A 144,179-nucleotide genomic window follows, 5' to 3' on the forward strand; every position below is an offset into this window, starting at 1 on the left:
AAGCTTTGCTTTTTGGTTTGACACCAGAGGGAGGGGCTGATGACCACAAGGAATATGTAAAGAGATGGAGTCAAGTAATGTGGGAACCATATGAGATTGCCAAAGAAAACATAAAAAATGTGGCAGTGAGAAACAAAAGGAACTATGAAGGAAAAGTAAGGAGCCCAGTGTTGCACCCAGGAGATCATGTTTTGGTTAGATACCTCACAACTAGAGGAGTCACAGGGAAGCTGTGGGATCATTGGGAGGATGCGATACACACTGTTGTTTGCCAAGTGGGAGAAGCAGGCCCTGTCTATGAAGTGAAACCGGAATGAGGAAAAGGAAGATCAAGGGTTCTACACTGGAACCTCTTGTTACCATGCGATTACCTTCCACTGGAATTGGAACTCCAACCACAGCCAAGAACAAATATGGGGACCCACCTCTTCGCTTTACTGAAAGCTGCCGGGATTTCTAGACACATGCTCCGAAGCCTAGGCACAGAACGTAACATCACTACTAATCACACATTCCATGCTAATGATGGAGACAACATGTTCTTGTAGTCAAATGTGACAAAACCGGTCTGAAAAAGTTGATTAAATTGGTTTTATATACTTTACTGTAAAAAAAAAAAAAAAAAAAAAAAAAAAAAAGTGTATATATATATATATATATATATATATATATATATATATATATATATATATATATATATATATAATATTGTTTAATTATATATTAATAACTTGTGTACTGTGTACAAAATGTGTACATCAAATCGATTGTAACAGTATATTAAGTCATGTTCACATTATGTGTGTATATAAAATATATATAAGATGAATATTGTTCTTACTATTATGAGTTCTCTGAAATCTTAAAGAAACACTGAAAATATATTAAATGGGTAAAAATGGTGTATTAAGTGTTAGAATACCTGTACACATAGGTAGTAATATGTAGTGCTATTTCATTCACTTAAACATCGGAGGAAGTGATTACTTTAATACAGATGATGCCAATGTATTTCTCTATGAGTCCACTATGTTGGCAATAATAATGTTACCTGCTTGACGGAAAGGGTTGCCAGGTTTTACACATCAAAACCCACTCAATTGATACTTAAAAAACTAGCCCAAACTAACTGCGTTTCGATTGGGTCCCCAGGTAAAAATTGGTTCCGTGGTATAAAATACTGTACATGTTATTGGGGTCACTTCAACCCATGGACATGAAAAACAGTGATAAAGAAGCTAAATTCTATAGGAAAACTGTGGACTTGGCAACACTGTGATGGACAGTGGCGCAACTAAAACCTAATTTGGCACGGTCTCCCTGCTGCATTAATAGTAAGGCTTTCCTCTGTGTATACATATCCTTACAAGTTAAAATTTAGATGTATTATTTGTGCCCCCTTCAAAAATTGCTCTTGAGAAATTTTCTCTTTATTGTCTATTGTCCCCCTCAACTGTTAGATTAAATTTACACTCCTGCCTGTCCATGTTTGATAGAACATTGTACAGGAAAGTACCATGTACATTGCCTGTTAAAAATGGATTTCATGTAGTTGCAATGCTCTCATGTCACTCATGTTTCAGCTATGTTGACTTGAAAAAATAATAATAATAATTTGATAAAGTGTTGCAGTGCTTTTAATGTTTATCAGAAAATAAAGTTACTCTGATGGTGAAGCAACAGCTCCGTGTCCTGTATTTTATTAACAATTCACATCTCCCCTCATCAGGTGGTGAGGGTGCTACAATTCCATCCAATACTCAATACACTCTTAAAAAAAAGTTCTTAAATGGTTCTTTGGCAGGGTGTATGGTTCCATGAAGAATCTTTATCCAAAGAAATCTTTCCATTTCAAGAAAATTCTTTATAGCACAGGAAGTTTCTTTATAACACAGAGTCTGCTGTCTATCAGGGTTTGGCAAGGGAGGAACTCAAGCGCAGACAGGAATCACAACACTACGGGGTTTATTCCAGACAAAAACGAGAAAAAAAAAACCCACAAGGGGGAAAAAACAACAACTAGGGCTGAGACTAAATAACTTAACAGGACTAGGTTGACACGATAAACAAAGACTCTTAACACAAGAACACTAACTCTACAGATAAACAATCACAAGCTAGACAACATATCTTCAATGGGTAACAATATAATATTCTAACATATAGAAACACAATGAACCGCACAAGACAGAGCACACTAGGGGATATAAATAAGAAGACTAATCAAGACACAACAGGTGGCACAGGTAAGGAAATCACGACAACTAGGATAACAAGGGGGGCGGGGCAAGGGAACGAGACAACACAAGCACATGGCCCAAAGACAAGGCCATGAGCTTGTACACAAAACACGGGTCTGTCATGATCCTGCCTCAATACTAGGGAAAAATCAAGGACACGAGGGCAGAATCATGACAGAACCCCTCCCTTAAGGAGCGTCTTCCAGGAGTCTTAGGAGGACGAGACGAAGGCTGACGACGAGGGATCCGGGCAGGTCTGGGTGGTGTAGGGTGGGGAGTGGTTTCTGGACAACATCTATTGGACACTTGACAACATCCACTGGACAACATCTACTGGACACTAGACAACATCTACTGGACACCGGACAACATCTACTGGACACCGGACAACATCTGTGGAGACAGAAACTGTCTCTGGAACCACGCTAACTGCGGCTGGCTCGGGATCAGCACTCACTGCGGCTGGCTCGGGTTCTCTAGGTTCAGGGTCTGGGGACAATACAGGACTGGCAGGGACTTCAAGGATCTGAACAAGACGTGACAAATAATCAGACAGAGTCCTGGCAGCAATAACAACAGGCATCTCCTTACGAGCCGAGACAGACTGCAACACCGCTTCTGCAGCTCTCTCCTCAGCACTCACGCCTGCCGATTTAGACACAGTTCTCTCAGTTGCTGGTACAGGATCAACGTTCACTGCTGCTGGCTCGGGGACACCAGCGCTCACCGCTGCTGGCTCGGGGACGCCGGCGCTCACTGCTGCTGGCTCGGGGACACCAGCGCTCACTGCTGCTGCGGGTTGGAGGGGCATCGCGGACTCAGGAGGAGACAGAGACGAAGAACCCCTCTTCCTCCTCTTCCTCCTCGGTCGCGGTGCAGAGGCCACAGCTGGGTCTGTGACTGGTTGGGGAAGTTCAGCCTCAAGCAGGGTTGACTCCGTCGCTGAGGATTTCGAGGCAGATTCCCACGAAAACCGTCTCTCTCGCTTCATGCTAGGCGTGGGAGGGGAGGGAGGGGCTTGCCTGATCCCCCAGTGTTGCAACGGCCAGGACACAACCCTCTGGGATCACTGGCAGCTGGGCAGACAGTGGGGACCTCAAGGGGGAAACCTGCGGCTCTCCCTGGGAGATACTCTCCCATAGCCGGGCATAGTTCCGAAGGACCCACTCACCCTCGGTTCCAAAACTTCCAAATTCCTTTGATTTGCTTTTATTTTGTTCCTATTCTTACTGCTGGTCAGCTTAAAAGTACATTTCCATTATCTTTATTTGTAATTTTACATCATTATACATGTGCCAAACCTATGAAAAATAAGAAACTAATGAAAGGTTTTTTTTATTTTATTTTATTTTATTTATTTTTTATTTTTTTTTACAGATAACCAGCCTCAACCATTCATCAAAAAGCACTGTGGAAGTGGGAATTCTCTGAACCACTAGTGGCAGTTTACACGGGCAGAAAAAGGGCATACTAGTGCATGATGGGGGTACTGACATTAACCTGCTTTTTTCACCGTATTACACATTTTTGTCCTTTTTTAATTTCAAGTACTGGTGGTTTTGATTTTGTCTGGATAGCATGCTGTCCTAACACTAACCAGTTAGAGTTCAGGTACCAGCCAAAATGCTGCCATAACCAAACAGAAAAAGAGAAATATATAAAGTCAGGATATCATCAAGTACTCAGACTTGACAGCGATGATTGATCATGAAATTAATGATTGCAGTGACTTTAATTATTAATAACTGCTGTCAAGTCTGAGTACTCTGCCATGTCAGTAGTTGTTAATCGGACATACTATTGATTGCATCATGACTACATCCAACTATCTATCCTTTTTTAGAAAATGCAAGAAATTTTCCATTTTTAAAAATTAAGTTTAAACACAATGCAATGCATTCTGCACCTAAACAGGAGGCCTGGTTGAATCTGCCAGCACAGACTGGGGGCGGAGCCACAAATCCGTGAGTACAGTTTGCAAACCCGTGGGAACAGATTGCGAAAGCATGTGCAAAGATTATGAATTTGTGGGTACAGATTTAAAAACCAAAGGTACGGTTTACAAAAGTGCACAGACTGGAAATTTATGGGAAAGGTGTATTAATCAGTAGGCACAACATTTTTTTAATCAAGGGGACAGTTTAAGAATTCGTAAGTATGTTTTTTAAACTGAGGGGACGAATTGAAAAATCGTCGCCATGGCTTGTTATTTATTTTTTTATTTTTTTATTTTTTTCCTGCAGGTGATTTCCCGGGCTCTATAGGACACACCAGTGTGTCTGTTAAGCAGAGCAAAATGGGAATTTCGGATCATTTTACTGACTTTTTACTCAGCAAATGAAGGATTCCTTTTTCAAGTCATTTTGATCATTTCGTTAATTTCATCAGAATATAATCTAAATGTTACATGTTAATTTCCAGATTTCAATATATGCAAACATTGATCACATTTAAAATAAGTAAAAACTATAAGGCAACCAAGACCAAATTAGAAACAAAAATTAGTAATTAATTGCTCAGCAGTCTGTTAGTTCACCTCACTTCCCTTTGGGTCTTTGAGTCGTTCATTCTTTTGTCACATCACATCCTCATAGGTTAACTTAAAGCAATGCAGTGTACAGGAAACATTAGTTCACTTCCTGAGTCTTCAGGTTCTAGTCATTCGTTCTTTTGTCACGTGACAGCAGCAGTGGATACAGAAATTAATAATTCCCAACCTTCCTTTTTTCAATAGGCTATTACATTTGTTATGATGCTAATATCTGGAGAAAAAATGGCACTCTTAGTGTGTTATATATTAACTATTAAATTATATAAATCTAAAATACATACAGAGGCATTTTTCCTATTATCTTTTAATCGCACAGTGTATGTGCACTCCCTGGGTGTGTTTGTGTGATAAACTCTATAATGTCAGATCCAACATCTTTAAAACAACACTTACGATATTAGTGCAGACGATATACAGTATATCACATGCACACCCCAGCCTTGACTTGAGTGGAAAATGAAATCAACCACAGTGATTTTCTTAGGAAGCTTTCCTGCAGTTTGTTCTTCCAATTTCATTTTGTAATAGGAAGTATTTGTACATTGAAAAAAACCTTAATCAGTGTATGAAGATTGATTATGGTACACTATAACAGCTTTGATAGTAGCACTTAATCACCCTATAAAATCAAATGCACCTCTATTGAACTCTTAAAAGGAACAAAGATTGTATTGTTAATCTTTCATTTTTCGTATATCGTCATTTAACTTTTTTTTCTATAAGGCAAAAGTCACAGTTTTTTTTTTTTTCTCCTTTCCACACCTACACGTTTTTTTTTTTTTTTTTTTTTTCATTTTTTGTTGTTATTAGTTTTTTTTTATGTGGACTCAGGAGGAGGTGTGTCCAGGTATCACAGTGTGCTATAAAACAATGTAACAGAAGGAGAGTCCCAGCCTGCTGTATCTACATATTGTCTGTCCGATTTGAGCTTTTGTGATCACCACATGGGGTAAGCCAGAAAAATGTGCATGTTATATGCATTTTGCTTTTGCGTACTGCATCCTTTAGTGTGTACTTTCTGGTAAATATTAAAAACAATATGATATAAAATATATTTTCTAAATACAAATTTGAATATGGATGGCAATTAGAGTTTTTAAATTAAAATGAAGTTTTTCATATTAAAATTATGTTATTATATGTGTTACAGATCATATTATATTTCACGTGTACACTGTAAAAAATGATTTTAACAGTAAAATACTGTATACATGCTACAGTGAAAACCTGTTAACTGGTTAGCAGTAAGTTTCCATACTATATATGGTGAATAAATTTAATTACATTTAATGTAATTTTACAGTAAAATACTGTTATAAATACTGTTTTTGGAAGTGAAAAAGAAATTACCGTTGTGTAATTTACAAGGAAAAACTGCAAAATGACACCCGCAGAGTTTTTTGTTTGTTTGCTTTTTGAAATAATGTTTCTTCTTAGTTTTTGTCGTATCAGTTTTGTACTTTTTTACTTTTAACGTTTATTCTTGCATCTAATGTTGTTAAATTAATGTTTACCGCATTATTTCAGTATAATGTGTATCACCATAATGGAGTTTAGTTTATCTAGTGCATTAAAATGGTTGAAAACGATGATTGAATGATTGAAATAAATAATTTATTTGAAATATTTAATTTACTTGTGTGTGTGTGTGTGTGTGAGAGAGAGAGAGAGAGAGAGAGAGAGAGACTGAGCAAAAATTAAGAAAAAATAAATGGACATCTTAATAGTACATGAATAGCAAGAGAGATATATATCTTCATTGGTAGACCCTTATATTCATATAGTGCTATTTATTTGATCCAAATTATGATTAACATATTTTTTCCCCCATGGCTTGTTGGACAATTTCAAGACAAACTTTTGCTGTCATTCATTCAAAACTGATGAAAAATATACCATTTTAAGTGGAGTGATATTTGTATCTGTATTTTAAGATATTCTGAGCTGAAATCAAATCTATGGTTCTTTTGTGCGTCACACCATAGGACATTACTTCACACCTTAGAACATTGTGTCACACTAAAGGACAGAAATGGTAGTTATTAAATTAAATCTATTTAATTATGAACATGTCAAAGGAGAAAGAAAGTTTAATTTTGATACAAACATTATCAAAATTTATTTTAAACAAAACAAAAAATAATATTCATCAACAAAATCCAGTCTCTTAGTCAATCAGTATGTTACTAAAACTTTTTTAGCCCCCTGCTTCATGTGTGGCAGACCTAAATATGAGTGATATTCAAACTATATCCATTAAGATGTGAATGGATCTTTTAAAACTATATAGCTACTTTTTTATTGGCATATTTTTTTATTGTATTTACTTTCTGTATTGTTCTCTTCCGATCTCCTCCTTTGTGTGGATGACTGCTAATTTTCTGTCTATATTTCCGTGTCATCTCTCTTCCACTAATTTCTTTCCCTCAATTCTTTCTTTCTCAAAAACATAGTATCACATTTTATACTTATTTTCACGACTTTCACAACAGTACAATTTGTATGTAAAAACATCTGAAAATAGTTTAATTAATGTAATTACTGCATTTAATAACAATGAAAATGATTAAAAAAAGAATAAAAAGGAGTTAAATAAATCTTATTTAATTATTTAAAATTCTTTTTAAAGAGACCTTGTCTGGTGGTTTGACATCTTTGTCCTGTGATGTGTACAGTCATCACACTGGAGGACATTTTCTACCACACCAAATGACGTTTAAGTCTTTTTCTGTAAATTAATGGCATTTCTATTCTGAGCTAACAAGTCATTAGCGGTTTGCAAAACACATCTGCATCATGTTCCATGATTATGTAGTTTAAAGGGTTAGTTCACCCAATAACCAAAATTATGTCATTAATAACTCACCCTCATGTCGTTCCAAACCCGTAAGACCTCCGTTCATCTTCGGAACACAGTTTAAGATATTTTAGATTTAGTCCGAGAGCTCTGAGTCAATCTTTTGTTCGTTATCTGGCTCGGCTCGTTGTTCATCTTCAGTTCTCTCTTTACAGCAGTTCAGTCAGTGTACTGTTTGAGTACATGAATTACTCCGGGATATTGGTTTGTTTGAACTCAGAGGGAGTGTCAGCTATGTTAAAAAAGTTAACAGCTTAAGTCATTTGTGGATCAATGCTTATTATAGTCGTGAACCGTTTAAAACGATTCAGTTCGATTTGGTGAACTGGTTCAGAAAAATCCGTTTACATCTAATGATTTGTTCGCGAACCGGATATCATTGAACTGCAGTGTTTTGAACTCTCTCACAACAGACCCGGAAGAGAAGACAATGCTAAATAAAGTCATACTTTTTGCTATTTTTAGACCAAAATGTATTGTCAATGCTTCAAAATATTGAAACTGACCCTCTGATGTCACATGGTCTATTTTGATGATGTTTTAATAACCTTGTGTGTGTGTTCACTGCTGTTTGTGTGCACTTTGGATGGGTTAAATGCAGAGCACTAATTCTGAGTATGGGTCACCATACTTGGCTGAATGTCACTTATCTATCTATCTTAAAGGAATTAAAAGGATACAACACGTATTGGTTGTAATTGTAAACTTTATTTGTTTTAAATTTGTACCACATTCTGAACCAGCATTGCTTTCAGCAACTGTTTTCTTTATCTAGCAACACAAACACTGTGCTATCACAATGAAAGAAGAGCTGAGCGTTCAGTCGACAGACCCTCCACCTTACTTGCAAGGTGTGTACTGTATATGCATTTACATTTTACATTTACATTCTTTCATTTTTTTCCCCACAAAAAGAGTTACAAGTGAGAACCCTTTCCTGAGCCAGCAATATTCATAGTACACAATTGCAAATCTAAGATATAAACTAGGGTTATTATAGATGTATCAGAAGTAATTTTATTAAACTACAGTATTAATATATATATATATATATATATATATATATATTATTATTATATTATTAAACATATATATATATATATATATATATATATATATATATATATATATATATATATATATATATATATATATATATATATATATATATATTAGTGCTGTCAAAATTAGCGCGTTAACGCATTCGATTAATTTGAAATATTTAACGCGTTAAAATAAAATAACGCAATTAACGCGGTTGCAGTTTTTTGTGTGTTCAACGTGCAAAGAAATATGGATAAGACCAAGGAAGGACTTTTAGACGGAAAGTTTCAGTATAAAACTCTGCCGGATTACTCTTCAGTCTGCCACAAGAAACATTACTCTTCATTCAGTCTGCCACAAGAAACAGCAACATTAAAATCATGAACTCAAATGTCATTGTTTAAAAAAAAAAAAAAAAACAATGACTGTAACAGTGCGTAAATCAGACCTTTCTGTAACGCTAAAGTTAATAAGCTTAAACGAAAATAACGAAATAATTGTGTAGCGGAGTATTTTTTGTACACAGTGCCGCGAACTGTCAATCACTCCTGTACGCGCGCATCACTGTCCTCCTCAGCTGCAGCAACTTGCGCTCTCTCCCTTCATCAAGCTTTAAAACAAAAAGGGGACAAAAAGATCATATTGTCTTTGTGCATAGGCTATAGATTAATTAGATAAATGAATATCTAAATTTGTGCCTTGCCGTCTACGGTATTTTTTTAGAACTTAGAAAAAAGATGCTGCAGCCAATGAGCAGCCAGCGGGGGCTGCAGGACGACTGAACCTCCGCAGACAGTTTTTAATGTTTATCAGACAATAAATACTCAAGATTTTGCTTTAGTATAACTCACAACGAGTTTCACACACCTTCTCCGGCCACGTTGAGTTGTTGACACTTAACAGTGGGAAAAGCGACACATGCGCTATTCACTTGTATAACTTAAGGGTGAATGGGTAATGTAGTTTCTGCTCTCGGTGGGATAAATTAGGAAGCTTGCATTGTGAAGGGCGCTCTGAAAATCGGCAGTGCAGGTAAAAGATTAAAACCTCTATTAAAACAGATGTCCAAATGAGCGTACCGGTACGCTACAAGCACGTTCTGGGCGCACGGAGAGGTGGCGGTACGCTCAAGAGCTATATTTGGAAGTGGCGGTACTGAGTACTGGTGCCTACTGGCCCACTTAAAGCACTGGCAATGACTATACTTTGGAATTTTTTTGCAGTCCACTTAGAATTCAACATGGAAATCATTTTTGTTTTTTATTGGCATTGATTGTTTTGAAATTCAAATGGTACTTACATGCCTGTGTTTTTATTTCTGTAATAAATATGGCTTTCAAGCCAACAGTTAATTTGGAGGATATTGATGGTTTATTGCAGGTATGTTGTTTACATGAGAAAATCTGTTACAAGTTAAACAAAAATTCCAATAAACAATCATATTTTGAATTTAAATAGTTTCTTTGTCTTGAGTTTACATTAATTATTTACATTTTACATTTACATATCCAAAAAGTTTCAGTCTTTTAATTGCGATTAATCGCGATTAATTTTAAAAAATTGTGCGATTAATTAGTAAAAAATTTTTTATCGATTGACAGCACTAATATATATATATATATATATATATATATATAATATGCATTTTGCATATATAATATGCACAATGTTTAGAGTAATTTATTCATATTTGGCAGACACCTTAGACATACACCACCTGTTCCTTAAGTAAACATGAACACCTTTTTTGCAGAGGTGATCCCAGAGGGCTTCGTCAATCTAGCCTACACCCATGATGAGAAACCTCAGGAAGACAAACCAGAGGAGCCACCAAAGGAGTCCTCTGAGAAAGCAGAGGGCAATGGGTAAACATGACCAAGCAGTTTTGGATGTATCTGATTTGTATTTGATTGTTTTAGTTGTCTTATCATTTGTAAGTAGATTCACTGATAAAATAAATAAATGTATCTATAAACCAGAGTCAGAAATTAACAAGGGAAAATTTTCTATAGATATTTAATGTTCATCAATACACCTCTAATGTTTTGACTGATAATCTAATACAGGGGTTTCAAACCCGGGACCCCCAGGGGTCTGCAAGGGACTGTTGCAGTCGATGTACAGACTATTTTGCATTAAAATCTTATTATATAATAAATAATACAATTTTATTATTATATAAAATAATATTTGCTATTTTTTTATTTTTTAATTAAATTAAATAAAAATAAGAATACTTGTTATTCTGTAACAAACACACACATATACATATACATATTCTTATTTCTGTTTACCATTGTCTCCAGTTTTCTATAACGTTTATATTATTCTGTTCTAATTTTACTTTGGATTTAGACAACATTGTGAATTTATCAATTATTAATGCAGTTTCAGTATTTGACATAAACGGATAACTTGATTTATATGGCCCTTACAGTAATATGTCATCATTAAGGCATATATATATATATATATATATATATATATATATATATATATATATATATATATATATATATATATATATATATATATATATATGCTATTTTAAAGATTTAAAACATCGTCCCTTAATTATAAACAAACAAACCAATGAACAAATAAATTAATCTGAAACTTTAAATTGACTTTTCCTTGTTAAAATAGCAAAAAGGAAATAAAGTCAAAAAAGAAGAAAGAGCCGGTGAGAACAGTTGGATTTTTTCAGCTGGTAAGTGTGCATCTCTTCTACATCACATAATTCATTTGTGCTTTAATAAGCAGTGATATAACATGCAGTGATGAGCCCTGAGGACAGCAGTCATGTGTTTGACTCACATGTTTGTTGCAGTTTCGATATGCCACCTGTCTGGAGGTGCTGCTTATGCTGATCGGCCTGCTCTGTGCAGCTGCTCACGGTGTTGCGATGCCCCTCATGGTCGTTGTGTTCGGGCAAATGACTGACGGCTTTGTGTTGAGCGGGCAGAAAGGAAATCTGACAGGTATATTTAATAGTACAATGAAGAAACATACATGTAAACACGTCTAAGCATGCGTGAATTCAAATGGTTGACATATTAGTCCTATGCTAAATAGAGTTGTTCCGATTCCGATACTAGTATCGGAAATATCTCCGATACCACAACAAATTCTGGCATCGGCATCGGCGAGTACATGAACCCATATACCGATCCGATACCATTTTCTTAAAAAATACCTAGTTATGACCGCAAGCTTTGCCTAACCGCTGCACGGTTCTTCTTCGCTGCTCAAAATGCATTGAAAACACAGGAAGTTGTGCTGTGTTGCCACAAGCAACCCCTGTTTAGAGCAGCGAAGAAGAAATGAAAACGCGTTAGCAGCCCTTATCTATATATGACTGGATCACTCATCACATTCTAAACTGCCAAAAGACAGTGAAGCCGCTTCTATATTATAGATCAGTGGTTAGCAGTATGTCTCTGTAGTACCGGTAGTTACAGACTCTCGAGTATATTCAGTACCGGCAGCTGCGTTCAGTCGCTTCCGTGTAAGTCAAAGCGCAGGGCTCCAGACAGTAGCCGAATATATACTAGTGTCTGTGAATATTAAACTGCAAAATACTATTTAAATATTACTCCCGCAAAATCTACATCTCTGTGGGTGACTGGCACAGATGCGCGAGAGCTCGCTGTTTTGTAGTCTCTGCTGTGTGTCATGAGGACACGAACGCATAAACCGTCACTTCATGAGAATTTTCCGTTTCATTTGAGAATACTGTCATATCATAAACACAGACACTCAAAGATCTTCATGGCAGCCCATTAAAATAAATGTTTGGTTTACATGAGTAAATTGACAATATATAAAGCTACTGTTGTAGCCTACAGTAATAATAATACGTCTCTATAATAATAATAATTATGCCTAGATGGTTGCTTGTTTTTTACTTGTTTTGTTGTAAAGAGATTATCTGATTAATAGATCTTTTTTTATATTCCTAGACTTATTTGTTGCAGTTTTTTTATACAGTTATATTGTAAAACTTAAATACCTTTTTTAGTTTGCGGTGTTAGATTTTTGGCTGCATTTGAAGTTCTTTTTTGCATATGAAAATAAATAATACTGTCAAATTCATGTTAGATAATAAAAATACTGTAATAAATACAGTAGTTCACCATGTATTTGTTCATGTTTTATTGAGGGATCTGTCTGAAGCACACCATAAAAAGAATTCTAGCAATTTACACAGGGCTAGTAGTATAAACAGCTGTATATACAGATACACACCCAGGTATCGGATCAGTACTCGGTATCGGCCGATACCCTGAGCCCAGGTATCGGAATCGGTATCGGGAAGAGAAAAAGGGTATCGGAACATCTCTAATGCTAAATATATCTCTTTTAAAGTCTCTCAGTAGAGTGGACTGATTTGAGTTGCTAATGCAAACTTAACCCTTGGTGTTACAGCTCAGCAATCATTTCATAAATATTCACTTTAATGTGGTGGTCTGGTAGCCTACTACAGGTTTCAGGAATATTTTGATCCCAAATGTTTGCAGGCAACTTCACTAGAAACTTCACCTTCATCAACTCTTCTTCAGCGTGTTTGGCTGGTTCTCCTGAAATAGGCATTGAAGAGAAAATGACAAAGTGAGGAGCTGCCTGTTCAGTTCTCCCAGTCAAGTTTTTTCGCCTATGATTGATTCCACTCTTTGTTGAACCTTTACATCATTTGCTGGTTTATTCACACAGTCATGCTTATTACTTCGCCGCAATCGGGGCTGCAGTCCTGATCCTGGGAACATTCCAGGTAATGCTTTTCCTGCTTACTGCTGCGAAGCAAACAAAGAGGATTCGGGAGAAGTACTTTCATGCCATCCTCCACCAGCAGATGTCATGGTTTGACACGAATGAGATCGGCGAGCTGAACATAACACTTACAAAGTAAGTGAAGTGCAACCAGGATCCAGACTCTTGTTTCTGTCACCTGATCAGTTCTTTGGTTACATCTCAGTTATTAAGATACACTTAATATTTATGGATCTCACTTCTTTCCCCCAATGCAGTGATATAAACACGATCAACGATGGCCTTGGGGACAAAATCTGTGTGTTTGTCCAGTACTTCTGCACATTTATTGCTGGTTTAATCATTGGTTTTATCTACGGCTGGAAGCTGACGCTGGTCATTCTAGCTGTCAGTCCCCTGCTGGCAGGAACAGCAGCGGTTTGGTCTAAAGTATGTGCTTACTTTATATATATTACATTTTAGTTTATTAAATTTTTTGGTAGCACTTTATTTTACAGTCCTGTTCCTCATATACATACTATGTACTTATTATAGTAATTACAATAACTATGTAATAACTAAATACTAACCCTACCCCTAAACCTAACCCTACCCCATGTAGTTACCTTGTCTTACCAGAACTTTTTTAGATAAATACACTGTAAGTACACTATAAGCACATGTTAGTACACGTACTGTAAAGTAAATTGCAACCAATGTTTTTGTATATATCTTACCTTTTTGTCACCTACAGATTCTTGCCACCCTTACCAGTAAGGAGCTTACAGCATATGCTAAAGCAGGAGCAGTAGCTGAAGAGATTCTGGTTTCTATCAGGACAGTTGTGGCATTTAACGGACAGATGAAAGCAGCGGAAAAGTGAGCACATTCTGTACCTTTCACTCATCACCATAAGTTCATAACCAATTTGGCACTTAAACAGGGCAGATAAGATTGGGCCCTCTTTTAAATGTCAAGAATGTGACCAAGCTGTTCTGAGTGTGTACATAATACAAGATAAACGGTTTTCTGTTACAAACTATTTGATGTTTTCTAGGTATGAGAAAAACTTGGTAGAAGCAAGGAACTTTGGGATAAAAAAAGCCATTACTACTAATGTGTCCATGGGGTTGACACAGTTCATTATATTTGGCACTTATGCACTGGCATTCTGGTATGGGACAAAACTCTCTGTGGATGAGCCAGAGAATTACTCAATTGGAAGGGTCATCATTGTGAGTTTATTAAACTTTTTAAAGACTTTATCAGTTTCTGAATAAAGTCACAGCAGGAGATGTTTCTTAACCTTTATCTTTGTTACTTTTGACCCCAGGTTTTCTTCTCTGTGCTTATTGGCACATTCTCTTTGGGTCAGGGAGCACCAAACCTGGAGAGCATTGCTACAGCCAGGGGTGCTGCCTATGATGTCTACAAAACAATTGACATGGTAAAACCTTTCAGACTTTAGAAATAGGTTAATTTTTTACTATATTTATACCTGTATTGTTATTCTGGATGACTTATGTATGTTCCTGATACCTGCAGCCTCGTCCCATTGACAGCAGCTCAAAGGAAGGTCACAAACCAGACCATGTCAAAGGAGATATTGAATTCAAGAACATCCACTTCAGCTATCCCTCCAGAAAAGATGTGAAGGTAGAGTTGCATATTTTTTTAAATGATTATTAGTTAATAACATATATTTTGATGATTATTTATTTTTTTAATAAAAAAATATATTGTGTTAATAAATTATTGCTTTTAAAAATTAACTTTGAGTGAGCATTAGATGGGGGCAAAAGTCATTCTAAATGTAAAATGAAGGAAAAAAGCAGGCACAGAAAGATTCAGTATTGCGTATATACTGTATATAAAGTAAATTTGGCTTAAAACCAATATGGTACTGATATATTATGAATCTGTAGAAATGGTATTTAATGATACAAACTTCATAATCATTCAGAAGGAGGCGGGAATCGGCGGACAATCCAATAACATTTTAATAATTCAAAATAAACACAAAACAGCGCACCAGCCCCTCACAGACGACTGGTGCGCATAAATAAAAACCAAAACATAAAATAATGGCCCAGGCCTGGTCCTCTCTCGTCCTTCACTATCGTCGCTCCAGTTTTATATCCTTCCATCTCCTCTGTGGGACTCAAGACCGGCGGTGGGGCGCAGGTGTCGCGGATTTCCCAATCACTCTACAGGCCTCGCTCGTTCCCACATCTCTTGGCCCCACCCCACTCGTCACATACCCCCATCGCCCCTCGCAGGCCGGGGGGTACTCCCGAGACTGCGCTCTACTCGCCCCCCCCTCCCCCTCCGGGGGGGACCGCCGTGGTGCCTGGCGGTGGCACTGGACGGCCCTCGGCGGACGGCACGACACTCCTCCACCGCCCAGGGACGGCGACGGCTCCTACGGTTTTGGGCATTTGGCAGGAGTCCCCTGTTCCCTGCTCCTCCCTGTTCCGGCGGATGGCAGCAGGCTCCGGCCCCCTGGCAAACGGCGCCGACTCCTCCGCTCCTCCGGATTCACCACAACATAAAATAATGGCCCAGGCCTGGTCCTCTCTCGTCCTTCACTATCGTTGCTCCAGTTTTATATCCTTCCATCTCCTCTGTGGGACTCAAGACCGGCGGTGGGGCACAGGTGTCGCGGATTTCCCAATCACTCTACCGGCCTCGCTCGTTCCCACATCTCTCGGCCCCGCCCCACTCGTCACATGGTATTATACTGAGGACTGATTCAGTGTGTCCCATTACAGATTCTACAGGGAATGAATCTGAAAGTCCCTCATGGAAAGACCATTGCATTGGTTGGAGCCAGTGGCTGTGGGAAAAGCACAACAATTCAGCTTCTGCAGCGCTTTTATGACCCTGATTTAGGAGAGGTAACACTGATGTCCTCAAACAATCTGCTAATGAGCAATCATAAACCATTTTACCTCTCAGTAAAAGCTGCATCCCTTCAATACTTTGTGTCACACAAAATGTGTTCTTGTCCATTTCAATGGAATGTGTACATTTGCAGGTGACTCTGGATGGCCATGATATCCGCTCTCTGAATGTGCGCTGGCTGAGGGAGAACATGAGTATTGTGAGTCAGGAGCCTGTTCTTTTTGGAACCACCATCGCTGAGAATATACGCTATGGCCGTGAAGACGCCACTGATGAGGACATTGAACGAGCCATTAAAGAGGCCAATGCCTATGATTTCATTTCCAAACTACCAGATGTGAGTACTGTACTTTTTTGTTAAAGGATTTGACTCAGTTCAGCCCCTAAACATTTAAGGCAAAGAGAAGTTCATCTTTGTATTTAATTTAGACAATGTAGACTTTTAATATCTGCCCTTTATCAGTTATCGGCCATAAAAAAAAAAAAAAAAAAATTCTTATTGATATAGGCCATAATTTTAATAACTTAGAAATATTTAGATATTTGCATTTTGAGCAGATCTTATGTATGTGAGCTGCACTTAAGTGAAATAAAAAAAAATAATATTGATAAAATTAATGCAGTTTTTTGTACAAGAAAACACTATTTCAATTTTTTTCATACTGTTTGTTTGTAATTTTTTTTTTTTTTACATTTACTAGGGAAAGGAGATTATTTTGTTAATGTTTTATTTCAGTGTAGTTGTGTAAAGTCTGAAACTGAGTTAAATGTTTAAATATATATGTATATATCTGAGACAGAAGCTGAATACAATGGCTGGAGAGAGAGGGGCTCAGCTGAGCGGAGGCCAGAAACAGAGGATCGCTATTGCTCGAGCTCTTGTCAAAAACCCCAAAATCCTCCTGCTAGATGAAGCCACATCTGCCCTGGACACACAGAGCGAGTCCATTGTTCAGGCAGCTTTAGATAAGGTGATGCGAAATAATTCTCCCTGTGACATAAAAGGCATTTCCATGAGTACTGGAATAGACAGGTTATAGTTATACATGTCATTTATAGATATACATGTCATTTATTACGTTCTTTTTTGTGTGATAACAAAGTGTTAACCAACAAAAGAAAAACTGCAGTAAACAAGTGATGAATGATTGTTTGTTGTCTTTTAGGCCAGAGCAGGACGTACAACCATTGTGATTGCACACCGCCTATCAACTATTCGTTCAGCAGATATAATTGCTGGTTTCAGTGAAGGCAAAGTGGTGGAACTGGGAACTCACAGAGAACTCATGGCCAAGAAAGGCGTGTATTATTCTCTCGTAATGCAACAGGTACATGTTTGTCTCTACCTATATCCTTTAGGAAGGGGTTTCTCACAAGAAGACCACCATATTTGGAGTTATTTGGCATAATGTTTTTATATTTATTTATTTATTTATTAAACATGATTTTATTAATTTACATTAACAGATGTCCAGGAGACTAAATGATGATCTTGATGCCAATGAATATGATATTCTGGATGCTTCTGAGGGAGAAACTGGTGAGGAATCTTTTGAAACAGAGACACCTGAGGAAGGAATGGAAATGCGAATGGAGAGTGGAACCCTTAGACGAAGTTTAAGATGTGGCAGTGTGAGACGTTCCTCCAGAAATAAGTCCTCCTCAAAGAAGAAGAGCAAGAAATCTAAAAAAGACAAAAAGGTGTGTGCAGTCCACTGCTTTCATGCTATGGAGTGAATCACACTGGTGATTCATAAATGGAGAAATTGGTTCATGTTTATTAATTAAATTACTAATTGATCTTTTAGGAAAAAGAGAAGGTTTCGGAAATACCTTTCACTAAAATTCTGGCTCTGAACAAGCCAGAATGGCCTTACCTGATGGTGGGCACGCTGGCCAGTCTTGTGGGTGGAGCTGTTTTTCCCTGTGTGGCCATTCTGTTTGCCAAAATCGTTGGTGTGAGTGTCCTTTGTCTTTGTTCACACACCTCTGAACAAAAATCTTTATTGTGTGGATAATTTTCTTCCCTATTACAGTTTCAAAATAATTCATAAAAAAGTGGATTGGATATTATACTAGCTCCATAAGCATATAGCATTTACAAAGATTACCAGAATGTTGAGTTCAATAGAATCTCTTCTGTTTCTAGGTTTTTGCAGAAGTCGATCCTGAAGTAAAGCGACAGAAGACCATGATGTTCTCGCTTTTCTTTCTACTAACTGGAGCAGTGGCTTTTGTAACCTGTTTCTTCAAGGTGAGACTTTGTTTCTTTATTAGTAGTGTTTCCCTTCAGGAACTGGAGTTGCGTCAAATGTTATGGAAATGCCTTTAGCGTGGCCATGCTCTGAATCATGTGTGTAATCAGACTAATGAATGGGCAAGACATCACAGGCGGGTGACGTTGAGACAAGGAAGCTATAAAAGCATGTGCGGTGGAACCAGCCTTATGTGTGTGTTAGTTGCTATTAATTGCGAGTCTTATTTAGTGTTGTTTGTCCACTTATAAGTTCCAGTACGTCAAAGCTTCAGCAAAAAAGAAGTATTTGGCCAAGAGCAGGCAGCGTTCATGCGATGTGTTGCTCCCTGCCCACGCTATATTTCGGGTGTGGACAAACACAGTTTTTTTGTTGTCTGCTTGGGAGCGAAGCATGCAGAGTCAGCTCTCAAGGGAGGCGGAGTGGTGGCTGCTCCTGTGGGCTTCACATATGGATCCAGTGGAGAGAATGGAGAAGGGTGAATGCCTGTTTTCCTCCTCATCCACCAGATCCAGCACCTGCTCTCTGTTTCTCGCTGCCTCTTTGGGGTTCGTCACTTCAGAGCACCGACATAGCTGCTTGAAAGACTGATTCCCTTAGTAGACTATTTGGCAGCGTGGAAACTACTGCCAAATGTATCTCGGTGGGTCCTGCACACTTTAGAGAGAGGCTACAGAATCAGTTCAACGGGGAGATTCCCATTCTGCTTGGCCCAAAGCAGGCTCTGGTAATGGATCAAAAAGTAAACACTCTCTTGAGGAAGGAGGCCATTGAGCTGATCCCTTCTCTCGATGGGGAGTCTGGGTTCATTGTTCCAAGGAAGCATGAAGGTTTGCGCTGCGTCAGGTACTATGGCCTAGATATTCTCTCGCACTAGTTGTGCACTTCCACACTAGGCAGGGATTAGGAAGTCTGTCAGTTTGGGCACACTTGTTCACAAAAGTGTTTCAATGCAGCTCGAGTTCCTGAAGGGGAACGTCTCCAGGTTCCACATGTTACCATGGTTCCCTGAAGGAATGAGATGCAGTGTCTCAGTACCATACTTCGAGCATCCCTGTGAGCACATTCAGGCCCCCTCTCACTACAGAGAGTTTCTGAGGCATCTGCTTGCCAGAGCTCAGCTAAGACAGTCTGTGAGTTCAGGCTAGTGTGGGGTGTAAAGGCCTCCTCTCGCTTTAGAGAGTCATTATGCTGAGACCTCCACTCCTAGAGCTGAGCCCATCTCCATTCTTCCCCATCACAGGAAGGTTGCCATTTGGGGGCAAAAAGCCTACCAATATAAGGTTCTTCTCTTTGGCCTTGCAATCTCACCCCACACTTTCACAAAGTGTGTGGATGCTGCTCTGGCTCCTCTGTGACTACAGGAGATTTGCATACCCTGCCCGACGATTGGTTGATATTAAATCATATTAACTCTCAGATGGCGGTTCAGCATCAAGATGTCATTATCAGTCACATGAAAATGGGGTTAAGACTTAATGCCAAGAAAAGTGCGCTTTCTCCAGTACAGAGAACCACTGTACATCTGTGTCCTGCTTGGATCAAGTCGATTCTCACCACAGTCGCGAGAGTGAGAGAAGGTTGGTCTCTCACTGTCAAGCAGTTTCAGAAACTGCTGGGTCTGATGGCAGCTGCATCTAATGTGAAACATTTTGGCCTGCTGTACATGAGACCCCTACAGTGGTGGCTCCAGACCAAAGAACTTGGCATGCTCATCCTTGGTGCCTTAGGCACATGGAAGAAACCTTGGTTTTTGTCTAAGGGCCTGGTGCTGGGAGCTCGTTGATGCCATGTAATGCTAGCAACTGACGTGTCCCTCACTGGTTGGGGCGTGTTCATGAGTGGCCACCTGGCCCACGGTCTGTGGAGTGGTCGCCATCTCACATGGCACATCAACTGCCTAAAGATGCTGGCCATGTATATAGCATTGAAACACTTCCTCCCAGACCCAAGAGATCATCATGTGTTGGTGCCCCCTGGCAACACAGAGGTGGTCTCTTATATCAACCATCAGGGAGGTCTCCGTTTGCACCCCCTTTACAGGTTGGTGCACCAGATCTTTGTGTGGCCCCAGGGAAAACACATTTCACTGAGAGCAATTTTCAATCCCTGGGCATCTCAATATGGGAGCAGACATCCTGTCGAGGCAGTGGCTGAGGCAAGGGGAATGGAGACTTCATCCTGAGGTGGTAAAGCAGATATGGAGATGGTTTTATAGACTCAGGTGGACCTGTTTGCACCTCGAGAGACATTGCATTGTCCCCTCTGGTTCTTTCTGGTATAGGTGTGGCCAAAGCTTAGTCTGTATGCCTTTCCCCCGATCATTCTGCTCCTGGGTGTTCTGGAGAGAGTGCGCCGTGCCGGGGTCCATCTGCTACTACTGGCCCCATTCTGGCCAGGCCAAGTATGGTTTCTCGGACCTCAATGGGAGTTTCTCATCAGGAAGGATCTCCTCTCACAGATGGAGTATACAATCTTAAACTCCCACCTGGAGCTGTGGAAGCTGTGGGTGTGGTCTTTGAGAGGGCACAACTCATAGCTTCCGGTCTCTCAACCGAGGTTGTTGAGACCATCCTCCAATCCAGAACTCCCTCCACGAAGAAACTGTACACCTCAAAGTTTAAGCTTTTTATTTCTTGGTGCGGAAACTGCTAGCTCGACCCAGTTGACTGCCCATTTGTTACAGTGCTGGAGGAGTTCCTGCACAGCTGAATTTTCAGCAGTCTTTAGAATCAAATGTTTCTTCAAATATCTGTATGTTGATTAAATATTTTTATTGTCAGTCCTGAAAACAGTTGTTCTGCTTAATATATTTCTAGAATAAATTTTGTATGTACATTTCACATCTGGTGCTCTGTCATGTAGGGCTTCATGTTTGGCAAATCTGGTGAGCTTCTAACCATGAGGTTGAGAAGTCAGGCTTTCAACACCATGATAAGACAGGTACGGCACATTCCTGCATATCTCGGTCCATTACTATATGCAATTGAAATCTAATCTGTCACAAACAGATAACTATTGAAATGTTTCCTTCATCCTCAAGCCTGTTTTCCTTAACAGGAGATTGCATGGTTTGATGACAACAACAATGCAGTGGGAGTCCTGACCACTAAATTAGCCACAGATGCGTCTCTGGTTAAAGGGGTGAGTGAAACACAGTGATTTGCCATCAGAACCAGTAATTAAGCTTTCACTGTGGTGTCATCCTGTGTTATTTTACTATGGGTCATTACATCCATCTCTTTTTTTAATCTGTTATAGGCCTGGCTGAATTTATTTTTCAGTCATTTTTAAGTGAGAGCATTTCCATATGACTACAGATTTCAGTATTAATAGTGCAACTTTATTTGAAATAAACAACGGTTAAAAAGTTTGGTTCTGTAATATTGTTTGAAGAAGTCTCTTATGCTAACCAAGGCTGCTAATAATAATAATAATAATAAGTCCAATTTAGAATAAATATATTCTCTTTGGGTATATTTTAAAATGTAACGACGAAACTGACTTTTCAGCAGCCATTACTCCAGTCTTCAGTGTCACATGATCCTTCAGAAATATGCTGATTTTCTGCTTGTGTCATGGTTATTATTTGTATGCCTTAGACGGCCACCAGAGGTCACTGTATCTGTTTGTTAAGCACAAGGCTTGTTCAAGTCTGCTTTATTCATAGTTCAGTGGTGCATGGTAGAAAAAGGGGTGGGGGGGACAAAGTGGGAGTTAAGCTTACTGTCAGCCTGATGTATGAAGCTGTCCCACAGTCTGCTGGTCCTGGCCTGATGGGAGCAGACTGAAGAAGCTGTGTGACCGGTGGGTGGGTTCACCTGTAATGCAGAAAGCTTTATGAGTGAGACGAGTTCTGTAAATGTCCTGGAGGGAGACACCAATGATCTTCTCAGCTGCTCTCCCTATACGCTGGAGGGTCTTTTGGCAGGATGCAGCTAGTCAGGATGCTCTCGATGGTGCCTCTGTAGAAGGTGCACATGATGGAGGGCGGGGCTCTGACTCTTCTCAGTTTGCGCAGGAAGTAGAGATGCTGCTGTGATTTCTTGGCCAGTGCTGTGGTGTCATCGGTTGACCAGTTGGATCGATATCCAAACTGGAAGGGGTCCAGGGAGGGGGAGGGTTGACTTGATGTGGTGCATGACAAGCCATTCAAAGCACTTCATGATAATGGGGGTAAGTGCAACTGGAAGTGTGACAGGATGGAGACGGCTTCTTCGGGACTGGAATGTTGGTGGTAGCTTTGAATCAGGTGGTAACAACTTCCTGACTAAGCAAGATGTTGAAAATGTCTGTGAAGACATCAGTGAGTTCTACTGCACAGTTTCTCAGTACATGCCCAGCAATGTTGTCAGGACCTGGAGCTTTGCGTGCATTGATCCTGCTGAAGGATCTCCTCACACTGTCTGGGGTCAGCGTCATCACCTTGTCACCGGGAGGAGGTGGAGTCTTCTTTGCAGTGGTGCTGTTTTGTGCCTCAAAGCGAGCGAAGAAGGCGTTCAGCTCGTTCAGCAGGGAGATGGTGCTGTCACAGGTCTGAGGTGGGGGCTTGTAGTCCATACTGGTCTGTATCCCCTGCCACAGGCTCAGAGTGCCTTTGCTATCGCCGAAACGATGGGCTATCCTCCTGGAGTACTGTCTCTTAGCCTCTCTGATAGGTTGGCCCTAGCTGTCCTCAGGCCCACCTCATCTCCAGCTCTGAAGGCAGCGTTCTGCATCTTCAGGAGTCTGTAGACCTCCCCTGTCATCTACAGCTTCTGGTTGGCCCAGACAGTGATGGTCTTTGTGACTGTTACATCATCAATACACTTGTTGATGTAGGCAGTGACAGTGTCGGAGTACTCTTGGAGGTCTGTGGTGTTATTGTATGTTGCAGCCTGCGTAAACATATTCCAGTCAGTGGTGTCAAAACAGTCTTGAATGGCCTCTGACGACCCTTCTGGCCACACTTGAATTAGTTTATAAACTGGTTTGTATGCAGGGATTAGCATGACAGTGATGTGGTCTGAGGCACCAATGTGCGAGAGGGGGAAGGCCTTGTAAGCTCCTCTCTGGGTTAATGTGTTGGGTGTATAATCAGCATCTTGATTTGCCACACCTGTGAGGTGGATGGATTATCTTGGGCAAAGGAGAAGTGCTCACTAACACAGATTTAGACAGATTTGCAAACAATATTTACGAGAAATAGGCCTTTTGTGTACATAGTCATAATCTTTGAGTTCAGCTCATAAAAAAATGGGGGCAAAAACAAAAGTGTTGTGTTTGTATTTTTGTTCTGTATATATACATTTGTATAGTATTTTGGTTACATTATTAAGCAGTGTCAAGCACACCTTCCTAAAGAAAAAGGAAATGTACCAGAAGCAATTACTAAATGATGTTTAGACAGACTTCCAGAACTTCCAGATATATACTTGTGCTCTTATTATTTCAGTTATTTTGCCTTTAATGTAAATAAACATGTGCACACAATATACTTGCTCTTGTGGATTTATTTTTATGTTAATTACATTGTGCAAGCTGTCTCTTTAATAGCGTGTTGTTTATACACATGTTGCTTCTGATTGGGCTGACATGCTTGACACGACCCCCAAACAAGAGAAAAATGTATCTCAAACCCCGCTGCACACAGTCGCACATCGTTTCCAGGAAACATGTCATTCAAACCGGAAACCTTAGTAAAACATTGCACACCGGTTTGAGCTTGAGCTTGCCCCTGGTGTCTGCAGTCCTGTGTTGTTTCGTTGTTTATTTCTGAGAGTCATTGTCGTGTGTATGGTACATTCCTCTTGCCTTGCCTTACCTTGCCTCACCCCCCCCCCCACCACCACACCCACCATGGTAGTTTTTGTTGTTTATGATATAAATTAGTTCCTGGAACTGAGTACTTGCCTTATCTCTCTTCCTCTTCTCTTTTAGAAGTTCAAAAGAACAGCATCTATTTAAAAATAAATATTTTGTAATATTATAAATGTCTTTACTGTTACTTTTGATCAATTTACTGTAATGTACTCACTCATGAGAAGAAAAATCCCAATTTCATTTGAATCTTTTACTCTTCTTTACTACAACAGCCTGCTTAGTTGTAGCCTGACTATGTCAGACTTCGTACTTCTGATCAATTTCAGTTCGCTTCTGTCTACGAAGCAAAGTAAAGTAGCAGAGATTGGTATTACCAGGCTAGCTTAGTTGGGTAGTGACTTTTTTTCTTCTCTCTTTTTCACATCTCTAGGCAGCAGGATCCAGTTTAGGTCTAGCCACAGAAACTATCTGTTCTCTTGGAATTTCTGTCATTGTGGCCTTCATCCATAGCTGGCAGCTCACCTTGCTTATTCTTGCCTGTATCCCCTTCCTCACGGGGGCAAGATTCATCCAGATGAAAGCCATGGCAGGACACACATCCAAAGATCAGAGTGCACTGGAGATGTCTGGCAAGGTACAGTACACTGGTCATTTACCTTTTATTGGCTTTGTTTGGTTCAGTTTATGTAATTCAGTTTGTGCAAAAAATGATTAAGTAAGACAGACTGGTAACTGATGGTAACGTTTCTAACTCTTCCCCACAGATATCCACAGAAAGTGTTAAGAACTTCAGAACAGTTGTTTCATTAACCCGTGAAGATGTCTTCTTACACAAGTTTATTGACAGCCTGAGCAAGCCATACCAGTAAAATCCCATTTTTAACACTAAAAACTTCAATACAAGCAGTGTTGTTATTTTTAACTAAATATTTTACCCATATCTTAACATGTTCTCAGCTAATGCCAAATCTGATTCAGCCAAATCTTACAAACAGCAATATGTGATATTTCAGTTCTAGTTTGTGTAAAGCGCCCATCTACGGAATCACCTTTGCTCTTGCCCAAGCCATTCCTTACCTGGTCAATGCTGCAATCTTCCGCTTTGGAGCCTGGCTTATTGCACGCTGCTACACAGAGTATGGAAATGTTTTCCTGTAAGTACAGTTTACAAATATGTGTGTGTGTGTGTGTGTGTGATAATTAAATATCAGACTTACTCTTTACTCTGTTTATGTGTTTGTTCATCCTCTACAGGGTGTTTTCTGTGATTGTCTTTTCTACAAGGAGCATTGGTCAGTCCTCATCATTAGCCCCTGACTTTGCCAAAGCCAAAGCAGCAGCTGGGAGGATCTTACTGCTGCTGGAAAAGAAACCAGCCATTGATATCTATGATGAGTCTGGACAACACCCAGTAAGTATGAAAATCTCAAACGGTTAGAAGTGGTCACCAAAAAGCATGATATATTATAATATAATCCTTTTTTTTTTTTTTTAGACAACATTTTCAGGGAATGTTGAATTCCGAGATGTGCAGTTCTCCTATCCGACGCGTCAGAATGTGAAAGTCCTACAGGGCCTAAATGTATCTGTGTCTCAGGGACAGACGCTGGCCCTGGTGGGCAGCAGTGGATGTGGCAAAAGCACCACCATTCAGCTTCTGGAGCGTTTCTATGACCCTGCTGCAGGCCAAGTGGTGAGTTCATCAGGTGGTTTTGTGTGCCTTTGGCTCAAGGGATCAGTTTATGCCTCACATTCTGTCTGGTTTTTGCTTGTTGCACAGTTTGTAGATGGTAATGACAGCAGACATCTGAACCTAGCATGGATGCGCACACAGATGGGGCTGGTGTCTCAGGAGCCCATCCTGTTTGATTGCACCATTGCTGAGAATATTCAGTATGGGGACAACAGCCGTGACATCACCCAGGAAGAGATTGAGGATGCTGCCAAAAAGGCCAACATACATAATTTTATCATTGGCCTTCCAGAGGTATGCATGATGTCTCTATTAATACAGTATGTGTGTTTATACATTTTGCAATGCAAACAAATACACTACAAATTGATTTAATAATAAAAAAATAAAAAAACAGCAAAAACAGTAATATTGTCAAATATTATTACAATTATTACTATTATATACTATTAATAATTAAATTATATACTAGTAATATATTTGTTTTTTTATTTTATTTATTCCTGTGATGACAAAGCTGAATTTTCACCAGTCATTAGTCCAGACTTTAGTGTCACATGATCTTTCATTTTTGATATATTATATTATATTATATTCAAAGTAAAAAAAAAAAAAACTGTCTATTTTCATCATATATACAGAAATACAACACTCGAGTTGGAGACAAAGGCACTCATATGTCTGGAGGACAGAAGCAAAGGATTGCCATTGCTCGAGCTCTGGTCCGCAAGCCCAAAATTCTGCTGCTGGACGAGGCCACATCTGCTCTCGACACAGAGAGCGAGAAGGTTTGTAAAGGCTGTTACACATACATATTTTCAAAACTGGTTAAAAGTATATTGTTAAGTTAATTAAATTTAAAAATATTATCTTTTTATTGTTGTATGGACAATATGCATTTTTGTCTCCAACCAGCAGGTCTTTTGGTAGTTTGAACTTGTGTGCCTGTGGTCCTGTTGGTTTTGCCTTTAAAATTATGAATTTACATTCTACATATTCCCTTACTATATATAGAAAAGATCAAACAATTAAAAAGATAAAAAAAATAAAGTCAGAAAATGTAATGTATAATATATAATTTATCATTTATAAAGTGCTGCTGTAACATTTACTGCTTAGTGTTCATTACGTGCTCCCTGTAGTAAACATTTCCTTAAAGTTTTGGCCATTTCTTTCTTACCTGTTATACAGATTGTGCAGGAGGCCCTTGATGAGGCTCGGCTTGGCCGCACATGTATCATCATCGCCCATCGCTTGTCCACTATTTATAATGCTGACATCATCGTGGTTGTTCAGAATGGCAAGGTGGCTGAGCAGGGAACACATGCCCAACTCATGGCCAAACAAGGGGCCTACTGTGCTCTGGTGAATGCACAAGTATCTGCTCACTAACTTAACCTCCCCTTGATTTATTCTAATGGCTGTGTATCTAAAATAATGTGCAAAGTTAAATTAAATGGTGTAGTTAATCTTACATTGAATTTAAATTATAGTTTATCTTCTCTGTCACTAATGTTGCAATCTTGCTGTAAAATTCAATTTTGGTACAACCTTATTTGAAAAATTATTTAAATATTTAAACTCTTTTATATTTAAACTTTTTTTAAAGGCAATGCCATGTGACCAGATATTTATTGGATAAATGAAAAACGTGGAACAATTGCTATTTACACTTTGTGTCACAACTCTTTGTAAATATACTATTCTTATGTAAGCAGAAAAAGATATTGTATATCTAAATTTCTCAATTTTTCAAATACAACTATTGTTTGTAATATACAGTACTTTGTTAATATTATAAAAGTGTTATTTTATTGTATATAAAAATATAAATGTACACTAAAAATTCCTTAATACCCCCAATACGTCTATGCTTCAACAGATAACTGCAGTACTTTTATAATGTTTTGAAGATTCTATGCGTTTGTACAGTGGTATAAACCCTTTGAATGTTAAAATTGGTTTTGTTTGTATGAGCTCGGCGCATGGGGGCGCAATGTGCTCGTGCTTTGAGCCTCCAACATTTCGGACCATTTTTTTTTTCTCTGCACAGACTTTAACTTTATTGTCTCTAGAATAGTAACTGTTATTATTATTTTATTATTTCTGTTAATATAATACATTGCTTATTGTTGAGATGCTTTTTCGATTTTGTAAAATAAATTATCCATCATTATCTGTTGTCGTTCCTTCTTTAGGCATGTTTAAATACAACTTTTTATTTAAAGTAAAGCTATCTTGTTTAAGGTTAATTTCAGTCCCCAAACTCTTCGCTGGATTTGAATATTTTTACCTTTTGTGCATGCAAGTTTGTTTGTATGGTCACATGTTGTTGCAGTAAATTTGTATTAATATAGGCTAAAGGTATATATATTTTCCGTAAACAACTCTTATACCAGAATATGCGCTGATAATATTCTTTATATGTTTATTTTTGAAAGACACACTCTGAAATTACTGAAATCCTTGAACATTAATTGTTTTCGTGGCTACTGAAGATGTAACAATTTTTGTTATTTGGTTGGTGTGCCCTGAGATTTATATGCCTATTTTATTTTAAAGTGACTGCAAAAGTATATCTTTCAAAAATTAACAGAAACTCACATTTTTAGTCACTGTTTTTAAATTCAACAACTGAGTGTCTTAATAATTTTAAGTTACAGTTCTTATTTTAGCTCATACAAAATGTTCTCAGAAGTTTAGGTTTATAGTCTCTAGCTGTTTAGGGAATTTGTACAACTCTAAAAAAAATATTTATAGTAAAGCTTTCTTATTTAAGGTTAATTTCCGTCCCCAAACTCTTCGCTGGATTTGCATATTTTTACCTTTTGTGCATGCAAGTTCGTTTGTATGGTCACATGTTGCTGCAGTGAATTTTTATTAAAATACATGTATATAAATATTTTCCGTATAAACAACTCTTATAACAGAATATGCGCTGATAATATTCTTTATATGTTTATTTTTGAAAGACATACTGTGATAATTACTGAAATTAATTGTTTTCGTGGCCACTGAAGACGTAACAATTTTTGTTATTTGGTTGGTTTTATTTTAAAGTGACTGCAAAAGTATATCTTTGAAAAATTAACAGAAACTCACATTTTTAGTCACTGTTTTTAAATTCAACAACTGAGTGTCTTAATATTTTAAGTTACAGTTCTTATTTTGCTCATACAAAATGTTCTCAGAAGTTTAGGTTTATAGTCTCTAGCTATTTGGGGAATTTGTACAACTTTAAAAAAAAAAAAGAAAAATGGGGAGGGGGGGATTTCACAACAATTGCAGTTTTAACATTTCGAACATTTTTATTTTTTACAGTTGGTATTGAAATGACGTAACAGGTCCTGCACCGGCACATGTTATTATATAGAAATTGGACATTGCAGTAATATCAACGGCAAACCGTTCACTGTGGCTGAATCCATGTTGACTTTATTGGGTGGCTTAAATTAGAAAGCCAATTTCTCAAATGAACGATGTGGAAAAAATAAAAATAAATGCTCACCTTTGCATGCTTACATAAATTAGAAAACGTGATTAAACACTGAATTCTGAATTTAAAATCTTACAAATAATTTCAAAGTGCGTCTTATGACAGACCTCCCAAAAAATAAAGTCCAACTCGTGGAAAAATGTGAGGTTTTCTTCAGCAAAAAAAATAAAATAAAATAAAAAAATAAAATAAATAAAATAAAAAAAAGGGATGAAGAAGAAACACTCCCGTACAGTTTTGGATATTTACTAAAGTCAATATATGCAACTAAAAATAGTATTCAAATTTTGCTTTATGAACAAATACATACCCAGGTTTTACATCAGTGTGGAATAACCTTCTATTCTATTCTATTCTGTTTTGTTTTCAATATTTACATTCTTTTGCAGCATCAGGAAATAAGTACATACAAATTTAGGAATTGTAGTCTGTACTAGTTTCGACAAAGACCAATGTGCGAGACTATTTTTCGAATATTAAAGAAATTGATTTGTAAATGACAAAACGAAGTCTATTCAACACTACGGAAGTTTATACGTACGAAATTTGAATTTAGTAGTGTTCATGAATAAAGTGCCACAGTTTTGAGAAAAGAAAAAAAAAAGTTAGCAGGCCACGTCACTGATGGGTAAAATATATATTTTTTTTTTTCTGTTTCATAGCAACAGTAAGTAAAATAAAACTATTTGACAAATACCCATCAGAAAGCACAAATCAGATTATTTCATTTTTAATATTCCCTCATTTTTTTTTTTTTTTACCAAATTCATGTCACACAATTTGTGCAGACCAAAACAGGCTAGTAGATTACCTTTTAATCGTAAATTGAATCACTTTACGACATCCAAGTGAAATGCCCACACACTTATTTCACCAGGTGACACTTTATAATAACTTTCATTTTTAACTTAACAAATAGTATTAAGCTTAACAGAAAATGAGTTAATGTACATTCGAATAGCTAAAAAGAAACCAAACTTTGGTTTATATTGTTTCCTTTAGGATTTTCAGAATTGAATGGGCATTAACAAGCTATCTGATAGTGTTCGTTAACAACTGGAGTTATAGAAAGTTTTTATAAAGTGTTACCGAACGAACAGCACAACCTGTTTGTGAACCGTCCATTCGAGATACGTGTACGTGCATTTAGAATGGGATTAATCGAGGGAGTTTGCACTGCCATTCAAGCCCGTCGTCGGGACAGACTCGGAAGTTTGCAACAAGTCAGGTGAGTGGCACGAGGGGCTACCGGGCACACTGTGCTCGCTGTCGGTGTCACTCCCTCGTTTTCCTCCACTCGTCCCAGAGCCCGACCCTGACGAGCCTCCGGCACTGTGCGTTTTGACATGTTTACTGAGGTGGTCGCTCCGCATAAACCTCTTGTTACACACTGGACAAGCGAAGCGCTTCTCGCCGGTGTGCGTGCGCAAATGTCGCTGGAGCTCGTCGGAGCGCGTGAACCTCTTCCCACAGAACAACCAGTTACACACAAACGGCCTCTCTCCGGTGTGCCACCTCAAATGCGCCTTGAGGTGCGACGTTTTGCCGTACACTTTCCCACACCCGGGAATGTGACAGCTGTGTAGCCCTTTTCTCCGGAGGCTCGCGCCAGCTGGACCCAGTCTTTCCGCCTCTTGACAGTTCGGGCAGTCGCACGTCGCTCTGCCCGAGTAGCGTCGCGCTGAGGACCGCGGAGACCCGGCCAACGAGGCCGTCGGACCCCCTGTCAACATGGAACCTCCCGCTCCACCCAGGGGAGAGGGACTGGAGTCCGGGTACGAAGAGAGCACGGGTTTGAATCCGTCGATGAGATGCTGACCGGTGGTCAGGAGATGCGGGGACGCACTGGTACTGAAGGCAGAGTGGCTTAAACTCGAGTAGTCTGAGTTGTATCCCCCCAAAGGAGAGTGTAAAGAAGTCTGCAGCCCACCGGAGTGAAGGGACGTCTGGAGCGCGGTTCCGTTCGGGTTCTGCACGTCAATCCAACCGGCTCCCACGTCCCACCACGCGGATGCGCCCGTGGTGCCCACATCCCCGGTGGGTATGCCAGGGTGCGAGGACTTGAACCACGATTCGTAGGGATGCGCCACGCTCATTCTCGGGTAAATGCTTTGCAAACTGTCCACGGACGTGTGCACCTTGGAAATAAACATGGGCTGGTGGCTGGGCTCTTGGGAGTTGTTGGAAACCGACGCCTGGAAAACGGAGTAGTCGTTTCCGAAATGGCAGTTGGATGAAGTACCAGAAGTTAAGGAAAAAGCACTGGATCCCGTGGAAGTGTTCGTGCCAAAAGAGTCGCTTAAACCACTACCATTCCGAGCGAAAGAGGACAAACTGGATCCCAAACTACAGCTGCTGGCTGTCGCTCGTTTCCACGGGTGGAATCCTTTTCCGAACGAAGAGGAGTTATCCGAAATAGAGGAAGGAGAAGGACTCTGACTCCCGATTTTGTTACACGTCGCAGCCAACATGGCTAAAGGAGTCGACCCCAATCTCGGCTCCTCCTGGAACAAAAGAAAAAGTTAGAAGGTAAGTAAAGATGGTATACATTTTGGAATCTGGGTGCTTTCTAATAACACCTTTAACTCGCTGTCTTTTATCGTACAACCCCAACATAGCTGAAGTATCTGGCAGTAACGAAATCTTAACCATTGACACACCAAAACAAAAGTGAAACACAACATATAAATACCAATAAATGTTATACATACAATGTCTTAGTTGAGAAATGGAAGTCCTGCTTGTTTCTCTCGCTTAAAACATAATCAAGTGACTCTCTCCCCGGCTGACCCAAGAAATGTTAATCCCCACGGCAGGACAATAAAGGAAACTAATTAAACCAGCACGAAACTCCTTAGACTCACCCCTAGAAGTGAAGTTGCCATCACAAAAGTGCCCTCCTCAGAGGATCTTTTTATATTTATGAATCAGAGCACTGCTTTTTTTTTTTTTTTTTTTTTTTTAGAGGTGTGCAATACAATGATGTGGTCCGCCCATTCCAGCACAATTGTAGCTCCTCTCACGGCTTTGAAGTGCCGCTGTGACACGGGCGACCAATCAGGAAGAGCCGTACTTTCACGCGACCACATTCTAACGTGAGGTCATCGATAGAGCACTTCGGACAAGATCTCCACCCCTTCCAACACCCCCCTCATAATACAACTGAAGTTAAATGAGTAGGACTGGAAGTTATAAGGACAACTTTTCTATTATTTTGTAGCTATATAGAGGTTAACGAGGTTGATGGACCCCTGATCTCTTTTTGAATTATTCTTGTTTGTATTCTTTTTCTTTCTACGTAACGTCTGCTACAAGCTGTGATAATGCAAAAATAACAATTGTATATCATATCATTCTTACAAGTCGTTGTCATAGTCTTAAAGATTGTTTGAAATAATTTAGATTCCCATAATTTTTTAAAAACAAATTATGCCGTACAGATCAGCAAGACAAAACGAACAGGTTGCTTTCGAAAATATTTTTTTCTATTCTTTAAATCTTTGACAATTGTTTCGAAAATAATCGTTTAATAAAACCTTCCTTTAGTAAATAAAAGTTTACGATATTCAGCAAGCGTGCATGCGCGTAGATGATTTAAATATATATGAACGAAATCGATATATATATATATATATATATATATATATATATATATATATATATATATAGGCCTATATAAACTCAAATAACTTTATATTATAACATACCATCTCTTTCTTTCACTCTCTCCTAACTAACACACTCACAAACATGCATAAGACAAGGCAGGACTGCGTGGTGTGTTTTCCGATATTTTGTTACTGTTATGTATGAATTACGAATTGGGAGCATGTGAACTTATTAACCCATGTTGGTCAGTGCAAAAACATAATTAATAAATAAATAAACATAATGCATGTAAACGTCTTTACAAGGTGGGATATGTCTGTTGTGTTCTGTTAACTCTACAACAGCAATACAGTGGCGGGCAATTCATATCAGGACGATGAATGCAGAAATGCTCTCAGGATAATGATGTGGCCCTGGCTACTCTATTTACATGCGTCGTGGACTAGAGGCATACATTTCATTTGAATTTCAAATTTAATAAAGCAGGAGGTTTTTAATCATGAGAAGTTTTATTTGTTTGATATTAACATTCTTATTGACCGGCTCCGCTGACCAACTTGGTCATTATAGGACAGCAAAAAGTTAATTAAAACGACCGAAGATTATTCATCAAATCGTCTGCCTCCGCCGTGTCGCCTCTTTTATTGCGGGAAGTGATAGATGGCTGATCAGATTCATTTCTCTGTTTCTTCGATTTGCACAACAGTTCTTTTGTTTCCTTGGCAGTGCTTACCTTCTTTAGTTCAAAGAACAAGAAGCAATTCCATTCAAAATTGAGAGTGAGAAAAATATGCAATAAAAAAATTAAGCAAAGCACATCGGAATAATAGGAAATGGGCTACTGTGCGCCAATTTTAAATTGCGGCTATCTATTCTGAAACAAATTCTGTAAAGTTTGTGAAGTCAGTTTTACAGAATAAATAAAATATAGCCTTATATCAGATAATAAATCGTATAAACTTTGCTTCAAACATCCATCACGTCAAAATAGCATTGAACTTTTCTCTCAGATCATCTTTGGTTCGTCGTTGTAGTGAGATTATGATAACTGAATAAAACGCAAACCCATCAACGAATTATCTCTAAAACACTAAAACATTTTCATAACAAACAGAGAACAGAATCCCTTAAATATGCATGTCTTTACATCAGTAGGCTATGTAAATATAACAGATAAATAAAGAGGTGAAACTTCACAGCAATAGCCTAAATTTCCCTAACTCAACGTGCACGAGCAACCCTTGCCAAAATACAAATGTCATACACACGCAAACAAAATGTCCCATAAAGAGCAGCATTGTTTGATTGCAACAGATGCATGATGCACATACCGTGTCTGTGTCCTCGGCTTATTGATTGACCTCGCGCGCATCTCCTCTCGCACAGCAGAAGGCAGTGGCGCTCACGCACAAGTGAACGCGCAGACCCTGGAAGATAAATGTTACTTTGGGAATTGAGTTTAATTACGAATAACTGAGGAGCCGCTCGGCCACCGGTGGTGTAATCAAAACATGTGTTAATGTCCTCTGACAAGACTGTGTGATCTGCACAGGATGAGGTGGAAGCGACAGCGTGTGATTTTGAAAAAAATACTACAGAAAACACATTTAACAATTTTATTGATTTTAAATAAATTATTAAAACAAAATAGGCTATAGAACATACAGGGCCAACAATGTGCAAATAAAACTGAATTCGTGATTTTGTGCAGCCTATATAATTTATATCAGAGGTTTAATATCGTAAATGATTAAATTAAATAAATTGACGAAAAAATTAAATAAATAATTATAAAAGGAGTCAAAAACAACAACAAAACGGTCGCTCATGTAGCCTAATAGCCTATCCATTTTTTTTTTTTTTTTTTTTTTTTTTAAGATGCCTTACAGGACCGCTGAGGTTCCCTTTGACCTGTGTTGAACAGATGTCCCCATCTCTCCCTTTCTTCTCCCATGCATGGGCTACATTACCGTCATGAAATCAAGCTTAAGAAACCTGTCCCATTCGTGGTCCTAATCATCGCGTTATTCTGGCCCAGTGCGCACGAACAAAATGAGTTTAAAATAGTGTGCTCTCAATAATTTTGCGAAAAGAAAAGAGGGGAAGTCAGCGGCTGTGTCCCGGGGATGGTGGGAGCACTTTTCTCTTTAATCTTATGATTATCCAGGAAAACTGATAATCCAGTGGTCTACATTTCCGAGTGCTGCGAAACATCACGAGACTAATTGCTGGAATTCGAAACTAGTAATAAAGATTTAAGACTACGTTGAAAGCATCGATGTAAATAATAATAATAATAATAATAATAATAATAATAATAATAATAATAATAATAATAATAATAATAATTATTATTATTATTATTATTATTATTATTATTATTATCATAATAAAATAAACGAATGCAATTATAAATAAAGAAATGAATTATTACTTGCTTACTTAGTTACTTAGTATACTTGTTCATTCTGAAAGTCAGAATCTATCGTTAAATAATCCTAAAGTATTTAGAAAGTATAATTTATATATATATATATATATATATATATATATATATATATATATATATATATATATATATATATATATATATTATTCTCTCTCTCTCTCTCTCTCTCTATTGCTTGTTATACAAATAAATTCAAGCATTATGAACTGTTACTATAGTTCAATCTAATGCCTTTGTCAAATATCATATAAATGCGGTTCTCTTTTCAGCAGGAGGTGGGTCAGAGAGAACAGATGTCCCTGTGTGTGCTGGGCTGCCAAGTCAGGCTAGGGCAGTGAAGCCCGAGACACAAGAGCCCAAATGGTGTGACAAAGGAGGAGCAGGAAGCCTGGCTCTGCCTGGATGAACCTCAGAGAGCGCCAGTCCACATCCACATCCCAGCCCCAACCCTCGGCACACGGCCCACAACCCTATTGAACTACTAGAGCAGGGCCGTGGACCATGTGCTGACTTTTTGCTGGATCACACAACCATACACATGATCACAGGAGTGTAAACGCTGACATATGATCACTAGAGGACAAGTGTGCAGAGTTTAAGCAGAAATCTCACACACATGCACAGGTTAGTACCACATTTATAATGTTTTTCTGGGCGCTTGTATATTTGCAACATGCTGATGCCATTGAATACAAGCTGCTTTGGGTAATTAATCGATTAAATCCAACCAGATAAGGTGGTGCTTGTCATATGACTTAACACCAGCGACACTGTGTGTGTCCAATAACTCATTCATCTTGATTTAATCAGTGTTGTGTGGACACTAGATGGAGAAGGACGCATCCAGTGGCTAATCACCAAAGCTAAACACCTGGAAATGTGGCATCATGGGCTATGTGGTCATTATCATTATCATAAGCCCTCTAATTAACCAACAAATCACATGCTAATGTTACACACTATACTTGAGCCAATGTACTAAACTGAATGACAGCTGCAAAATTTCTCAGGTTTTAAATGTGACTTCAGGGTCAGCTCTTGATATGACCCTAGGTACCTGTTTTTATCATAAACTGTCATTTTGGTGTTACAAGGACTTTTTAATGTTTCAAAAGTTAATCCTTTGGATTGAAATGTTCAATGAATGGCTGGAGTGATTTGGACGGAAATTTTCATAAGGAGACAAAGGATCTACATTATAACCCCATGGACAATACAGCTACACAGATGTCAAAAAGGAAAATGCAAAAGAAATAAATACATAATTAAAAGCAAACAGATATATAGATAGATAGTTTAACAAAATGTTGGTATTGCTTAATGCTGTATCTATTGCTTGTGTTCCTTCAGTCATGCATGGAAATGCAGTTAAGTGTGATGCATTCTGAGGAGCAATGCTTTTGTGTCTGGCTATTTGCTGGTCATAGTGAGGTCATCAGGAGTGGGTAAGCAGGCTTTGTAAAGGTCCCTGCACAGGTGTGACAGCAGCCCTCGCTGAAGGAGTGCAGTGAAGCATGAACAATCATCTAAATGTCTGTGGGATGAAATGGCTAGTTAACAATCTTTTGACTGCCCCAACCTCCGAGCTTTTGTCGGGTATCGATCGTCCAGCTGCCACTGGGTTATTGTCAGGCTGGATGGGAGCCCCCTTGGCTGGGATGGATGGGTAGCAGTTTATGTGTGTGTGTTCGGTAGAAGGGTGTTGCTTCTTTCTAAAAGGCTTTCCCCTCCTTTACATTGTAGTTTATTCTAGTTAATTAGGTAAGATTCTTTAGAAGCACGAAGGGGGGGGGAAAGCTGTTTAGGGTAGCTCATGGTTTGCAAAAAAACAGTTGCTGGTCCCCCTTGACTTGCATAGTGTTTTGAGCTGATAATGTGTTAATGTGTGATAATGTCTTTGAATGACATCACATATATGAATAAAGCAGACACGCCAGCCTAAAAAAATGATGTATAATACCATCTAAATGAAAAGATATATTTTAAGTAAAGATAATTTATTCAATAAATTAAAAGGGGGGGGGGGTACAATGGTGTTTCATGTATTCAGAGTTGTTCACAATGTTAAAGAGAAGGATTCTCATGCTAAACATGGCCAAAGTCTAAAAAAAAAAAATAAATTTAGAAGAATGACTGAGAATTACTGTGCCGAAAATCTTACATCCGGGTTGGTACAAGTTTCGGCTGTTTTTTTTTTTTTCGATCGTGGATTTAATGACATATACGAGAGTTGAACTCCTTATAGCATCTCTGTCGGAAAAGCACACCCGCGCACACATCGACCAACCGGGTTTTTGGATGTGAGGGAAAGTTTACTGTGTTCAGCTTCCCAAAGAACCCAGCGTTACATGAACAGTGGATGAAGTTTGTTTTTCCGGGGCAGGAACGGAGTGTATCAAGTGCCTTTGTGTGGTCTGGTCATTTGAGTGACGAAACTTCCTAATCATCCGTAAGAAGGAGGCGGGAACCGGCGCACAATCAAACATCGCCGTCGCTCCAGTTTTATATCCTTCCATCTCCTACGTGGGACTCGAGACAGGTGGTGGGTCGCAGGTGTAGCTCATCTCCAATCACTACACCTGGCCTCACTCCTTCTTCCCACGTCTCTCGGCCCCGCCCCACTCGTCACAATATGTTAATGGAAACAACACGAAACATCAGTATTATAGCTGTGTTTTTCTTTTTATAAATATGATAAAACCAAAGACATTTGGGATATATGAAGGATGCAGTAATACTCTATAGGTACTCAAGATTAACATGAGATTGGGTGAAACTGTGTATGTTATGTACCATTTAAACAAACAAACAAACAAACAAACAAACAAACAAACAAACAAACAAAGTTTTGCAGTTGGTGAGATCAGGCATGTTTAGGCACAGTTATTTGTTTGTTTGTTCATCGATTAATTCATGCATTCATTCAGTGGAAGAAATAAATACTTTATTAACTAAAATGTAAAACATTTTGAATAGCAGAAGTTGGTCTAACACAATAGATCAAATAAATAAGCTGGTCAGATCTGAACTGTTAAATTGTTCAAACTGATCATACCATCAAACCATTAGAATGAATGCAGCGGATCACAAATCCAATCAAATCAAATCATCGCTGTTATTTACTAAACACTTTATTCCCAGACTTTTTGTTTTTGACTGTCCCCTACATTACTCCAGTGGGTGCGTGCAAGTTTGTCAGTATGAGGGGAGGAGAGTCAGCCCTGACTCCTACAGTTTCAGTAATTATCCACAACTGCCCATTCTGTCCATCCAGAGCCATAATGGAGACCAGAGCGTGTGCCTGTCACCACTACAGAAAGAGAGGGAGGAGACAAGGGAGAGACAGGGCGGAGAGGACAAGTATTTGCCTACCTCATTATGTCATTGCGGTGACACAAAAGCAACTTTTCTTTTTCTTTTGTCACTGTGACAAAACATTTAAGTTAGCAAACTCATTCTGAGAGGGGCCCTCCTGCATTATTATTTGATTTTTAAAACATTTTTTTTTAGTTAGTTAGTTTATCTTTGTGAAGTGATTCATGGACCTTTTAGAGTTGTTAGACATCAATTTTCAGGTTCTATTAAGATCAAACTAACTACTATATTTTTATTATTATTATTATTATTACTACTACTATTATTACATAAAGTGCGCATATGACTTATAAATACATATAATTATACATGTAAAATATATACATGGAACTGAGTTTCTTATATTGAAATAAGATTCAGTGTCAGAACTGTGAACGTAGCCTTCATTTGATGCTTATTTAGATTATATATAATAAATACTAATGCAATCATTGACTGATCATCTTAATCATTACATTTAAACTGTATTTATTAGGTTTTAAAGATGTTATAGTTCATGCCCTCCAAAGCACGGTCTACTTTACACACTGCTCACTTGGGAAGGGAGGTGTATTGATTGTTTTTTGTATTCACAGACATTCCTTTGTCCTTCCATAGTCTGACACTTGTTTTTAATCAGTCAGCTGATGGCTCTTGGCTTATAATTTGTGTTCAGTTGACACGAAGAGAATTTAGATGTCACATACAGAAAGGCGCTGGAGCTGTGCTGAGGTCAGCAGACACTTGTAGTGTGGCGGCATGTCATTGCAACAAAAAGATGCTCCTGTTCTCAAAAAACTAAATCATATTAGCTATATTTTACTAAGTAGCTTTAAGTTTTAAAGTTAAAGTTTTATTTTGCTAAGTTTTGTAATCTAATGTCTCAGTCAAAACATCTCCATTTTTGTTTAATTGTAATTTTATTTATTTATTTTTTTCAGACAGCGACCAAAGAGCCTTCAGAAAGATGCCACTGAGACCTTGTGAACATTGCTAATTCGAATCTCATTCCATCAGATGCCACTGTTTTACATTTTAGCTGCTTTTTCTTAAAATGTACATATACACATACAGTATATATTTATTAAGTAAAAGTTCTCTCAAACTTCTTTTTAAAGAAGTTTGATTCTCTTGATTTAAAAATCATTTTTACAATGCAGAAACCTTGCAGAAAGTGTCTTTCTCTTCTTAAATTGTCCGGTCTCGCATTCAAAAATCCATCCCTTTAGGCCTTAAGTAAAAATCATATTGAGGAAAAAGTAAAAGTGAGAGAACTGAGGAATGGAGGGATGAGGGTGGGGCTTGATAAAGGAAGTCAGGACGGTCTTCTCGCTATGCAATTTAATCACTGTATACCCAGGCAAGTATTGACAGTTGTCCTGTGGAAGCTATTAAAGTTGCTGTCCAAGGTTAAATGAAATTGCAGTTTATCAGGGGAGCGTTGAGAAAATAAGGGAATCTGCTGGGGCCGGCTGATTAATGTGGAGCATGATCAACACAAGGGGGTTCATTAAACCATACATCACTAGGGTAATTTAACATGTCATCATGCCTGCTGTCTTTATGTGCACTCTAAAAACGGCTGGGTTATTTTTTAACCCAAAATGCTGGGTTGAGTCTGTTGGGTCATTTTGTTGGGTTATTTTATTTCTTTTTAAACACTTTTGGGTAGTTTCAATTTACCACGTGTTGGGTTAAACCTGCTGGGTTGCGTCGCTGGGTTGTTTCAGGCCAGCGCTGGGTTATTTAACCCGCCTTGAAGATGTTTAAATCGCTCCCCAACTGTCATTTTGGAAGAACAACGGGGCAAAGCCACGGCTTTCAACTGTTTTAAGGTAAGTTTATTTAATGTTTTCATTAATAATTATTTTAAATTGGCAGAATTATAAATTTTTTTGCGGGAACAATAGGCTACTGTTAAACGTATACAGGCCAACATTATTTACGTTAAATGATGAACTGTTTAACGTAACGTAACTTACCTCAAATGGCCAACCTACGTTACGTGACTCGCATAATCGTGAGACGACAGATTAATAGTTTTATTAAGTTTCAGACAGTGACGGATGGTTGAAATATGCGAATACCTGTGAAAATAGAGGAAAAAGTCGTTTCTGACACTGAAAAGCGAATTTAACATTTAAGTGAGTCAAATGAGTTCAAAAAGTGAATACGACTTTCTGCTCTAATGTAAACGCCTGCAGTTGTACATATCGACATGTAAATCATACAAATTACGTACAATATAGTCGGACTGCAGGTCTAAAAGAACCGACGATCCAGTTCAAATAAACCGGTTCAGTAAGTTAATTCTCGAACAAATTTCCCGGAAAAGAATCGACGTCTCAGGGCATTTCAAAGTGCGCGCGCACGCACAGCGATTGACTAAGGACGCGTTAGTGAGGTGTTTTGATGCTTTTGTGGTTTATAAAGTCTTTCTACATACAAATTATAATTCAAAATGTGTTTTTTCCTGTCAGAAAAGCACATGGATACATTTGTGAGAGAATAACTCGTCGAGTGCAGTCTTATTGATGCGTCTAACGGTAAGTTCGTGTTTATTATACATTTTACATAATTGCTTGTCTGTTATAATCAACTAACGTTAACCCTCACGTAACTTAAACGCACATATATTTGTATTTCGTGCTTTAGTTAAAGCTAACTTTGTGTTCAGAATGTACCTAATTTAGCAGCGTAAACATCATATTATTCCAATTTTCCAGCTCGTGTTTTTGACTTGTCCTTATCACTTTGGTACACCTATAAGTGTTTATATATGGACTGTTTTAAAGCTGCAGAGTAACCCAGTACCTGCGTGACTTGTCATAGAAATGTCTGTGTGCGCGCATTCAGTGTGTTCTCCCTTATCTGTGCCAGTGACTGTGTGTGTTTGATATAGCCAGCATATTAACATAAAACTGTGATTTATAATAACTGGAACATCCCATTGATTAGACAGTTTGAAAGCACACCTTTCAGCCAATCACTATATCATATTCTGCTTAGATATAACAATTTTTTTTTGTTGTTGTTGTTTTTTTACTTTATTTTAAAGGTTGGAACAAACATGGAATTCCTTAACCGAGCAGAGTCCACAAAACCCCATCCAATTGTCGTGGTGATTTAAAAATGGCAGCGGATCTCTCAGGCGTTGATCATAATCAATGGACAGGTAAGGATATTCTGGACTATTTTCCAAATAAATTGCAAATTGTATATTTAATTGCATTTTTCCACATGTGGACGCATACATTGTGACATAGTCCAAACGCAATTGAAAAGCATTTGAATTACAGATGCTTTACACAGAAAGCTGTCAATTTGTGTCAAGCGTGGGACTATACTATGGGGCATGTTTTTTATTGGGATATATTCTGTAGTTTTTACCCCAAATCTCTCACTGTTTGCACTCTGATGCACATCAGCAAAACAACATTGCCGTTCTACTCTTATTTACCTATTTGCATCTTACCCTATATTTTATTCATCAGGTGAAAAGCATTTGGTTAATGGTGAATATTGACCAATAGTACCATGTGGCTCTAACTGTTAGCAGGGGATAGTAGTTGCATTTGGGGTAAAAATGACAGAATTATTTATTGTGTGAGGTGCCAAGAATATAGGGAGATCCGGGTTGCACTGCCTGTTCTTTAACACGCATCTCTCGGAGTGGCAGCTGCCTTTAGTAGTGCCTTAACCTCCATTGTTCAAAGCATTTGGCACAATTGTCTTTGAGTGACATCACCTCCCAATACAAACACTCTCCATAGTATGGTCCCACCTCTGACAAAAATTGACAGTTTTCCATGTGAGGCTAAAGTAAATTGCTAAAGTAATTGCGATTCCCTTTGAGTTTTGGCAGGTAACGTGCAACACAGTGAAAAAACAGACATGGTAATTAGTAACACCTCATGTACTTGTTCTTATGTTGCATCTATGCTAACATTAGTCTGTTTCTCTCTTATTCCGAGGTCACCGTAGCCACCAGATCCAGTACACATCCAGATCAGATGGTGGATCAGCACCTAGAAAGGACCTCTACATCCCTGAAAGACAGCGGACAACTAGAGCCCCAGATACAGATCCCCTGTAAAGACCTCATCTCAGAGGACCACCAGGACAAGACCACAGGAAACAGATGATTCTTCTGCACAATCTGACTTTGCTGCAGCCTGGAATTGATCTACTGGTTTCGTCTGGTCAGAGGAGAACTGGCCCCCAACTGAGCCTGGTTTCTCCAAAGGTTTTTTTCTCCATTCTGCACAGATGGAGTTTTGGTTCCTTGGTTTTCCTTAGTTGGGGACAATTAATATCAAGCCATAGCATCGACTTGATCGCACAGAGGGACGATACATCACTGAATCAATGATGAACTGACTTTAACTGAAAACTGAGTGTTGACTGTTGTCCCTTTGCATTATTACACACTACTTTCCTATTTAATACTGTAAAGCTGCTATGATGCAGTATTTGATCAATATGAGAGGCTTATTACTCATAATAAATGGAAAATACAGCTGCAAACGGACTTTGCTTTTCCATTTGAAATTTGGCAGTCCCTGTGCATTCATGAAAACTGAAACAGTAATTTTTGTTCGTTGTTTCTGAAAGTGTTTTTGTTCAAGATTTGCAGTTTGTTTGGATTTTGTCACAATTTGTCACATGTGGAAAACGCAATTGAAAACATAATTTGCAATTCCTTTTGAAAATTGTCCTTCCGTTGACAGGCTCTAAAGCAGAGTACACTGCTCTCAGGTGTACAGTAGATCTTTGAATTTTCATTTTTGGGTGAACTATATATGTTGAACTACCCTAAGCAGTGCACATCTACCTACATAGGAGTCTTTATATACTTGATATAAATTTAAGGACATCTTTAAATTATTTTACATTTAAATTTAAAGAATGTTAATTGTCAATGTCATTTCACTGTGTATTTAAATAGCTAAACATGTCAAAATGTAATAGTTAAACAGCTAGACAGGTCATTTAGAAATACTTTTCTTATTTATTTCAACTGTAATTCTGTGATTTTTATTTTATTTATTTATTTTTCCATGTTGTTTGTCATTGGTACACATTTTTGAATATCAGATGGCATTAAAAATATTTTTTAACATTCTAAATAACCTGTATTCTTCATTATTTATTAATCCATGATTGCTTTGTTAAGCAAAAGTGAAATTATGAGAATAACCCAGCAAGAATAACCCAGAATCATAAAAATGCAAACCCACAGATGGTAAAAATGACTCTAACTTGGGTTTTCTAAATAACCCAGCATGCTGGGTTAAAATGTGTAAACCAGCATGCTGGGTTACTTTAACCCAGCATGTGTTCTGTCCAATATTTACCCAGTGCTGGGTTGCCAATTGGGTTATTTTTAACCCAGCCATTTTTAGAGTGTGTGCGTGGGGGTGTGAGATTGTGTGTGCTTTTTGTCATGGTTATACTGTACATCAAAGAATCAGTGTCGGTTTGGATGTTGGTGGATCTTATATTGTAAGGAAAGATATGCAGCGTTGTATTGTGCTGAAATGAAATAACGGTAATTGTTCAAATGCTCCTCTCCACATATGGTGTTATAAAAACCTACAGAGTAAGTGGAAGGGTAACCTTCACATATATGTTTTTCTAGGCATTTTGCGAACTTTTAGAAATAAACCCTAATAAAACAACAGTGTCAAACAGTGTGCATAGAATACATCATCAGATAATTTTTACATTTCTGAAATGTCATAATTTTCATGACGTTTCCACAGTATCTCATATGAATTTTGTTTAGCAGCATTTTGAGGTGAAAATATTGAAATCTTTTTATTTTTTTTATTTTTATTTTATTTTTTTGTAACAAAAAGGCAGACTTCTTTGCTTTGCAAAAAAAAAAAAAAAAAAAAAAAAATATATATATATATATATATATATATATATATATATATTATTTAATAGATTATCCTAGATAATTTCAAGATTTTAATTTAATAGTTATATATAACTTGATTGAAAATGATACACAACATTATAATGTATTACAAGAAAAAAATATTCTGTGATATTTATCTTGTTTTAATTATTTTTGTTTTCTTAGTTTGTTGTTTTTCATCGCTCCTTCTGCTAATATAAAAAAAAAAACAACAACAACAACAACAACAACAAAAACAATTAGGGCATTAGGTCTGAAATTATATAAATATTTATCTAATTTTTTACATCGCAGAAATAGGCTAATTAATGTTGCTTTTACATCTCTGATTAGAATATTATCTTTTTATGTAATATTTAGTGCTGTATTGCAGAACCTTGACCTCTCTATTGCCATCTGTGGTTAAAAATAGATATTATTTTGAATATTTTATTATGTAGCTGAGAAATATAATTTTATGATTAAGAATGTGGGAACAGGAAAAAACAATAACAGCTACAACATAATAGTATCAAAAACTATATACATGAAGTAGAAAAAATTACAAGACAATTGTAATGTAAAAACAACATTTGTTAGATTTAAGAAAAGTCTACTTTTTTGTCATAAATGTTCCCACAGTAAAGAACACCTATGTATAGAATAATTTAGAAATATTTAATATTGCGAGTGACTTTATCACTGAAAAAAATAACAATAAAATAAATAAATAACAGTGACAAACAAGTTCACTACATCACTACTGCAGGGACATTTCTCTTAACATCCTCATTGTTTCACAGTTTCCCCCAATGTCCTGCCCTCTCTAATCAGGAGGGCCTCATGATCACTTGTGGTTTTGCAGTGGGACTAGCGCGTGGGCATAAATAAGGCTATGCTAATAGAGCTCAGCAAGACATGTCATTTATTATCAAGAGTTTGTTTACAGGAGGATAATTGATGGTGCCCGCGGGACAGTGGAGAGTCGGACATGAATCACAGGCCAGACGAGGCTCTTGATAAGGCGCTGAGAGTCGCTTGTAATTAAGCAGGGCACTAGAGACCAATTGTTTGTGGAATGATTTGGCCGGGGCTAATTGACACTAATTGTTTAATCTGATTTTTTGCCTTCCACTGTGATTCTAAGTCAGGCCCTGTAAAGCAGTGATCCACAACACTGTATTAATGAGGTCTGGGAGGATATTAGTGTGTGTATGGATGTGTGTGTGTGTGTGTGGTCGAGGTTCATGCATATAGAAGGGAATTATTTCTTGGAACGTCTGGCTGTTCTCGAGGGAGAATCAGGAGAAGAATATGGTAAACTTGCATGTAATATTTCATGTTCACAGTGTTTACATTTTAAATGAATGAATCATTATTTGTCTTAGTGTCTTTTACTTTAAACTGCCAGATGATCTCGGTGGGCTACTTTCTTCCCTAATGTGTGGCATGTGGATACATGCTGTAAATGACACTTTCAGCTCTGGTCAGCCTGCACACCTTCAGTCAGGTTATCACACAGTGCTAACAGCGGGGCTGATTTACCAGCGCTCTTCAAACCCCTCGGAGAACAGTTCAACCCCACTCTGTTCCAGCTGACTGACACATAATGGCTTTTAATAGCCATATTACTTAAAATTACTAGGTCAACAGTAGCAAATGTGTTTCATGGCTCATTAGGCAAAAATGTTAGACAAACAGTGCCTCTATATTTAACATTAGCGGAGATGCAGGAGAAATTATGTCATGCTGTCTCACCAGATCTCATACTGGCAAAAGCAATGAGCTCCTGGAGAATGTGCAGGGTTCATTTATTTATTTATTTATTTATTTTTTTCTTATATGTCAGTGATTTTTAAACTGTTATGACTGTATATTAATTTAGATCGTGGTGGGTTTCCCTTTTCATTTCATAAATCATGTAAGAATCTTTGCAGAGTTGGAAAATTAACAATTATAATAAGTCATATTATAATATCAAGGAAAACATATTTAAAACGTTTTTATTTTATTTAATACATGGAATAAATTGACATAATTTTAGTTTGTATATGCTCTACTTATTATTTATTGACCTTTTTTTCAATATAATAATAATAATGATTACAAGCTAAATTACTCATTTTTGGATAAAATAAAAATGAATAAAATGAAAACTTTCCACCTCCACAAACTTTTTTTTATTATTTTAATTTTTTGGGATCATTTGGGTTTTGATGATGCCGTATCTCTACAGTCTTAGTCTGAAATTAAATTATTGTGCCTATATGTATCTATTCCCCGTGTTATCTGGGTATTTAACATAGTTTTCCAAAGCATGTGTAGACAATAATGATGATGTTGTCATAGCTGATCTGTTATAATAAGTGTTGGTTCTTTCAGGTTACTTCAGTAGTTTTGTTTCAAAAGTTTCCAGACAAAGTCATCCTGCTTTATCTGATTAGATTTGGCACATTTATGAAATCACTTAAAGATGGGACGAGCCGAACCAATGAACATTAGATCACATTTAACACTCATCAGCCTTGTAGCTTTTTTAATTAACACAAACCGTGATGAGATATTAATGATGATTAGAATGGGAGATGTAGTGTGTTTTCAAGATCACTTGTGGTGAAGGGTGGACATCCGCTCTTGCTAGAATTACAGCTCGGTAATAGTTGACAGACATACAGAAGCTTGTTTTCTTGATTTTAGTCTCAGAGTTTTGGAGCTTTAAAATCATTGATATACATGAAATTTACATTTACCATAATAAAACTCTTTCCATATCTTCATTTCATATTTGAAAATTAATTTTGACTTTAGCTGTTCATTGTGTAGCTCATTTGAAGGCTGAATTATTTGCATTTCAATTAACGTTTATCTTGTCAGTGTCTTCTCAATGAAGTATTTGTGATTTATCAGGGATGGCTGCCTTTACTTTGTGCTAATAATTGGATGCTATTGAAAGGATGAGTTTCATTGATTTTGTTGATGACTGCGGACATTACTGGAGCAAAGCTTAGATTGTCAGCGGGGTCTGTGTTGAGCCACGATCAATGGCGGTGAATCTTCCCTCTGCTTTTTTATTTACTCCAGCCTGCATTGATTGAAACATGCTATAGTCCAGGAGATATTGTCAGGACACTGAAACCAAGCTCCGAAAGCTCAATTTTGATATTTAACATCTATCAGGTTTATGTAAAGATGACGATGGTATCTGCCCTCTGATCCTTACAATGTCAAATGCTGAATACAGACTAATAGAGACTGGAAAAACCTGGGTTTTGTTACTGGTGCAGAGCATATGAATATAATGTATTTTTATAGCATACACTCTAAAACCTTTATAGTTTGGAGTCAGCAAAATATATTTTTAAATAACTTATGCATTGCATTAATCAATGTGTCTTTTTCAAATAAACCTGTTGTTTTGAACTTTGATCAAACAATCCTGAAAAAAAAAAAAAAAAGATAGCATGGTTTCCACAAAAAATATTAAGCAGCATAACTGTTTTCAACAATGAGTTTAATAAGAAATGTTTAATATGACACTGAAGACAGAAGTAATGGCTGCTTTTTTTTTTTTTTTTTTTTTTTTAATGCAACTTTGGAGAGTATAGGCAACTTTTTTTAATATTAAAATATCTTACAGACCCCAATCTTTTGATTTTTACTAAGTATATTTAAGGGTTTTATGTTGATCTGAAATATCAGCAGGATATTTGATCTAGATTTAGATAATACACATATATCATCAGTTTCAATGCATTTTTTTAAGTATTTTCATGAAATGGCAGTGGGAGGATCTTAGCAAATCTCTCAAAGAGAGTAAGAAAGTGTAGAGTTTCTTGTTTAAACTCTTCAGTCTTGAGTTGAACCAAGACAATTGTTTTCGTCCAATAGATTAATCTCAGTCTAAACGTCAGACAAACTCAACACAACAAAAAATGGGAAACGATGGGAAAAGTGCTGTGCATTCACTGCAGTCATGCAACTCATTCAGGTATTTTCAGTGGAAATACAAAATCTTACTTCTCATTTCTTCCACAAAAAGTGGTCTAACACTGACAAATGAACAATCCCTACAATCTACCTTGTTGTTCTTGCCTTTCCCTATAACTTTACCCATAAACACCGGCTCGCTTGCGCTGTCTGTGAGGTGACGTTTGCATATCCCATTTTCACAGGAGCTTAGAGAAAGGTCACTTGTTGAAACCCATCTGGGACTCACGGGGTTGAATGTAATCAGTATGCACTTGTTATTCCGGGTGCCTGTGCATTCTCTTTTTATCTGCTTGTTGGAGAGAAGTTAATTTCCCTTGTGACCTTTTTGTAATAAAACAGCATTATCTGTTGCACTAGGGAAGAAGCAAATTAGCTTTCTCAGTAGTGTTTGTCACAGAGGTGATCACTTATAAACTTATTTACTTAATTAGAATAAGAGCGCTGTAAAGGCCCTGTCTAGAGTGAGGAGGCGTATCTTGTCTGTCCATAATATCTCATGACCTCTCCAGCCGGAAAGCACAATGACTGGGTATCTCCGCTACGTTCCTCATGATCCTAAGGAGAATTATGATGATACCAATGGCCGGCGCTTAATATCGACCATGTCTAATTCTGATGAGTCGCACTTACTGCGATTCTGGTATCTGAAGTAGGCCGACGAGGGAGGTTGGATGACAACCATTATAACACCCGGCTCAGAATGCGGGCGCCCAGTGCATGTTTGGAATCACCTGAACTGAACAGAATGACAAAAGCTCCATACTACAAGCATTATAAGCGCCAATTGCCCTGTCTAAAGCTCTTAATGTGGCTATTTTGCACAGCGCTGCACGAACATGTGCTATTTGATAGCCTTGAGTTTCTTTAGCCATTCAGTTTGGCTAATCCTTCCCCTTACGCTTAGACTGCAGCCTGATTTGTCGGTTAAACTGGATCTGCCACACTTTGTCCTAAACAGCCTGATGGCAATCTGACAGTGCAGGAAAGCAATCCAAAAATGATGTTTTCTTTTGCAAATTGCAGGTACACGTCGTGTTGGCTTGTCCTGCAAGTCACAGCTTGAGTTTGTTGCATTTGGTTACAGCGGAGCAAGTTTTTTCAAATAACCATGCATCTTCAAGACTAGAAAATAAGTCAAGGGGGTGCCACAGTTCACTTAAGCCAGCTCATATGAGCATCTTTTTATTTGGGGGGTGGGGAGGGGGGCTTTCTCACACACCCTTTTTTGTGATTGAAGAACGGGCACCGAGAGTCCCACAGGTATATGTGTGTGTATCTTTGTGTGTGAACCACTGAAGGTGAATGCAATGCTTTGCTGACCCATGGAATCTACCTCATTATCTGTCCCATTGTGCTATTCTCCTTCCTTGGTCCCTTTCACACCCTGTCACCCAGCCACCTCCACTGCCACCGGCCTGGCCAGCTCATTCATGTCTCTTCAGCCGATTGTGAGGCCCCTCTAACCAGGGCCCTGCAGCGAGCAGGGGGAAAGGGCGGCCCCTGCTTTGTGTTTCCCTTGCCGCTCTTCACACGCACAGCGGGGAACTTCCTTTCTCATGTCACCGAAACCGGCATGGCCTAATCCGCCTGGCCACACCACCCGCCGAGCATGCTGGGAAGGGGCATTTATAAAGCAGTCCCTAATGGTTCGTTAATAAATCGCTTCCATTTTACGCTCGACTCTTCACACCCGCGTAGAGGAGGATAGCACCGGGCCAGAGAATCTGTTGTCAGGCATGTAGACGAACAGGCTCGCTGTCACCCGAGCGCTTTGTTATGAGAATCTTGGGTGGAATCACAGATTCTCGGATGTCAGAAGATGAATGTATGAGTTTTTTTTACCTTAGATAACAACAAGCTGTGATTGTGCGGAGGTGTGAGTTTCGCTCAAGGGTTAATGGTTAGAGCACTGCCCTGCTGACCGTTTGCAGCCCCTCATGGGTCTCTAGAGAATCTAATACCCATCATCCTCTGTCTTTAAAGGGGTGACTTTTGTTAAAGCACTCTGGCTAAGAGGTTAGACAGGAGCTCCATATTGACTTCGACGGTAACCAAGATGCGTACGGTCTGTGATCTGAATGTCCCCCATGTGAGGCGTAGAGGGGGGTGCTTGTGTGAATGGGACCATGGGTGATTGGCTCAGCGGGAGCGGTCAAGGGTGTTAGGGGTGTCGGGAGCCCACAGTGCTAATCTTGTTAAGTGTGACACACAGCCAGGGGGAATGGTGGGGTGGTCCCACTAAGACAAACACACTCACACACACACATACACTAACAAGTGCGTAACGCACAAAGATGAATATGAGGGCAGAAGTGCATGTTAATATATATGTGTGTGTGTGTGTGTGTGACTTAATGGTTACATGACATAACATTTTTAGAATCATTACGTTTTAACTGTTTTTGAAAATTGTATACAATGGTTTCAAAACCATAACCAACCAAAACCAACATGAAAAAAAAAAATGCATTTTAAACAAGATTTTCAAATATTTTTCCTTTTCTTTACCAATGACACTCCTATACAGCATTGCCCCCTATATGGTAGTCAACAATATTGATTATAATGATTTGCAGCCAAGCACAAAAATATTGGCCTTCAAAAAATGAGTTAATTATTCTGATGAGCTTTTGTGCTCATTTAGATCTTGAACTGTTGTTGCAAAACTAATCCTAGCAACTTTTTATTTCATTTTATGAAATTACAGTCAAAATTCATGAGTGCATGTGCATGGCATACGTGGATTAAAGTAGCAATTAGTTCTTTTTTTAGGTTTCACAGTCAAAGTAGTAATTTCAGAGGCCATGGGGTCATGTAGTTTGTCACGAGAAACTGAGATTGGGTCAATTAGAGTGTAGGAGGATGTGTTCAGTTCATCTGACAGCTGCATGTGGTGCTACAAAACTTCACGATTAGTGAACATTTAGAAGAGAGAAAAAACAAAACTGAAAAAGTGAACGGTGTATTATAATCTGCCCACAACATCGCACCAAGAGCCAAGACATAATGGACCTCTTTCATTTTTGCCGAAAACAAATGCAATTATTATACCATCGATTCCTCATATAGACTGAGCACTTAATAATGTGCGATTTTGAGATTGGAAGTGATTTGGATGATGTGTTGCAGTTTTTAATGCATGGAGAAGCAGAACCATTACTGGCACTCCTCACCTCCAGCAATCTGCTCTGAACCCTCTGTAAGTCAATCAATGCTCTCGGTTATCCAGAGAGGCATAAATTGGATGGTTATAACAAACAAAAAGCTATCAGTGGCTTTGAATAGAGAGCAACTACTGAGCAGGGTCAAGCGTCAAAAGCTCTGACTAACCGTGAGCGAGCCACTGTCATCAATAATATGAAAAGAGAGAGAAAAACAGCCAGGGGAGTATGAGTACCTCGGGATAATGGTGGAGCAGGTCTAAATCTATAGGTTATGAAATGCACTCTCTACCTGGATTGCATTTCCTGTGATTCTGTACATAATTCATACACAGAAATAGCTAAAAAATAAAAATAAAATAAAAGCTCTTTCCTGTTGTGGTATGCATGATACTCTGTATTGCATGCATTAATGTGAATGTCTCATCGGGACACTCGGGGGGGTTAAGGTCATGATGGTTTATGAGGCTGGTCCTGGTAGCAAACATAATTTGCAGCATGTTTTGTTTTGTTTTTTCAGGTATAAACACTTCATCTTGTCAGACTGTGGTATAGCATGTTATTATCGCGCTTCCTCTTGCTAAGTGGGATCTATATTCCTGTGGTGGGGATTTCCAGTGTCTTTCCATAACAACTCCAATCAAAGAAAATGAAGGGGTATTTAGTTCTTCTCCAGAAGTGTTCTGCAAACTTGCTTTGTAACGTTAGACGAGGAAGTCAAGGTGAGTAGTGGCAAAAAGTGCTTAGTACACTTCAATTTTTTTTTTTTATTTAAGCTCACAGAGAATTATACAAATTATAAAAAGCATTTCTGCTGTATTCACTTGACACAGTTGGAAAAGTTTTATAAATTGCACTGCTGGAAAAGTTTTGTGCATTAGAAAAATAAATAATGACTATTAAATAATGACTATGATGGTGATGGTGGTGATATAATTAAGAATGTTAACTTCTCAAGATAAGAGATAAGAAAAAATATAGTCTTCAGATTTCAGGTAAGGGAAACCTTTAGCCTATAGATTTAAGATGTCCATGTAATACAATTAGTTATATGAAAAAGGTCAAAATATGATTTTAATATTTAAGCATGCCTGTGTGTAAATTCCATATTAAGGGGCTTCCCTGTCATCAGGGCAATTCAAGCGTGAAGTTGCAAATGCGAAGCATTGTGTTGGACTGCAGTCAGTCCAGCTTCAGCTGTTACTGAAGGCAAATGCACCTTACCAAGCCACAGACAGCACAGAATGATTGAAATCCCAACTGTTAACTGTTAAATTTATTAAAATAATTAAGTTTTTATAATGCATTTTTAATGATTTACCTCTATGCCACAATAATGAAATATATTTATATTATTTACATCAACAACAGCAAATTCTTTTGTATGCTTTTCTGATCCTACCCTGGGATGCCCATCTCGAGGTAACTAGAAAAAACAAGGACATTTTATTTGATTTTTAAGTAAATTGCCTTTCATTTCAGGAAAATATCCAAGAATAAACACTTTATTCTTTATCATTTTTGTCTACAAGGTTAAGAGGTTTCCTCTAGCTTTTATTAGCTCCAAAAAAAAAAAAAAAAGTAACAAGAAATAGAAAAAAATACAAGGCCATTGTCATTATTATCTGGCTGCCTTTCCTCTTCTCGCCCTTAGGTTTCCTCTTCAGAAATGAATGCCTTTTTAAATTGAAGCCGAGGAACTGACAGGTAATGGTTAGCACTTTAACTACTGATTTCAGCCTTTTTCTAAACTCTACATTCAATGAAGTCTTCATTTTATGTAAGTGTACATGGTATTAAACACATTTTTTACTTTTTTTTTTACTTTGTATATAAGGTTGATTAAGGAAAGACGACTGAACTTGTATAACGTTTGATGTATATATTCAGTTTGTAAAAGGCCATTTTCGATATTTCTTTTATCATAGTTCTATAGGGCATTTTTTTTTTCCCTCAGAAAAACTGTGTTCATCACCTCTAATATCTAGTAAGAGTGAGCAGCGGAGCTGAATCTTTGGCACCTGCAGTGCTGTTCTTATGGCACTATAGCATTATGACATTATAAACACCCTGTTTGAATTAAATAAAGCACACTTTGCTTTTGACAATGGGTTTCTATTTTTCTCTCCCTCTCACTGTCTTTCTCTCTCTATGTCTCTGCTAAGCAAAACAGCTGTGCTGGCCTTACAATGCATTAAGTCTCTTGTTCCTTTTAGATAGTTAAATTGTGCATGAAATTTAGCTGGCGCAGGGAGCTAAGAAGCTGGACTGATTAGGCAACATCTGTTACATTGGGGAGAAATCCGTGTCTGTCCTAATTAGCTGTCAGATGGGGATACGGTGTACCGGATGGCACAGGGGGCTGCCACAGGTTCCTCTCCCCCATCCCGTCACCTGCCTGACTGGCCGGGTCCTCCCTCCCCTGGCTACCACCACTCATCAGATGTAATTATGGAGAACGCTGACACAAAAGAGCAGAATGGAGGGGAACAAGCCATGTCCATCTGTACAGGCACACATATACATACTAAACCTGAAACATGGGAACTGTGGGTATACTGTGTTGACCCATACTAATTTTTGGACCATTTGTTCTGAGCTGAATTGATGTCTTTCAGCCGATTTGTAGATGTGTAATTACTCTTATCTATTTACTTAAAACTAAATTGTAAAATGCAGTTTATTACTTGAATACACCTCTTCTATGATATGCATGTCTTTAATGTCTGAATTAAAGTAAAGTTTGATATTTTTGTATTTATATCGGATATAATAATTATATTTTTTATGTTGTGTTCACAGAATCATGTGGTGCAACCAACAAAACATCTATATGGAAAACATGTATTAAAATATATTTAAATATATTTAAAATAATGACTGAGATTTATTTTTACTTGAACCATCATGTGGGCCACATGGAACATCGCAAAAAGGAGAGTCATATATTAAATTAATATAAACACAAGGAGTACATTTCCAAGAACGTGGCACATGTTTTAAACTAGATTTTCTCCATCTTTATTGTGGACACTCTTATGCGTCGTTGATCAATGATAACACACCAATATAGCAGGTTTGTAGCTTCTGCCATAATTCATTACATGGAACACACAAACATACAGTACCTCCTCCTATTGATGATTATTTCTGTAAATCCATACGTTTTAGTCAAGGACCCTCAGTAGGCAGGTTTCAATAGGCAAAGTGGTAATCCTCCACTAGCAGTTATTAGATTGGAGGGGGGGAAACGTTGATGAAGAGAACTGTTCTGTAATTGTAACACTGCCTACGCCTGCTTTTAAACTCACCATGACACGAGTCAAGACCTCCTATACTTGGCTCACGTAAGGCTTGAATCGCTAAGCGCTAAAACATAATTACAGCAAAACTATTAGGGCCATCTTAGACATTTATGCTCTGTGCTGGCACTGTGGAGAATGTCAATAAGAACACATTTAAAACTTTAACGTCTGTGTCACACAGACCTGATATGCACATGAGGGTAAATACTCAGGTAATGTAACAATACTGTATTGTGTACATCTTCACCCTAATCATTTTTAACAGGTTTTAAACTTTGGCTATACGCTGCTAGCATGATTGATAGGTTTCAGTGGCATCTGCACACTGATTGACGGACCATAATCAGTCCATGGAGATGTTAAAGATGTTACCTAAACTATGTACAATTGAGATGATGCCATCTCTGGTGTCTGACATAATATAATGCAACCGTTTGCCTAGCATTTTTTTTTTTTTCTTGTGAAATGTGAATTTATTAATATATATATAACACTACAATAATATACTAATACTATATTGTTTTGAGCATTATTTACTAGATCCAATTATTATCATTATTTGTACAGTTTTACAGTTTTTCAGTGCTTGATTGTATGTGGAATCTCATTAGAGTGCTGTGATGATATATTTTTGTAGGCCAACCCAGAAGTTCATCTACAAATAACCAATGGGATTTTTCAGTTTACTTTCGGATTATTGCAGAAAAGACGCTCTGTGACCAACAACTGCTTATACAGTAAGTCTTACAGATTTAGTTGCATACACCACAGTTGCATGACTTCAGCATCACCATCACTAACATTCAAATCATTTGCAAGTGCCAACAGAATATTTCTTGCCTGGTTTTCCTGATCTTGGCCATTTGCATGTGAAATATAGCCTAGGTTATACTTATCATTTTAATCGCGTAATTGCTACAACATAATTCTGGTAATTTTGACTTTTTTCTCAAAATATTTCGCCTTTATTCTCAAAATCTTGTTATTTATTTATTATTATTATTATTTTTTTTTTATGTGACACTAAAGCCCTGTCGTATATTACTGATGTATTTTATGTCATAGAATAAAACTTGCTTGTGTTAAATATAGGCATTGCTATTAAAGACTTGTGTTAAACATAGATATTATTTCAGCCATTTAACCAAAATCAATAACTTGAAATGTCCAGAAATTACTACGTAAAATTAACAGAGGGAAAGCAGCTGGTCCGGATGGCATCCCAAGGCGCATCCTCAGAGACTGTGCTGCAGAGCTGGGTGAGGTGTTTACAAATATATTCAACCTTTCTCTGTTGAAGTGCACTGTTACAACTTGCCTGAAGATGTCCACAATAGTGCCAGTGCCAAAACAGGCAGCCATAACATCTCTCAATGATTACAGACCTATTGCACTGACACCTGTAATCATGAAATGCCTGGAGAGACTGGTTCTGCATCACATCAAGGCTGCTCTGCCAATCACTTTGGACACTCACCAGTACAGGGCCAATAGGTCAACAGATGATGCGATCTCCATTGCCCTCCACACTGTACTGTGCCATCTAGAACACCAAAGAACATATGCACGACTGTTGTTCTTAGACTTCAGTTCTGCTTTTAATACTATTTTAACTACCAGATTGTTCTCCAAGATGTCTGATCTAGGCTTTCATCATAACATCTGCCTTGGGATCAAGGACTTTTTAAGACAGTGGCCACAGTCAGTGAGAATGGGCACACATAATTTCTCAGTTTTGACAATCAGCACAGGAGTCCCACAGGGATGTGTGCTAAACCCGTTTCTCAATTCTCCATATACACATGACTTTATTCCATCGCATAATACCAACACTGTTATCAAATCCGCAGACTTTATAACTGTGGTGGTGTAGATCAGCAGAGGCAATGAGTCTGCTTACAGAAAGGAGATAGTGTGGTGCACAGAGAACGATCTGTCCCTGAACATTAAGAAAACAAAAGGAAAACATAATGGACAACATTTTTAACCCCCCGCTGTCTGCAGAAAAAACAATATTCTGAAGGACTCGTATCACCCTGCACATAACTTATTTGAACTGTTGCCATCTGGGAAAAGTTACAGGTCTATCAAAACACGTACCACAAGATTCATGAACAGTTTTTATCCTAAAGCTATAACCATACTGATCACTGAATTGAAAATAAATTCTTGACATGCAAGACGAAATAGTCACGTGTAATTATATTGAGCATTGAGCACTTTATTTCACTCAGCACGCTTTAAAAGGATGATTATTATTATTAGTTTTCCTTATGTGTAATATGGTATTTATATAAAATTATTCCTTATTAACTGATTAAATAATCTGTAGATAGATACGTTGGTAAAGTTACAATTTTGTTGGATGTAAGTACAATGACTACAAATAATCGAAATATAATATGAAATGTATACCAGAAATGCAAAAACAATTAACTAATTCTCAGGGTTTGGACTACAAAAAAACTACAATTCAACCCTGCAGCACTCTGTCAAACATGCATTGTCAAAGCTGAGATTCTTATGGTTACTCTTTGCATGACTTGAATTCAAATTCCAGCTCTTAATGATCCTGTCCTCCTCCCATTGCCCCACTTTGCTTCCTTCCCCCTTTCCATACTTTCCTATCTGAATAAAGAAAATAAAAATCATAAAAATGCATTGTCTAACTGGAGGGTTTGTTTCTACCATAGTAACTTCTGATGTTTCTGCTAATGAGATGCCTGTAGTTCTATTGTATCATAAGGCCCTGTTAATGCATATTCCTATAGCTTTGTGAACAAAGCAACAATTACTCATAGTACGGAATAGAATGACATTTTAGAAGCTTAAAAAAAATAAATTAGTTTAAATGCTTAATCGTACATAGTTACCCCAGAAAAGCAGCTCGCAAATGACCCCGTGTCATTACTTTAATCTCTATGAAGTCTGTTAGCAAAAGCGAAAATGATGCTGCTTTGTTTCCTGAGGCACAAAAGTGTCACACAGCGGAGGGGAAGGTTTGGACATTTGTAGCCACAAATGTAGGAAAAGGCTTCCGAAGCTTCCGTGCATTCACAATAATATGTGGTAATTCTGCAGCAAAAGAAAACAGGAAAGCATCGGCTAGAAAGAATGATCGGAAGACACAGCGAGAAAAAAAAAGAGAATGACAGCCAGCGATGAGTAGAATGTCACAGCAATTGCGGGCCCATCAGGGCTAACCGCATGATGGGTGATTGCCTCATGTGTTTCCCACGAGTCCATCGAAGAGGACACAGCGCTCTCTCGTCTGTCCCTAGCCCAAACCTCCGCCACTGCCTCAGCGGCTGACATTTAAAATGTTGCTTCCTAACCACTTATGCTAATTGTTGTAATTTTCCTGATGAAGCGGCGTCCTGATACCTTGATGCAGCATAGATAGTTTTACATTTTCTCTGTGCTCACCGCTCAGCCATTTGGTCCGTGTAGTGTCAGCTTGGAGTGCTACTGAAAGCCGGCAAAATTGCAAGCAAATTGCATCAGATTGCCAACATTGTGAAAAGGTAAATTGCTTGCAAATCTATTTAAACCACTGGCCTATTTTCATCAGCCATCGTACTTGGTATTCATGATTTCTTAATTGGTGACCTTTTCTATTGTGTAGTGCTTTATGGTGTAATGGAAAGCGATCTTTACCAAACCAATTATGCCTTTTTTTTTTTCGCGCCCCACACCCATACATTACAGTTGTGATTGCGATGGCTAGTCCTTTGTAAATGAACTTTTAGATTCCAATTATTTCTTTATATAACTGATGGAGGATAAAGAGTCATTTGTTTGCTATGATGTTGCATTTGAAAGCTCTTTGAGGCTGAGACTGTCAAAGCAAATGGAGGCGCAAAAGCCAAGAAGTCGAGCCCTGCTTTTGACTGACCCCTCATTTAGTGCTGCTTTCCCTTGCCGGGGACCAATTATGGCCTCAGCTGGTGAAATATTTTGTCAGATTCTTGAAAACAAATATATTAGCTCAGGATTCAAATGAATGTTTCATCTATGGTAAAGCGTGCCTTTAATCTACTCTCAGCATTCCCACTGTTTGGACACTTGCTATATTAAAACCCATAACTATAAGGATTTTTAAAAGTGCAAACATTAAACTTGTACTGTAAAGTTTTTTTTTTTTTTTTTTTTTGTGGTAAGAATCAAGATGCACCCTTAACATTTAAATTAACTTTAATATCTAAATATAGTTCGCTAAAGTCATGGTGAGATGCTTCTAGTCAACTAGCAAAATTGTGTTATGTATTGTGAAATGCAGAATTCTGGTCCTTGTTACTGATTGGTCAATACAGGATATAGTAACAGCTTTGACCTTTTCATTACATCACTGTGTAGCTTCCATAGGAGACTACTTTGTTTTTTTCAGGGACTGTATGTTCAAGCAGAATGGACACGTTCATCCAAAATGTTTAATTCTTTACTCAATGTCATGTCGTTCCAAACATTTATGCATTTCTCCTGACCAAGGAGTTTTTAGTGAGAGTCAGTTTATTAAAATTTCTAACAAAAGTTGTTTTGTTTACCTTACGTCCAGTAGTAAAAAGCAAGTTCCCACCATGCTTGGAAAAAAATTTAAGAACTGTCATATGACACAGAGTTCATATTTTTACTGAATGTTCATTTTTATATTATCTCCATGTTTGCAATATGTGTGTTGAGACATATGCATCCCATTGGAAATGTTGGATTTAATATATTTGCCTATTATGGTTAACATGCTTGCTATAAGAGGCATATAATGCCCATATCATCTAATGAGGTTGGAAAACAAAATGTAAAGGAAAAAAAAAAGTTGCCCATTGGACACGCTAAATTTGTTATATAATCTTGCATGATGCCTATTCATAAAGGGCTTTTAGTTTGTTGCAGAAGCGTGAAGCTGAGCCAGACTGTTTTAAAAACATAATAAATTGTAAAGGGAAGAGTTGAGCTCTTCAATAACTATTCTGCAATGGTACGAACAATATGCTGTGTGTGTGTCCATTTGTGAGTTTGTGTGATTGATAGAGGGGCTGGCTGCGCATGTGTGTTTTCCTGCTGGCTGAACCCCAGAGCAACATATTCCTTTGCTCAGATTAGCCAATTTGTTTTTTTTTTGTTTTTTTTCAGACAGGGTGTGTGTTTGTGTGTGTCTGGGCTTCAGAGCATAGTCTGTAAATTTCGCCTGCTGCAGGATAGAAGCTGATTGATCTCTCAGTGTAAAATCGATAAGAAGACACTGTCATTTTTTGTAGTGAATGAGCTGCTCTGAGGAGATAGATTAAGACTCCACAGATCTCACCCTGCCTCTCTTTCATAAATCCCACTCTGCCCGGGTTCGACTAGCAGAACCTGCAGCCGGCTTCAGTCTCTCACACGTAATATTAGCCCAGACCCGCATGCTGTCTGCAGAGGCCTCTTCATTATACCGTGTATATTTCATCCGTATCAGCCGACATGGTGAAATCAAATATTTGCCCGTTTCCCCTTCACGTGTCTGACCACCCTTGATTGATCTGTTTTATCATTTGCCGAAATACATCACACCAAGGGATTGATTAAATCAAAAATTGAGGGCCATTGTCTTTCTTGTGCATCCTTTATCAGAACTAATGTAACGAGCACACTCATTTGTCTCCAGTTGTTAAATATAATAAAGTCAGTGGTGCTTTTCGGCTGTCGGCGATGCCGAGATTAGGAGAAGATTAATGTAGTGCCTCTCATCTCTCTCCTCTTCCGCTCTCTGTCTGCTCTGTCGCCTCTTGTATCGCTGCGTCGGAGATGCGCAGCACTCCCTCGTGGGCCCCTGTTTAACCTTCACTGGCTCATCTATTATAGCGCATCTCCAGCCGGGACGCGTGTGCTAAATGCACTCGTCATGCCTTTGCTGGATTGATTGTTTGGAGAAAACCATTGCATAATCTCAACTTTTTCCGGGCCATTTTTCACCCAATGCCTCTACTGGTTCTTCTGATGTGGACTCATCTCGGTAGTGTGTTTGTATGGGAGTGTGTGCTAGGAAGAGCATTGCTCATTTGTCAAATATTAATACAGGCATGCTTATGCAATTTACAGTGACAAGTGAATGAGTAAATCTCCCTGACATGACATTCCACACGGAAGGGAGTTTAGGATTGTTATTTTATTGTAATTTATTCATCAAAATACTTATTCATGAATATACAGAAATATTATAACTGCTTAATTAACCCTGTTTAACCTTCATTAAATTTTTTCCATTGTTTTCCATTTGTTTTATGAATTATGGAGCTATTTTTCAATTTACATATTTTTCTCTGGGCTGTTTATTCTGAAGGCATTTTTTGTTATGCCTTTAATCATAAGAGCTTCTGAAATATAGGGCAGGGCAGCTTAACAATTCAGGACTTCCAAGAAATACAGATCAATTGCTGACACAAATGTATCTTATTCAGAAAAATATAATATAAGTAATATATCAGAATATTTTCATTTTGCTTCATTTTCAATGAAGTCAAATTATGCTAAAATTATATTATTCAAGAATATAAATTAATTGTGTATTCCAGATATTTTAAATCTTAGCTACAAGGTTAACCTTCAGCAAAACAAAAGAGTTGACCATTTTATTTTATGTTTAAAAATATAAAAATAATACATTATTTGAAATGTAATGAAATTAGACATACTAGTGACAGTGCAATATTATAGATTATTATATATATATATATATATATATATATACATAATAATATAATATAATATTATATATACATACATATATATATATATATATATACATATACACACACATATATATATATATATATATATATATATATATATATATATATATATATATATATATATATATATATATATATATATATATATATTAACTGTTTTAAGTTTATTTTCAGTTTTAGAATCATTGCCCTTGGTATTTAATACCTGGCTGTTATATATACACCACCAAAAAATAAAAAAATAAAAAATCCTCTTAGAAAGGAACTGTATGAAAAGTTTTGTGCTTTTGTACTTTTTACATTGATTCTCCAGGGAGTGCTGATCAAATACAAATGTAACGCCCTCTAGCACTCTGATATAACTTGTAACAACTGATGCTCGTGTTCAGTAGGCTATTTATGACCATCACCAGCATGTGTTAATCACAAGAACAAGGCCCCTCAAGAGTTTGTGGAGAGAGAGAAGGATGTGGATAAACAGTGAGTGAGTGGGACCTGTGTTGTGTAATTCTTTTTTTAAATTCCCATTGGGTGTGCTTCTTATCAAAGTAAACTGTGTGTGTGTGTGTGGGGGGGGGGTGTTATTTCAGGACTGAGGTCCATTTATGATGGACTGGGCAGCGTGTGTAAAATCAACCAACAAGAGGTTTGGGGTGGTGCTGTTTAGGCATAGGAAGCACCACAGGCATCACACGCTGCTGTCACTTCAGTCCCCCTTTCCCGATGCACCGCTCCCGCCCCAGGGTCAGCTGTCCCAGAGCACCGGCTACAAGGACTGGCGCAGGGAGACGGGGGCCCACTACATCACCTCCAGCTGGGAGACTTATTACTCCCACCCCTCCTCACCTGGCCCAGCCATTCATAACATCATCAGCTTATTAAATATGCATGAGGTTGAGGACAGGAGGGAGGGGGATTGGCTGGTCAGGAGAGGAGGGGTGGGGTACAAGGGGTTTTGATTCTGCAGGTGGCTGTTAGGTCTGTAATTGGTCCCCACTTGCCTCAGCAGCGTAAAATTGTTTTCATTATGCGTTCACACATAGGGCATGTGAGGGCGTCCCACAGGAACCAAAAAGAGAAATTTCACTTAAACAAGCATCCAAGCCTGCAAAATGAAGGGGGACAAAAAGGATGGTTTCAAGAGAGAAAACATAATGGGAAGGCTAATTATTAACTAGCTTTGTGCAAACATAAGCAGAGAGTGGGATGAAGAGAGAAAAAGACAGAGGGTGAGATTACTCCAATATATATATATATATATATATATATATATATATATATATATATATATATATATATATATATATATATATAAATCTGGTGGTTAGGGTATGTTACCCCCTCACCCTTGTGGCCTTTTAGAACAACCATAGTCATCGCTAGAGGAGGGGGTGGTGTCAGGGGGAGAGAAAGAGCGAGAAAGAGAGAAAAGTTTCCACCTGACTGGAGTTCCCATGGTTTGCCATGCAGGAGGGTAAGCAGGTTTCTGCAATAAACTCAGCCCATTGTCCCCTTAGAAAGGCCACTCAGGTCCCTCCATTTGGATTCAAGAGTGTCTTCTGTGCTCCTTACGCTGAACTAATCACTACCGTACTTTATTTAATTGCAGCCAAAGGGAGAGATGCGTTCAAAAAGTTATTCTGATCCCACACACCCCCTCGAGTCTATTTCCTACTCCCCTGTTCCTCTCTCTTTCAGCCTCTTTTTCCTTTTTATTGAGTTGCACAGTAATACAAAGACAGCATACAGGGTTACGCATTCAATATGGTTTTGGTTGAGTAGGTGGAGAAGGTGAAGGTGAGTGCCGGGGTGTGATGCATGGAGAAATGCTTCTGACCTGGGAGAAAGCAACAGGTCTTGCTGGGAAGGATTGCTGGAGTGGTCGAGTGGCCGGTAAGCCTATTGGGCTGGAAGCTCACCATAATCATGGACATGTCAAAGCCACTATAATGGACTCAAATTCACTGCTCCTCATTTTAAAATGGACATTCGGAGGGAGAAGGAGCAGAGCATTGGGTTTGATGACTCTGGGGTCAGTTGCTTTGTGCAGGATGGGGGTGTAGGGTGTTCGGATTTATGGGACAGGACCTCCACTTTAGCACACGCACACGCACACACACACACACACACACACACACACACACACAAAACTTATATCATGAAGAAACTAAGCACTTATCTTTATGGTCTGGTTTTTCATCTTCATTTGATCCACATTTGCCGTCTTCTCCCTTTGTTCCATCTCAGAGGAAGAAAGCACACCTGACCATAACAAAAATGTGTAGCTGAGAACAAATATTACAAATAACAGACTTCAGGCCAGATATTAGATTAAATGATAGGATCACACATGGGAATGGAGAGCAGTAACGATCGGAGATCATTTACAATTACCCATTAGGTCTCTTAAGTTGCCTACGATGCATGACATCGCTCACAACTTATCATCACCCATCACAGCGGGAGTTTACTGCACAAGCTTGTCTGAAGCAGTGCTGATGGGGAATCACCCTCCTCATCATCCCAGCATGAAGGAAACCTTTGAGGGGTGAGGTCCTCAAATCCTATCCTACTAAAAGACTCCCCGAGTGAGCCCAGGCCACTCATTTAACCCCTCACTGCGCCTGCAAGCCTTGCTAACACAGGGGATTTCAACGCTTGATGCACTTTTGGGGGCCCAACCCGGACCAGTTCATTGAGTGCCGTAGGTGGGAAGGGATGAAATATCTGAGCTGGGAAATCCCTCATGAATGGCATCTCTCTGGAATAACAAATGAGGGTTCTATAGAGTGGGCTTGTGTACGTGTTAGGGGAATTCTGAGTTGATAAGACGCTTTAAGATTATTAGTAGTAAAGTCAATGACATGACACTCCTTTTGAGAATTGTTTTCTAGTTAAAGAGTTGTATTTTTATTTATTTTTTTAATTCATTCACTCTTCATAAATGTTGCCATTATGTGGTTCTAGATCAAATATTTCCACTCATTGTTGAAAGGTTTTCAGAAACAAGGGATTAATGAAACAATTGCCATTCATGATGCTCTCTCTCTTAAAAGATGGGGGGATTTTGCTCTCTCTAAAGAGATAGGGGCTTTGGCATTGTGTGGGCAATTGGGCTGTCCCTCCCTCGCTCTCTTGACTTCTGTGGTGGCTGACCAGAGGTCGTAACCAGCCAATGAGGGCTTTCTGCTGGCCTGTGAAATACTGCATTCTGGTCCCATCATTCTAACTCCTCAGGCTCAAAGACTGTTTAAATGGTTGTGGTTTATTATTGCCCACTGAGGTCTAAAGTGATCCTCTGTTAGGCCTGTGGGAGAGGAGGGGCCATAGGAACTGGCTTTCTCTGCGGGTGCTTTTGCCGGACAGCTGTTCAGGCCTTCCTTGACTTTTCATATGGATATGTATGGTAATGGAGGGCAGTGGAGTAGGGATGAAGAGGAGGCAGCGTTAGAGCCCTCACTCTCTTCAGCACGCCTCTAAAAGCTCCACAAAAGGAGCAGTAAAAGGGGGCCGCGCCGGTGAAGCTCCCACTTTTTGTGGGCCTGAATTAGTTCTGCAAAAGCAATGAAAGTGATCTTTAGCCGCGAGACAGGGAAAGTCTGCCCACGGGACCCCGCTAGCTCATTAGCACAAAAACGTCTAGGGCCGACAGATAATTGACTCAGGCAGATTCAACTATCACTCCCCCGGAGTCTGTCACAACAGTTCCTTGAGCACGGCACACACACGGTACACCCCATCCCCACCCCTCCACCTTCAATGACATGATACAAACACATCCCATCACATTCCATTAACAGTTTGCGCTCTTTCCACCATTCGCTCGCAGCTTTTCCTCCCACATCCTGATCTGAGTGCTTCGTGATCCAGTGGAGTTTTCACTAGTAACACTGATGCTGGTGGATTGAGATGAAACCAAGTCAGCTAGTGTGCAAGCCTGTCACCGAGGTCTTGTAGCTTTAAGAATATGTAATGTTTTTGCTGATCTGAAATCATTGCATGTTCATTCCATCTGTGACATGAAAGCGCCTCAGAATGGGACTTTACCAAGTGGCTGTGTCTATGAAGTTTTATCACTGTCCTTCTCTCCGATCTAACTCATCTAATGATTTTTTGAGAGCTTGTTGAGAGAGTTTTTTTTTTGTTCTGCTGAGCACAAATGACTGTGGCACACATGCTCAAATCCTGCAGAGGGCTCTGCCTGTGCTCATTATAATGGCAGCCTAACTGCTTCGAGGTTAAATTGACTGGAAAATGCTGTTTTAATTTTCATGTTAATTGAAATGGACTAATTGTTAATATATTCACAAGGCGAGAGTATCAAACTGAAATGGGTTTTTGATTTCTGTCGAAATCGTATTGGCTCTATATGGCAAATAACACTCAGTAAATTAAAAAAAAAAAACAAACAAAAAAAAAAAAAGCTAGTTTTATTAGTTTTAGCTTTCTTCTGATTAAAATTTGAATGTAAGCACTGCCCAGCTGAAACACATTCCATGATTTACAAAAAAATAAAATTCTTATTTTCCAGATATTGTGAAATGATCATGAACTTTTTAGCTCCGATAAAGGCTTAAAAAAATAATAATAATCATCATTTTAATACATTTAATCTAATTCTATTGCCAAATGTCCCAAAAGGGAATTACGAGATACGGATGGTGGGGGGTGAATCCATGTCTAACAATAACAGTGCATTTGAAAGAAAGAGAGAGAGAAAGAAATAAGACAGCGAAAAAGAATTTTGCCAAGCAGCTAAACAGGCCTATTCTCCATGGCAGCCCCCTTCCTTCATGGGCAACTATAGAAATTAGCCCTTGCCTTCTCTGCGCTCTCACACTTGGCTACACATGCTTGCATGGACACAAGGAAAAGTAGAAAAAAAAAAAACTATTTTCTTTCTGTCAGCATTCCTGGCCAACAATGGCTAGATTAGGCAACGTGAGGGCCCCCCTTTTGGGTGTGGGGGGCGTATTGAGCAGCCAATGGCCCCAGCAGGAACAGCTGGTGGGGGTTAATGGCGACTGAACTCCGCAGTCGGGACCCTTTATCTATTGTGTGGACCACTCATGGGAAGGGAATTGGGCCGCTGACAGATTCTGGGTTACGGCAGACCCTTGGTACAGTGTGCAGGGGTCATCTGAGAAGTGCGTGTGTGTGGTGTGGTGCTGGCAAGCAACAGAAAGGGACGTGTGGACTGGGGGATCCAAATTAGCATCAGTTTAGATTCATCAAGAGCCGAGGAAAAGAGAGAGGGGAAACTCTGCACACGTTAATGTATTTTTAAGTGAAGACAGGAAGGAGGAATCTTGGAAGGATTTCTCCTTTTCTTCAATTTTCACCCTCTAATTAAGTCAATACAGGTGAGGTACTTCAGGATGAGTCAATTAAATTTAATTACTTTTACTCATGTGATTAATTAAATGTTCTTGATTAAATGTTCTCAAGTACACATTATTTTTACCCACTGTAATATTTTCTAATTTGAGGTCTCTGTTTTCCAGTAGGAGGCTGCAGTCCTGCGTTTACTGGCACATTAGATTCAAGCGTCAGGTGCTCCTGCTATGATTATGTTAAATTCTAATTTGAACCCAAGTCCAAAGTTTGAATTAGAACAGTACCATTAGACTAATATGTCTTAAACCTTTATGAAGAGCTAGATTGTACACCAAGTGAGATAGGCCCTCTCTAAAAAATTATATATAAATAAAAATAATAGATAAAAATAATCCACTGATACTGTAGTAAACACAATCCGATTCACTCTTATACATGCAAAATTGTGTAGAAAAGACTGGCTGTCACATGGCTCCTTATCAAACAAGGAAGCTTTCTGGTGAGAGCAGAAAGGGTTTAATCCCAAACTCCTGCATGCAGAATTTCCTCCATCTGGTGTCAAGCCATTGTGCTTCATGTCGCTCATTAGTTGCCTGATTATGATAGCACACCGGTGTAACATTTAATCGAGGCTGACATCAGATTTGCCACTGCTACAAATCCCCCTCTGCCATGCAAATTGAGCTGTTTGAGTGTGTGTGTGTGTGAGGGGGTGTTTGATATGGTGCAGCAACCTCGGAAATGAAAGATTAGTGTGGAGATGAGACACAGGGGATGTCTGGCCTCTGCTCTTAGTACTGTGATTACAAAAATGCCATTGGGGCGTTTGGTGTTTTCCATGCAGTGCAGTGGCACTGGGCTGAGGGATATTAAATGAACATCACTTTTCTCACTCTACCTCCAGTGAACATTCAAGAGAGCCTTGAGAAAATCACTTTGTCCTCTTGCCAGTCAAGTTTTCTTTTACTGTAAACTTTCAAAACAGAGTTTTACTTAATATTTTCCCGTCGGATTTGGAAAATTCTCCGTTTTCAGTTTCAGAACTGCCCCAGAACTCACCTTTCTTCAAGGAAAGATTTGAATGAAAGACGTTTCCTTCGGTGTACCCTTTTTGTCCTTTGAGATTAATGGATAGGTGCTTGATGGATAGGTTTGGGGATGAAATATTATGGGTTGCCTGTACAATGATGAGATATCCTGTGTTGACAACCAATTTTGGCTTGGTATTTTGAGGATGTTAAGGCATTTCAAATGCACTTTTTTCCTTTCAAGACATATTCTTTAAATCACATCCATGCATCATGAACAAATTCACACAGACCTTGAGGTAAGCCACATGAAGTGATTGCTTTGTCTGTCAGTCATTAAAGCTATCGGCCTTTATGATCTATTGCAGCAATATACTATTATATAGTGCACTATTATACAGAACTATTGTCACTTGCTTGTGTGACAATCCTTATGAAAGATACAGTATATCTGCAAGGACTCTTAGTGACTCCATCATGAACAATTTATGCAGTTTTATGCCTCTCATACACTGTGTAACACACTTCACCATTTAAAGATGCACTCAAGTAGTTTTCCCTCATTTAAAAAAAGGTTTTGGGTTAAAATAATTACTTTTTACATGCTAAATTGAGTGGGTCAACTGATGAAGGCAGCCACATGAGGTCACATGGCCAGCCGAATACTGCTCACTTTCAATACATTAAAATACTATATTTCATTATTAGTAGCAAATAACAGTAGGTGCAGCAGTAGGGAAACAGTAGGTGAAGAGTACCTGGATGACCTACTTTCGCCAAGAGGATACGAAAGGCGAGAACACACTTCAATCCTCTGTCCCAGAGTGAAGTCGATACTCGTTGATATATATACAAAAGTAATTTTATTTATAAGATATAAATGGGAGCAAAGGCTTGGGGGAGGGCAAGGCCTAAAAAACAAAAAAAAAAAAAAAAAAAAAGTCCACTAACTAAAGAAAGAGCTCTAACACACCTTAAAGAAAAGGAAAATACAGCCAACTTCCCTTACCTCCCTTGCTATACAAAAACAGAGGCAACAGAATACAATAGAAAGAGAAAAGAGGCACTCTCCCCCTATACAGCATCCCTTTTAGCACACATACTAGAATCACTTGAGACAAAAGAGCCACAATACCTTTTGCTCGATCACAACATGGAACCATATCCATTAACAGTCCATGCAGAATAAAAAATTTGCCACTGCTAATCACAACTATAATCTCTGCATGAAAAGCTAGCACAAGGTTCAAATTGCCCTTATATTCTCTTGGTCTTCAGGCACCCTCACAAATGAGCTACAGGTGGTGATGATTTGCTCTGAGGAGTGGCAGAGAGAGAAAAGGGAGAGACAGAGCAAAAACACAAAAAGGGCATTCAACCACACCCACATCTGTGAATTTTTTGAAGCTTTGATTGTGTTTACAGTGTGCAATATAACAAGTGTTCATGTTTCGTGTGTAAAAAAACTGTATTTTTAACACAATTCACTTATCTGTATACCACTGTTTTCACTGTCATAAAAAGGGCTGATATCTTCCTTGTTCTATAAAGCCCCTCCTTCAGAAATACGTAACGAGTTCTGATTGTGCCAGTGGTTCCTGTATTGTAATTCGACAGCAGCTGAGCGCACGCTGCCCTCCTGGTATCGCGATTGGGCTAGTTATGGAGTAGTTTTGAGAAGCAAGTGGGCAGGATTTGTTTTGAAAACCTGGCAATCCTGATCTGAAAGACATGCTGGAGATGTACTTCTAATCACAGAACGCCTTTACTGACAAGATTTTTTGCACAGCGCTACTATCTAGTTAACAAAGCTGAAACAGTGTTGCCTCTTTGTGTAATAAGTTACAGAAACTGTTAAACCAACCCGATCTCACGGCAATACGTACATTTTTCACAAGGTGGCTTATTCGTACGAATTCTTACGACCACACTCGTACAAATTCATACGATTGTTGCCAAATCATACGTTTTTTACGAGTTGCACAATTCGCATGAATTTGTACGAATGACCTACAACTAACCCCACCCCTAAACCTAACCGTCACTGGGGTTTAGACAAATCGTATAAAATCGTATGAGTGAGGTCGTACAAATTCGTATGAAATAAGCCACCTCGTAAAATACGTACGAATTGGCCGTGAGATAGCCTTGGTTAAACGCACCAACTTAAATAATAAAATACACTTACCGGTTGTGGTCCATAAACAGCGCATTCTCCAGACAAAGAAGAAACTGCTCCATCTTTCAAGAATAATCTTTGTTCGAATCCAGCATTAAACTGATTGAGATTGAGGAAGCTGTCCTCAGCAAAATGTGCTGCGCATAGTTTTACATGTGGATTATCATTTTCGGAAACCGAGTTAAACATAAATTGTAACCATTGATCTCTAAGTACAGCATCCCTGGGAAGGCCAAACAAAGGTGATTGGACTCTTGGATGAAAATAACAGCGTTCCGACAAAATGCCGACAAACACAAACCCAACTCTTCCTCTTCTCCGTCGGAGCTCAACAAGAACAAACAAGTGTTTTGAACACAAAAAAATCGTCACTAAAACAAAAACTGTTTTAGTGACGTCATTACTGCAGGAACTAGAGGGATGTAGTCCAAACGGGTCGTTCATTGTAGGCAAATTCTGTTAAATAAAATATCTCTCTTCGCATTGAACTTTGAGCTTTAGAATTTTACATATATTATTTTAACAACAACAGTACACACTAAAAAAAGTTTAAAACATGAGATCACGAAGAACGGCATGTGTAAAGTACATTAATTCCATGCTAAGTACTTTTTTTAAGTATGCTGATGTGTTCTTTTTTAGGGCAATAATTATTTTAACCAATTTGTTTTACTTAAGTATTTTCAGCTGACTTCACTCTTCTTCTGGCTGAGATGTGAAGTCATTTCTTGTATATAAAACAGCCCCCCACTCTTTCTGTAACACCTGTTTTCATTCCCCCACTTCTCCACTCTTTCTCATTCTGTAATGCTACCAGAGGGCTCGAGCACAGCCAGAGCTGGGACGTGTGTCGTTCTCACCCTCCTCCCATCAGTAAACATTTCATTTCCTTGTCCTGTCAGTAGTGTCTTTGCTCTGCGCTTGTTGGCAGGGCCCCTAATCTGAAACACAAACTCACTTTTGTAGATTAGCCACTTTATCTTCCTTTTCTCATTGAGGACACTGTTGCCCCCCCCACCCCCTTCCCACCTCCCACTTCTGTATCCCGGCAAGTTATGCCGTTCCTATTCACCAAGCTCGGCTGAGCCACTCTAGTCCAGCCCTGCTGTGTTTGTCATCTTCCCAGTTTGTTTGCCCAAGTCTTTGTCTTTTAAAACGCCTCTTAAGAAAACATCTCATCGGAAGTGGCATATGATTCCTCCGTGACAATCCGTTGCCTTCCTGCCAAATGTTTATCACTGAAGCCTGAGTGAACCACATCAGTCTCCACTGTCCCTCTGTGCTGATGATGGAGGGGAATTGCATACAGTAACTCAACATAGCTCGGCAGAACTAAATTGCAATCCCTTACAACTGCAATTACTCTGGGAAAACAGCCAGCGCCGAGTTCTCTTGGAAGAGCTGTTTTTCTCTTTTTTTTTTCTTCTTTTTTTTTATGACAGGCAATGAATTCTGGTGCGGATACGCAGCTACCTGTTTTTACACGTCCCCTCCTTCCTCGAAAACACCTGTGCACAGTGGTTGTCTCATTGTTTTTCTCATCCTTCGATCATAAGGATTGAGAGACCAAAGAAACGACAGCAGGAGGCTCTCACTGACTCATTCCTCCTTTCTGGCGCCAGCTCGCTGGCGGTATGCATCCTGCCACCACTTAAAAAAGCTGGTCATGTGATGCAGAGGAGTTGAGTTTCCAGATGCTAATCGTACCTGTCACCATAAATTCAACAGCTTTGGCTCGGGGCAACCACAAATATGTGAACTACACTTCAGTTACACACACCGACAGGTTTCTGACATTAAAGCAACATCTCAAGCATTGCAATTTCAAAGTTGTATAGTTTACTGTGTTTTTTTATTTTTATTTTGTATTAATTTTTTGGTGGTGAATGATGTCTGGCTCATGGCAGGTTTTGGTTTTAATAACTGTCATATTTAATGCATCACATTTTTGCTTCATTCTTTGCTTACAAAAAAAAATAAAAAAAAAATAAGATAAATTATTGCTAGTAAATTGTGTGTGTCTGTGTCTTTGTGCGTGTGTTAGATAAAAAGTATGTGAATCTTTGCTTTGAGTATCAAGTGTGATCCAGACTTCCAAAACCATTCCAAAACATTAACTTTGTTCTACTTTAACCACTCTTTGGTAGGACAACTTGTGTGTTTGGGATATTGTCTTGCTGAATGAACCACTTTCTCTTGAGATTGAGTTATTGGACAGATGTCCTAACATTTTCCTTTAGAATTTGCTGGTTTAATTCAGAATTCATTGTTCCATCAATGATGATAAACCGTTCTGGCCCAGATACAGCAAAATCATGATACTACAACCGCCATGTTTCACAGATGAGATATTTTTTTTTTTATTATGCTGGAATGCAGTGTTTTCTTTTCTCCAACCATAACGCTTCTCATTTAAACCAAACAGTTCGATTTTTTGTTTTATTCTATTTTCTCATCCATTCATTAAAACTTTCTTTAATAGCCCTCTGGACTGTCCACGTGATCTTTAGCAAACTGCAAATGGCAGGAATGTTCTTTTTAGAAAGCAATGGCTTTATCCTTGCAACTCTGCCATGCACACCGTGGTTGTTCAGTGTTCTCCTGATGGTGGACTCATGTAAACTTACATTAGCTGCAATGTGAGAAAGGCCTTTAGTTTCTCAGAAGTTACCCTGGGGTTCTTTGCACCCTTACACTCATAGAAATATAATATTAGATCATTTTCATGAATAAGTAAATGACAAACTATTATGTTTGTTTGGGTTCTCTTTCAGGAACCGCGTGAACATTTGATTATCTTTTGGGTTATATTTATGCCAAGAAAGATATAAAGAAAGATATAAAGAATCTTAAGGGTTTTACAACATTTAGTTTCACATATAAAATATAAATATAGTTATACATTATAGAAATTATAGAAAATGTGTTGCATTTATAATATATGAGTGTATCTTAAATTTTTATATAGTGCATAAAAATCTATTTTTTAGCACTTTATATAACACTTTGTTATTAGGTTGTATATTGCTTTGTATTAGACTTGTGTGCGTGAATGTGTGAATACATACATCCTTTTATTTATAATATATAGTTTTTTTTATTTTACTAAATGCTTAAAAATTATTTTCTAAAAATCATGTTCAATTGTTTTCTCAAACAATATTTAGAATGTTACAAATAATAACTGACCACATATCATTTCAACTTAATATCAGACATCCTTCTAGATCCATATGCACAGAATCTTTCCAAGAGAAATAAAAATGTAACTGTTTTCCTAAAGTGCCAGGAATATTGTAGCATTATGGATTAGTTGTCATGTCCAGCATCCTTTTATTGATGGCAGAAGAATGTGAAAGTAGCTAGCGACCTGGACATAAAATATCAGGATTTATAGCCCGGAATCTGTTGAACAATTTTATCAAAAGCCCATTCCAGCGTGGCATTTTTCTTTGGCTCATAAATCAGTGTTGTGAAGCCCCTTTGGTGGACAGTAAGAGGAGATAGATGAGCCGGGGGAGAGGTCAGCGTTGATTTTTCACCTCAGCATCCTGTCATGGGCCTTACGCAGCTGGTGTGCCTTTATGAATTGGTCTTTTACTGACTTGTTGTGTTTTTAATTTGTTTTACTCGGTTTGAGCAAAAAAAAAAAAAAAAAAAAAAAAACGGGGGTATTAGGACTTTGATTATCAAAGCCTGGCTGGAGATAATCTATTGATCGTTGAAGGACTTGTGCATGCTTGCTGGCCTCTTATGCAGTATAAAAATTTAATAACAAACTTTTGACAAATGAGAGAGCAAGACTTCGATTTGCCCAGGTCTGAATTGATAAGTAGCACAGGACTGTCTCATTTTTCTGTTCAATATGTATATCGGTTTGTAAGTTAAGTTGCAGATTGCATTAGACAGTTGCCAGGTGCATGTGTGCGAGAATCAGAATATCACTTTTTATAAATGTTATGGCTACAATATGTTAATGAATGGACTGTATGCAACAGATGCGGCAAGTGTGAATGTGACAGCCTGCGGCCTCTCTTAAAGCTTAACTGATTTATCCCTTCATCTGTCATGACGGGCCTGTTTGTGGTCAGGCACACACTCTCCTTTCTGATTGAAAGGCCTTCATTTGCTATGCGGGTATGTAAAGCAGAGGACTCTAGCTGACCTTGGCTCTTTGAATGATGTCAGTGAGTGAAGCATTTGAAGCACAGAAGTGACAGTAGAGTGGAGGCCTAAACCATCATGACAACCTGTGTTTGAGTGAATTCAAGTGTAAGAGATGCTGTTCGTGTAGTCGCATCTTTTTATCCATGGAAGACCAATCTATAGAAACATCAAAACTGCCTATAATAATGGCTCCACTGTTAGATATAGAAGGTTATTTTCTGAAACGATCAAAAGATGAGATTTTGTACACTGTAAACAAATGTGATCAGACACAATAAATGCTGAGAGCCAAGATTTAACAATCATTTATTGGAGTAAAACAATCAGAATGTAATCAATCTCTGCAGACTAGCTCATTTTGTGTGAAAACATCAAATTTACTGTAAGAAAAATAATCATATTGCATAAACATATGGGATGATAGTTTTCTTTGAATGGTCACCATTATCGTGATTATCCTTAAATTATTAAAGGAATAGTTAACCCAAAAATGAAAATTTGCTGAAAATATGTAGATTAGTTTGTTTCCCTAATGGAACAGATTTGCCAATAATTTAGCATTACATCACTTGCTCACTGATGGATCCTCTGCAGTGAATGGGTGCCATAAGTACGAGAGTCTAAACAGCTGATAAAAACAAGTCATTCACATGACTCCAGTCTATCAGTCAAGTGAAAATCTGCAGGTTTGTAAGAAACAAATACATCTTTAATGAGTTTAAACTGTCACTCACGGCCAAAATACTAGTCCATAATCAACAATAATGCTTCCTCCAGGGAAAAAGTCCACCCTATTGTCCCTAACATCAAAATCCACTGACATGTTTGTTTAGAGCTGTTTTGGACTGTTTTTGCTTGTGCTTGATCTGTGCATATTTCTCTCCTGATTCAGATTCAGAGACTACTTCTTCACTGGAGGACTCATATGGCATTCAGAGCTAAAAATATCTTAATGGAGAGTGATACTACAAGTAGGAAACACTGAGTTTAAACATATAGGTAAAATCACAAAATAAATTCAAATTATAAGTCCTTTTCACATTAAGATGTAAAAATAAAATGTAACTAGTAGTTAGCAAGCTGGGGGAAAAGTGGGAGTCTATAATTTCAACCAGTTCAAACTGCAGAAGTTAGCTAATGTGTATGATTAGACATGGAGGACACTGGTTTTCAGAACCCTAATAGTTTTGTAAATGTATATGGTTCTGTTCTTACATCTGAGTACATACAGGTACACATAGTACCATTCAAACATTTGGGGTTTGTCAGATTTATGTATGTATTCACTGATTGATTGATCGATTGATTGATTGAAAAATATATATTTACCTTACCTTTATTAATCAAAGATGCATTAAATCAATCATGTCACGGAGACAAACCCCATGATTACCGGCACCCTCACTTGAATATTGACACACACGCATCCACCCATTCATCTACACTGACTACACTACATTTACCCACAAGCCCCGCCACCTAATGAACCTACTGAACCCATGCAGATTAATACTTACCATCTGTCTGTTGAGGAGAGAGATCGATGCATCTCTAATAGACTATGCATGTACTGTGGCTTACCTGGCCATCAACGTAACAACTGCCCCAGTCGTGCATCTACCTCCTCACAACATTCGGTGAGTACTCCTCTCACTTCCATGTGCAATACACAGTGTGTAAGCATTCCAGTTGAATTATGGATAAACGACAAACAAATTATTACCACTGCTTTACTCGATTCTGGGGCTGCTGGAAATTTCATTTCTGAAGAGTTTGCTAAGAAATATGACATTCAAATGATTTCATGTGCTACCTCTCTCTCAGTGGAGACAATAGATGGTCGACCACTGGGTTCTGGATCCATCACTCACCTCACTCGCAAACTATTGATGTGGCTGGTTTACTTCACAAGTAGAGGATTCAATTCTACATTCTCCCCACATCTCACACTGCCGTGATTCTGGGATTACCCTGGTTACGTCTGCATGATCCACAAATTTCCTGGAGAGAGGGCCAAATTGTGAAATGGAGCAATCATTGTCAACAGAACTGTGTTTCTCTGGTCAATCCCATTCCTGTCTGTTCCGTAACACTCTCTCCAGCACGAGAATCCATTCTCAACCTTCCAGAGGAGTATGCTGATCTTACAGAGGTTTTCAGTAAGGAACAAGCCAACACCTTACCTCCCCACCGTAAATATGACTGTACCATCGATCTTCTGCCAGGGCATTCTCCTCCAAAGGGCCGTATCTTCCCATTGTCTTAACCTGAATCCGAAGCCATGAAGGATTACATCAATGAAGAACTCCAGAAGAGTTTCATTAGACCGTTCACATCCCCTGCTTCATCCGGGTTCTTTTTTTCGTGAAGAAGAAGGATGGTGGTCTCCGCCCTTGCATTGACTATCGTGGATTAAATGAAATAACTGTTAAATTCAGATATCCATTCCCGTTGGTTCCTTCAGCCCTTGAACAGCTTCGCACTGCCCAGTACTACACCAAGCTGGATCTGAGGTGTGCATACAATCTCATTTGCATTAGAGAGGGAGATGAATGGAAGACAGCCTTCTCCACAACCACTGGACACTACGAATATCTCGTGATGCTGTTCGGACTGGTCAATAGTCCGTCTGCGTTCCAGTCATTCATTAACGAGGTCTTCAGAGACATGCTGAACAAATCTGTGATCGTTTATATTGATGATATACTGATCTACTCCAACACACTTCCAGAACATGTACGACACATCCGATCAGTTCTTCAATGTCTCATCAAGTACCAATTATATGCCAAAGCTGAAAAATGCGAATTCTACACGACCTCCACCACATTCTTGGGGTACATAATCAGTCCCGGAGGGGTGGCCATGGACGAGAGGAAGGTCAACACTGTTCTAAACTGGCCTGAACCCGCAACTCTCAAAGAATTACAACAATTTCTAGGATTCGCTAACTTCTACAGAAGATTCATCAGAAACTTCAGTACTGTTGTCGCACCACTTACTTCAATGGTCAAAAGAGGAACTCACCGACTACAATGGTCCGAACCCACTCACGAAGCATTTCAAACCCTTAAACAACGATTCAGCAACGTGCCCATCCTCTGCCACCCTGACCACTCATTACTTTTTGTTGTAGAGGTTGACGCTTCCAACACAGGTATCGGAGCTATCCTGTCCCAATGTCCAGACCCAGCCGCTAAGCTTCATCCATGTGCCTTTTATTCAAGAAAGCTCAACTCAGCGGAACACAATTACATTGTCAGGGACCGGGAACTCCTTGCCATGAAGGCAGCCTTCAAGGAGTGGAGGCACTGGCTAGAGGGATCCACTCATCTGTTTACAGTACTGACAGACCATAAGAACTTGGAATATTTACGCACCGCCAAACGCCTTAACCCTCGCCAAGCTAGATGGTCCTTGTTCTTCACCCGATTCGACTTCTCTGTGACTTATCAACCCGGTTCCAAGAACACCAAGGCGGATGCTCTCTCACGTCAGTTCGAGGAGGAGGACATTTCAATAGATCCAAAACCCATTCTACCTTTTCCGAGTCGTTGCCCTCATTCAATGGGACATTATGACTCTGCTCCAGCAGTACAGGGAGCAAAACGAAACCCCAGTGGCCTGTCCAGCCGACAGAATCTTCGTCCCTGAACATCTTCGTGATCAAGTCATCAGTCAAGTTCACTGCCATCCAGCATCCGGACACCCAGGGATCACAGCAACCATCCATCAGCTGGAGAACCGTTTCTGGTGGGAATCATTACACAAGGACACAACCAACTACATACAGCAGTGCAACAGCTGTATCATAAACAAATCATCCAAGCAATCCCCCACCGGCCTCCTTCAACCATAACCCCATTCCACAACGACCATGGTCTCACATTGCCATAGACTTCATCACGGATCTTCCAAATTCACAAGGCCACACTACCATACTTACCATCATCGATGGATTTTCCAAGGCTTGCAGACTCATTCCACTACCCAAACTACCCACAGCTCTCCAGACTGCAGAACATTTTTGCAATTGGGTCTTTTGGTTATATGGCTTACCCGAAGACATCGTGTCAGACCGAGGACCTCAATTCACCTCTCAATTATGGTCAGCCTTCTTCAAAGCCCTGAACATCAATGTCAGCCTCACCTCTGGTTATCATCCCCAAGCCAACGGAAAAGTGGAGAGACTAAACCAAGAATTGAACCGCTTCCTAAGAACCTATTGTAATCAGAATCTGAACGATTGGGCTCGATACCTACTATGGGCAGAATATGCTCAGAACTCCCTTCTCAAACCCTCAACTGGTCTGACTCCCTTTAAATGTGTCCTGGGTTTCCAACCGCCAATGTTCCCATGGTCAGGGGATCCAACGGACATGCCGGCTGTGAAAGATTGGATGACTCGCAGTGAGGAGGTTTGGAATCGGGCTCATGTTCACCTTCAACACGCTGTTCAAAGGCAAAAGGAGCAAGCGGACCGCAGAAGGCGCCCAGGTCCCAACTACCAGCCGGGTCAATGGGTGCGGCTGTCGACATGGGATCTCCGTCTCCGACTTCCATGCCGCAAACTGAGTCCAAGGTACGTGGGTCCATTCCAGATCACCAGACAAATAACCCCAGTTTCCTTCCGCTTAGCACTTCCTAACACATACCGTATTTCTCCTACTTTTCATGTGTCCTTGCTCAAGCCAGCTGCTGGTCCCAGAGACGAGGGAGAGGGGAGGTCCCGTGAACAGGCCCCTCAACCCATCACCAATGAGGGAGAGGAGGCTTAACAAGTCCAGGAATTACTCGATTCCAGACGTCGGGGAAGAATCCTGCAGTATCTGGTCGATCCGGAGGGGTACGGTCCAGAGGAAAGCTCTTGGGGAAATTCTGAGAATGGGGGGGGGGTGGTTTCTGTCATGGAGACAAACCCCGTGATTCCCTCTGCTGGCCAGCCACAGAGGGCACCTTCACCTGAATATTGACACACACGCATCCACCCATTTATCTACACTGACTACACTACATTACCCACAAGCCCCGTCCTTGGACTCTGATCACCATCACAGGTGTAATCCATCAGGACTAGTGAATATAAGCTGGACTATCACATCAGTTCAACTCAAAGTCTTAATTTATGGTGTCTGTCATTTCTGAGCGTTATTACCCGGTTTTGTTTTCCTGTTGCTGATCCTGTCTGTTATCCTTCACTTACCTTTGCTGCCTACCTACCGACCCTTGCTTGTTTATTGGATATTGATTCTCTGCCCTCCCTGCGTTGTAGATATTGCTGTTACTGACCATTGCCTGTACGACTACGAGTTTCTGAATAAAGCCTGCAGATGGATCCCATTTCGAGTTCTGGGTCATTACAAATCAAAATTGACAGCAAAAATATAGTACAACTGTTTTCAACATTGATAATAATATAAAATGTTCTTAATCACCATATCTGTACATTCAAATGATTTCTGAAGGATCATGAATAATGGAGTAATGGCTGTTTAAAATTTTTTCAACTTTACCCTCATAGGAATAAATCATATTTTAAAATATATGGAAATAGAAAACTGTTATTTTATATTGTAATGATATTTCATAATATAACTGTTTTACTGCATTTCCACGGAAGCCCTGCGAATTGCAAAAGCTGATTCCAAATAATCAGTTCTTATTCTGCTGGATCTATCTGCTATTTTTAACACTGTCAATCGTCAGATTCTTCTGTCTTCTGTCTCATCAGTGGGCATCACAGGGATTCCACTTTGCTGTCTTGAATCCTATCTTATTGATAGGTCTTTCAGGGTGGCTTGGGGAGGGGAGGTATCCAAAGCAAATCAACTTGTCACTGGGGTTCCTCAGGGATCAGTTCTTGGACCCCTTCTCTTCTCCTTATACATGACATCACTGGGTCCCATCATACAGGCCCATTGATTTTCTACCATTGCTATGCTGCTGATTCCAGCTCTATCTTTCATTTAAACAGATGATAGCTGCACGGATCTCAGACTGCCCTGCAGACATCTCGGCATGGATGAAAGAATATCACTTACAGCTCAATCTGGCAAAGACTTGTCTTCCCTGCCACTCCAACTCTACAGCATGGCTAGGCTTGGCTACCTTTGATGACCAGCTGACCTTCAAAGAACAAATTTCAAAGACTGCTCGATCTTATAGGTTTGCATTGCACAACATCAGAAATATCAGGCCTTTTCTAACGGAGCATGCTACACTTCTTCTTGTCCAGGCCCTTGTCATTCCTAGGCTGGACTACTGCAATGCTCTTCTGGCTGGACTTCCATCAAGCACAATCAAACCTCTACAAATGATTCAGAATGCAGTGGCATGACTGGTCTTCAACGAACCCAAAAGAGTCCATGTTACACCTCGCTGTATCTCCTTGCACTGGCTACCGGTTGCAGCTCGCATACAAGACATTGATGCTTGCATATAGAACACAGCTTTCACACAGGCTCAACAACCACCTACTTCCACTCACTATTACGAATCTACATTCCCTCCAGAAGTGTGAGATCCGTTAGTGAGCGACGCCTCATGGTGCCATAACAGAGAGGCTCAAAATCACTTTCCAGTACATTCTCGTTCACCATTCCTGGCTGGTGGAATGTTCTTCCCACCCCTATCCAGAATGCTGTATCCCTGACAGTTTTCAAGCGACAGCTGAAAACATATCTCTTTCAAAACTACTTGGCTGCATCGTAGTATATATATTGTAGATTTGCATTGTAGTTTTTCTACCTTGTACTTTTTTGAACAATTTCTAAACTTGGTATTACAAGCACTTCACCTGTTGGCTTTTATAAGAAGAATCGCTTTATGTATCCGCTTTATGTATCCTCTAATAGTAAGTTGCTTTGGATAAAATCATCTGCAAAATGACTAAATGTAAATGTAATGCGTAAATGTATTTTTTTAGATCAATATTTGTCAGGTGTGACCTTTTAGTATGAGTTGTCAATCAGGCTCTCAACAAATATAATCGATTGATATATATGTCAATTGATTTTAATAAATTGCAGAACTACTGTAAAATTTAAGAAGTAAGACTATAATTCACTCTAAAGTGTGTACAGTTTCTCTCTGGTCTCTCACCTGATGCTCTGTTGAGGTAGTTAAGATTACTGGCATTCCTGTAAGCTTGGCCCAATGGGAGTTGGCTGCTCAATGGGAATGTATAAGGGCATCTGCCATGGCATGATTTACTGTTGCTCTCCTTTTGAAGCTGAGGTCAGAGGTCTGTGTGTACTGGCAGCCCCTTTGATCATCCTCAACAGGTTGTGACTAAAGTCAAAGAGTCTGAGAGACTGAAAGATGCATCACCTATAGGAAGTACCTGTCTGAGCACCAATTTTCATTTTTTTCCACACAGAAGTTTTATTTTCTGTCGTGTTAATTTATTAATCTTGGTCTTCCAACTAGTTGGCATTTTTTCTGTGGCTTTCAACTGAAAAGCGAGGCGTCAAGGATCTGTCTCTCCCAGATGTAGTGTACGGCATCTCCACAAGCCACAGACACATGCCAAAACATGCTCCTCTGCTTCATTTGTCTTTTTCCTTTTCCTGTAATTTTTCCTGCTAAATACCTACCACTTATATTCCAGTAAATTTACTCCTGGTGAAGCACAGTGACTCAGAATAAGGCCTTCAAAAAGGAACTTTTGGAAATGGCACACCCATGAAAACACTTTAAACATGTCAAAGTGCTTTTAACTCTGTTATTATTATATTATATTATTTATTATAATTATTATTTTATGTTATTTATTTGATTGCCAACTTTGGCAATCATGGTCCTCTTGGTGTAATATATTAACTATATATATATATATATATATATATTAACTAACTATATATATATATATACACACACACACACACACACACACACACACACATATGTTTCTTAAATGTATACATGCATGTGAATGTATACATTATAAATATACACCGGACAGTACACAAACATGTATCAATCAAATAAGAACCTTTCTTTCGGATGTGATAGCGAATAATCATTTTGACAGCACTAAAATAATGACAAATTGATAATATGTATATATATATCGCCGTTAATCTATTCTCAAAGTTGGGTTGGTAGCTGGGTCTATACTAAGCAAGCTATGGTGACTTTCACCTTGATATTTTATATAAGGGCAATTCTTAGACTATGGGCACTTTCATGTCCTTTGATCATATTTCATAAAAAACATTTAATTTTGAAAGATTCACACTTTCATAGTTAAATTTACAATGAAAGTACTTTAGGACCTTTTTACCAGTAGTCTATAATTATTTTTTCACCTTTTTAAACATCATTATACATGCAAATATTGCTGTTTTGTGCTTGTCCGACGCCCAGACTTCTGATCTTCAATAATGAAAAAGAAGTGTAAAAAAAATGGTTCATCCATTTATTTTTTTATATGATTGAATAAAGTATCAGTAAAGGAATCAAAACATAATTGGGGATTTTAAGGTCAGACAACTATTAATTTGATTTTATATACAAAATGTAGTTGTCCCACATTATTGCCCTCATTTCCACCACAACGCTGTATTGTCCTTTTAAAAAGTTTTTTTGAAAGATTGTTTGGGTAGTTTTTATGGAGATGAACAATGACATCACAGCACATGTCTGACATGGAGGAGATTTTAAATTTCTTCAGCAACTTGGAGAAGAAAACTCAAGGTAAATATTGCTTGAAATGAAAATAATTTTATTGTATGTCATTTCCAAACATGGCGTAACATCAAATGAGTCTGTAAATAAATAGATTTTTTTTTTAACACAAATAGATTTATTTTGCATGCATGGAATGCTTGCTACCAATTCATAGCTAATCTGTAATACTAGCTTGGATTTTTTTTACAAAATACTGTAGAGTTGTCATTTCCATCACTGTCATTTCCACCACATTACCTTCTTGGGTGGAAATGACAACGGTGAGGTGGAAATTACATTTATGCTTACAAGGTGCAATTCATAAAATGAGTGGCTACATATGAATATTTTTTTATTGAAATGTACAACGCTTATGTTTTTATTAAAATATATATTTGTTGCAATTTCATTTTATCTATTTTTAAGATGCTGCAGAAGTCAACTGGAGAAAGGTCTCAGTGGTGCTGGGATCAATTGCTTTTATTGGCCACTGAGAGATGATGTCATCTGGTACCAACCCATGGATATAATAGGCCTCATCCCTGAGCCCGTACCAGTGATAAAACAGCACAAGGAGATTATGACCCAATCCCAATTCTATTTTATACCCCTTCCCTTATGGTTTAGTGATTTCTAATTATGTCTACGGCAGTTATCGCCCTGATCAGACATATGCTGTGGCACTATCATGTCTGTAATGATATGAAGTTAGCAAATATTAGTGATTTTTTTGCTAACATTTCTTTGAGTAAAATGACCGTTAATATGAACTCACAATTGAATGTAACATAAAACAAATGATTACTTTTTGTTAAAATATTTATTTATGCCAACAAACGTTGGGGTTGGGGAAAGGGGAAGGGCTAAGGGGTAGAATTGGGATTGGGCCTAAAACGGAAGTTTGGAAAGTAATCTACAAGATTTGGCCTTGAATCACATCTCTCTCTCTCCCTCTCTCTCTCACACACACACACACACACACACACACACACACACACTCTCTCATAAACACTTTCACACACACTACCTCACTTTCATGCACATTATCTCACACACATACCGTCTGGTCACCATAATTGCCCTCTGGACAAGTCTCTCATGTCTCTCTCTCTCTCTCTCTCTCTCTCTCTCATACACGCACAGCCCTCGTGATTTAGGTGCTTTACAGTTCATGTTATATGATAATTTATATGTTATATTTTAAGGTGTCTCTTCAGAACAGTGTACATCTAAGAGACCCATTAGAATTGTACATTACCAAACTAACTCACATACAACGTGTGCATGCTCAAGATGCTTATTAGTTCATGTTACAATGTATTGACATGACTAACTTTTTAGGTGTTTTTTAAGTATTCCAAAATTCAAAACAGTGTCCATCTAACCAATTATAATGTTATAACTTTACAATTACAATTTAATTTAACTTACATTTTTCATGTGATTATTTGTGGTTAGTTGTTTACAGTAAGGCTGTAACTGTTCATCTGGTTATGGAACCAAACAGACTAATGACTAATGATTTGTTAAATGTGTTTCAAATATATGTTTTTTGTTTTTCTACATGGCCGTCCATTCATTGTCATTTCCACAACACCCAGTCATTTCCACCACCTCATAACTCTTTTAAAAAATATGTACAAAATTCTAATCACTCATAAAAAATTTCTGCATAGTTTATGGGATAATCTTCCACTTAATGTAATAACACAAGTTTATTATATTACCACCACATCGTTCCAAACCTCTAAACGCTTTGTTTGTTTTCGGGAACACAATTAAGATAATTTGGATGAAAACCGGGAGGCTTGTGACTGTACAATTTACTGTCTAGAAAAAAACACTGTCAAGGTCCAGAAAATTATGAAAGACATCGTAAGAAAAGTACATCTGCCATCAATAGTTCGACTGTAATGTTATGAAGCGACAGCACTACTATTTGTAAGAGAAGAAAACTAAAATAATGACTTTATTCAACAATTCCTCACCTCCTCAGCCGTGCCACAAGGATAAGTTTTGTAATGTGTATTTTTGTTTAGATTTGAAAGAAAACAGCTTGTCCTTGTGGCATGGCTGACACAGAAGAGCATACACAGTTTATGTTTAGGAGGTGGTTTCCAAATATGTGCTACGGTGATGTGGGTAGAAACAGAGGAGAGGAATTGTTGAAGTCATTATTTTTGTTACAGTTGAACCAGTGATGGCAAATGGACTATTCTGAAGATGATTTTCATAATTTTCTGACAAATAAAGCCTTTATGCATTTGAAACAACATGGGGGTATGTGATTCATTTTGGAGGGTGGATTATCCCTTTAACCATGAAACTTAATTATAAAATCACTGTGCATTCATTTGCCTCAAAAAATCTGAAACCACATGATACTTCTGCTTAAAAGAATACAATATCAGATCCAAAGTGACCTCTCAAAGTTCATGTCAATTGTAAAAGTTTGTATAAAAGCACAGCAAACTACAATAAGATGTTTCTGTCAAAGAGCAGCCTATAAAATATTCTGTAAATGTCTGTATCATCAACTCACTCAGACCACTTCAGTGAATCACAAGATTTCCTTCTCTGTTTTGAATGTCCTAATGATTTCTTTCTCCCATCAAATCAATCAATAGCAAACAAGTCCCAGCAGACAGCTAGATAACTGTTGGGATTTGATGAGTCAATCAACGGGGAAAGAAAATCTCTCTAGTCTCCAATGTACCTCCAGACCACCTCCACATGCATCTGCCCAGTCTGGTTTGACAGGCTGGCCACTGCAAAAACTGAATTTTCATAAGGAGAATAAATGGCTGTGATTGCAGCAAACATCTTCGCCCAGCCGGAACTCAAGGCCTCATCTGCCATCATCAGACAGGACAGACGTAAATACCGAGCGCAATCAACAAACAATCTTCATCTGGGCAGCAGGAGAATAATCACCAAGCTGAACTTTACAAGAAATTAGGATATCAACAAATGTTCACATGATTTGTGGGTGATGCAAATTGAGATTTGCATCATAACAGAAATATTTAATACATTGCAAATAACAATGCATTTGTTGTATAGCATAATGTCCTTGCAATTGATTCAAAGAGATGACAGTAAATCCAAGAAATCCACAAATTCCGGTATACACTCTTAGACATAAAGTTTCCAAAAGTGGGTTTTCACAGTGAGTCCATAGAAAAATTATTGTTTTGGATCCCCAAAGAACCTTGCAGTGATAAGTTTTTAAATTCTTCTTTTTTTAAAATTACAATTTTTTCTTTGCCTAAAGATAATTTCCTTTTTTCCACTATAAATAATATTTTGTGGTAGGGAAAGGTTCAATGGATGTTAAATGTTTTTTTCATGGAACCATAGATGCCAATTAAGAACCTTTATGTTTTTTTAAGTGTATTCTGGAATGTGTGACAAACATTTTACAATCTAATCAATATTTTGTGTAATGGAAAGGTTCAATGAATGTTAAACGTTCTTCATGAAACCAAAGATGCCAATCAACCTTTATTTTTAAGAGTGTATATTGGAATGTTTATTGTAATGTGTAAAATGTCACACACACACACACACACACACACACATACAAACAGGAACTGTTAAGGTATCAGATTGGTAAATTTTACCATCAATACCCATCATACTGTTTTTCAGTGCATGAACTGCTTTCAGTCTGAGCACCTACAGAACACTGTCTATAGGCAGCAGTGGTAAATTGGGGTGCTGGGATGGTCTAATTGCGGAAAACTCCAGCTAGCTGATTGTGATTTCAGTGATCCCACAAAGTGTTAAATTACAGGCATCCTCAACCCAAAGCAATGGACCTTTTGATTATGGTTGCTTGGCAACAACTAATTTAAGCTGGCTTTTTGTGGTATGGTACTTTTTTATTTGGCTGGGGAAAAAAAGGGAAATTGTATTGCACATCCGCATCCCTGTGGAGAACTCACAAGGGATTTGGAAATCCGGAGGTGTTCGAAATTAGCCAGTCTTTAGATATTAAAAGTGTAAAAAAAAAAAAAACAACAACAAAGGAATTTGCAGGACAAGAATGAACAAACTATATTAAAAGGCTCTGTCAAAATAGGAAGTGCAGTTGTAAAGCACTGAATGTTAGAACTAGAATACTTTAGACTTGCTTATTTAAATGAGAAGATACTGAGATAATGGTTGAGATGAATGACTTCATTCATGTCACAGTGCCAAGTGTCATTTATATAGTCAAAGCAATCACTGACACAATTTTTTTTTTCTCCTTCAATATAACACATAAGAATCTGTCTAGAAGCCAGAACACTTTGGTTAACATTTCTATATGGCCAAATGAAAGACGATTGTAAAATGACAGCAGATGAAACCTTGTAAAGAAAGAGAAGAGTGCTGTTTCTCCCATACAGCAAAGCTGTGAAGACTGTCATTAAGACCAGTGCCCTATTGAAATCTAAATTCACTGGATTCATTAGCGGCTTGGACCTCCTTCTTCCTCTCTTGGCATTCATTGGACAGGAAACCAGATGACTGCTGGGAAATAAACAGCACATCAGTGACTCAGCATTAATGTAAGATAGATAAGAGACTTTCAAGCGTCTTAGAACTATATAATTAGCCATTGCTTTCTTAGCATTTGAATGGGGACTTAGACTTTGAAAGCTCTCATTGTCTTCAGTTATTGTCCTGTACTCTTAACATCATTTAAGCCTTCCATTCAAGAGGAAACCAAAGGTACCAAAATTAAAGTTATGGACAAGAAGGCTTGCTTTTGTAAATCAAAGACATTTAGCTCTTATTTTGTTATGTTTTATTTTGTTTTTGCATCCGTTTATTGTTATTTTAATGGATTACTTTCAAAGCTGTCAAAGAGAATATAAGCAGACGCTGATGCAGCAGATGCTGTCTTGCAGTGCACTACTGTATGTGTAGCCAAATGACATGAAGACCTGTGGATCAATTACTGAGGAAGTGAAATATCATAGGAGAAAATGAAAATATTGTTTGAATCAATAACTGTTTTATTTTATTTAATATATATATATATATATATATATATATATATATATATATATATATATATATATATGCAAGTACTGAATTGGGCTCTGTCACATCTTTTTGTTTGTTCAAACTGCGATTTGTATTTGTTCGTTCAGGTGCAGGAGGGACTTCAAGGAGAACTTCGCAGAAGAGAGCTCGGTTCAGTGTCGCTGTCCGTGATACGCTGCTCTCTCTCTCTCCGCACCGAACACAGCGTGCGAGTGACCAGCTACAATGGTCAGCTTTTCCGCGTCTTGTGTTTGGATGCTTTAATGTTTAAATCGACAAGTGGTAAGGCTTAAAAACATGTGAAAAAGATAAGCTTTCGTGACGATGCGCAGCAGTGGCCCATCAACTGTCCTGAGCATTTTTTTAGGCTGTCCTCAGCCAGTCGGTTATATAAAATATCAAGGTGAAAGTCATCATAGCTTGCTTAGCATAGACCCAGCTCCCAACCCAACTTTGAGAATAGATTAACGGCTATATGTTTGTTATCACCTGATAAGAGTCTCACTTTAGCGCAGCACGTTAACGCCGACAACGGCCCACCACTAATATATATATATATATATATATATATATATATATATATATATATACAGTACAGACCAAAAGTTTGGACACACCTTCTCATTCAAAGGGTTTTCTTTATTTTCATGACTATGAAAATTGTAAATTCACACTGAAGGCATCAAAACTATAAATTAACATGTGGAATTATATATGGAATTATGTACATGTAACCCCTCTCACCCGGGTCCTCACTGACGCTCCTCGCACTCGCACCAAGCGGGGCTCGAACCCGGGTCTTTGTCATGGGAGGCGGACGCACTAACAAGGAGGCTAAATGGCTACAGCCACTAACGTCTGTCGCTAGTGCGTCTCTTGAGATCGGGGAGTGAGGTTTACCTCCACAGCACTACTCGCAACAATAAAATGTGAAACAACTGAAAATATGTCATATTCTAGGTTCTTCAAAGTAGCCACCTTTTGCTTTGATTCCTGCTTTGCACACTCTTGGCATTCTCTTGATGTGCTTCAAGAGGTAGTCACATGAAATGGTCTTCCAACAGTCTTGAAGGAGTTCCCCGAGAGATGCTTAGCACTTGTTGGCCCTTTTGCCTTCTGTCTGTGGTCCAGCTCACCCCTAAACCATCTGGATTGGGTTCAGGTCCGGTGACTGTGGAGGCCAGGTCATCTGGCGCGGCACCCCATCACTCTCCTTCTTGGTCAAATAGCCCTTGATGCCTTCAGTGTGAGTCTACAATTTTCATAGTCATGCAAATAAAGAAAACTCTTTGAATGAGAAGGTGTGTCCAAACTTTTGGTCTGTACTCTCTCTCTCTCTCTCTCTCTCTATATATATATATATATATATAGAGAGAGAGAGAGAGAGAGAGAGAGAGAGAGAGAGAGAGAGAGAGAGAGTAGCAGTTTTTTGGAGAACTGCTATGATCAGTACCTTTTGAGTTAAAAAAAACTTCATAAAAACAATGACTATATATATATATATATATATATATATATATATATAAACATCTCATTGATTGACAGAGATTACTAAAATTTCAGTAACAATGTGTTGACATGCAAAGTGATAAAATGTGTTGAAAACTTGTTGATTTGCAATGTTACTTAATGACGTGCCACTCGACAATCTGATTTCATCAGCATTTAAGGTCCCACTGAGCATGAGATTACAGCACATTGACAAACATGCAGGGAGGATGCCGAGAGTGACCAGGAGGCTTCCAATTAAATTACATGCACATTTGAAACTCTCAATGGGATGCCATCGGGAATTAAAGCATGTTGATTGATGACATTGCCTCCCAAAATCTGACGAAAGACACTGGCTCCTCCTGCTCTTTGTAAAATGTTCTCTTAGCTTTTGGTGCTAATAAAATGGTTAAATTAACCATTTTGCTTTTGTTTTACTTATTTTACGTTAGTGTTTTTTCAATGTACAGTATCACAGGAATTTTCTCGGGTACTGCACTAATAATTTCCCATTGTTCTAGAAACACCTTCACTATCCACAGATTTCATTCAGTGGCGTTAAATTAATGAAGTGTGATGCTGACATACATTACAAACAATTGATTCAAGTTCCAATTATCCTGAGCCACAAGAAGCTTTTTTTGACCCACTTAAAAACACACCATCGAAGCAACCTTTCATAAGCTCTTTGGGTATTCACTGTATAATGGCTTGAGAACTTACCTAATGGCACACATTAATTTTTTTTCTCTCAAACACATTAACTGTTGTTTTAGACAATTGAAAACATAGATATTCTACGGTATTCAGTAATACAATGTTAAAGTACAAAGTACAATGTCCATTTTTTCGTTTAGTGTAAATTATGTAGTTGTCATCCTAAATGAAATATAGGTTTGTGCCAGGGAAAATACTCCTTTTTTTACTATTTAAAAAAAAAACAATAATAATAACAATCATATTCTCATAATAGTTTAAAAGAGCTTGTGCCTTTACGTGGACAATGTTTAGCTCGACTGTTGCTTAACTGCTTTAAATTATTAATTCTGAATAGCTCAATCCGACTTCATGAAAATGTATTACATTTATATAATAATACTTTTTTTACATACTGAAAATATCCTGAGTGTCATAGAGTCATCCACATTTTAGACTGAATTCATAAGATCGACGAAGGAGTATGTGGGCCAAGAATGACACCAGATTTTGCAAGCAGCAGTAGCAGGTTCAAAAGGCATTGTGTGACTCTTTGGCAGTTTGGATAATTAGCATTAGCACTGCATTACAAAGAAAGGACAAACTTTTGTTGTCAGCACTGAATGCTTTTCCCTATTGATCTTTTAAGTGTTTCGTGTGATATCTGTAATATTATTTGTGAAACTTCTCAATAAGAGGCTAAAGAAGAGCTTGTGACAATGTTTACATCAAATGAGATCCTATGAAAAATAATCCTATGAGAGATCCTATGGATAAAATATCAAAGAGCTCACTTTAAAGCTTTTTCTCTGTAATTCACTAAATGTATCAATGAAAACACTGTAGTTATTAAACTCCATCCCAACCATGTTAAACTGCTATCTAATATAGTTCATGATCTGGGAAGATCCAGTCTGCCTCTGGCCACACTGGTCATACAGCAGCTGTACGGGACTGGGGTAATTTGCCCATTTGAGCTCCCTGCGAGTTTGTGCCTGTCAGTGAGTAGTTTTGTTCCCGAGGCCAATTAGCAAGCCCTACATTAGCCTGCAGCTAAAAAGTTACTAATGGGAGGATGTAGGGCACTGGGGGAGTTCACCTGAGAGGTGTGGAGAGATCCCCACAGAGCTTTAATTTGAGAGGAAAGGGGAGGTGGGGATGGTGGATGGGGGGGATGGAAAACCTTAGAAGTTTTTGTACTGGGCTTCATTGTTACTGCTGGTCTTTTGATCTTAAAATAATTTACTTAATAATCTCACAATAGGTGCTGCTCGATTAGGCTGCCAGACCTGTGAGAGGGCGAGAGACAGTGTTTAAAAGGGGCAGCGAGGGAGAGATGCAGGGAACTGGGGGATTAAACCGTTTGCTCTAGTTCCTATGGGAACAGAGATTTCAGTGTTTGAGGCCCAGAAATACATTCCCTAAGTCCATATTTAAGAGCCTGCCCACTGCCCCTGCCCACATTGCCGAAAGCACCAAAAGTTGGTTAAATGACCATGGTGTTGGTGTTCTTGGCTGGCCAGCAAACTCACTAGACCAGTATTGTCAGGAAGAAAATGAGAAACAAGAGACCAAAAAAATGCAGATGAGCTGAAGGCCACTGTCAAAGAAACCTGGGCTTCCAGACCACCTCAACAGTGCCACAAACTGATCCCCTCCATGCCACGCTGAATTGAGGCAGTAATTAAAGCAAAAGGAGCCCCTATACCAAGTATTGAGTACATGTACAGTAAATTAACGTACTTTCCAGAAAGACAACAATTCACAAAAAAATTATAATTTTTTTTTTTTTATTGGTCTTATGAAGTATTCTAATTTGTTGAGATTTTGTTTTAAAATGTGAGACAAAATCAGCACAGTTAAAAGAACCAAAGACTTAAAGTACTTCAATCTGTGTGCATTTAGTTTATTTAATACACAAGTTTCACAATTTGAGTTGAATTACTGAAATAAATTAACTTTTTCATGACATTCTCATTTATTGAGATGCACCTTTATATTGACTGGGTTAAATATAATTGCATTACTAAAAAGATCCTATAATACAATTAAATAAACTTAATGTAATCAGTTTTTCGTCATGGATAATTTTGACTAAATTAAGAATAAAATGCACAGACTTTCAGAAACTTGACTAGACTAAAAAGAGTATGAACATAACTAAAACTAATAAAAACTAAAATGACAGCTTCACAGAAAGACTAGACTAAAACTAAAATTAAAACAGGCCGCCAAAAACAACACTAGTGTGGACGAATTTTAACTTTTATAAAGAATATCTCTTTGGATTTGAGACTTTAGTCTTTGCAACTTTGAAATTGAAATTGAAATCACATCATATGACCCCTTTAAGTCACCCTGTGGCTCCCTTGGGAAGTTTGCTGATGCCACCCAGTGGGCCCTGGCCCCCTTGTTGAGAAAATGTTTAGCTCAGTTATTGTTTAGAAATGTAAATATGATCTTATCATGAGAATGTTTTTTTTATTGGATTTTTGTATTAATATTATATTAATAAATGTTTATTATTTTGTTAACCAAATATTTTAACATATCAGAATAAAAAAATTTAATTTGTTTAATATACAAGTATATATATATTATAATTAGAACAAATTAATATAACAAATTAATGAGAAACAAATTGTCATGTTTTCCTCACTGAAACTGACCCAATGAAATATCAGCACTATGGTGCTTCAGTAATTATTATAGTCTGCGGCTTCTGTACTGCAAACAGAGTCTAATCGTGGTAAATGATGGGGCCCTATAAGCAAACCCCTGCCCCATCATTTACCTCAACCCAAATCTTAACCACAGACCTCTTTTTGTGATAAGTCTTTATGAAACTAGATGAACTGCAATTATATTTAATGGGACAAGTCATTTTTATTTCATAGAGGAAACTGAATGAAATGCAGGTTATTGATTTGACTCATACTCACAGTGTTTTGTGGTTTTAGTTTCGTGTCAGTTGTATGGCAATGCATCCGTTAGGCAGCTGTTTAAAAAAAAAAAAAAAAAAAAAAAAAAAAAAACAATTGCAGTTTCTTTAGGTTAGTTTAACCATTATAAATATGTAGAAAAGCACATTTTTGAGTATTCAGATGCTCAGCCGCATCCGAATGGAAGATTGTAATTGTTACAAACAATATAAGGCAGCACAATTACATACATATCCATGATGAATATGCATAACAAAGACCAGCTGTGTTTATTGCATTGGATTACAGAAAAATGCAAATGTGTCTCAATTCAGTGGATCCAAAAGGGCGAGAAGACCCATAAAGAGACAGTGACCTTAGGCAGTTTGGTCACCAACGCCAAGGAGAAAAAAGTCCAAGGTTGCTGAGGTCATTAGCCTAGAAAGGCTGTTTCCCATAATTGGCATAAATGCCTTCAATCAAGTGCAGTGAGTAGAGAGCTGACCTCTGTCCCCTATGATAGGCACAGGATGGGGGGCTGGAGCAGTAATGTGCCCATTACAAGCTAGTGAAGTCCAGGTGAATTGGGGCTGCCATTTGCTGCACGCTCCCTGGCATATAAACAGAAAGAGAGAAAAAAAAGAGAGAAAAAAAAGGGAGGATTGAGGGGAGGGAAATGGGAAGACAAGCTCTGATATCACTGTTACTAAATCAGAGCAGGGGGCTGTGAATGCAAATCAGACAGTGTGGCGAAAACATTGATTTGGGAGTGTTTCAGTGGAGTAAAACGTAAAATAAAACCTTATACAATTTTACAAATACACACACATATATATATATATATATGTCTGTCTGTGTGTGTGTGTGTGTGTGTGTGTGTGTGTGTGTGTGTGCGTGTGTGCGTGTGTGTGTGTGTGTGTGTGAGAGAGCATAAAGTGTTGTTGTTGTTTTTTTTAAGTTAGGCAGGATGTTTAGAGATTAGTTTAAGATTAGATTTATGTATTTTCATGTAGGGGCAAAACTCCCTTAGAATGAAGTCATCGATACCAAAGTGTTTCTTTCACAACACTGCTGCCAAATCTTACTATGTGGCTACGGCTCTACAATCCACAGGCAGAAGTTTAAGATGCTGCTGGCAAAGTCTGGCTTTTCACTCACACAAGATGTGCACTTGAGTCTTTAGTTCCCTTGTAAAGTGGACAACATTGCGGGAAGTGCAAACTGAAGAGGAAAGCAAACAGTCAACGGCATTAAATTACCATTCAGATGAACTCATAAATATAGAAGACTTAAGTCTCTGTTTGCCAATTTTGACTGTTTAAGGCTTAATGTTTTTGTTGACATTCTGTGAACAAAATATCTGGTTGAGCATTTCGTTGTTTCAAATGATTGGAAACCTGTTATTGTACTGGAGAATTAAAGAGTAAAAAGGAAACCGCTTATCAAAACAATGATTCACATCACAGATCTGAAAAACATGTCCAAGCCAGAAGGGTTATTTGAGTACGTTTTTCATTCAGCAAACACTTAGGCAATTTGGAGTTAGCTTTCCCTTAGAATCACTCGTTATAAAATAGGAAAATAATAATAAGTCTACTTTGCAGTCCTGGATGAATTTTTTTAACATGTATTGACCCATCCTCTTTGAGCAGTGAAGTCAGAGTGCAGAATGGGTGTCGGGATCACAGGGTGTGCATATTAAAACTTTTATACTGGCCTCAGAAGCACCCGTGATCTCTCTGTACTTAGTGCAGGGCTGCAAGGTCATAAATCACGAGCTGTGAGAGGAATATTTCACCGGCTGCCAGTGTTGGGCCGCCTGCGCTGGGATTAAGGAATCAAAAGGCCACCCATAGACTAATGCCACACAGGCCCCTGAGAAATCTGAGACAAAAAGGTTCAACGCCACAGACCCTGCACCCCACACTCTGTCATCCCAAAGGGAGAAGCTGGCAGTGGGGTCTACAGGGCATCTGCATACGTAAAAAAAAAAAAAAAAAAAATTAAACAATCAAACAAATAAATGGACATCCTGCAAATAATTGCTTATAAATCTCTCAATACACCATATTATCAAGTCTTGAATTAAAAAAAAAAAGCAAATTTTTTTAACTAAAAACTGAGGTGCTTTATCTCAGATAAATAATATATATATAATATAGTACAGAAGTATAATATAATATACAAGTAATGTTTCATCATTTAAAGTTTAAAAACAATCATATTAAATCAGAATAAGTTGAAAGGTTGAATACTTCTTCACATTACATGTGCGATAATGCACTTGGTTTATGAGGAAGGGTATACAGTTTTAATCTTCTTTAAGGTCAATAGGGCAGGCACCAGTCTTTTGGAGGGTTTATTAAACAGGATAAAGCTTCCCTAGACACATGCACATAATGTTTTCCCTGTGGGAATGCTCAAAATCCCTCTATCTGTCTCTTCATCTTCTCTCCACACATGCAAATATTAATGTTTACCTTATAGCATTAATTACGGTTTATGTTAGCATGGGATATTCTTATAACATGCTCCTGCGTTTTCGGTCATCTTTTAATGACATTTTGAAACTCTTGGAATTTCTTTCCAGCCTCAAGGAAATATTCCTGAAATGATCATACAGTAGTTATACAGGTCCCGAGCAGCAGACGGGTTTCTCAGTAAAGGAAGACACAAATAAATAGGCATTTATTACCTTCCAAGTGGAGCACTTCAGACTGTCATATCTTAAGTGAGGTACACTTTAAACAAGTAAAGCGAGATAAGCAACGGTTGTTGAATGGTTACTTCCTCTCGACCCCTGGGAGGACGTCTCCATCAACAGATGCCCTCGGGTGGAGGATAACAAATTTGTTCTTTTATGAGGCTTGCATAACACCGCGGGGGCACTCATAGGAAGGCCGCATGTGGCCGGATATCGTATTCTGTTCAGTACAAACGACATTCCCATAGTTTCCAAGAGTGTTAACGCCAGGAGCGAGTGACTTCCTTTGGAAGTATGTGACGTGCTTCGCCACGGATTTCAGAGCACCTACGATCCAGATCAAAAATATTGAGGGCGTAATATATGACATATTTTAAATTCATATTTTAAATATGAAATTGTTAGTCTACTTTTAAAATAAATCTGAATAATACCTGTTAAAATATTTTTCCCACTGTTAAACTGTTATTGTATTATTAATTTATTTAATATTACATGAGAACAGAAAACGAGGTTTATAAAATGCAATCATTTTTAGACTACAGACACGAACGTCCTCGATATTTACTAGCTCCACTAGTTTTTACCGCTAGTTTAGACTCCCCATGCTTAAATAGGCCCATGAACCTTACATTTATTTAGAACCTATTAATTATGTTTGAAAACAGTTCCCAAAATGAGGCCGGGATTGTAAGGACCCTCCAGAGCTCATCAAGCAGTGCGATCAGGCACAGCACTGGTTTGACGGCACCAGACGCTCATTAGTGTGTTTCAATGGTCCACAGGCCCCTAGAGGGCATTATTGGTGCACTCACGTGTAAGTCAGCATAGACATTCTGAAGAATTCATTTTAACACACCTCACAGGAACACAACTTGTGAACTATCTTCATTTGTGCAACAGTGGAAGTGTGTGAGTTATGTGAGTGATACAGGCCTACAGTAATTTATATTCCACAATTTAACATCAAAGGTAAATATAATCCTATTTTTTATGTCTAATAATTTATTATTATTATTATTATTATTATTATTATTAAGAATGTTATTCTTTCAGTTCCTGACAATATTATATATTTTAAGAGGGTTAAGATTCAAATTGGAGCAGGGGCAGGTGTTGGAGCTACAGGCCCAGCTGACTCGGGCTGACTCAGTGCATTTGCCGTGGGTAGAGGTGCAGAGGACTTGGGCTCATAAGAGCATCTTCATGGGTGTGCCCCATCACACACCGCCAGCCCTGACTCGTCCAGCGCCCCTCCTCTCTCACATACCCACTCCTGTCGGGAGCCTGTTGTAGGGCGGCAATTTAGGAAGGGGTGCCTATGACAATCAGGGAGGAGGCAGCTGACTCGTCACAATACAATTACACTTGTAGCAATATTTGGTAGTTCTGTGTGTTGTTTCAGGGTTAGAATCGTCTGAGATCCTCCCACATGACAAATTAAAGGACACAAAATAATAATCTCAAAAGCTTTGTATTTATTTCCTAAAACACCAACAATATGATGGCCGGCGATAGCCCATGACGTTACTACCACCGCGACTATTGTATAAATAAGAGAACATGTCATCCACTTCTTTGTCTGAAGCTTGTGTCCGAAGCATGGCAGGAAGCTAGATAGTGCAGTGTCTCATTCCCTACTCAGGGAACCATGGTTACATAAGTAACCTGAGATGTTCCCTTTCAAGGGAACTTGGAACTGCATCCCTAATGCGTCCCTCATGCATTCCAGCCATGGGTAGTCATTTTCCCATTCAATTCTGTATTTTTGTGCTCTTTTCTTTTTCGCCAGCCGCTCGAAGGTAGTCACTTTTACATTTCCCGCTGTTGTCACTTGTCGTCATCGTTGCTAAGATACGTGACAATGACTGAAACTATCAATTAAAAGGGCATTCTCTGATGATGTTCCAAGATGTTAAATATGCTACGCTGATCATAGACAAACAGGGAGAAATTAGTAGGCCTATCTACCGCACCGTCAGGTTTTTTTTTTTCTTATCATAGCCTACAAATGTCTTCGTTCATAGTCTGACATATATATTAGAAGCTGTGTGTGTGTCTGTTGTGGATTTGCACTGAATTGATTCTCAAAAATACGAAACAATGTGCGTTCCGTATCAGTTCAATGACTGACTCTCTTGACTGACATGAGGATCGACTCGATACGAGCAGGGGACAGACGTGCCTGCATTGTGGTCAATTCCCACACCACGCCTAGATAAGTGGTCCTCTGTAAAGGAGAAACCACACTTTTCTTGGCTTTCAGTCTCGTACCCACCTCCCCCATGTGGGCAAGAACAACATCTCAATGTCAAACTGCCATCTGCTCTGATTGAGCTAAAATCAACCAAACATTGATATTGTTTAGTATGTGGATGCTTTGCAGTTGCAGTAGAGCCAGAGCAGACCCCATCCCTCTTTGGAACTATGAAATACTGGCTGTAAAACCCAGATTCCCTTTCTTGAGGAGAGACCACCTCAATGGCCCCCTTACTTAATAGTGTGTTCATTTCCTGTTCCATAACCAGAGCCTGCTCTGGTCAGACCAACGTCTGAATAACCCTGTTGAATTTGGTGGTGGAGAGCCAAACTAAATGTCATGGCCTTTTTCTACCATGTGCAGGACCCACTGAGATGTATTTGGCAGTGGTTTCCACACTGCTAAATAATCTACTAAAGGGAATCAGTCTCTCGAGACTGACCTCTGGTGCTATAGAGGCATATAGATCGGTGCCCTGAAGCGATCTAACTGTTTTAGAATTTAGAACCTGTTTTGGACCAATCTAACTGTTTTACCCAAAGGGGTAGTGAGCCTCTCATCTCATCGCTGTGCCCTGTAGCTCTGGCAGGGTTGGCAGTCCAACTTCTCGAGGGCACTAAGGCGAGACAGGCTCCAAGTGATGCGGTGTACACCGCTCTACCCCAGTAGGGGCCGCCCTCTGAAGTCCTGACCTCCTCGCATCAAGACTTCTTGGCCGAAGACTTCTTAGCTTCAATGACTGCCCTGAGTTCTACTTTGGGCTTAGAAGTCCCTGGCCCAGAGTGTCACTAAGGCTCTCGGTCCCAACACTTTTCTGAGGTTCAAATTGTTTTTCAGTGGACCAGTCGATGCAAACCTTGGCCACCGTGCAAGTAACCACCTCCAAAAACTTCTTGTACAGGGGCAATTGAGGTGGTGAATCCTCTTCTACACTCTCAACATCAACCTCCTCGGAGGAAGACAGGCGAAGTGTCAATCCCTCTCCCAGGGGGAAGACACGTCAGAATGGGCTTCCTATCCCAGGGATTGGGCGCTGAATCTGGCAGATGAAGAAGGAGATAGGGACTCACTCATCTCCATTCCCTCTCGCGAACCCTACGAGTGCAGCTGCCGTTCTGCCTTGTCAGAAGCGGGCCCAGACCCGCGGGGAAGGCTGGTTAAGGCTCCCTCCTCAAAGAGAGTCTTCCGGGATCAAAGCGCCCTCATTGGCCTCGAGAGCCGACTCTGGCAGGGAGGAACACACAATCTGTAGTATAATCTGCTATACCCCAAATGTTTAGTCTTTGCCTTGCTCTTAGAAAAAGTGGAGCTTACAGGGACACCAAATAAGATTCGCAAGACAGACTGATAACATGCGCACACACACTGCTTGCTGAAAGACGACAAAGCTGATCCCAGCTGCGCAGCACATGCATTTATAGCTTCCTGGTAGCTTACGTCATTCCGCCCATGATGTCATGCCCTTCCATTGGATAGACTGCACATGACATTCAGAATATTCCGCAGCTCGAGTTCCTGAAGAGGAACCATAATTACCATAAAACCGGTGTAATATAATTCATAAACAAATAATTCTTATGAGCCTTTTTTTATTGAATCAAAACTATACCACGCAACCTAATTCAGAAACAAATGCATCTTAAGACACTTTAAGCTTGAACGGAAGATTTACAGTATTGCAGATCCAAGTCACTAGTCCTTCCACCTACTCTATATAGACCCTTTACTTTTCTAGGTAGTGCTAGTCTTCCTGTTTTAAGGCACAGATAGAGCACATCTGAAGCATGAATGAGGCAATGATGAAGCCGTTGAAAACACACTTCTGCTTCTTCATTGTAAGTATGATGAAGTGAATAGTGCTGATCTGTGTAGACTGCCACAAGCACGTCAGGATCTATCATCATGTGCAGGGAAGGTTAGCATGTCCTTGGCCAGCGTTCGAATAATCTGCCTTTTTCCCTTCAAGCCCCTGATTGGAGTCACTGTCAGACAGCATAGGGTGATAAATGCAGTACAACCTAAGCTGCTTTTACACCAAATACAGGCAGGAAGATTACATCTCATTTGCCTGTCTGTGACAGGGATCCATGGTATCGCCTTTTAACCACCTCCCCCCAACTCACACACACATATTGGCCCAGCACTCTCTTTCATTGTCACACACACACCAGCTGGCCGTTCTTATTCATAGTCAAACAGTCTTACGCACTCGCAGTTCCCCCAAAAATTGATAAATGAGCTCTGTGCTTATTTGGCCTCCCAACTGGAATATATGACCTTACTCCATAAACGTGGGGGGGTTTCTCTGATGAACACATGACCCTGAGCCCCTGTCAGCATGGTTATTACCATCCACTTCTCTCTGGCATGTAAATTGATATAATTACTGTAAGCAGGGGCCACAAAGCTCACTGTATGCTCTCACAAGCCATCATTGTGCCCCTGAAACTTTAAAATATCTGCCTTGTTTCTCTAGATTGCCCAGCTAAACTTCTTGATAAACATGTTATTGGGGAACTGAACCCGGGTGATAGGCAGAAGATCACGACCCAGTGCACCATAGATGTTCATGCCATAGATGTGGTCTCCAAAATCATCGCTCAGAAGGTTTGGTAATGTTTACTGTGGTTTATAAGTAATGATCATGTTGACTAAAGCTTTCCTTGTTTTAAATAATTTAGTGGTGTTTGACACTCTTCTCCAGTCATTATTTTAATGGACTTTAAATTGTCAAGCAGTAATCGATTAATTAATTGTGCTGGGAGCATTTAGACTTTTTTCTATCTTGAAGTGCTGGAATGTCTCTTTATTGAATCTGGTTCAGTCTTTTTATTGAATCAGGTGAGCAGTGTTCAGGTGTTTGCCTGGGAAGAACCACTGCTTCATCAAAATCTGTGATGCCCAGTTTCGTTATTCCTCTGAATATATAGGCAACACACCTCGTCTGGTCATTACATCTCTCATAGACAGGCAGCTTAACAGCTAATGGTCTCAAGGCAAGTCGGTTTTTTCTTTTTTTTTTTTTACAATTTTGTGCATACTTCCCAGTATTGAAATTAATTTGGAAAACGTTTTGGTCACACTTTATTTATATACTATTATATATATATATATATATATATATATATATATATATATATATATTACTTTGTTTTCATGATTGATTTAAATAAAACAGAACAAGGAATATACATTCTATTTTTAACACTTTATAATATCTAATGCTTTATAATGTTTTTATTTGATAAGCTCTTATGAATTTTGTGGAAAAGTTCATTTATTCAGTAATTCAACTCAAATTGTGAAACTTGTGTATTAAATGAATTCAGTGTGGGCAAGTTTTGTATTTCATTTGGAAACCAAGGTCATAGAGACTGCCCAGCCAGCAATGACATGTGGGGCCCAGATGAGGGCTTCATGGGCGGCAAATGTGGGCCCCATTATGGGCTTGCACCCGGGATCCATATTGGGGCAAGCCGTGGAAACCCAGATGTACTAAAAGTGGGACCTGTAAGGGTACTCCATGGGTCTTAACTGGGCAATTCATGTCAGACCCATTTGGGCCCCACCTGCCCAAATGGGTATAAAGTGGGTTTGCACCCAGGATCCAGCCGTGGATGCCCAGAGGGGCTTTAAAAGGGATCTATAGCCGCGTTTCCACCGCAGGAACTTTACCCAGGAACTAGGGACTTGGTCCGGTACTTGGTGTGTTTCCACCGCAGGAACCAGGAACTAAATAAAAGTTCTGGGTAAAAAAATGCCCCCCAGAAAGTCCCTGCTGGCGAGGTGGTACTTTTTTAAAATTCCGGAACTTTCGAGGGCGGGACTTTGGCGCTAAACATGTTGATTGGTTGAGTTCACACAGCATCGGTTGAGTTCAACCACCATTTATTCGGATCAACATTTTCAAAATATTACTGTTATTGTGTCATGAAATGTTATTTTAAAAGTATTTCAGGCGAGAATGTAGTTGTTTAAAACTCAAATCTATGGTTTATTTATAAAGACAGCGCCTATTTAAAAATGTGTTTCGCCGATCTCTGAGACGGTGAGCTCCACTCGATCAGCGGGAGCTCAGTCCTCATGTATCCGCAGAGAGCAGCCTCTCCTGGGATAGACCTTCTGATATGCGCCGCTGGCTCTGATGTGTCTTTAGTGGTTAAACATAAAATATAATTCAGCTGCGGGGTAAATTTAACAGGTTTTCTTTGGTCTGTATTCAATTTATCAATATGTTAAAATGAAAATAAAAAAGGCAAATTTATATAATATTTCGTTTCATTGTAATGGCTGCATATACACATTTCCTTGAACTAAGTACATTTCTGCAGTTGTTATTATGCTTAAATGAATACGAAAGGAGGCAGTGGTATTTTGGTATCATATTTCGTTTTATTGTAAATATACAGTAAGGAAAATTGCAGTAGCCATGACGACCAGACTGAAGTTATCAAGTACGCTGCTGTTTATAGATTTACAGGACTTGCATCGTCGCGGACATCACACTCCCAAATGCACAAAGTCTGAACCAACTACCGAGGATGCACGTCCAAAATCAGCGTACTTTTTTTTTTTTTATCAGCGGTACTTTGTATTGAGAAACGCGCGCAGACCTACGTCACCAGTCTATTTGCCTAATCTACCCGGTACTTTACACTGCGGTGGAAACGCAGAAAGCAACAGGTCTGGGGGGGGGGGGGGAGTTCCTGGGAAAAAAAGTTCCTGGTACAAATCTTCCGGGTAATTTCGGTGGAAACGCGGCATATAAGGGTGTTATGTAGGATCTTAACTGGTCAATTCATGCCAGACCCATTTGGGCCCCACCTGCCTAAAGGGGTTTAAAGTGGGCTTGCACCAGGATTCAACCATGAATGCCCCTATGGGCTTAAAGTAGGCTCTGTAAGGATCTTTAAACTGATACCGATATTTACCGAAATTGAATTTTAAAGCCAATATCGGCTGTCACAGGATTGCGCTCGCATGTGTGATCTCACCTCAGGACTCGTAGCAAGTAATACTCAAGTAAGTAGTTTTACTTTTCTGTCGTTTTTCATTGGCTCTTTGAATCTTACTGACGGCGTTAGCGGAGCAGTCAAAAGATGCATATTTATTGCATGGACAGAGCAGAAATTTAATTGTCTAAATCATACGCAATGTTCCATTGAATGATAAATGTGTTTTAACAATGCTGATGAACCGAATGTATGAAGGAGACTGTTTAAATAACTACAGCATTAACAACAAACTTGAAATAAGAGTGCAAGGTTAATCTGATAATCATATGCATGAAAGTAGCGTTTATTTCTTTAGCAAACAGACATCTGGTGCGTTTTCTCTCAGAAACATCATTCGCTGATGGAGAGCAAAAGTTAAATAGCTACTATAGCGTTCTGTGGAAATGAGATGAAGACGTTTTCACACTGAAAGAGAAGTGGTCAATCTCTCATAGACATGCCAGGCTTTATCTGCAGCTAAACTGATTAAAAAGCAGAATGAACTGACGAAACGTAAAAAAAAAAAAAAAAAAAAAATAAATAAAAAAAATATGAATTTTACAGTGCTAATTGACATCATTTATTACAGTACAGAAACTATAAAGTATATTTTAAACCTTATTCTGTGCAGAAAATTAAAATAATAGCTAATTAAATGTAGTATATAAAACAATCATAAAATTGCCATTAGGGAAAATTTGCCATTTGTCGATTACAAATGAATGATTATTGTCAAGCAGTATATTTGATTTCTTACAGAAAATTAAAAGTAATAAAAAAAAGTTTAAGAGTGCAGAATCGAATCGTTATAATCAAATCAAATCAAATTTATTTGTGAATCGAATCGAATTGAATCGTATTTGCAAAAATCGTTCTTGAATCGAATCGAAAACCTATGAATCGTGAATCAAATCGAATTGCTGCCTTCACAGCCCTAGAAAAAAGCCTTTCTGGAATTATCTGAATCCAAAAGCAGTAAAGCAACAATTAACTGTTTTTTTTTTTTTTTTTCATCCAGCCACTCATGAATGCAAAGGTGGTACATCAGCATCCAGTGCTTTGTAGAGCTGATCCTGTCCAATTCACACAATTCAATTCACTCAACTTACAGTTTAGACATGAGATCCATACTTCCCGGTTATACTTTGAGATTGTAAATCTCTTCATGTGGCAGGTTTATCATCACATTTTCATGCAGGATCAAGCCAGTAACTCTCACTTGGGGCCCAAGTGGATTGTTCTGGATGGAGACATTGACTCCATTTGGACTGAGTTCCTCAACACTGTCATGGATGACAACAAGGAACCCTGCACAGTTTGTGCGTGTTTTAATTTGTATTCAGCTGATCAATCTTGAGCAATACAATTACATTTTGACACATTTAAACACTCCACTGAACAGTACCACATACAATTTGACGAAATTATTTATATTGGTAATGGTGTAGTTATGTTGTCAATGCCTATGCAAGTTCTCACTCTGGCTAATAATGAACACTCACCCCCTCGATGAGACTACTGTTTTAAATCAGCCACCTGAAACATGCCACACCTGCCACTGTGTCCCGAGCTGGCATCCTGTACATCAACCGTCAGTAGCTTAGCTGGAACCTGTGAGAAATTCACTGGCGTAATTGGGTTTATGTCCTCACAAATGTCAAAAGCAAACCTACACCCTTGACTTTAAGTGAGTTTTGATTAATCTGCTAATACTTTCCACACTCACTTTTCTCTGAATCTGAGCAAAGCTGAACTTAAAAATATTTGTTGCAGGAGAGATCATGTTCTAAAAATTGCCCATAGTCTGTTTTGCTTTTGCTTTTTTTTTTTTTGATAGGAATATCAGCTTAAAAAAAAACTCCACAAGCATGATGAATTATATATATATATATATATATATATATATATATATATATATATATATATATATATATATATATATATAATATGAATGTTTATAGCAATTATATTTTTTTGTGTTAGAGTGTCTCTGTTTATGTTGTCTTTTGATCTCTCAACTGCATGACTGTCGGGCCGAGGTCAGCCAGTGGTGGATCAACGAGATGAAGAGTGTAAAGCTTCCTGTCCAGGGTTCAGTGTCTGTCTGCTATTTAGATCCACATTCCAGACGCTTCCTGCCATGAACGAGCCAGATGCATGTGTTTGAGATAGTCTCTGATACACCTGTACAGGTGAGGAGAGGATTGTATATTGCAGGAAGCTGCAGTATAAGTTTGATGGCAGAATTCTCAGAATACATTAATACTTCATGTTACATGAAGAATAACAATGTTGTGTACATATTCTTTACAGCACAATATATTTCTTAGTGATCTGCTGAGAAAATTCTCCTGATAAAATTCAGTCTCAAAGAGAACCACTTTAATTTCAGAATAATGGCATGCTAATTTAGAGCAGTTAGTGCATTAGAGAGGGTCAGTGAACAAATACAGAGAAAACAACCACCCTCCATCTTGAGCTGAACCTGCAGTCAAAGGAGTTTTGGATCTGATTACCGTTCAAAGTAATCTGAATTATATGTGTGTGTGTGTGTGTGTGTGTGTGTGTGTGTGTGTGAGAGAGAGAGAGGCCATTGTCTCTGTTTTGTACTTGGAAGATAAAGACGTAATGTTGATATTGGGGTAGTTATAGTGATGAATTGGACCTACAGGCTTGTTTATTTTATTTTATTATATTTTAAAATTGACTCCAGTCTTCAGTGTCACATGATCCTTCAGAAATACTTCTAATATACGGAATTGGTGCTCAAGAAAAATTATTATCAGTATTGAAAACTTTGTGCTGCTTTTTGTGGAAAACCATTACATTTTTTTTTTTCAGCATTTTTTTGAAAGTTCAAAAGAACAGCATTTATTTGAAATATTTTTTTTTCTAACAATATAAACTAAAATATTTAACTGTGACTTATGATCATTTTAATGCATCCTTGCTAAAAAAAAAAAAAATGGCCCCACACTTTTGAATGGTAATGAATATACTATATAAAAAGGAGAGTTTTCAGGATCTATTTAGAGACAGATGTTAAGACATTATGATCATTACATAATGACTTTGATTATTAGTTGTTTGTGTTTTGTGTGTGTGTGTGTGTGTGTGTGTGTTTTGTGTGTGACTTTAAACAGTCCCAACAGTTGAGACGGTCAGACCTCAGTATTTTGAGCATGTTATTGGAGATATCTCAGCCTCCTATGCTGGTCAGTGGAGCAGGCACTGGGATATCTGCTCTGGTCAGGAACCTTCTGGTAACACTTCAGGAGAACTTTATAACCACAACAGTTCCCCTTCACTTTCATATCACTGCATCCATGCTGCAAAGTGTCTTGACAGCACCTCCTTGTGGTCCATATGCCAAATGTCACTTCATCTGATTATACCTGTAGTAGTATTAGTTGATCCAGTGATTCCACCCAAATATACCTCAGGGTGTACTTGAATAGATGCTAATTATATGTTTATTTTATTAAATCTAAAACTAAGAAAAAAGTTTAAGTAGTTCTGAATAGCATGACAGCTGGATGTGTTCATACATATCAAATCATACAAATTTTAGACAAAATCATTTAAAGTTAATAATAATCGTCAATTTCAGTACCATATATAGAAATGCGTATTAATATGTATTTATGATGTATAAAAAAACACTATAATCATTTCATAAATTACCTATTATGCAATAAATAATGCAATCTATTATGTCAATATTGATATTTGATTTGCATAAAACGTCATGGACAGTTTATGGTGCTGTATTTTTCACAGTTTTGAACATAATTTGAATATTAATTTAATATATTAACATACAAGTTAATATATCGCAATTAAAGTAAGTGTATATATTTTTTGTATTAATATATTTAACATGAATTTTAAATATTGGGGATGAACAGGCATGATTAGTGAACAGTTTATGTTACAGAACTGTGTTGGAGTCATGCAGTAAAAAAAAAAAAAAAAAAAAAAAAAAAAAAAAGGTAATTTTATCTTTTCATTTGAATTCAGCATGCCCTGTTGGTTGTGACCATTTAAATCCAAACGAATGAAGGTCATTTTAAATTCTGAACTCTGATTGTTTCATACATAATCCAGTGATTAAAAAGAATGCTGAAATATATTAAAATATATTGTGGAAAAAAGAGTGTAGTAACTTTATTTATGTTCATTGTGCATTGTATAATGTAAAATGTGTGTTTGAGAAACATCACGGACCAATCTTCATCTTAATTTTCAACAAAGGCATTTCATAGTGTTAGCGTTCAGCACACCCAGCTGTGAGACCCTCAGCTCCATCTTTGGCACTGTCCTGAGCTTCCACCTGCAGAGGTTGCCGTTCAGCCCAGCTGTGGTGAAAACGGCTGTAGCCCTCAATTAAAGGGTGCTCCGACTCTTCCCTGAGAGGTAAACCAGCAAAACAAGGCATCTTTACTGCGGTTTAAGCCCCAAAATTCACAAAAAAAAAAAACCAAAAAAAACAAAGTTCATTTCATTGTTTCCTTTATTATAAAAAAGCACAATGCGAACACCAAAACAATATTTTTAAATTAAATATAAAAAAAAACTATATGTATTTTAAATGATAAATTAAATAAAGAAATAATTGTATAATTGTAAAGTATAATAATATTATATTTACAAGCTAACAAAGAAAAAAGGCCACTCTTTTGTTAAAAATAAGATGGATTAGAAATATACCAAAACAATTATATAAATATAATAAATGCAATAAATAAGAAATTGTAATTCAATTCAATTTTATTTGTTTAGCGCTTTTTACAATGTTTCTATAATATTTAGTAGTATCTTATTAGTGGTGACGCATTTATGCATGTGACAGCAATTATTGAGATGCAATCAAACTTATAGCAAAATTTGGTAGTTATTTCTGTTGTTTTAGGGTTAGCATCATCTGGGGTCCTCTGAGGGGTTGGCTTCATCTCTTTTTAGGTGTTCTGGATCCAGACTAAAGCTTGTGCAAATCCTAGATTGCAAAAAATAGAGACATAATTAGTGTAGCTGCTGTTACAACCAAGTAAAATGTATTTGTTTAACCCAAGCTAAACAATAGTAATGTGCATTTGATCAGCTATAACTGCAGACAAAGATTTTGAGATGCATTATTGAATGCTTGGCCAAAGAGATGTGTTTTTAATCTAGATTTAACGTTATCAGGAAGGCTATTCCAGCGTTTGGGAGCCAAATGCGAAAAAGCTCTACCTCCTTTAGTGGACTTTGTGGATATGTATATGTGTGTGTCTCTTTAAAGGAAATGTAGGAAAAGGAAATGTTGCAAGAGCAACTAATATATCTGCACAGCAGTGTGGGCTCTGCTGAACCTTCCTATATGCCCGTAGCTGGATGGGAGCAGCTCAGCTGTATCCTCAATGAGCTCCACTCTGCCATGAACCTGGTGCTGTTCCAGGAAACCATGCAGCATGTTTGAGTGCTACGTCTGCAGTGTGCTTTAGTGAACACAGATTTAACTGAAATTACACACACATGATTTTGTTGATTGGTTTCTGCAGGTGTCGGATCAGTTGCATCCTGGCATGTCCTAGAGGGCATGCCCTGCTCGTAGGTGTGAGGGGCAGTGGCAAACAAAACCTGATCCGCCTTGCCGCCCACCTCTCCAACATGGATGTATTCCAGCCCACCCCCAGCAAGGGATACGATGAACAGGACCTGAAAGTAACCATATCCCCCGAGTTCACACCAATAGACTCTGGCTGCAGAATCAATGGCATGCAAAATGAAAATTAGAAAACCACATACAGCAGAAACCACAACAAATGTGACTGATATTGTGCCAAACCATCGTAACCCAAATCAGCTGCCCAAATCATAATACCCATCACTGCCATTAGGTGAGGATAAATCTAAAATGGTGTTGATTCATTAGCAGAGATCAAGGTTTCTTTTAGACAACACTTTCCCTGATCAATACCCTGTCCGGCTTCATTGATCTCATTTAGTCCTGCCCGGATGCAATGGGGAGTAATTGCCAGATCCTATTAAAGAACCAAGGCAAATATTTCAATGCCCTATTGATGAGGCCGTTGCTATCATTTCATTTATCAGTGTGTGGTAAATCTGAGGCCAGCTGGCTGAGCTGCATTGATCTCTATACACTCGACGCCCACTGTTTGATGCCCTCTACACATAATCATGAAAAGATACTTCATCTTAGTCTAGACTTGTTTCTATGCATATATTCAAAAATGCAGTATTGCATATTGGGCCTTTTGTTTGAGGTCACATTTGGCTGGCCACACACTTGAAGATTTTAAGGCAGATTTTAAGCACAATTTGCACCCCCGAACAATCAAGGGGCTCTGGCCTGATTTGATTCGGTTGTCCAAAATATCCTCTATTGTGTGGTGGTGGCATTATGATTATTCAACTGCTCCCAATCGAGAGGGAGTGTCCCTGAACTCAAATCTTAAATATCAAACACCTACTGGATGTTGCGGGCTTCTATAGCTGAAACTTGGCATCCACAAACATACCGAGAAAGGAGAGTACTAAGAAAGAACATAGCCAGGTTTAAGTTTGTGTCCCAGGCCTAAGAGAAATTTTGGCTATATAAAGCGTAACTTTGTCTGTTGTCAATAGAGTTTTCAGACCAGGCAGCTTTGTGTTGGTCATGTGACCAACTTGAACTTGTTGCAAAATCTGCCCCGGTAAAATCCTTTGCCCCCGCATGACATTCCCAGTTGTGTGGATTCATTTTAAAATGACTCGATTTCACTTGTGAAATTTCACCGAGCAACAACAAACGTAACTAACAGTACCAGAATTGCAAAAATAACAGTTTTCATACAGGTTTTTTGAACGCTCCTCTGAAAACACCACAGTTTTTGCACTGTTTGAGGATTTCAACCCCATAAATTACTTACTGGATAATTGTTTCTGCATATTAAGGCACATTTAAACCAAGGATGATAAATATTACAATCATTCTAACTATAGCTATAACATTTAGGAAAAAATTAAGTAGATGAGAGTAGGGAAGTCCATACCACACCTATAGCAATAATGACACCGTAACAATATCATTGGGATTACTTTCAGAGTTTTTTTTTTTTTTTCCAGGCTAAAGAATGATAAAAACATTCATAGCCAATCAGAATCCAACATCTTTAGAGTTTGAGCATTTAAAGTGGCAGAATTTGCATTATCTTGGATTTTTACAGTCCTATCAATTTATCTGCTTTTGTACTGGTTTCAAAATAATGATTCTGAAGATTTTTTTTTTCTTTATTTATTTAATAGAAAAATTTGAAAAGGTGACAGGAAATGATAGGAAGAGGAGGGTAAAATGGGATCGGAATATGTGTGCGGACTGGATTCAAACTCAAATCTCCCTTATAAGCATCATAACCCAGTGTATCTGAATTTTAAATGCTAAGCCACAGATTAAACTGATTTTGGAGTTTGGTTGTGCTCTTCAATTTTTGTAAGTGTGCTCAACTATCTCTCATATATTTTTCAGGTGGATTTGGCCGGACTCTACTTGAAGATGGGGGAAAAACGCATACCCACAATCCTGCTCTTCACAGACGCACAGATCCCAGAGGACCATTTCCTCATCATCATCATCAGCACCCTGATCTCGTCAGGTCAGACCCTCCTGCACACGCACACATTCGTACACGCCACAGGGGGGCTCATTGTGTGTTGGTCTGATGAATGGGAAACATATGTAAATGGAGCGGGGCCAGTGAAGTAGATTAAGGGTGACTGGAACAGGCCTGCGTGTCATTGGATCAAGACCCTCAGAACACAGATGGTGGCTCTCATCGGTCACTGATGTCAAGCGCGGAGGTCGGAGGCCCGCTTAGTGCTTGAACCAGAATAAAGCATCAGAGTTAACGAATGTAACATAATTTAACTTATGCTTGTGTAATTGCTAGTGCTTAAATGTACCAGAGAGAGTTTATTCCTACAAGCCATAAAGTATTTGTTTGAATAGCATTTATTTGTAATAACTTTAATTTAAATGCAAAAATAGAACTTGCATATAAGTTCAGCCAAACAGAAAGTCTTGCTCCAGACATTGGTGGAGCCGGAGTTATGTCAGGCCACTCAAATAAGGAGATTATAACTGCGTTTGGAGCCGTAAATATAGTTATTAAATATGCTATTTATTAATGACTTGAACCACATTTTACATTCATTTCTTAGTGTTCTTTATAATAGTTGTATAACAATTTTGAATCATTATTATTTTTATATTTTCAGTTTTCATTTTAATTTTTAGTAATTCTGCTTTTTCATTTATACAAAGACTTCTCTCTGGTGACATATGCCAGACTTCTTCAGTCATTTAGTCCGCATTCATCTGCCTTCATTTTTGAGCGCATGATCTAAGGATCCAATCAACAACCAAGTCCCTGCTCTCCGACAATATTCTCTTTCTCAGCAATGGATTACACTCGACTGTCACAATAAGGAAGTAATTCCATAGATTTGTGGCATTTTTTTCATAAATACGACTGTATCTAAACTATACAATTAACTAGTATCTAAATGTTACTTGATCAATTTAAAGCTTTGTTGATATACTGTATAAATGCATGGGACCCCTGTTTAATGAAAGTAATGTATTGGTGGTCTGACCCCAGGTGAGATCCCTGATCAGTTGAGTGAAGAGCAGGTGGATGGCGTTAGAAAAGTTGTGAGGAGCTGGAGCTTTTTTATGAATCAAGTGCAACAACTCAAGGTCTTGCATCAATGATTGATTTTAGTTTCACGAGTTCACCCTTACATCTAATCTGAAGGCAAATAGTAGGCATATTTTGGCGTGCTGTCCTGGGGGAGGGGTCCGGGCCCGGAGCATAGCCCGAACCCAAATAACTCCCCCTATCCCAATTTGGGATAAATAGATTAGAAGTGAGGAGTTGGGGTGGAGGAGGGTTGCCGAAAAACTGTCGTGGGACAGGAGGTAGGAAGACTGGATATATATACGCGTGCGTGCTATAAGATGATTAGCTAAACGAGATGCACCTGTACCAAATTGGATGATTATCTGATCGTGCTTCTCCCGAACTTTGTTAATAAAACCACATTTCACGAGTTCACCCTTACATCTAATCTGAAGGCAAATAGTAGGCATATTTTGGCGTGCTGTCCTGGGGGAGGGGTCCGGGCCCGGAGCATAGCCCGAACCCAAATAACTCCCCAAAAGAAGCTTAAAGCCATAGGACAGCAGCCAGAGAGATAAAATTTAGTTGCCCCCCAAAATATGCGTGTTGGGAAGAAAATGCAGAGCGACCTGGAGAGCCCGTGCAGTGTTCGACGAGAGCTGCGGCTCGCAACGTCTTACCAGCGAGCCCTCCATGCCGCTTATGGGAGGAGCACAATGCCAGATATCAAGAAATGAGGGACTCTTGCTGCCTCCGAAGGGAGCTGCGGCTCTGCTGCACCGGAAGGGAGAGTCCCTCTTGCGGCTGAGTACGAGGCGCAGTTTGTTGCATCTGATGGAGGGCTCTCACTGCGACTGAAGGGAGCCAGCGACTGTATCCCATCGGGAGGGAGATCCCTGGCCGCCATAGAGTATGCAACATAACTCGGACGGGGGGTTCACACTGCGACCGAAGGGAGCCGTGGGTCTGCTGCACCAGAAGGGAGAGCCCCGTCAGATGCTAAATAGGCAATGAGATTCGAGCCGCGGTTTGGCGCGTCGGATGAAGGGCTCCTAATGCAACCGAAGGGAGCCAGCGGCTGTACCCCATCGGGAGGGAGATCCCTAGCCATCGTGGAGCATGCAACATAACTCAGATGGGGGGTTCACACTGCGACCGAAGGGAGCTGTGGGTCTGCTGCACCGGAAGAGGAGCCCTAGTCCGATGCTGAGAAGGCAAAGAGACGCGACTGTTGGAGGGACTCCCGCTGCATCCGAAGGGAGCTGCGGCTCTGCTGCACCGGAAGGGGGAGTCCCCCATTGCGGGTTTATGGAGGCACGGTTTTTTGCCTCTGAGGGTTCTCCCAGCCTCCGTAGGGGGTTCGCAACTCTGCAGCAGGAGTGCTGCCCCGGAGGGGAGAGCCCTGATTGACGCTAACTAGAATACGACTGTTGGAGGGACTTTTGCTGCGTCCGAAGGGAGCTGCGGCTCTGCTGCACCGGAAAGGCGAGTCCCCCTTGCGATGCGAGGCATGGCTTGATGCGTCTGATGGAGGGCTCTCACTGCGACCGAAGGGAGCCAGCAGCTCTATTCCCCCGGGAGGGAGAACCCTATCCGCCCTTGAGCATGCAACATAACTCAGACGGGGGGTTCACCCTGCGACCGAAGGGAGCCGTGGGTCTGCTGCACCGGAAGGGAGAGCCCCATCAGATGCAGAATAGGCAAGAAGATTCGAGGAACGGTTTGATGCATCGGATGGAGGGCTCCTGCTGCGACCGAAGGGAGCCAGCGGCTGTGTTCCCCCGGGAGGGAGATCCCGGTCCGCCCTTGAGCATGCAACATAACTCAGACGGGGGGTTCACCCTGCGACCGAAGGGAGCCGTGGGTCTGCTGCACCGGTAGGGGAGCCCCGTCCGATACGGAGTAGGCAAGAAAACGCGACTGATGGAGGGACTCTCGCTGCGTCCGAAGGGAGCTGCGGCTCTGCTGCACCGGAAGGGAGAGTCCCCCTTGCGACTGTATAAGCGGCTTAATTTGATGCATCGGATGGAGGGCTGTCACAACGACCGAAGGGGGCCTGTGGCTCTGCTGCACCGGGAGGGATACCCCCATCTGCCGCTGAGCGCGCAGCGCAACTCAATGACAGATGAAAGGCTCACACTGCGACCGAAGGGAGCCACTGCCCAGCTGCACCGGAAGGGAGAGCCCTGTCCGATGCTGAAATAGGCAAGGAGATTGTAACGATGGCTGGAGGGCCCTTACTTTGGCCGAAGAAACGATAACTGAGAGGCTTCTATTATTCAAGTACACAACATGATTTAAGGAGGAATATATAATTTTTTTTTTTTTTTTTTTTTTTAAATGTCTGATGAACAACAACCGAGGGCATCTGTCGGATTATGTGAGAGGCCCCTTTTGAGCTGCTTAAGATTAGGGCTGAAACGATTCCTCGAGTAACGCGATTACGAAAAATGATGTAGGCAAATTCCTCTGCTTCGAAGCCTCTTTTAATTTATTCTAAATCTCACGTCGGGTTCTTTCGCAATGAATTTTTTTTTTTTTTTTTTTTTTTTTTTTTGAATGAATTAATCAAAATAGGTAATTGCACTTACATCCGATTCACGAATTAATATCTCTAAATATTAAGACGGAACAGTGTTTAAATGTAAATCCTGCATGTTCTGTGTGTCTCTGTTAATGAATGGAGCAGGAGCGCGACTTCCTTTTTCACACACACACTGAAGCGCGCATTACTCTCGCGGTAATTTCTGCGTCTGCTGTCTCACTAAATGAGGACTTGAACACATGAACAACATCTCCAGAACTGCTCTGACAGTCAGTTCATGAGCATTTGACTTTAAGTAAAACTAGCGTCACATCACATACACAGAACTGAAAAGGTACGTCAACCCGACTAAATAAAGGTCCGGGGTCCTGACATTTTATCCTACCCATCAGATTTACTGTGCATGCGCACATCAGTATAATTAAGCAACAACACATTTTGTTACTCGATTAATTTTTATTTATTATTTTTTTTTTTTTAAACCAGAGTCGTTGATGAAATGAGGGTCCATCGTGAATTTAGATTGGGCGTTCCGGAGTTAGACAAAAGCGAGCCTGATGAGGTTGAATTGGAGAATGGACATAAAATATATATTTTTATTTATTTATTTATTTATTTATTTATTTATTTATTTATTTATTTATTTATTTATTTATTTTTGAGGCTCTTGCGGCAGCGAGAATTGCGGCAGTAGGGAAGGATGGAAAGGGCTCCTGCGGGAGCAGACACTGCTATGGCAGTGGTGAAATATAGGTAGAGGCTCCTGCGGGAGCAGACACTGCTGCGGCAGTGGTGAAATATAGGTAGAGGCTCCTGCGGGAGCAGACACTGCTGCGGCAGTGGTGAAATATAGGTAGAGGCTCCTGCGGGAGCAGACACTGCTGCGGCAGTGGTGAAATATAGGTAGAGGCTCCTGCGGGAGCAGACACTGCTGCGGCAGTGGTGAAATATAGGTAGAGGCTCCTGCGGGAGCAGACACTGCTGCGGCAGTGGTGAAATATAGGTAGAGGCTGCTGCGGGAGCAGACACTGCTGCGGCAGTGGTGAAATATAGGTAGAGGCTCCTGCGGAAGCGGAGACTGCTGCGGCAGTGAGGAAAAAACAGAAAAAGCTCCTGCAGGAGCGGACAATACTGCGGCGGTGGGGAGATATAGAGAAGGCTCCTGCGGGAGCGGACAATGCTGCGGCGGTGGGGAGATACAGAGAAAGCTCCTGCGGAAGGATGGCTGAAGTGAGGATTGACCATTACAGATAGATAGGGCATGTTAGGAGAGTTAGCTATGGTAGATTAGGAGTTTTAGTGAAAGGGGATGAGCTGGCGTTAGAGGGGTTGGCTGAAGAGGGTTCGAGATAGATATATAAATAAATAAAATAATCGGCCTGACCAATAATAGGTCTTGGTACCCTCTGCCTTCTGGCAAATCTGGAGCTGGAGGCCACTGAACAGAAAAATGGTTAGTAGCATGAGGGAGCGGAAGAGTTGAGGGCGCGTTTACGAATGGAGGCGGCCTCACGTTTGCTTCAGCTGCTGTAGCTGTGGGTCGTGGGAAGGGGCTGGGGTGTGTGATGTCTTGAAGAACCTGTGTAGCCTGCACTGCTAGCAGAAGTAACAGGATGGAAATACTGAGATGTGCAGGCCCGTGTTGCAAGTAAAAGTAGCTTCATGCTTGCTTTGGCTGCTGTAGTTGTTGGCTGATTTGACAATTGCTCAAACCTTGTCTGAATTAATACAGTCCTGTTGGAAAAGCATCTTTTCCTCTTGTTTTGGCCTTCGGGCCCTTTTAAACAGCCTCCGGAGCAGATAAATTTGGGATGCTGTTTTCCTGTTGTAGTATGGACTGTGAAAATAGAGGCTTTGAAACAATGTAGCATGTTTAGTTTTATAACCATTGTACCAATAGACATGTCTATAGCAGTAACGTTAATTGCAGTAATTCAAATTCAAGCCGTTTCTAAAGACATTTACTTTGCATGCTTTTCATATAACAGTCCTAAAAAGACGATAGAAAATTTACTCACACTTGTTGTTCTGCAGCCAAACACGAGGCAGTAGCGTGAAAAATTCTGAATAATCATGCCAGTAAATGGTGAAATATGTCCCTAAATAATTGATCCTGCCGGAATAATTGCATGAAACTTATGTCTGTATCATCTCAGTGAGGTTTAAACATGCACAGTAAAGCAAATGTAATGTCTTTAGACATTTCGGTGTGGATGACAACTCTGCAAAAAGCCTTTGCTTCGTGGTTAAAAAGTGGCATCGTCATCGGACAGAGTTAAGTCATAACGCCGTTTAACAAATTTTGGCGTCTTCATAAGCGCATTCTATATATAACGTCTATTTAAATTGTTCAGATGAGCGAATCACGAGGTTTTCTTGCATGATTAGCATTTTAATTGTTTGGTCAGACGGTTCATATATTGATCTATATATTCACGTTCATAAATCGGGGATTAAACGTGGAATTTATCTTTTGTATGCTAAATATGTAAACAATATGTGCACAGTACCTATAACTGCGCTTTACATTTTGCAAGATTGACATGCTAAATGGCTAACTGACCCGGTTTACTCTCATCTTAACAAAATTGATAAGAGTTCCTTGCGTTTACGGACGACATGTATCTGTTTAATCAACTCGACATGTATACCGGTTTAGTCCTTTCGTTCACGAATGAGAGCTCTCGATCTCTGAGACTCATATGAAACTCGCTCATTGTGGATGACAACTCTGAAAAATTCTTCATGAATGAGTGTAAACCGAGAACGATTCGTTCGCCTAGAAGATTCATTCGAAAAAACGATTCTTTCACGAACGACATGCCACTACAACAACGCACGGTCTTCGCCGCTAGTGGAGGCAGCATCGAACTGCGACACGGCAGAAAAAGCGAGAGAGGTTTACTGCGGGGAGAACTGGAGCACGGCTGCGATCCAGCATTATAATAGAGCCCGGTCCTGGCGAGAAAATCGTGTTGCCGAGTGAGGCGAGCTCAAGGATTTGCACGAGCTTTTGGCCACAACGTGTGGCTTGGCGAGAAGAGCAGCTGACCGATGACGCTTGTTGGTGTTCGGCGGATAGATATCTTCGTCGGAAGGAAGATTGGGCCTGTGATAAGATGACGGACAGCGCGAACCGAATGCTGACAGAGCGAACCGAATGCTGACAGAGCGAACCGAATGCTGACAGAGCGAACCGAATGCTGACAGAGCGAACCGAATGCTGACAGAGCGAACCGAATGCTGACAGACGGTCTATGCCGAAAAACTGTCGTGGGACAGGAGGTAGGAAGACTGGATATATATACGCGTGCGTGCTATAAGATGATTAGCTAAACGAGATGCACCTGTACCAAATTGGATGATTATCTGATCGTGCTTCTCCCGAACTTTGTTAATAAAACCACATATAGACAGCAGTTACAATATGTTTTGCATATCTTGATTTGATCAGTGTCTACAGTGTGTGCATGCCGTATGTGTGTGTAGGTTAGGCTCCGCATGTCTCCAGTAAGAAATAGTCTGCCTCTATGGCCCTCCAGTCTGTCAGCTTAAAGTTCCTGCAGGACATCCCAAGTGTTCAGGTAAACCTGAGCTTCAGTCAGCCAGTTGAAGTAGCATCATTGGGTTTCCTAAAGCCTTGGGATATCCTAAAGCCAGGTGTTATAACAAGTTTAGTTCTCATATTTATGTTAGTTATTTAATGCCATATTGATTTATAGTTTACAGGAAGTGCTTTTAATTAATGTCTTTCGATATTAAAAACAGTTTTAATTTATCTCACACAAAAACCAAAAGGCTAAAAGACACTAATTCTTTTGATGAGTTTTCTCTTTTCACAGTTCCATGTGCACCAGATTCCTCATCATTATCTCGACTCTGAAGTGAAGACAAATGGCTGATCACATGCACAGCGAGCTCAATGACAGACGCAGTTTCTCTCTGTATTGTTGTTTTCTCTGCACCAGTGGAACGATCACTAAGCAGGATCATTTATGCTAATAAAGCAACAGTGATTAATACACACAGACTGACCCTCAGAGAAGCCACAGCTGTTTCAGCCAGACTGTGTGCTTGTGCTGAGAGTTAGTACGGGGATGTGGGAGCGTGTGTGTTGACTCGTTACCAGCTGTGGGTTTGTTTTCTCTTTGTGTATTTCACTCAGTGTTGGACTGTAATTCTGGAGTATTTAATGTGGGGCTGTCAGTCAATTAAAATATGTAATCACAATTAATCTCATAATGTTCATAGATGACAAATTCATTGCTTTTTAAGGAAAGTTAAATAAATTATAGGCCTTTGTGTAACTAAGGAATTTGAGTGGATGAGATGATTTCTCGAACAGTCGTCTCACAACAAACATGTTCTCAAACTTAATCAAAACACAGGAAATGGAAACAGGGAACTCATGGGTGATATTTCACATGATGAGCTTTGAACTTACATTTCTAATTTACTTTACTTTTGATAAACATTTGACTAGTATGAAGTTAGTTTGTAATCACTTGCATTTCTTAACACATTAACTATGGCCACCCTTTTGAATTGCTAATACAACACTTCTAAAAGTATGTATATGTTGGAAGAAACAGTTCTTAAAGCCATTCTAACTATTTATATATTTTAATGACTTTATTTCTATATCTGTTATGCATTTGCTCTTGGATTAGATTTACGATTAAATCCCACATTTGTTCTACATTTTTTATCTAAATAGGATTATAAGTGTAAAAAGCAGAACAGCAGAAAAGCAATGCCTTTACTTCTGACAGAGGTAACCATGATCTGAGTTTAAGAGATTGATGGATTATTTACATGCATCTAACTCAATATGTTGTTTATCATCTAGCATTATGTCAGATCTTCATTTATAACCATCTTTTTTTATTTTCCTTTTTTTTTTTTTTTTTGCCAGTCAGTTACATGTACATTTTATTGCTTTTCAGTGAATTATGATCTGTGTTCTTGCATCTTTTTAAATGCATTTGCCTTTGCGAGAATTGATCTTTAACAGTCTGATAAATGAGTCAGTCATCAGACAGCAGTGTACATCATAAATAACCAATAAACAAAACGCAGCGTGCAGTCTCAGAAAGTTAGAAGCCATGTGACATAAACACTCGTTGTACTTTTATACAGGGTGTCACCAACCTCTGCCATTATTTTCCCAGCCCTCTACCAGTTTAATCTTCCCCCTGGCGCCCTGCACTTAAATTTCAGATTGAGTAAGTCCAGAAGCCGGCAAAAGGCATACAAACTTGGAGATGAATTCAGGATTTATGGAGATTATATTTCAGGGCCCATGACAGTCAAGGATGTTAAAGAGCATTTAATCTATACAGGTCCCTCTCTTACCCTCTCTCTTCGTTCTTACGCTCATCTTTACAGCCGGCTGTTCAGGAATCCATCAGTATTTTCATGGCCCATGCTCACACGAGTCTCAAGCAGGTTAGCGAGCGGTACTGCCGCAATGAGAGGAGGCACTACTACAGCACGCCCAAGAACTTCGTGGAGCAGCGGAGACTTTACGAAAGTCTGCTTGGAAAGAGAGAGAAAGAGAGAACTGAGTCTGAGACAAGGCAGGCTTCAGTCTGGCCTTCAGAAACTCAAGACGACTGCCTCTCAGGTGTGTAGAGCTCGTCGGCACCACAGAGTTTGTAGCCAGCCAGTGTAGGCTCCTCAAGGCTGGAGACGTGGAATTGCGAAGGAATGTAGTTACTGGTAGTTAACATGCCCAAGATCAATCACCGAAGGCTGACTCATAAACCTTGAGTCTGATAGTGTGATGATTGCTTGTCTTTGTGATATAGGGTTTAGTATTGAAATGTTGCAGACTTTTATCTGGTAATGGGATCTAGATTTAAGCAAGTCTTAAAAAGCTGTTTATGAGGTCTTGGTGCTCATAAACTTTGCTCATGAGATTAAATTTGATCATTAAATTTTGCGTTAAATGAAAGTGCTGTAAAAGAAATTTGTGAAATTTTAGCTTCAAAAGTTTTTGCCACATTAAAAAATAAAATAAAATGCATACATTCAAAAAAATATGTATATTAATATGTATAATAATATTTAAAGTGTTTTAATCAGTGGTCTCGCACTTTTGGGCCCCACTATATGTTTTGTGTTGTAAATACACTAACATTCACAAGTTTGGATACAGTAGAGAAGATCAAAATTATAGAACAATTTATACTTATTTTTATTTATTTTTTCTGAAATATTGTTAATCTTCATCGCTCAAAAAGTTTAGCATCAGACCCAAATATATTAAACTTTTTGATGAAAAAGTTTCAGCTCTAAAGTACATTTTGGACCAGTTCTCCTCTCTTCACTCAACATGCTACTCAGCAAATGTGAGCTTTTAAACTTAAAATGTTATTTTCTGTTCTATGTGTGATTCAAAAATTGCCATCCGTTCGTCGTGACCATTCATATAATACTCCATGAAAATATAAAGAAGAATCTCATAGTCATAGGCTGACAGGATTGGGACAGGCTCCTGCAAAGCCTAACAGCTCAGTTTGAGAGGGCGGCGGCTGAGAAACTGCGCTGCCAGGAGGAAGTGACACGTACTAGCCGGACCACTGAGTTGGCCAATCGGCTGGTGGGAGGCCTGCAGGTACTGGGCGGCTGTGAGAGGAGAGGGTCTGGGTTTAGGGAAGCGCACTAACAGACCTATTCTCAACATGAGTTTGGCTTCATTCAAAGGGGAGGTGGCCATGGCTTAAATGTTTGGCCAGACGATCAGATTGAGCACTCAGAAGGGAAGGGGTGCAGCACGGCAAATGCACCATTGGTCTGGGCAAGGGGCTAGATGGCTGTAGGCCAGTTCGGGACAGTGAAACAAGAAGGGCATTTATTCATCTGCTATCTGTTTTCCTGAATGAGGCGATCAGGATAAACGGTTTATGAGAGATGAGCTGGACTGGTGTGTACATGTCCAACTTAAAAAAAACAACAACCTTTTTTCACTCCCTGTGACATTAATCATTGAATCAACCCTGTGAGATTTTGTAAAATCTTTACTGCTGTTAATGCAAAAAAAAATAAAAATAATAATAATAACAATGCACTGATTTTTTTGTTGTTGTTGGTGGTGGTGGTGATTTTTTTGCACTTTTATTTAAAGCGTTCGACTTTCTTATTCAGAGGAATTAATAGTTCTACAGTGGAACAGCTTGACTTTTAAACATATCAAGACAAATGATTTGTCTTTATGCTATTGACCTGGAAGCAATAGTGTTTAGACTAATAAATCAGCCCATCTATATGTAATCATTAACTTACCTCAAAGCCTTAACAGCTGTTGGAAATTAAAAACGCTTCACCCAGGACTGAGTGATATTCCAAGCAATCCATAATGCATTAGGCTAAAATTATAGTGATTTTTAACTGTCGGAGAATTTATTATGCGACATGTTCTAGAAGCTCGGCCCCTGCAAAGGCAATGTCAGATGAGATTTATCGTTTCAGGAGCATCTCTGCGATATTATTGAAGTCTTAAATGAGTGCTAAATTGATGCTGAGTGAAAATGTAACTAAACTTTCAAAGCCAGTTCAGGTGAATTGTGACTGTATACATTATCGCTCATGTTCTGTCTGTGTTTATGATCAATTGTAATTGATCAATATGTATTCCTGTGATGGCAAAGATGAATTACCAGCAATCATTACTCCAGTCGTCAATGTCACATGATCTTTCAGAAATCATTCTGCTGATTTTACTTCTCAAGAAACATTTCTTATTATTAATGTAAAAAATTGTGCTGCCTGATGTTTTTGTGGAAACTGTGATAGGCTTCATGTTCCTTTTATGAATATAAACCTCTTTACTTTCACTTTTTCCCAATTTATTGCATCCTTGCAGAATAAAATATATATTTTTTACAATTTATTTCCCAAAAATAAATAAATAAATAAAATAAAAAAATAGCACTGCTTGGGATTGATATCCACCATTTAGAAATCATGGTCATGTTTGTTAAACTGCCTTTTTATATTGAAATACAATTACTGTAATACAGTATTTATATTGTAATACATTAAAATTACTGTATACGTTTAAGGAAAATTTATCGGATCGTGATAAAAATAAGAAATGAAATAGAAAATGTTTTTGTACACTAAAGCCACACTTCAGGTGTCTTAAATTTAAATGTATGCATTTAGCAGACGCTATCCAAAGCAACTTATAGTGCATTCAGGCTATCAATTTTTACCTATCATGTGTTCCCGGGGAATCAAACCCCCAACATTGCACTTAATAATGCAATGCTCTACCAATTGATCTACAGGAAAAATAACAGATGTCTTAATTTAATTGCATTAGACACAAAATACCAAACTTAGTGAAGGCAAGCAAATTATGCTTAAGCTTTTCTAAACTTCAGGGGCATTCACAGATATTTAAGTATGTGAAGTTCAGTAAGTCCCAATCATTCTCTCACTGTAGGCAGAAAATGTGCACTGGTCAGAGGGCCAGCTGCAGCTGGAGTGTGTGGTGATGTGCTACTTTCGTGTCTTATGCTGGATACTTCACACCGCCTTACTGTCACCAACTTCTTAATGACATGACATACTCATTACTTTCCTACAAAAAAAAAAAAAAACAACAACCCCAAACTGCACACTATTTCCATCATTATTTGAATGATAGCTGTTATGCATTTATTTTTTGTTTCTTAGTCACACAATATCATTAAATACACATTATATATAATATTATGGCTTTTGCCAACTATTGTTTCACTTGTCAAGGTTAAGAGTGTTTTGGATCATTGTTTCTTCCTGAGCTGTCTACTATAAAATCCTGTAACTGTACTACTGTGTCTGCACTCCAGTGGAGCGTTGAATTGAATAGCATCACTGTCTGTCTTCCTCTCCTCACACCTCGCGATCCAGACCCCTATCCTGCTGACAGACGGTCTGGACCCTGTATATGCTGACTGACCAGGCCACCATGGCAGGCAGGCAGTACCAGGGCCTGCCAGCTGATCGGCTGTCTGTTGAATATCCAGCCATCCTGATGACCAGCCATCGCTGGCTTCAGATTGTGGATCCTCAGCAGCAGGCCAGCAAGTTTAGATTGGTCAAAGATTATCTATATGAAATAATATAAAGAAATTGAATGCAATGAGTTGAGTTGATTTGTCTTGTCCTGGACTTCACATGTTATCATACAGGTCTCTGGATGTTATTGAGAAGGCTTGGGCCACTGATGAGGTAGTCCTGATTGAAAACATGAAGGAGTGAGTGACTCAACTTTAAAGAAAGGAAGGCAAGTTTAACCCCTCTGTCATTTTTTGCTTATTTTATACCAGTGATTCTCTCACTGTAGTAAAAATAAAATAAATACTTAATACTCTGAAAAATACTTTTGTTCTGTAGCGGATTTTAGAAAAAAATATGGGAATCTTTACTGAGCTCTAAAGAGCCACATTTTTATTTATTTTTTTGCTCTGTGCAGTGTGAAAACTTGAATGGAAGATGAATTAGGGTTGTCTGATTTGAATAGAGGTGAAGGCAGCGGTATTGATTCTGCACTCACAGAAGCTGATAAATGTGCATTTGTTTGCTCTTTTTCTTTATGTGTGTTGAATACAGAATGTGGATCAGTTTCAAGCAGCCAGAGTGTTGTTTTAATCCTGAGGCTACTATATATACATATATTATAATCTAATTATTTTATCATTATAAATAATAATCACATTTATTTTTTTATATATAATAATTTTACTCAATGAATTAGTGAAATTTTTCAGATTTCTTAAAGGGATGATTCACTTTCAAATAAAATGTTGATATGTCTCATCTTACCTCAAGGGCATCCAAGATGTAGGTGTCTTTGTTTCCACAACAGGAAGCACGCGCGCCGTCAGATCAGTTGGACGTGGTTGTGTACAAGAGGTAAAAATTATATAAATACTTTTCATTTTCTTACACAAACCTGCTCGTTTCGTGTCTTAGGTCATCAATGTGTACTTACGATGAGGAATTGTTTAATTTGGACTTCTCTGTTCATGCTCTTTGAGGTGGTGACAATAGACCTCCATTATATGAGTCACAGACAAGAACGGTTTGACCTAAAGATATCAAAATGGGAACTACTGCGGAAACAAAGACACCTACATCTTGGATGTCCTTGAGGTAAGCTGGAACATACCAAAATTTAATTGGAACGTGAACTATCCCTTTGATAAATGTCTATGAATTTGGGTTACTTGATGAAGTGTACATGAACTGTAGAAAATATTAGCTTCACATTATTACATATTATTACACATTACATATTATTGCCCTTTTGTTGGTTTTGATTAATTCTTTTGTCCTAATTTTTAAGTAGATTTAGATTTAAAAAATCTGTTAAATAACTAAATGTAAATGTAGTATTCTTTAACAGAATGAATTAAATAATCAGTGCATATTTTCAGGAATTTATAGGATGTGTAAATAGATGCAAAACCTCATCTGTTTTCCTTGTTTTTCAACACCCGGAGTTATTCATTTCTCAGCTCGTATTTATCCCTTTCTAGTCTTTTGTCCTTGTAGCATTGTACCACGGGGACACCTACAATCCCCCTCTCTTGACTCATAACGGTGGCCGATTGTTTAATTTGATTACAAGTTTATTCCAGCGCCTGTCCCACGCACCGGTCCATTCATGTGATTAATCCGGCCCGGCCACGGGTGCCATGATGGATCTGGTGCGGCTTCTCGGCTGAAGTTCATTAATAATTGGAATGTTGCAGAGTGTGAAGTAATGAATACTAATTATTCCTTTCATGTCTGATGGAGGAGCATGAGCCAATCCATCAGCTGGGACTTTAATTTGGTGAAGTAATGGTTCTATCAATAGTAAATTAATTCCGTCGTTTAAAGATATAGAGCTGGAGTGGACCTCAGCCCTGGTGGAACCTTTGGCATTAGAGTTGTTGCCGCTTGCTGACATGCACAGGGTAATTAGAGAAAAATGAAAAGGTGCCACTTTGGCCAGCCAGGCCTGATTTAATTGCAATGCAGATTGGGATAAATATTGGCTGCTGGGAAAATCGTCTTCCAGTTTTATTTAACGCCTTTGCCTGTGGTGGCTATTGGGAGCATCTGTCATCCTTTTCTGTTTGCTTCAATTAGACATGTTGGTGAATCTAGTGTCTAGTACGGGTGGAATGTAGATGGCAAGCTTTTTTCCGCAGAGTGCTGTTTAGTACCAGCTTAGAGTAGTCTCATTCTGAATTCATAGCACAGTGTGGTGTTTCCACAAGCACATCAGACTGGGTGGTAATGAGTGTGAGTTTAACAGAGGTTTCCTTTTCCTTCTACACACTAAGCATCCAACCCTCACTTTCCCCCTGAGCTGCAGGCCCAGACCACACTTGGCCAGGAGAAACATCTACTGGGACAGACGGTCATGCATGAAAGGCCTAAGCTGGAGAGGATGAAGGTCAGTTACAAATTTCATATAATCATTTATGTTGACCTAACATTGTCCATTTTGATTGCTTCAGTTGGAATTGAGCACCCAGCAGAAGTGTCAAATTGAGCTGAAGAGACTAGAGAATGAGCTGCTGAGCAAGCAGAAGGAAACTTTCTGCCAGATACAGCCTTAGTGGAACAGCTAGAATATACCAAGAATACACCCAGACACATCCACAACAAGGTATGGTACAAACTGTCCATTTACGATGAACTCAAAATCAATATTTAAAACTGATATGAAAAAATAATAAACAAGAAAATGTAATTACAAAACTTTAGAAAAGTATATAATAGTTATGTACATTCTTCTAAGACTAAGTATGTCATGATTCTGCCTTCATGTCCTGACTGTCCTCTAGTCTTGAGGCAGGATCATGACAGACCCGTGTTTTGTGTACAAGCACATGGCCTTGTCTTTGGGCCATGTGCTTGTGTTGTCTCGTTCCCTTGACCCGCCCCCCTTGTTATCCTAGTTGTCGTGATTGCCTTACCTGTGCCACCTGTTGTTGATTAGTTTTCCTATTTATGTCCCCTAGTGTGCTCTGTCTTTTGTCGGTTCATTGTTTCTACAGATGTGTTCCTTAATGTTAGCTTGTGAGATATTGTATCATTGTCACCCCTTGAAGAAGTCGTTGTTTTACCCGTGAGTGTTTGTTTGTAGTTAGTGTACTCGTGTTTAGAGTCTTTGTTTATCATGTTTACCCAGTTTTGTTAAGTCATGTATTCTCTGCCCTAGTCGTTGTTTTCACCCTCGTGGGTTTTGTTTTCCCCTTTTGTGTATAATAAATCCTGTGTTTTGTGCATTCCTGTCTGCAATTGAGTTCATCCCTACCCTCCACATGACAAAGTATCTGTAAATCTCAATGACTGTGTTTACATAGGCTGTTACAGTGTGAGAGCACAAGATAAAGACCCATTAGGCACGGGATCTCTACCAGCCTGCTTCACCATTAAAAAGCTCCACAACACTAACTCCATGTACCAATAATCCCTCAAGGTAATACACAACACTGGATAAAGTGAAAATGTCCAGTTGTTACCCTAAATATTTAGTGCACTGTACATGCATTACAGTTCAAAAGGTTTGGGGTCATGTAATGTGAAAAATCTCTTATGCTCACCAACGCCACATTTCCAAAAATGCAATAAATGGAGTAATATTGTAACAGGGTTTCGGCAGGTCCTTAAAAAGTCTTAAACTTAGTTGTATCAAATTTAAGGCCATACAAAGAAATGCTTATTTATTTCAAGAAATCTTAAACTTGGTGACAAGAATTGAAAAGAAAAACTTTAAAAGGCTATGATTCGCTGATCTATTATAGATCAGTGCTATGATTTTAATAAATTAATTGGAGCACTGCACATTTCAAAGTCAGGTACTGCAATGCCTTGTTGTGGTTACCAGAGAAACTGCTATTTTCCAAAAGCTGTCAGATAATTCATTAGCATTTTCAATAAATCTATCTGCTGTTTTTGTTTAAACCAAAGTGAAAATCCATGTGCAGCAAAGATGCAGTTGTAAATGTGTACCAGTGGCTCGTCATGAAGCCAATGTTATTGCATTATAAAAAACATTAAGACACTAAAGTATATTTGTTATTTATTTCATGTAATAATTGATTGATAATAATTGAAGTAATAATTGTTGACTCTTCCCTTTTCTTAAAAAAAAGTTTAAATGTTAAAATGTGAAGTTTATGATTTTATTAAAACAATATTATTTTGTGAAAACATGTATCATAAGCACAAATGCTATTTTGGGGATTTCCGTTTTTCATTTTCCTACCTAATTTTGAATGCCTGCCTATACTAATACTACAGTGTAAGCTCAGAAAGTTTGGTATAATTTCAAAGGAAACCCTTTGAAATTACATAAAACACTGTTGAAATTGATAAAAATGACAATATATGCTGTCTGTGTTATAATAAATAGGGAAAAAAACAAGGCGCTTTTTTATTTTATTTGTGTAAACTGAAGTTTGAAATGTTATAACTCAGGCATTGAAGGGGCTGGCAACTTCAGACAAATGTCTTGTGATTCTTCCAACTGTCTGCTATTAGAGGAAAACAGAAATTTCTTTCTATCCTAATCTATGCAAAAGTTATTCTATTCCAACTGAAGGAAGGAATAATAGCATTTTTGTATAAAATTTTTGTCTAAATAAGTATGAAGTCATCTTTTGCACACTTGCAGTATGGAATAATGTGATCTCTGTATATTATTTGACAGAAAACACTCAGAAGTTACATAAAAAGCTGCTGTTTGTGACAAATAGTATTATTTATGTTGTTTCACATATGATGAACCATCTCAATACATTGTGCTTTTTTTGTGTGTGGGTTTTCTGAACAGTCTTTGAAAGAAAATAATTCATATTTCACAATAGCAGCATGCATAAAATTATAAAAAATATCTGGTCTATCACAATCTAAAATAGAATCCACAATCTCCAGATTCATATCGTTTCATTTATGTCTATTCTGCATCGTGTAGAGATTGAGAGACCTCGCCGTCTCTTTCATATTTCATATTTTGATTTTTTATCAGCGTGTATTTTGGTTTCGGTTTCTATATAACGTAAACAAGCTCCCCGAAGCTTTTGCGCGAACTTCGGAGCGTCAGCAAACTAATTTATGTTTATTCCCCCAGTACTGTACGGATTACTGTACATTCACTGAGATGCGGTCGAACACTGCACAGTTATGAAAATAAACATATTAGCTTATTGCTAGCGAAGCTTCCAAGCCTCAGAATAAAGAATCAAATGTATGAAAGCGAGTAGCACGCGTATAGGCTTACCAGATGCGCGTCCTGACCTCTCCACGGCGAAGGTGGCCACCCAGAACTTGTTTTATGAATATTATGCATTATAAATCCGTAGCGTCGGCCATTAGTAGTTTTTTCCTCGCGTGTCCTTTGTTTAGAAGCAGCCAAAGACTCAGTTTCCCAGAGACCATTGCGTCTCCACAAGCGGAAAAGAGTGGGCAGTCGCTGTCCAGTTCCAGCACCCCCGCGGTGCTGAATTCACACCTTCGATTGGAGGAACGACTTGTGAATGACAGCCATCATGACAAATAGCGCTTCACAAAAGAGGTCAGACGTCTATACCAGAAGAAAGGCTTTTAGACCCATCAATATGAGTAAGAGATCTTGTCAATCATACAGCTCTTGGAGCGCTTTTGCGCACTTGTACAAAACGCTTTATATCTCAGCAATGGAAGCACGCAGAAACGTAAAAATGGTCTTGTTTGAAAGAAGAGATTCTAATCTAAAAGATTATATCGAGTATATAGGTATGCGTGGCTGTTTGCGGCTGACTGAAGCGGTGCAAAATGTATAAATAATAAGGTGAGAAATTTTACATCGCGATTCTGTTGAAGATCATTCGATCTGTGATTGTCACACAATAAAATGATCTACATCATCAGATTCCTGAGAATGAGAGCTTTCTTGTGATATATGACTTGACTGTTTTGTGAAAAATATTTTAAATACACATTCTTACGAAAACGTATTCGCAATCGTTAGATGGAAATTTATGGGGGGGGAAAATATATTTCTTAGCTTAATTTGACTACTTTATGTATCATAAAACCCCAATTAATGGTATTCTTTGTAAAGAAAACACTCTAAGCTTTCAAATGAACCCATATTTGGGCAAATGCCATATAAGGAAGGATATGCAAATGAGACACAAACATGTGGCATGCTATTTTCGGACCCGGTACCGGGTCTGCAGAGTTTAAGTTAATTGTACATTTTCATTTTACAACTGAATATGTTATCACAGACATAGCCCTATGACACATTTTATTTGTGAAGGTCTTTGATTCAATTAGATTTTTAAAAATCCTGCAGATACTCTGTGTAAAATATTACAATTTAAAATGTATTTCACAGTACAAAACAACAACATAGTCCCAATAACATAAACATATTAAAATTAATTTCACATTTCGGTATACCGTTGGGCAAAATTCATTAGCTTTCCCATTCATCTCAATGACAGTCATAGAAATGCTGAATCTTTGCTTGACTAGTGATAAGTTTCAAAAAACATTTTTAGATGATACCTCTATATATTAGAGACAGGGAAATACCAGTAGGCTGGTCATATAAATCCATTACACACAGAACACACTGCATATGCTCCACTATTTAGTTCTAAGCAACATGTTTACTTTGTTTCCAAATAAAGTTGTTTTTTTCAAATCATAAACTGTATTTTACATTTAAGGCCTTCAGCAAAGTGTTCCTTAAAGCGATTGTGAGAGCTCCATGTGATGAAGGTGTGTCAGTGCGTGTTTTTTCTCTCATTGAGGCCATCACCCACACTGCCCTTCAGTGCACCTGCCAGGGGCTCTTCCAGAGGGACCTTCCTCACCCACACTGCCCTCCAGGTGAGTGGGATGGGATCCCGGCAGAATAGAAATGCCTCCCATCCACCCAACACCACCTCCTTCCTCCTCCTGCAGTTTGTCATTCACAACAATCACACCACTTTTCTATCCTTACATTAAGTTCCATTAGGCCCTGTCAGTGGATTTAGGTCCGTTTCCTATTGATTAACTCTCACAGCCCGGGCAGCCCCTCTCCCTCAACTGGTCAGCTCTGACAGGAGGGTGGGCTGCAGTAGCAGAATGCAAATACTTGTCGGGACTGCACCTGTTTTCCCTGCTGCTGTCTGTCTCCACTGCCTGTCCTTCACACGTCCACATCAAACAGAGTAAAGCTGTTCTGAGACCTGCTTTGTCCTTCTCTGATGGATGGAGACATCAGTATTCAACAGACCGGAGGTCTAATGTCCTCCTTTATTTGCATCTGTGTTTTATTTAGATTCTTCTGATGAGGGGCTACATTGAGGCTCAGGATCTGGAACTTCTGTTGTGATTTCCTGAGGTTTTTCAGAGCAGTCCCGCCAGCTTTCTGTCTCCACAGGCCACAGTGTCATTAGGGTAAGAACTCACGCTCTTTCCTGTGTTTTCATATGTCATTTAGCATTGCCATTTAGAAAATTATCAATCTGAAGCACCTTTTCAACCTCTAAATAAGTCAACCCATCTAGCCCATGTGTGTTCCAACTTTGAAATGTGACCAAATATACAGTATGTGACGCTTTTCTTAAAAAATAAAAGCAGTTACAGTTATACAGTGAAATTATAAAAAACAGTGTGTTTTCACCTTAATTAATATGCCTCTTATCTGGAAAATAATAGTTTTCTTAGTTTACAATAATTTGACAAAATAAATAAATAAATAAATAAATAAATATATATATATATATATATATATATATATATATATATATATATATATATATATATATATATATATATAGAAATGTAGACATTCTTAAAACTACAAACTTATATTTAGTTGTAAATTAAACTTGATGAATGTTAACAATATTTATTTATAATCAAAGTTCATCTTAACATATTAACTTCGACATCCCTTGAAAACAGTTTATATGTGTATATGTATATGTGTGTGTGTATACAATATATATATATATATATATATATATATATATATATATATATATATATATATATAAGTGCACCAAATTGCCAAAGAAGTTCACCCAGTTATTCTGTTATCAAATATTTACATAAGAGAATGTCTCCCTCGGGACCGGAAGATTAAAAAAAAACCTCCAGAGACTCATCATTCACAGAGCATTTCGGCCTGACAGGATGACCTATGCTCTCTGGTAATAAGAATTCTTCAGAGAACCATCACAACACAACCAATATTTACTTAAAATCAGCTTTTGTTTTCTGGTTTTGAAATACTAATATTTTAATCTTTAAACGTCTTTTTAAACCAGAAGTTTTACTGAGAACAGTTTGTGCCAAGTATATAGATGTCGGTCGGATGGAATTTGAAAAGTGTTTTGAGGAGTGCATCAGGAGGGATCTCCTCTCACAGGCGGAGGGCACCATAGTCCATCCCCGCCCAGAGCTGTGGAAGTTATGGGTGTGGCCCCTGAGGGGGCACAACTCGTAGCTTCCGGTCTCCTAACCGAGGTTGTTGAGACCATCCTCCAATCCAGAGCTCCCTCTATGAGCAAACTGAATGCCTTGAGGTGGAAACTTTTCACTTCTTGGTGCGGAAACCGCCAGTTCGACCCAGTTAACCGCCCGATTGGTACAGTGCTGGAGTTCCTGCAGGCCGTTTCTCCACAGGGTTGACCCACTCCACCCTGAAGGTCTATATGGTGGCCATTGCTGCCTACCACGCCCCTCTCGGTGGTCAGTCAGTGGGCAGACACCCCCTTGTTACACGTTTCCTCCGCAGTGCTCTGAGGCTGAGGCCTCCAATACATTCTCGTGTCCCCAAGTGGGACCTGGCCGTGGTGTTAGAAGCTCTCTGCAGGCCGCCCTTCGAGCCTATTGAGGAGATCTCCGATCACCTTCTCTCTATTAAAACTGTCTTCTTGTTGGCGATTTCTTCTCTCAAGAGAGTTGGGGACCTGCAGGCCCTCTCTGTGAACCCTTCTTATATAGACTTTGTGCCCGGTCTGGCTAAAGCTTTCCTTTACCCTCGTGCGGGTTATGTCCCCAAGGTTCCCTCCTCTACACCACGGCCTGTCGTACTCCAGGCCTTCAGTCCTCCTGCTTCAGGGAGCCAGACCAGAAGAAGCTTAATTGTATGTGTCCAGTGCGAGCATTGGACACATACGTCCACAGAGCTGCCCTGTGGGGAAGGGCGGACCAGTTGTTTGTCTGTTATGGTCCCCCTAAGAGAGGTCTTTCTGCTACTAAACAGACCCTCAGCCGGTGGATAGTAGATGCTATTTCTCTTGCATACGAGTCCTCTGACCTCCCCTCTCCCCTGGGGGTCAAGGCTCAAACCACTAGAAGTGTGGCGGCCTCCAAGGCCTTCCTAGCAGGTGTCTCTATGCGTGACATCTGCGAGGCTGCGGGGTGGTCCACACCCTTGACCTTTGTAAGGTTTTACGGTCTAGATTTACGAGCCGCTCCAGGCCCCTCTGTTCTCTCGTCCTAGCTGTGCAGTTTCCCACACTGGCAGAGATTTGTAAGTCTGGCGGCGTGGGCATTCTCGTTCGCCAATCGTTCTCAACGCAGCTCGAGTTCCTTCGAGGAACGTCTAAGGTTACGTATGTAACCCTGGTTCCTCGAAGGAACGAGACGCTGCGTCACAGGGCCACACTTCCAGCATCTCTGGCCAGCGCTTGCTTCATCCTTTGAGGCTGGTGCCGGCTGTGCCTCTCCAGCTTTTATGCTACCTGATGTCACCTGCCTATGATGTCTCGCCCATCCATTGGTCTGATTACACACATGATTCAGAGACGTCACGCTGGGGGCGTTCCCCAATCGTTCTCGACGCAGCGTCTCGTTCCTTCGAGGAACCAGGGTTACATACGTAACCTTAGACGATATTCTGCTTAATACTAAATACTAATACTAAATAAATTATTTTTATTACTCACTGTCATGTCTTTTCTGTATAATGTGTTGTATAATTTCATCAAACAAGACCATGTTTTTCCTTTGGCAGCATTACTTCATTCACAACCAATTATGGCAGCTCTAGATATCCCCCCTCCCCTCCAAAAATGAATGTCCTTCATTATGTTAACCAAACAGTAACCTGTATGTGCGTACACTGAGGATTCATTAGGCGGCAAATGGAGCATCACACTAAATGTAATTACACGTGTTGTGCGTGACACCTTACAATGCTTTATAAGTGATCACTGCAATTAGAGCTGATGAAAGAAGCAATTTGCAAAACAATACAGGTACAAATGATGGTAAACCTCTAGCGTCTGTCAATGGTTATTAGACACACACTCACTTGTTCTTCTCTCCTTTAAAATTACACATAATTTGCTTTATTCTCAGGTCAGACTTAGGCCAAGCACAGCAGCATATCAGGAAGAGCTTGATCTTTGCTTAAATTATGAACATGAAGTGAGTTGAACACATGAAGTGAATTGTCTTTTTGTCTGGTGTGTAGAACAATTTCAAATGAAAAACTCGATATAGGATGCACCTATCACCCAGCATCAGTTCCTCAACTCATACTTGGGAGAAAATCCCTGCATCCAACATCTACCAGAAAGTTATTTTAGCAGTTTTCCCCATGTTTATTTCCCTCTGTCAGAACTTGCCAACCTGGCTGAAAATAATGCTGTAGGTATTAAACACAGGGCGCTGAGGGATCAGTTTGTGCTGGAGGTTTGACATTTTGGTGTGTCAATATGTGTGGCTCGAGTACCGTGGGAGGATCGGTGTTATCTGTTTGGAGAGATCATATATGGGCCGGGATAGGAGGCTCTGCCGTACATACCTCTAGGAGATCATCAAACCTAAGATGGTAAAGACTTTCAGAGCACTGCAATATACTGAAACACCACACTAAACATGTTTGATAAAAGCACTGTTAAATCAGATTTTGTTTCAAGACAGAATTCATGTACGGAAGTAGAATTTGAAGTTTGTTGTTCTTAACCAGAGCGCCTCTGCAAACTTTTAAAGACATACAATCAAGATACAATCCAACAATAACTGTTTTTATTGAAGAGTCCTTAACTTTTAGAATCACAAGAATTGGGTGTAATTAATTAACTATATAGGCACACCCATAATTGCAACAGCAAGAAATTAATGTAATGGTAAGATATTAACAGACAGGTCTTTTGCATTTCTTTTGTATTATTGATTTGATTTTGGGATGTTGCACTCAAAAGTAGAGGTAGATTAACGTGAGCTTGCAGGACAGGATTTAAGTGGACTAAATGATTGGAGAAGTCCTGTATCCATCATCAGAGAGACATTTGGTGCTGCACTTGATCAGTTATTATATTTTGATATTTTCATATGGATGATTAATTCACAAGATGATAAATAAAAACAAGCATTTACAAAATAGATAAAGTCAACATGAAATAAAATTTCACTCTAAGTATCAGATTAAGTAGTAATTGTGAGAAATACATTCTGAATTTCTTTTTTTTTTTTTTATTGTGTCCCAGTAGTAAAAATCTGGAAAAGCTTCAAATTCTGCAGACAGCATCATATCAATATGATTGTGACTATATGTTTGTCTGTGGACCTCACATATACACTGTACCTTTGAACAGATTGGGTTTGTACATGTAAATACTGCAGCTCTATGGGGCCATCTAGTGGTGAGGGTCTACATTACATGACACAATTTCCCTTGTGATACAAAACAGAAGCTCTATGTATTAGAATGTCTTTTGGTTCTCAAGACACGTTTGTTGTGTTCAGGCCAGGTGTATTCCTTGACATTATCTGTAATGCTAACATTTTGTCTTAAGTGTGTGTTTTCTGAAGTGATGTTTGTGAGGCGATTAAGGCTGTTTTCCTGCAGTGCTCCAGTGTTTCCTCACTGAGTCTCATTAGGCCCCAGGATGAGCAGCCATCAATCACAGAGTTTATATTTAGCCTCTCCACAGAGCTGCATCACTCTCCCAGTGTCCAGCACCAGCCCTGCTATCGATTACCACACACACCTTCATCCGTTACTGAGCAATACTGAGGTTTAGCTTGGTGAAATGTTACAATGCTGATCAGGTCAAAATATTGAGCAGAAGAACCCCATGGTCTCATATTTCTATCGCTTGATAGATCGTGTTGCAACTTGTCTTTTGTTTACCAGAGCAGATCTTTGACCACCATCCTCACCCTCTCCAGTATGAATCTCAAAAGACCGTGCTCTCATTAGAAGTGAAGCATCTCACCGTTACTCCATGATCTCTTTCTGCAGTTTGAAGGAGAGCTGTTCTTATTCCTGGATTTCCATTTGCTCTTGATCTGGACTACACTGGGTATCAAAGTATACGTGGATGAGAGATTGTCGTTGGAGAGCCCTGGTCTCTACAGCATGCACCCTACTGATGACCTCTTCAAAACTCACGATTCCAATCAACATATTGGTTACTGACTTCTTTAAAGTACTTTAAAGGTTCTCTACCAATTTCTACTAGTGATAATTGTCTTAAAATGGCTTTCCTACGTATATGGTTGCAAAACTGTTCTGGTTCTTTTTGGAGGTGTATTTACAGTGTATAGCCACTATTGATGCAGTTTTTCTTCTTCCTTGGTCAGGTGAAGAGTGTTCTAGATAAAATGCTGAAGAAGTTACCAGAGGAGGATAATCTTGCATAACTCATGTCTAAAACAGACCAGAGGTGCCCCCACATCCTAGTGTGCCTGCAGGAGTGAAGTTTCACATGGAGCTGGTGGAGTGTTGATTCAATAGGATGACTCAGGGACTGAGCATCCTGTGTGTTATTTTTCTAAGAAATTGTTCAGCACAATTACAGCACTATTGAAAAAGAGGCGCTGGCCGTGGTACTGGTGCTGTGACACTTTGATGTGAAAGTGAAAGTGAAGTGACATTGAGCCAATTGTGGTGACCCATACTCAGAATTTGTGCTCTGCATTTAACCCATCTGAAATGCACACACACACATAGCAGTGAACACACACACACACTGTGAGCACACATCCGGAGCAGTGGGCAGCCATTTATGCTGCGGCACCCGGGGAGCAGTTGGGGGTTCGATGCCTTGCAATTCCATCCGGCCCGAGACTAAAACTCACAACTCTTCGATTGGGAGTCCAACCCTCTAACCATTAGGCCACGACTTCCCTAAATGCCTTAGCAGAGGATGGTTGACAATCCACTTGTGTTTTTGTCACAAATGTCTAACTCAAGCTAGCGTTTGATGCATTGGTCTCTTGTTTTTCAGGAGTACAACCTTGAAATTAATCATTGGTAGGGTTCAGACAATGTAGCAGCTGATGTGCTGTCCCAGTGTGGGGTTGCTGATGAATGACGCGTTTTTTGTTGTTGTTTTTTTCATTATGGGGGTGTTACATCCGAGGAAGCATTTAATGTATTTTATAATTGTGCATGTGTGTGTGTTGGATGTGCATCTTTCTCCCTCATCACAAGAGAGGTGATCCAACCCCCAGTGTTCAATCTGGTGATGCCTGCAGTGATTGGATGATGACGGGAAGGAGCAGAAATAAGAAGTGGTGGATCTGTGGAACAAGCAGAGAGAGACTTCTTTCTGCCAGGGTTACTCTTCCTCCTGGTTCCCCATAGTCATTTGTTGTTTGATTTTAGTAGAGCTATTTCTGAGTAAGTGAACTTAGGACTTTGTTGTGTTCTTGATCACAGAGAGAACTGATGTTTTTTTACAAACGATTTGATTATTTTTGTTTGATGTTAACTAGTTTTTTTATTTATTTATTTATTTTTTTTTTTGTACTATGTTCTTTTTTTATTTAAGGGAATGTAGGGGGAGGGTGCCATTTTTTTATCATCTCCTTTTCTCCTGGTTATGGGCAGACAGGATTTTTGGATTATATTGTTATTTTGGCCTAGCTCTCCCCTGAAGTGTCTGTTCCCTCTATGTCTGTTAATACTTTCTTTGAGATTTGAGTTTCTATGTTGTTGGTGTTTTTTTTCTTTCTTTTTTTTCTTATCTTTTCAATTTAAAAAGACATTCATTTGAATTGGTGTCTGTGTTGACTCTGGGTCAGGAGGCTGGATTGTCCTGGTTCTCTCTGAGTTTTTCTTTTCTTTTTTTTTTGATATTTTTCTTAGTTTTTGTTACTGGCTCCCCAGCCCTAGATGGGAGGTTATGTAACACCTGTGAGAAAGTAAAGAGCACTGTTGCTAAAATCTGCCTCTTCTCACAATCTTATAGGGTGAACTGATTCTGTCCTCAAACATGGAGCTGCTCCAAATGGCTCTGTTCTATGACACCTACCCTTCAACCATAACAGCTTCATATAACTTCATCTGGAGCTTCCGTCTCAAAACACGCCAACCGTCTGCAAAGTGGCACTGTTTCTGTCTGTGTAAACAACCAACCAACTGTGCTCACAGAGGTTGACCTACATTAGTAGTAATGTGCTGATCGAAATATATATTTTGGTCTATGCATGGATGCACGATTAATTGAAATAAAAGCAAAATTGTAAATCGCAAATATATTTACAATGCATGTCATGTGAAGCTTTTGCACACAACCCTGTCATGATCCACGTTATATATATATCATATAAAATATAAAACCAATCATATTTTTCCCAAATAGTGCAGCCCTAGCTCTGCAGAACATCAGTATACTATAGAAAAGTTGCCATTATTGTCATAAGTTTCCGCCACTAGATAATTTTTTTTTTACTTTTTATTTCATAATCCTGACATTTTTATCAGAATTGAGAGTTCATATCTAAAACTTGCAATTCAGACTTTTTTTTTTTTTATCGGGATTGCAAGGCTTTTTTCTCTTGTGAGAAAACTTTATAGCTTGCAATTTTGACTTTATAACTCATATTGGCGTGTTATCAAGTCAGAATCGCAAAATATGAACTCACAATTCCCTCATTTTATTTTTTATTCAGTGGCAGAAACGGGCTTCCATACAATAGTGATGTTGTTATTATCTTAATTACATTGAAAGCTGGTTCTTGGCAGCCCAGTGTTTAATGAATGACATGATCTCCTCAGAGCCTCTACAATGAGACTCCCAGTAGATTATGAACCAGGTTCATGCTGATTTTCAAATGAGGTGTGTAGATAGATACTGTGATTCATCTCACGTCGTGACAGAAACCAAATAGTTATCATCTCTAAATGACATGCTTGGTCATGTCCATTCTTTGCCTCATGTGCCCCATGATTTGATTTGTTAACAAGTTACATTATATTGCTGAACTGAACAAAAGTGATTTTGCTCAGTAGTATTTTGGAAGGTATTAAACAAAATTCTACAGAGTACACAATCACAAAATGCATAACATCTGCTGCTGTGTTTATCTGGGATGGTCCGTACAGTTCTTTGCTATGACGCAGACCTTGTCAAGAGACAAGAAAATGACACATCTGTCCCGGAGAGGAAAATGAGAGGGTAGCACAAGCTGTGGAGCTGTTCTTCCCCTCTCAATGAGTCCAGCAGCGGCCTCACAGCAAGTAATAATGGCCCAGGGCAGGATGGATCTGTAACTCTTTGGACAATTCATCCTCGGTTCACACCGAGTCAGCTGAAATGCACTGTAAGCCAAACAAGCCTAACTGAGTAATATTCACATTATTACTGATGAATAATGAGGTCTGGGGTTTATTAGGAAATCCCAATTTGTAGACCCAATGAAATCAGAACACGAGTTCCATGGCATTTCCTTTTAGCTTTGCGGTCTCTATTAAATGTACATGTAAGGAATGATTGATGACTGGCCGTTGAATTATTAGAAAAATAATGCACACCCGAGGTGGTGATGCGGCCACATTGCGAAGCTGTAAACCCACCTCAAGACATCGATCAGATGATATATTTAAAGAGATTCGTCCGGTTTTTGTACTTAAATCCCTGTTGGGAGTAGGGTTATTTCTTCCGCACCTCATCCAGTGCCTCTTTTGCTAGTTCCAAAACGTCATTTTAAAGCTGGCAATTGAAGCTTGAGCCCTTGAAAGCATTCTAATGCAGTTATTAATTAAGTTATTCGAACTTTATCACTCTAGAGGTATTTTAACTTTCTGGAACTCATTATTAAAACATTTTAAATAATAATAATAATAATATGATATTAAACACAGAATGATAAAATTAAGCACTCTTAGGGGAATATAATATTTGCGTAAATTTAAAATTGGACAAATTTTCAAACTGTTTGTCATAAAATAATAATAATAATAAAAATAATAATGAGAAAAAAAAAAAAGAAAAGAAAAAAAACTTATCCGAAAAATGTTACAGGTTTCAAAACGGAATATGACTTTTTTTGTGAAACGGGGCATCATTTTCATACATCTTTAGAGGGCGCCAGGCAATTAGGGGAAACACAAGTTAATAGGGAAAGAAATTATAGATCAATATTCCCAATTTCCTATGAAATATAAGATTCTTATGAAAAAGTTGCCAAGTTATTACTCCCATTATTAGACTTCTCCTTTTTATTTTTTTATTTTTATTTTTTTCCTTTATATGTTTATTATGCTCCAACCAATGTAATGACATAAATAAAATAAATAAAATCTACAAAGCTTTTTTTATTTTATTTAATGGTTCTCAGGAGGATATTAAAATATTAAGCACAAAATAAATAAATAAATAAATAAAAAACGGACTTTCACAAGTTTTATTTATTTTATTTTTTTTATTATTATTCTTTAATGTCAGGCTCTTAGTGAAGAAAACTTGTGCAAACCGCAGCTACAGTCAATCACTGCTAACATTTTTTTTTCTCTCTGAGGGTGAGATGTACACCTTGCTATTGCTGTATAGCCTGTTTATTATTATTATATTTATTTATTTTAAGTCTTAGTATTTACAGAGTTCACAGGCTTTATAAAATTGGTCAATCAATGGTGTCACCAAATCCTTCAGACCATCTGATTACATTTACAGTCAATTACAGATTTTCTTTGCATGTAAAACCTGTTTTGTTTTCCCTCCTGAATCAGGGACAAGCTTGTTGTGTAATAAATAGCTCAATGTCTCACAAGTCCAACTACAACTTATACAAGAAATCTACATATTAGCTTTTTTTAAGCACCATCTAGTGTAAGAACCACTGCTCAGTTATTTTCAGTATGGCCTTTCCAATAAAATACATCCATAATTTAAAACCAATTATTTATCTTAAAATCTGCTAGACTTCTACTTCCTGCTTCTGGTAGCAATTCTGCAGCTAAAATACAGTGTGCTGCCTTGGAATATTTTTCTGATTGTCTATAAACTGTTTGTTGGTCATGATCAAGGCATCACATTGTTTTGTGATTTGTGCATGTACCTCACATTGCAGATTAATTGGACTACGTAGGAATAATGATGGGTCTATTATTTTCTCATAAAATCTGCCCTACACTACAGAGTGAAAGTGTGTATGAAAACATCTGAATTCCCAACGTGATGTTTCTGTACTGTAACAAACAGAATACTGGATCCACTGTGATGTTTCCTGTTATAACAGTTCTGTAAATTCTTCCTGTTTCAGAAGCCAGTTTTCTATTTCACAGTCTTGCATGATTCAGCTTCTTTGTTCCTTTCACACTGTTGAATTGGCGGATGCTTCTTTGGCTGTGCAATACTGTTCTATCCTGTGTGGTTAGTGTGTGTGAGTGTGTCTCTCTCTAGTGGAGGACTCACTCATCACAGCCTTCAGTTAGAAGGATGCTGTCCTGTCTTCTGAAGTGGATTTAGGATACATCATGTCCTTCCATCATTTATGTCCTGGGCTCAAGTCTGTGTGAGAGCTCAAACAGAGTCTGTTGATTGTCGATGACGTGCAGGTAACTGATGTATGTTCTCACTTCTATGCTGTCCTTCTGCGACAGCATGTTTCCTGATGGACACCTATACCCTATAGAAACCAACACATCAGTAGTGAGGATGACTCTGAGTGTACAATACTTTCTGCTATCCGGGCTTAAAATGAAGAGAGAAATTTGAGGGCCAGGTGGAAAACATGTTCAAAACTGTCATTTATTTGCAACTTCATTAGATGTTCTAGCTGGGCCGAGATTACACTTCAGCAAGGTAAGGAAAACATTATTTTACAGTTATTATCTGTGTAATTTGAGCACTTACCCATGTGATCTGTCCGACACTGGCTGATAATGCGCAATGTGTCTGCTATCATGTGCTGCACATAAAATACACTCACATTAGCTTGTTTTTCTCACTTGATGGGACATGACATTAAAGGAATAGTTTGCCCAAAAATTTTAATTCAAGGGCTATTTACTCACCCTCATGTCACTCCAAACTTGTATAAAAAAAAAAAAAAAATATATATATATATATATATATATATATTATTATAAGATTATAATAATCTTGGTGACAAAGAAAAAAGAAAGGCATACAAGATTAAAATGATGTGAGGTTGAGTAAATGATGAAAATCTCATTTTTGGGTGAACTAGCTTTAAAATAAATAAAAGCTCTATAAAGTCTAATTGTTCACTTACTAGTTTATCAAAGTTGACTAGGTTGTCAAGAAATGTTCTGTTGCCCTCGTGAATGAAGGTAATATCTGTTCAGATAGAATTTGTTTAGAAGTCATTACACATAAGTTTGGCAAAAAGTCTCTCAGGAAGAATCTCTCACCATGTCCTAACCAGATCCGTGGCAATAAATGCTTTTTCTTTTTTTCAAAACAGCCATGATCAAACATTTTGTCAATAGCTTGTTTGTTTTATTTCTGCTGTGTTGTGATTGGTAGCTCTGTCCACGGCAAAATCTCAGTAGTCCAAAATAAATAAATTTTTCTACATATAATATTTGAATCATCCAAGCATTTATTTTGGTTATTTTTTTTTATTTTTTTTTATTCCATATATTTATGTAGTTTGAAGTCTGATGTTTGAGAAAATAAACATTTTTTTAATTAACTTTTATTATTAAACGGTAAATTACATTTGTCCCATGGTGTGATATATAAAAATAAAAAGAAGAAAAAAAAAGCTTCATAATATACAAGTAGCATAAGAGAGATTTATCTTTATTGTTAGACACTTTATTACTTACATTTAGTGTTATTTATTTAATGTGAAATTATGAATAATATTATTCCCCACATGACCCGTAGGACATTATGGAGACAAACTTTGACAAAATTAGCTGTCATCTTTTCAAAAATATTTAAGATTAAAATTATGACAATTCTAAATATATTCATTTATATCTTGTGTGACAGTGAAAATACCATGTCATGTCAACAACCTGCTCTATATGCTAGACTCCAATCATGCTGTCCACATAAGTCCCTGCTCTACTGTACATGTTATGTTTTGTTTATTATTATTATTTCACAGTACAAAATAAAATCTCTGGCTACTTCTTTTCCATTGCAACATTAATCTTCAAATATCTTTTGGAACAGTTGTGCTCGCTTCATATGAAGCAGCAGTTTCGTGTTCAGTGAGATAAATAGCTTCTGGCTGGTTAGGACACGGTGTGACATGCAGATTATTAATATTTATTAATCATGTATGTTGTGTATCTTAAATTTGCTTTTCTGCACCTTTCAGAAGAAGAGGCAGGAAAGGGATCTTGGGAGGCTTCATCTTCCTGAAGGCATCTCTGTAGGCTTTGTGATTTAAAGAAGGGTCCTGGGGGTCATAAAAAAGCATTCATGTGTACATATTTGCGGGTTTGTTTTATTTTACACTGAAACCATCTGGTTAGACTCAAATCTCTTCCTCTGTAACATCATCTACTGTTTCCTCCCTGGAGGCCAGAGGCTCCCATATGATTACGGCTTCATATATTATGTCCTAATGAGCCGTAAACGGCACAAAATTCTGTAGCAGGAGGTGAACTAGCAGGAGGCAATTTAAGATTGTGATGAGACAATCACTTACCATCAAGCTCTCCAGCTCGGAGAACAACTTCCTGAACTTCCCAGGGACTTTCTAAAAATGAGGACAGGTAAAAAAATAAAAATAAAAAAAAAAACCTTTAGAACTGAAGCCAATGTACAGTTCCAGTTTCGCAGAGTTTGCAATGCACTTCTTGCTTCTAAAACATAATACATCATAAAGACTGATGACGAAAAAAGTGAAAGTGAAGTGACATTCAGCCAAGTATGGTGACCAATACTCAGAATTTGTGCTCTGCATTTAACCCATCCGAAATGCACACACACAGAGCAGTGAACACACACACACACTGTGAGCACACACCCGGAGCAGTGGGCAGCCATTTATGCTGCGGCGCCCGGGGAGCAGTTGGGGGTTCGATGCTTTGCTCAAGGGCACCTAAGTCGTGGTATTGAAGGTGGAGAGAGAGCTGTACATGCACTCCCCCCACCCACAATTCCGTCCGGCCTGAGAGTAGAACTCACAACCCTTTGATTGGGAGTCCAACCCTCTAACCATTAGGCCACGACTTCCCCTAAAAAAACTG

At 38.8% G+C, this 144,179-nt stretch overlaps 3 protein-coding genes and 1 long non-coding RNA gene across 5 annotated transcripts in view; 2 read left to right on the forward strand and 2 right to left on the reverse strand.

Moving 5' to 3' along the window:
- The first annotated feature begins 8,447 nt into the window (after window positions 1–8,447).
- Window positions 8,448–27,734, forward strand: LOC113060188 (multidrug resistance protein 1-like). The gene is made up of 28 exons (XM_026229084.1): window positions 8,448–8,499; window positions 10,446–10,557; window positions 11,339–11,402; window positions 11,523–11,685; window positions 13,213–13,303; window positions 13,406–13,597; window positions 13,720–13,891; window positions 14,196–14,320; window positions 14,499–14,676; window positions 14,775–14,888; window positions 14,987–15,097; window positions 16,213–16,338; window positions 16,479–16,682; window positions 17,146–17,316; window positions 17,512–17,673; window positions 17,813–18,055; window positions 18,154–18,303; window positions 18,495–18,599; window positions 21,466–21,543; window positions 21,661–21,744; window positions 24,833–25,036; window positions 25,167–25,267; window positions 25,416–25,556; window positions 25,657–25,813; window positions 25,898–26,095; window positions 26,183–26,389; window positions 26,737–26,883; window positions 27,287–27,734. The coding sequence occupies exons 1-28, from the start codon at window positions 8,448–8,450 to the stop codon at window positions 27,485–27,487; spliced, it is 4,053 nt and encodes a 1,350-aa protein (XP_026084869.1). The 3' UTR covers window positions 27,488–27,734.
- A 1,643-nt stretch (window positions 27,735–29,377) lies between these two features.
- LOC113060189 (transcription factor Sp8-like) lies at window positions 29,378–32,563 on the reverse strand. Of its 2 annotated transcripts, none has more exons than XM_026229085.1 (2): window positions 32,456–32,563; window positions 29,378–32,095 (listed from the first exon to the last, which is right to left on the reverse strand). In XM_026229085.1, exons 1-2 carry the CDS (start codon window positions 32,474–32,476, stop codon window positions 30,749–30,751), a joined length of 1,368 nt encoding a protein of 455 aa, XP_026084870.1. In that variant the 5' UTR covers window positions 32,477–32,563; the 3' UTR covers window positions 29,378–30,748. The 2 variants fall into 2 exon arrangements, with proteins under 2 accessions (XP_026084870.1, XP_026084871.1); XM_026229086.1 differs by lacking the exon at window positions 32,456–32,563 and adding an exon at window positions 32,303–32,449.
- Window positions 31,988–53,413, forward strand: LOC113060190 (uncharacterized). Its single transcript, XR_003278205.1, has 3 exons — window positions 31,988–32,120; window positions 35,919–36,273; window positions 52,580–53,413. It is a non-coding gene; the product is annotated as an uncharacterized LOC113060190 (long non-coding RNA).
- Window positions 53,414–140,451: 87,038 nt separating this feature from the next.
- Window positions 140,452–144,179, reverse strand: part of LOC113060191 (rap guanine nucleotide exchange factor 5-like) — a 469,578-nt gene continuing 465,850 nt past the window's right edge. Inside the window, exons 14-18 of the mRNA XM_026229087.1 lie at window positions 143,636–143,686; window positions 143,296–143,383; window positions 142,241–142,305; window positions 141,859–141,913; window positions 140,452–141,631 (exon numbers count right to left, since the gene is read on the reverse strand). Of these exons, the coding sequence (XP_026084872.1) occupies window positions 141,495–141,631; window positions 141,859–141,913; window positions 142,241–142,305; window positions 143,296–143,383; window positions 143,636–143,686 (396 nt within the window). The 3' untranslated portion in view covers window positions 140,452–141,494. The remainder of the gene's footprint in view (window positions 141,632–141,858; window positions 141,914–142,240; window positions 142,306–143,295; window positions 143,384–143,635; window positions 143,687–144,179) is intronic.

The sequence above is a fragment of the Carassius auratus genome, chromosome 41 (assembly GCF_003368295.1).
Source record: "Carassius auratus strain Wakin chromosome 41, ASM336829v1, whole genome shotgun sequence".
NCBI classification, from domain to species: domain Eukaryota; kingdom Metazoa; phylum Chordata; class Actinopteri; order Cypriniformes; family Cyprinidae; genus Carassius; species Carassius auratus.

Excerpts from the sequence above, each read along its gene's own strand:
- LOC113060188 (XM_026229084.1), top strand. The coding sequence starts at position 8,448 with ATGAAAGAAGAGCTGAGCGTTCAGTCGACAGACCCTCCACCTTACTTG. Across the intron at positions 13,598-13,719 it reads CTGAACATAACACTTACAAA|TGATATAAACACGATCAACG; the intron begins GTAAGTGAAGTG and ends CCCCCAATGCAG. Across the intron at positions 26,096-26,182 it reads ACCCTGCTGCAGGCCAAGTG|TTTGTAGATGGTAATGACAG; the intron begins GTGAGTTCATCA and ends CTTGTTGCACAG.
- LOC113060189 (XM_026229085.1), bottom strand. The coding sequence starts at position 32,476 with ATGGCAACTTCACTTCTAGGG. Across the intron at positions 32,096-32,455 it reads TGGCAACTTCACTTCTAGGG|GAGGAGCCGAGATTGGGGTC; the intron begins GTGAGTCTAAGG and ends CTTTTGTTCCAG.